This window comes from Canis aureus, unplaced genomic scaffold (genome assembly GCF_053574225.1).
Source record: "Canis aureus isolate CA01 unplaced genomic scaffold, VMU_Caureus_v.1.0 NW_027326476.1_RagTag, whole genome shotgun sequence".
Lineage (NCBI taxonomy): Eukaryota > Metazoa > Chordata > Mammalia > Carnivora > Canidae > Canis > Canis aureus.
This window is the reverse complement of record NW_027554417.1, coordinates 416,755-541,573: the sequence shown is the minus strand read 5'-3', so window position 1 is coordinate 541,573 and position 124,819 is coordinate 416,755. Positions and strand designations below refer to the sequence as shown.

At 43.9% G+C, this 124,819-nt stretch overlaps 5 protein-coding genes and 1 long non-coding RNA gene across 13 annotated transcripts; 4 read left to right on the top strand and 2 right to left on the bottom strand.

The window, feature by feature from the left end:
* Positions 1 to 17,619: 17,619 nt before the first annotated feature.
* On the bottom strand, positions 17,620 to 29,078 carry LOC144309535 (cullin-4B-like). Its single transcript, XM_077890625.1, has 5 exons — positions 28,944 to 29,078; positions 28,678 to 28,785; positions 27,725 to 27,838; positions 18,812 to 18,917; positions 17,620 to 17,982 (listed from the first exon to the last, which is right to left on the bottom strand). Exons 1-5 carry the CDS (start codon positions 29,061 to 29,063, stop codon positions 17,792 to 17,794), a joined length of 639 nt encoding a protein of 212 aa, XP_077746751.1. The 5' UTR covers positions 29,064 to 29,078; the 3' UTR covers positions 17,620 to 17,791.
* A 16,443-nt stretch (positions 29,079 to 45,521) lies between these two features.
* LOC144309534 (cullin-4B-like) lies at positions 45,522 to 69,875 on the bottom strand. 4 transcript variants are annotated; one of them, XM_077890621.1, is made up of 11 exons: positions 69,770 to 69,875; positions 67,396 to 67,614; positions 63,559 to 63,674; positions 54,459 to 54,577; positions 54,145 to 54,199; positions 50,798 to 50,871; positions 49,963 to 50,125; positions 49,775 to 49,864; positions 48,552 to 48,634; positions 47,744 to 47,811; positions 45,522 to 45,688 (listed from the first exon to the last, which is right to left on the bottom strand). In XM_077890621.1, exons 2-11 carry the CDS (start codon positions 67,598 to 67,600, stop codon positions 45,537 to 45,539), a joined length of 1,125 nt encoding a protein of 374 aa, XP_077746747.1. In that variant the 5' UTR covers positions 67,601 to 67,614; positions 69,770 to 69,875; the 3' UTR covers positions 45,522 to 45,536. The 4 variants fall into 4 exon arrangements, with proteins under 4 accessions (XP_077746747.1, XP_077746748.1, XP_077746750.1 ...); XM_077890622.1 differs by having other exon boundaries at positions 69,645 to 69,780; XM_077890623.1 differs by lacking the exon at positions 45,522 to 45,688 and adding an exon at positions 46,393 to 46,797.
* On the top strand, positions 69,862 to 97,128 carry LOC144309536 (uncharacterized). 5 transcript variants are annotated; one of them, XR_013375485.1, is made up of 6 exons: positions 69,887 to 69,941; positions 73,754 to 73,920; positions 81,726 to 81,876; positions 85,054 to 85,154; positions 90,297 to 90,435; positions 94,775 to 97,128. It is a non-coding gene; the product is annotated as an uncharacterized LOC144309536 (long non-coding RNA). The 5 variants fall into 5 exon arrangements; XR_013375483.1 differs by having other exon boundaries at positions 94,767 to 97,128; XR_013375484.1 differs by lacking the exon at positions 94,775 to 97,128 and adding an exon at positions 90,584 to 90,601.
* Positions 97,129 to 102,416: 5,288 nt separating this feature from the next.
* LOC144309512 (testis-specific Y-encoded protein 3-like) lies at positions 102,417 to 105,187 on the top strand. The gene is made up of 6 exons (XM_077890593.1): positions 102,417 to 102,903; positions 103,631 to 103,708; positions 103,870 to 103,981; positions 104,121 to 104,266; positions 104,360 to 104,444; positions 105,165 to 105,187. Exons 1-6 carry the CDS (start codon positions 102,529 to 102,531, stop codon positions 105,185 to 105,187), a joined length of 819 nt encoding a protein of 272 aa, XP_077746719.1. The 5' UTR covers positions 102,417 to 102,528.
* A 3,133-nt stretch (positions 105,188 to 108,320) lies between these two features.
* LOC144309525 (testis-specific Y-encoded protein 3-like) lies at positions 108,321 to 111,095 on the top strand. The gene is made up of 6 exons (XM_077890607.1): positions 108,321 to 108,807; positions 109,535 to 109,612; positions 109,774 to 109,885; positions 110,029 to 110,174; positions 110,268 to 110,352; positions 111,073 to 111,095. Exons 1-6 carry the CDS (start codon positions 108,433 to 108,435, stop codon positions 111,093 to 111,095), a joined length of 819 nt encoding a protein of 272 aa, XP_077746733.1. The 5' UTR covers positions 108,321 to 108,432.
* Positions 111,096 to 120,146: 9,051 nt separating this feature from the next.
* LOC144309519 (testis-specific Y-encoded protein 3-like) lies at positions 120,147 to 122,921 on the top strand. The gene is made up of 6 exons (XM_077890601.1): positions 120,147 to 120,633; positions 121,361 to 121,438; positions 121,600 to 121,711; positions 121,855 to 122,000; positions 122,094 to 122,178; positions 122,899 to 122,921. The coding sequence occupies exons 1-6, from the start codon at positions 120,259 to 120,261 to the stop codon at positions 122,919 to 122,921; spliced, it is 819 nt and encodes a 272-aa protein (XP_077746727.1). The 5' UTR covers positions 120,147 to 120,258.
* Positions 122,922 to 124,819: the final 1,898 nt, after the last annotated feature.

Here is a 124,819-nt window from a genome sequence, read left to right as displayed (position 1 = left end):
TGCTGTTTACAAGAGACTCATTTGAGACCTAAGGACACCTCCAGCCTGAAAATGAGAGGATGGAGAACAATTTACCATTCAAATGGTCCTCAAAGGAAAGCTGGGGTATCACTCATCATACCAGATAAATTAAAGTTTATACCAAAGACTGTAGTAAGAGATGAAGAGGGACACTACATCATACTTAAAGGGTCTATCCAACAAGAAGACCTAACAATCATGAGATGTTTATGCCCCTACTGTGGGAGATGACAAGCATATCAATCAATTCATAACCAAAGGAGAGACAAAATTAGATAATAATACACTACTAGTAGGAGACTTCAACGTGGCACTTTCTGCAAATGACAGATGTACTAAGCACAACATCACCAAAGAAACAAGGGCCTTGAATCATACATTGGACGGCATGGATTTCACAGATATATACAGAACTTTCCATCCGAACTCAAATGAATACACATTCCTCTCAAGCGCACATGGAACTTTATCCAGAATAGACCACAGGCTGGGTCACAAATCAGGTCTCTACCAATACCAAAAGATTGGGGTCGTCCCCAGGATATTTTCAGAGTATATAATGCTTTGAAAGTAGAGCTCAATCACAAGAAGAAATTTGGAAGAAACTCAAAACACGTGGAGGTTAAAGAGCATCCTATTAAAAGAGGAATGGGTCAACCAGGAAATTAGAGAAGAATTACAAAGATTCATGGAAACTAATGAAAATGAAGATACAACTGTTCGAAATCTCTGGAATACGGCAGAAGCAGTCCTAAAAGGGAAATACATTGCAACACAAGGCTCCCTCAAAAAACTGGAAAAAACTCAAATACACGAACTAACCTTGCACCTAAAGGAACCGGAGAAAGAACAGCAAATAAAACATACACTAAGAAGAATAAGAGAGTTAATAAAGATTTGAGCAGAGCTCAAGGAAATAGAGACCAGAAGAACTGTAGAAAAGATCAACAACACCAGGACTTGGTTCTTTGAAAGAATTCATGAGATAGATAAACTATTAGCCAGCCTTATTAAAAAGAAAAGAGAATAGACTCAAACTAATAAAATCATGAATTAAATAGGAGAGATCACCACCAATACCAAGGAAATACAAATGATTTTAAAAACATATTATGAGCAGCTATACGCCATTAAATTAGGAAATCTAGAAGAAATGGACGCCCTTCTGGGAAACCACAAATTACTAAAACTGGAAAAGGAAGAAATAGAAAGCCTGAACAGGCCAATAACCAAGGAGGAAACGGAAGCAGTCATCAAAAACCTCCCAAGACACAAAAGTCCAAGGCCAGATGGCTTCCCAGCGGAATTCTATCAAACGATTAAAGAAGAAATTATACCTATTCTACTAAAGATATTCCAAAAGATAGAAAGGGACGGAATACTTCCAAGCTCGATCTATGAGGCCAGCATCACCTTAATTCCAAAACCAGACAAAGACCCCACCAAAAAGGAGATTTATAGACCAATATCCCTGATGAACACAGGTGCAAAAATTCGCAACAAGATCCTAACTAGCCAATAGGATTCAACTAATACATTAAGAAGATGACTCACCATGACCAAGTAGGATTTATCCCCAGGATGCAAGGCTGGTTCGACATCGGCAAAACAATCAATGTGATAGATCATATCAACAAGAGAAAAAACAAGAACCATATGATCCTCTCAATACATGTAGAGAAAACATTTGACAAAATATAGCATCCATTCCTGATCAAAACTCTTCAGAGTGTAGGGATAGAGGGAACATTCATCAGCATCTTAAAAGCCATCTACAAAAAGCCCACAGCAAATATCATTCTCAGTGGGAAACACTGGGAGCCTTTCCCCTACGATGTCGACAGGGAAGTCCACTCTCACCACTGCTATTCAACGTGGTACTAGGGCAGCCCTGGTGGCCCAGCGTTTTGGCGCTGCCTTTAGCCCCGGGTGTGATCTTGGAAACCCAGGATCCAGTCTGACGTCAGGCTCCCTGCATGGAGCCTGCTTCTCCTTCTGCCTGTGTCTCTGCCTCTTTCTCTCTCTGTCTGTCTCATGAATAAATAAATAAATTCTTTCAAAAAAAAAAAAAAAGAACGTGGAAACACAACAACAACAACATGGTACTAGAAGTCCCAGCCTTAGCAAATCAGACAACAAAAAGGTGTAAAAGGCATTCAGACTGGCAAAGAACAAGTCAAACTCTCACTCTAAGGAGATGACTTGATACTGTACACAGAAAACCCAAAAGACTCCACCGCAAGATTGCTAGAACTGATACAGCAATTTGGCAGAGTGGCAGGATACAAAATCAAAGCCCAGAAGTCAGTGACCTTTCTATACACTAACAATGAGACTGAAGAAAGAGAAATTAAGGAGTCAATCCCATTGACAATTGCACCCAAAAGCATAAGATACCTAGGAAGAAACCGAACCAAAGAGGGAAAGGATCTATACCCTGAACACTACAGAACACTTCTGAAATAAATAGAGGAAGACACAAAGAAGATAGAAAAATATTCCATGCTCATGGAGTGGAAGAATTAATATTGTGAAAATGTCAGTGCTACCCAGGGCAATTTACGTGTTCAATGCAATCCCTATCAAAATACCATGGACTTTCTTCAGAGAGTTGGAAGAAACCATCTTCAGATTTGTGTGGAATCACAAAAGACCCCGAATAGCCAGGGGAATATTAAAGAAGAAAACCATAGCTGGGGGCATCACACTGCCAGATGTCATGTTGTACTACAAAGCTGTGGTCATCAAGACAGTGTGGTACTGGCACAAAAACAGACACATAGATCAATGGAACAGAACAGAGAATCCAGAAGTGGACCCTCAACTTTATGCTCAACTAATATTCGACAAAGGAGGAAGGAGTACCCACTGAAAAAAACAGTCTCCTCAGTCAAAGGTGCTGGAAAAATTGGATATCCACATGCATAAGAATGAAACTGGACCACTCTCTTGCACCATACACAAAGATAAACACAAAATGGATGAAAGATCTAAATGTGAGACAAGAGTCCATCAAAATCCTAGAGGAGAACACAGGCAACACACTTTTTGAACTCGGCCACAGTACCTTCTTTCAAGATACATCCACGAAGGCAAAAGAATCAAAAGCAAAAATGAACTATTGGTACTTCATCAAGATAAGAAGGTTTTGCACAGCAAAGGATACAGTCAACCTTGATACCAGTCAAAACTAAAAGACAACCTACAGTATGGGAGAAGATAATTCCAAATGACGTATCAGATAAAGGGCTAGTATCCAAGATCTATAAAGAATTTATTTAACTCAACAGCAAAGAAACAAACAATCTAATCATGAAATGGGCAAAAGACATGAACAGAAATCTCACAGAGGAAGACATAGACATGGCCAAAGGGCACACGAGAAAATGCTCCGCCATCACTTGCCATCAGGGACATACAAATCAAACCCACAATGAGATGCCACCTCACACCGGTGAGAATGGGGAAAATTAACAAGGCAGGAAATCACAAATGTTGGAGATGATGTGGAGAAAGGGGAACCCTCTTGCACTGCTGGTGAGGATGTGAACTGGTGCAGCCACTCTGGAAAACTGTGTGGAGGTTCCTCAAAGAGTTAAAAATAGATCTGCCCTACCACCCAGCAATTGCACTGTTGGAGATTTCCCCCAAAGGTACAGATGCAGTGAAAAGCGGGGACACGTGCACCCCGATGTGTCTAGCAGCAATGTCCACAATAGCCAAACTGTGGAAGGATCCTCGGTGTCCATCGAAAGATGAATGGATAAAGAAGATGTAGTTTATGTATACAATGGAATATTACTCAGCCATTAGAAATGACAAATACCCACTATTTGCTTTAACGTGGATGGAACTGGAGGGTATTATGCTGAGTGAAGTAAGTCAATTGTAGAAGGACAAACATTATATATTCTCATTCATTTGGGGATCGTAAATAATAGTGAAAGGGAATAGAAGGGAAGGGAGAAGAAATGTGTGGCAAATATCAGAAAGGGAGACAGAACATAAAGACTCCTAACTCTGGGAAACGAACTAGGGGTGGTGGAAGGGAGGAGGGCGGGGGGTGGGGGTGAATGGGTGACGGGCACTGACAGGGACACCTGACGGGATGAGCACTGGGTGCTATTCTGTAAGTTGGCAAATTGAACCGATAAAAAACGATAAAAACTGATAAAAAATAAATTTATTATATATAAAAAAGGAATATTACTCAGCCATTAAAAACGACAGATTACCCACCATTTGCTTCGACGTGGATGGAACTGGAAGGTATTATGCTGAGTGACTTAAGTCAGTCGGAGAAGGACAAACATTATATGGTCTCATTCATTTGGGGGAATATAAAAAATAGTGAAAGGGAATAGAGGGTAAAGGAGGAAAAGTGAGTGGGAAATATCGGAAAGGGAGACAGAACATAAAGACTCCTAATTCTGGGAAACAAACTACGGGTGGTGGAAGGGGATGAGGGCGGGGCGTGGGGGTGAATGGGTGACGGGTACTGCTGGGGGGCACTTTACGGGATGAGCACTGGGTGTTGTTTTGTATGTTGGTAAATTTAACACCAATAAAAAATAAATTTATTATAAAAAAAAAGACAATGTGATAATGCACAAAAACAGACACATAGATCAATGGAACAGAATAGGGAATCCAGAAATGGACCCTCAAACTAGGGTCAACTAATGTTCGACAAAGCAGGAAAGACTACCCACTTGAAAACGGACAGTCTCTTCAATAAATGGTGCTGTGAAAATTGGACAGCTTGTGCAGAAAAATGAAACTGGACCCTTCTCTTCCACCACACACAAGGATACATTCAAAATGGATGAAAGATCTATATGTGAGACAAGGATCCATCAAAATCCTAGAGGAGGGATCCCTGGGTGGCGCAGCGGTTTGGCGCCTGCCTTTGGCCCAGGGCGTGATCCCGGAGACCCGGGATCGAATCCCACATCGGGCTCCCGGTGCATGGAGTCTGCTTCTCCCTCTGCCTGTGTCTCTGCCTCCCTCTCTCTCTCTCTGTAACTATCATAAATAAATAAAAATTAAAAAAAAAAATCCTAGAGGAGAACACAGCCAACACCCTTTAGGGTGTTGCAAGAAGTTGCAAGAACTTGGCCACAGGACCTTCTTGCAAGATACACCTATGAAGGCAAGGGAAACAAAAGCAAAAATGAACTCTTGGGACTTCATCAAGATAAAAAGCTTTTGCACAGCAAAAGAAACAGTCAACAAAACTAAAAGACAACCTACCGCATGGGAGAAGCTATTTGCAAATGACAGATAAAGGGAGGTATCCAAGATCTGTGAGGAAGTTATTAAACTCAACACCCAAGAAACAAACAATCCAGTCATGAAATGGGCAGAAGACAAGAACAGACGTCTCTCCATAGAATACTTACACATGGCCAACAAGCACATGAGAAAATGCTCTGCATCGCTTGCCATCAGGGAAATACAAATCAAAACCACAATGAGTTATCACCTGACACCCGTGAGAGTGCAAAAATTAACAGGACAGGTAAAAACAAATGTTGGCAAGGATTGGATAAAGGGAAACCCTCTTGCCCTGTTGGTGGGAGTGTGAACTGGTACAGCCCCTCTTTGAAACTGTGTGGACATTCCTCAAAGAGTTAAAAATAGATTTACCCTACGACCCAGCAATAGCACTACAGAGGATTTATCCCAAAGATACAGATGCAGTGAAAAGCAGTGAAAAGCCGAGACACCTATACCCCAATGTTTATAGCAGCAATACCTGTAACAGCCAAACTGTGGATGGAGCCTCCGTGTCCACTGAATAAATGAATGAATGAATAAAGAAGATGCGGTATATCTATATATATATATATACAATGGATTATTATTCAGCCATTTGAAACGACAAATACCCATCATTTGCTTTGATGTGGATGGAACCGGAGGGTATTATGCCGAGTGATGTAAGTCAGTCAGGGAAGGACAATCATTGTATCGTTCCACTCATACAGGGAATATAAAAATTCTTGAAAGGGATTATAGGGAAAAGGAGAGAAAATGAGTGGGAAAAAATCAGAGAAGGTGACAAAACATGAGAGACTCCTAACTCTGGGAAACAAACAAGGGGTAGTGGAAGGGGAGGTGGGTGGGGGGATACAGTGACTGGGTGACACGCACGGAGAGGGGCACTTGACAGGATGAGCCCTGGGTGTTATAGTATATTTTGGGAAATTGAACTCCATTAAAAAATATAAAGAATACCATATATGTTAATATTATTGAATTTATTATTTTAAAGATTTATTTATTTACTCATGAGAGACACACAGAGAGAGGCAGAGACACAGGCAGAGGGAGAAGCAGGCTCCACGCAGGAAGCCCGACGTGGGACTCGATCCCGGCACTCCAGGATCACACCCCAGGCTGCAGGCGGCGCTAAACCGCTGCACCACCGGGGCTGCCCAATTATATTGAATTGAAATAAAACATGTTTAAAATTTCCTTTGGGATTCCCCCTATCTCTACACCCCCTCCCCTTATAGATTCACGTTGGCAATCATCTCCCAAGCATTGGACCCACATCTGAAGGGTCTCATGACACGGGTTTTACTAGACAGTAATAATTGACCTTTTTCTAACAATAGCTAGCACCCTGAAGGGCCTTGAAACTTTTCTTCCAAAATTCCCTAGAGAATTGTGCTATCTCTAACCCTCTTCCAACTTAGAAGTATATAATGGGGAGAGGAGGGGCACTGCTCATGATCCCAGTGCAGCTCTTTCTGCCCGTGGGTCCTGTCCTCGGGCTTCAACTAACCCACCTGTTGCATCAAAGACATCTCAATGATTCTTTCTTGGCCCTTGGCCCTTGGCCCTAACATCTTTCTGACATCATACGGACCGTGGGGTTCTACGAAACTTCAGTTCTAGTGAAAATAGCATCGCGTCGTTTTAAACAAACAGGCCAGAGCATCCCTAGTTAAAACTGGCTGCACTCTGGCCAAGGTCCCAACACTCCCCACTGCAGGCAAAGAGAACCCTTACAAGCCAAAACGCAGCAGCAAAGTGCATGCAGCACACACCAGAGACACACGCTGGAGTCACAGGCCCTGGGCATTACATGACCTCTTCTTCATAAACCCATTACTCTTAGGAGCAAGAACACAATGGGCTTTCCTAACACATAGAAGAAGACAGAGACCTAGACAAAATGCCAAGATGGAGGAATTTATCCCAAAAGAAAGAACAAGAAAAGGTCATGGCCAGGGATCTGAGACATATATGTTATAACCCTGATCCAGAATTTAAAGCAACAGTCATAATAACATACTAGCTGGGCTTGAGAAAAGCATGGAAGACATCAGGGAAGCCCTTCCCGCAGAGAAAAAAAAGACTTACAAACTAGTCAGGCCAAAATGAAAAATGCAATAATGGAGAGTCAAAACCAACTAGAGTCAGTGGCCATAAGCATGGAGTTAAACAGAGGAATGTTTAAGTGACATAGAAGACAGAATAAGGGAAAATAATGAAACTGAAAAGAAGAAGAAGAGAAAACTCATGGGTTGCCACGGGGGCTTGTAGGGTTGGTCTTTTATTGAAACCCAACCAGGGAACCTAAATCCTTTTAACATCTCTATTGATATCACCACTGAGTAAGGACTACTGATAACACCTTCAGTGACTTACTTCCTTTTCTCTCGCTTTTTTTCTTTTTTATCAAAAAGTTTTAAACTTTATTAAAATTTTTTTCAAGATTTTTTAATAAATTTATTTTTTATTGGTGTTCAATTTCCCAACATATAGAATAACACCCAGTGTTCATCCTGTCAAGTGCCACCCTCAGTGCCCGGCACCCAGTACCCCCCCCTCCCGCCCACCTCCCCTTCCACCACCCCTAGTTCTGTTTCCCAGAGTTAGGAGTCTTCCATGTTCTGTCTCACTTTCTGATATTTGCCACTTATTTTTTCTCCTTTCCCCTTTATTCCCTTTCACTATTTTTTATATTCCCCAAATGAGTGAGACCATATAATGTTTGTCCTTCTCCGATTGACTTATTTCACTCAGCATAATACCCTCCAGTTCCATCCACGTCGAAGCAAATGGTGGGTATTCGTCATTTCTAATGGCTGAGTAATATTCCATTGTATACATAAACCACATCTTCTTTATCCATTCATCTTTCGATGGACACCGAGGATCCTTCCACAGTTTGGCTATTGTGGACATTGCTGCTATAAACATCGGGGTGCAGGTGTCCCGGCGTTTCATTGCATCTGTATCTTTGGGGTAAATCCCCAACAGTGCAATTGCTGGGTCGTAGGGCAGATCTATTTTTACCTCTTTGAGGAACCTCCACAGAGTTTTCCAGAGTGGCTGCACCAGCTCACATTCCCACCAACAGTTCACATCCTCACCAACAGTGTAGGAGGGTTCCCCTTTCTCCACATCGTCTCCAACATTTGTGGTTTCCTGCCTTGTTCTTTATCCCCATTCTCACTGGTGTGAGGTAGTATCTCATTGTGGTTTTGATTTGTATGTTCCTGATGGCAAGGGGTGCGGAGCATTTTCTCCTGTGCCCTTTGGCCATGTCTATGTCTTCCTCTGTGAGATTTCTGTTCACGAGTGACTTACTTCCTTTTTAGGGTCTGGTAATTCTTTGTTGGTCACAAGTAGCTATTATAACAAGACCCCATCTCTGGCATCCTGCAACAGGATGGTCTGGTTTATTTATCTCTGGTTTCTTTTCATCTCCACATTTTTTGGGATTTTTGTGACCCTGATTCCGTGGCCCCCTACCTATCTCTCCCTATCTAGCCCTGCCTGTCGCTTACTCTCTTCCCATAATAGTTTCTCCAGGGAATGCCATTTTATAGGATTCCCTTTTCATTTTGTAAAGTCAAATTCAATTTAGAAATTTTAAATTTACATGTAATGTAATATTTGGAATGCAAAAGAATCTTTGTGGTTCTGTGTTTACTCCTCTAGGACTATGATTCTAACATTTAAACAATCCGTATCTTAAACATATTTTTATAGTGAAAGGGAATAAAGAGGAAAGGAGAGAAAATGAGTGGGAAATATCAGAGAGGGTGACAGAACATGAGAGACACCTAACTCTGGGAAAGGAACAAGGTAGTGGAAAGGGAGGTGGGTGGGGGATGGGGTGACCCGGTGACAGACACTGAGGGGGGGGGGCACTTGACGGGATGAGCACTGAGTGATATGCTATATGTTGGCAAATTGAACTCCAATAAAAAAATAATTTAAAAAAGAGCTCCCCCCCAAAAAATAAAAACAATAAATAAAAATATTTTTAACTGTTGACTTTTACTCAGTGTGAAAATTACTTTTCAAATAACCTGGTTATCTGAATGAAGCCCCTAAAAAGGTGTTCTAAATGGAAAGTACTACAGCATCCACTTTTATAAAAACTTACCAGTTCTGTATTAAAATGAAATCGTAAAAACGACAAAATCACTTATGAGTAAAAGAAGTTGAATGCATTCTTCTTCGCTTAATGCAAGCTTAAGAAAAAACATTACTTATTACCCCTTTTGATGAGATTATAACTGAGATGCACTTATAATTAAGAAGCTTTGTCCTATGAATCATTCATTGTCCATTTATCATAATTTTAAAAACTAAAATTGGATTGACTTATTTGTAAAATCACTTGTTTTATTAATAACAGAAGACTTACATGAAATTCTTTTTTAAATTTCGTTTTACTTTTATTTATTTATTTATTTATGTATTATTTTTAAATTATTTTTTACATTTAAATTCTAAGAAATCAACCATACCGTAAATTATTAAAGAAAAGAGTGGTCCATCGTTTCCCTACAGGGAAATTCCTTTTCAACCACTGAGTTTGCCTGAGGATAAATCTCCAATTTGCTCTTTGAATTCAAATGTTCTTTTTCATCAGATAATTAACAATGAACAGTATAACACACCCTCTGTAATGCTCTTATCCACAGCACCACCTTAGTGAATGCCTAATTAATCAAAAAGCCTTCTGCTATTTCCATTACTGTTTCTTTGTGAGGCAAGAAGTCAGTATGCTTACAGTCACAGGGATGTGGGAAGGAAAGGTGGATAAATATATATGGCTTTAGCATGCCATCATTGCAAAAGTCCATTTTTGTTTTTTTATTTTTTTGAATATTTTGTATTGGAGTTCGATTTGCCAACATATAGCATAACACCCAGTGCTCATCCCGTTAAGTGCCCCCGTCAGTGCCCCTCACCCAGTCACCCCTTCCCCCCGCCCACCCACCTCCCCTTCCACTACCCCTTGTTCGTTTCCCAGAAAAATTAAATATCTTTATAACCTGCAACCCACTAACGAATACTTGAGGACGCAGAGCATAACATTCCTCCAAGAAACTGCCAACTGTCTTAATGTTTCACTAGAGGGAAAAGCAAGGTTAGTTTGACAATAGCAAGGCCTCCTGTATCTGATGAGTCTTCTTTAGCATATGAAAATCCTTTTGGAACTTGTCTTATGTTCACTTCCCCCAACCCCAACCCCAACCTCAAAGTATATAATCAGCTGCCCCTCACAATCCCCAGGCAGCAGCAGCTCTCTCTGCCCATGGGACCTGTCCCCCATACTTTAATAAAATCACTTTTCATCAAAGACACCTCAAGAGTCCTTTCTTGGCCACCGGCTCCAAAACTGCATCAACTACATTTCAAACCTACATCAACATCATCTGAACTGCCGAAAGCCAGCATAGCTTTGTGCAAAGGAGCCGAAACCTGAAATTCGATAGTGCCTTGCACAAAGGCACTGCGAGGATGGTTTGAGAAACAAACACTGGGACGTGGTTTCCTCAGGTGTTAGCAACTGCACAAAAAGCATTGCAGCAAAGCTTGTGTGTCAAGTGCAGTGGATTGAAACTAAAGAATTGGTTTTCCAACTGGAGAATTGCATTTTATACAAGCCACAATCTTACAAAGTTACATTTTTGCTTGGAAGCATGTTGATGACTTTATACAACACCTAATTGACATAACACTGGTGGGGACCTTGCGGGGGGGGGGGGAGGGGGGCGGGGGCGGGGGCGGGTTGTGGAGTGGGGAGTCAGGGAGTCCTTGTCCTTTAAAAGGCTTCTCTACAACTTGGGGATAAAAGCAGTGAAAAACACTGCCTTTGAGGACCGGCCGGTGGCCCAGCGGTTGAGCCTGTGCCTTTGGCTCAGGGAGTGATCTTGGGGTCCTGGGAGGAGTCTGCTTCTCCCTCTCTGCCTATGTCTCTGACTCTCTGTGTCTCTCATGAATAAATAAATAAAATCTTCAAACAAACAAACAAACAAACAAACAAAAAACCCCCACTGCCTTTGATAATCATTGGGGTTGCCTCAGAGCTTATGATTTTCTCTTTGAGGATTTCTCGTCTGACAAGTTGGTGAGGATGTTGAAAATAAATGCCAATGTTCAAAGGATTAAGTAAATCCTAATGAAGAGGGAGAGTTAGGTCCTTGTCTCACAGAGTTGAAGAAGAATGAATTTCTCTGACAAAAGAGAGTGAGTGAGTAAAGCCATAGAAGTTTACTAAGCAAGGCTACAGAGAGAGGTCTCAGGAGTGATAAGGGTCCCAACAGGGTTGCCCACGTGGGTCTCCACTGACAATCTTTTGTTTAGAACGGGGCAGGGAGCTTGTGGCCTTATCTTATTCTTGTGACCTCTTAGTTTGAGTAGGGACTTGTGATAACGGTCTTTAATGATTTACTCCTTTTAGGATCTGGTTATTGTTTGTTGATCACAGATGATTGTCATTAAAAAAGACGCCACTACCACCACCCCTAGGGCGGGGTTGTTTGGGTTGTTCCCTCATCTCTGCTTTTCTTACACCTCAGCATTTTGGGGATTTCTATGAGCCTGATGATCCCACAGCCCCCTATCTGTCCCAACCGAGTCCTATCCATCCCTTACTCAGTAAGGTCCCTCTACCTGGGGGGCGGGAGGAAGGATCTTATATTTATGATCTGAGTTTCATGTGGCTTGTCCACTTCCAGACTCCACCAAGAACAAATATAATGCTTCTGTTTTGAATCGGTTGATGTGATGAAATAAAAGAATACAAGAATACAAGATGAGGCAGTGGATAATTCCCAAATGTTTAACAATATTTGGATCTTTTCTGAATCTTTGCTAGAGCATTCCAACTGTGGAATGAGAATAAAGGCATCCCCAAAGTTAATAGATTGCACGATCTTTTGTTTGTTTGTTTGTTTGTTTTAATGGTCTGTGATCTTTGTTTGTTTTGTTTGTTTCAATGAAAAGGAGTTTATTTTGCACCAATGAGTGAAAGCAACCTTACACAGTCCAAAGAATTTTAGTAGACGCTAAGAGAGTTTATGGTAGGCCTAATGTGTTAGTGCAACACCAAGGCTAAACATTTTCAATCTTACTGCCTATAGTATTTTGACAAAACCAATCCCTAAATTCTGGAAGTGGAATGTCCAGCTTTGGCTTTTGAACTGAATCAGTGCTTAACAGTTTGAAACACCTAATCATGACCAAATCCAGTTACAAACTGGAGTTAGCTAATTAGCTTTGTCTAAAGGAGTTTTCTCCTATCTCTGTGAGAGGCAAGTGGTTACAGTTGAAAGCCAGGTGCGTAGGTTAAACTCCTACCTATAAGGGGACTTCAAAAGGCATTGTCTTTGCTGATGTTTACATTTCAAAGAGCAGGCTCCAAGGCCATTAGGAGAGACCTTTCTGGGATCCTCGGAGCTGCCAAGGGGCTTGCTTATATAGCTCTTAAAAAGATTTACGTACATCTCAACAGAAGAGCAGAGAAAGAATTTACAAGTTCTCTAAAGGGAATGCTCCAAGGAATGGGAGGGGCAAGAGTGGCTTTCCTTTTTGGCAATAAAGAAAACAGCAAATTTATTTTATTTTTCCACATTCTCACAAAAAGTTGCTGGACAAATGTGAAGAACACCTTATTTAAACACCAGGCAAGAACCACTCCTTTTGTTTTCACCATACATTCTTGTTGTTTTGTTAACCTTTCTTATTTAATATACTAATTTTGTTGTGGTCTCAACCAAAACAACAGCAGAATTTTCGGGTCATTTGAATCAGCATAGAGATTTCAAAAAACATTAAACCAAATAAAACCCCATGTTAACCCAGAAATGCCAAGGGAGAAGAGTAATGAGGGGACATTTGCTCCAGCAGAAAACAAAGCAGAGATTAGTAACTATTTTAATTATCATTACACCTCTTCATTGTATGATTAAATGTTAAAAGAGCAATAATTCCAAGTTTTGCTGAGCCTTTTCATGAGCGTGTACGGAAATCTCACGCGTTGCTGGTAGAAATATGAAATGACACAAAAGCTCTGGAAAAATCTTAGGAAAAACTTCTCACCAAGTTACCCATACAACTACCCCATGACACAGAAATTTCACCCCTGGGTGTTGCCCAAGTGAACTGAAAACTTAGGTTCACTCAGACATTTTAACTTAACTGTTCAGCTTTATTAATAAAACCCTCAAACTGAAAACAGGGATCCCTGGGTGGCTCAGCAGCTTCACGCCTGCCTTTGGCCAGGGCGCGCGATCCTGGAGTCCCGGGATCGAGTCCCACGTTTGGCTCCTGGCATGGAGCCTGCTTCTCCCTCTGCCTGTGTCTGCCTCTCTCTCTCTCTGTCTATGCCTATCATAAATAAATAAATAAAATATTTAAAAATACCAAAACCCCTCAACAAAGTAGGGATAGATGGAACATAACTCAACATATAAATCCATATTACAAAAAACCCACAGCTAGTGTCCTCCTCAATTAGTAAAAATGATCATTTTCCCTCTGCATTTAGGAAGAAGTCTAGAATGTCCACTCTCACCATTAGAATTTAACATAGGTTAAATTGCCGAAGTCTTAGCTTCAGCAGTCAGAAAACAAGAAGAAATAAAGAAATAAAATGCCCCCAAATCAGCAAGTTCACTGTTCTCAGATGACATGATACTGTAAATACCCAAAAAGACTTCACCAAAAAACTGCTAAAATATATAAATTCAGCAAAGTTGCAGGTACAAAATACAAAATCAAGCAATAACAAAGTGGAAAACAAATTAAAAAAAAAGAAATAAGGAAATCTATGCCATTTGCAATTTCATCAAGAGGAAAAAAAATACCTAGAATGAAGACCTAACTACGTAAGTAAACAATCTGTACTCTGATAACTATAACCATTTATGAAAGAAACTGTGGAGGCATAAAGAAATGGAAAAGTATGCTGTCTATGCTGATATACTGGAAGAACAAACATTGCTAAAATGTCTATACTACCGAGAGCAATCTACACATTCAATGCATACCAAAATTCTACAAGCATTTTTCACAGATGTAGATTTTAAAAAACACCAAATATTTATGAAGCTACAAAAGACCGCAATGGCCAAAGCAATTGTGAAAAAGAAAAATAAAACTGGAGGCATCATGATTCTGGATACCAATTTGTATTACACCAAGCTGTCATCATCAAGAAAGTATGATACTTGCAGAAACCCAGACACACAGATCCATGGAACATAACAGAAGACCCAGAAATGGACCTATAGCTCTGTGGACAACTAAATTTCAACAAGGCAAAAAGAATATCTAATGGAGAAAACACAGTCTCTTCAACAAATAGTGTTGAGAAAACTCAGAAGAATAGCATAACAAAATCACCATGGATGAAAGACCTAAAGGTGAGACAGGAAACCACCTAAATTCCAGAGAAGAATACAAGTTGTAGCAATTTGACACTAGCTGTGGCAACTTCTCAGATATATGCTGAAATGTCCACAATAGCCAAACTGTGGAAGGAGCCTCAGTGTCCATCGAAAGATGAATGGATAAAGAAGATGTGGTCTATGTATACAATGGAATATTACTCAGCCATTAGAAACAACAAATACCCACCATTTGCTTCAACGTGGATGGAACTGGAGGGTATTATGCTGAGTGAAATGAGTCAGTCGGAGAAGGACAAACATTATATGTTCTCATTCTTTTGGGGAATATAATAGTGAAAGGGAATAGAGGGGAAGAAAGAAGAAATGGGTAGGAAATATCAGAAAGGGAGACAGAACATGGAAGACTCCTAACTCTGGGAAATGAACTAGGGTGGTGGAAGGGGGGGGAGGGTGGGGGGTGGAGGTGACAGGGTGGCGGGCACTGAGGGGGGGCACTTGACGGGATGGGCACTGGGTGTTATTCTGTATGTTGGCAAATTGAACACCAATAAAAAATAAATTTATTATTTAAAAAAAAGATGTGCTGAGGAAAGGGAAATAAAAGCAAAAATGAACTACTGGGTCTTCAGAGTAAAACACTTCTGCACGGTGAAGGAATGAATCAACAAAGCAATTAATGGAATGAGAGGAGATATTTGCAAATGATATATCTGACAAAGGGCTAGTATCCAAAATCTGAAGGAATTTATCAAACTCAACACCCAAAAAAACCCAAATAGTCCAGTTAAGAAATCAGCAGAAGATATGAATAGACACTTTTCCAAATAAGACATCCAGATGTCCAACAAGCACATGAAAAGATGGTCAACATCACTCATTCTCAAATAAATACAAGTCAAAATTGTGATGAGCTATCACCCCTCAGCAGTCAGAATGGCTCAAATAAACAACACAAGACACAACAGATGTTGATTAGCATGCATGAGAAAGGGAAAACACTGGTGCACTCTTGGTAGGAATGCAAACTGGTGCAACTCTCAGAGGAATTTCCACACTCTCTACCAGAAAGATTGCACCAGTTTGCATTCCTACCAACAGTGCACCAGAGTGTGGAAATTCCTCTGAAAGCTAAAAATAGAAATACCCAAAGACAGCAATTGCACTCTTAGGTATTTACCCAAAAAATAAATAAAATATATTTGAAGAGTTACAGGCACCCTGATGTTTATAGCAGTGTTATCAACATATCCAAGCTATGGAGAGAATCTAAATGTCCATCAGGTGAGGAATGGATAAACAAGATATGTCAGATACACAATGCAATATTACTTCACCATTTTAAAAAAATGAAATCTTGTCATCTGTGAGAGGATGTGGATGGAGCTCAAGTATATTATGCTAAGCAATATAAGTCAGTCACAAAGACAAATAAATACCATATTATCTCACTCATATGTGGTATTTAAGTCTCCCTCTGCCTACATCCCTGCTTCTCTCTCTCTGTGTCTCTCATGAATAAATAAATAAATATTTAAAAAATGAAAGAAAACAAGTGAATATATGGGAATGAGAGGGGGAGAGAAAAAAGATATCATTAACTATAGAAAACAAACAGTTTTGATGGAGGTTAGTAGGGAGATGGGCTAAATGGGACATGATTATTAAAGAGGACACTTGTGGGCACGTGGGTGGCTAAGTCAATTATGTGTCTGACATCAGCTCAAGTCATGATCTCAGGGTCCTGGGAGTGAGCCCTCATTGAGCACCCCCTAATCAGTGGGCAGTCTACTTGTCCCTCTGCCTCTCCCCTGCGTGGTGTGGGTATAGTCTCTGTTTCTCTTTCTCAATTAAATAAAATCTTTAAAAACACTAAAGAAGAAGAAGAGGGTGCTTGTGAATATTGTGTGTTGTATGTACGGGATGAATCAGCTCTATTCCCGAAACCAATACTGCACTGTACTGTGATAATACCACTTTTTTTAAAGTTTAAATTTAACATACAGTTAAATGTCAATATTTAACATACAGTTAAATGTGGTCAATATTATCAATCTACAGAGTGCAAATCAAAATGATCATGAGATATCACTTCTTCCTAGTAGAAAGTCTGTAATAATAATAATAATAAATGCAGAAAATAAGTCTTGCAAAATATATAGAGAAACTAAAACCCTTGTGCACTGGTGGTAATCTTTTGTAAAGCTTGCAAGTCCTATGGAAAATAGTATAGTGGTTCCTCAAAATAAATGAGAATAGATCCAATGTAGGATCCAGTTGTGTCGGATCCTATGGACAAAGAATTGAAAGGAGAGTCTCAAAAAGATAGTTTTCAGATAGTTATCTCTAAAGATAGTTGTATACACTGTACACTCACATTCACAGCAACAGTATTCAAAGGATCATGAAAGTAGATGGATAAACAGAATGTGACATATTAATAAAATGGAACATTTTTTTTAATTTTTATTTATTTATGATAGTCACACACACAGAGAGAGAGAGGCAGAGACACAGGCAGAGGGAGAAGCAAGCTCCATGCACCGGGAGCCCGACGTGGGATTCCATCCCGGGTCTCCAGAATCGCGCCCTGGGCCAAAGGCAGGCGCTAACCCGCTGCGCCACCCAGGGATCCCTGGAACATTTATTTGATGTAAATAGGAATAAATCTTGTTACATGCTATCACATATTCCATGTATGAAATTTTAGGACATTATGCTAAGCGAATTAGGCCAGTCACAAAAAGACACAGTCTGTGTGGTCCCCTACTTATACAAGTTACCAAAATTAGTCACATTCATAGAAAATAAAAAAGTAAGTAAAGCTATTGTTTACCAAGGCTGGGGTTAAGAAGAAAAGAGGAGTATTGTTAAAGAAGACAGGGTTTTTTTTGTTATTTAAAATGAAGAAGTTCTGGACACAATGCACCATAGTGTAGATGTATTAACACTACATTCTATTTACACTTCAAAACGGTAATGATGGCAAATTTTACATGTTTTTACCACAATAAAAAAAATGTGCTGTTAGAGTTACTGCTGATCCAAAAGCAAAAGACTTATGAAAGGTCTCAGAAAATTTAAAAGAGACATTAAGATTAAGAGGAAAAAAATACTGTTTCTTTCTCTTGGATTTGATTGATCTTTATCTTGAAGAGTTTGTGTTTGAATTCCTCATTACAAAAAAATCTGTCACCATCTTCCACGTCCTTGCCCTTGGGGTTTTTGATGAGAACTCTAGCTCTGCCACAAGCTAATGACTGAAGAGTTCTTCTTAGTTCTCTATCCTCTGAATGAGAAAAAAAATGTTTAGAATTTTTTATATCACACACTTAATGAATATAATCAAAAGTTACTTAGTCCATATGGACATTGCTGTTACAAACATTGGGGTGCAGCTGTCCTGCCGTTTCACTGCATCTTTGGGGTAAATCCCCAGCAGTGTAATTGCTGGGTCATAGGGTAGTTCTATTTTTAACTCTTTGAGGAACCTCCACACAGTTTTCCAGAGTGTCTAAACCAGTTGACACTCACACCAACAGTGCAAGAGGGTTCCCCTTTCTCCACATCCTCTCCAACATTTCTTTCCTGTCTTGTTAATTTTCACCATTCTCACTGGTGTGGTGGTAGCCAAACTGTGGAAGGAGCCTCAGTGTCCGTCGAAAGATGAATGGATAAAGAAAATGTGGTATATGTATATGTATACAATGGAATATTACCTAGCCATTAGAAATAGATACCCACCATTTGCTTCAACATGGTTAGAACCAGAGGGTATTACGCTAAGTGAATAAGTCAATCGGAGAAGAACAAACATCATATGGTCTCATTCATCTGGGGAATATAAATAATAGTGAAAGGGAATTAAAGGGAAAGGAGAGTGGAAAATATCAGTGACAGTGACAGAACATGAGCAACACCTCTCTGGGAAATGAACAAGGGTGGTGGAAAGGGAGGTGGGCGGGGGGTTAGGGTGACTGGGTGATGGGCACTGAGGGGGGCACTTGACAGGATGAGCACTGGGTGTTATATGTTGGGAAATCGAACTCCAATAAAAAATATATACAAAAATTTTTTTTTAAATAAGGTTTTAAAATTAAAAAAAAAAAAAAACTTACCTAATCCAGTAGCCATCTTAATTTCTTCTAAGCTGAAATGATCTCCTTCATTAAACATCAACAGCACCAATGTTTGGAAAAGAGTCACCTGAAGTTCTTTTTTGCCCTATTAGAAGCAATATTGTATTAATTTATAGAACAATAACATGTTATTGATGACTCAGGTAGGACTTTAGTTACATAAGATGGTCTACATTTGTTGTATTAAAGTATTAAATTGAAAAATAAGTCCTGTGGAAGCAAAGTAGAGCTAAAAGTAGGTGAATATTAACTAGAAAATAATAGAATTTACTGTTTCCACAAATAAATAAAACACACTTTCCATCTCAAACCTCAGAACACACTAGATATATTTTAAAAAATAACAGGAAAATATGCGTTAATTATCTATTCGTCACTTATTCACATTAATATAACTCTGGCTAAATAATTTCCCAATTGCTTCTTTCAGTTACCATTCACTGATAGTAATTATGAAAATTACGTTGTACTCCTTCTAAACATTTAACTGAAATCAATTAAATACTTAATGTTAAACCTTTGAGCATGGGGGGAAGAAAAACCCCTTTGACACTGGTCTTGACAACTTTTTGGATATGATACCAACAGTAGCAGCAGCAACAACAACAAAAACAAAACAACAGCAAGTAAGCAAATGGGACTGTCGTAACAGCAATTTTCTGCAAAGGAAAGGAAATAAATTTATTCATTGTTCAATTTAACAAAATGAACGGCATCCTACAGAATGGAAGGACTTATTTGCAAACCATTTATCTGACAAAGGGTAATATCCAAATACATAAAATATTTATACTACTCAATTTAAGAAAAGCCAAAATAAAAGCTCATTAAAAACAGGCAAAGGGTGTCAATAATCAGTTTTTCCAAAAAAGATACGCAAATGGCTGAAAACTACATGAAAACATGTTCAAAAACAATAATCACTAGGGAAACTGTAAACAAACCAAAATGGAAGTTCATCATAAAAATAACAATAGAATCATCATTATATATATATATATATTTTTTTTTTTTAAGATTTTATTTATTTATTCATGAGAGACAGAGAAAGAGGTAGAAACACAGGTAGAGAGAGATGCAGGCTCCATGCAGGGAACCCAATGTGGGACCCGATCCCAGGATTCCAGGATCACACCCTTAGCTGAAGGCTGAAGCTCAACCACTGAGCCATCTCGGAGTCCCTAGAACAATATATTATATAATCCAACAATTCCACTTCTGGGTTTCTATTTGAAAGAAAGGAAATCACTATGTAAAAGAAATCTGTGCACCCTCATGTTCTTTGCAGCACTATTTACAACAGCCATGACATGGAAACAACTTAAGTATATATGAATAGAAAAATGTGTAAGAAAATGAGACAGATTAGATTAAATAGATACACAGATTAGATAGGTTTATGTAGGTATACAGTTTTTATATACATTAATTATACATAGATACAATGTGTATTTATCAATAAGAAAATAAAATTCTACCCTTTCTGACGATGATGGACGGAAGGCATGAGGCTAAGTGAAGTAAGTAACAGAAAATCAAATGCCATACGATCTCATGTTTTACATTATACTATGCTAATATATATTCCCATCAGTCTGAGAGCATAAGTGCCCAACTAATATCTCAAAACTAATTCCCATCTGCTCATGAGTGCTAACATCTGGCCTATTTAATATCCCTAACTGAGCTGCCTTAGTGAAGGTGTTTTTCTGCCAAAACAAACCTGTAAAGGCTTTAGAAAGAACTGCGTACTCAAATATACAGATAACTCAAGGAATCAAAGATTCACGTGAACAGTACACGGTCAAAGTATACTAACAAAGCACCAAAACTGATGTCAAAAAATGAATATGAATTCTGACAAATAATTCAGAACAATCCTCTTAACAAAATTTAGTGAACTACAAATAATGAAAGACAACTAAGGGGAATTTAAGAAAACAATGCATGAAAATAATTTCAACAAAGATACAGAAATGACTAAAGATAAAAATTCTACAGTGGAAGAACAGAGTGAGTGAATTCAGTTTAGAGCTTATTCAATAGCTATCTCATTATGCAGAATAAAATTCAGTGAACTTCTGGGGTTATGAGAATCCTAGAAAAAGAGGAGAAAGACAATGTGACAGAAGATATATTTAAAGTAATAAGGACTGAAAACTTCCTAAACTAGACAAAAGAAATGTATGTCCAGACTCATGAGCCCCAAGAGACTCCAAATAGGTTAAACTTTTAAGGAGTAAACTCATTACAATGAAATTATCAAATGTGTAAACCAAAAGAGTTTTGAAAGCAACAAAAGAAAATTCGCTCATCATATACAAAAGTGAGACTACAAGAATATGAGCAGAATTCTCACCAAAACTTTGCAAGCCAGGAGAGAGCAACCTATACAGTAATAAAAAAAAAAGAAAAGAAAAAATAAGATCCAATGATATGGTGCATATCAAAAACTGCATTTTAGCTTTCACAGAATGTACAGGAAGAGGTGAAAAGATTTTGCCTAGTTTATATTAATAGCCAATTAATTAATAATTAACAGAAATTAGACAAAATACAGATAAGGCCAAGAATGGACAAAGAAAGGTGATTATATAATGAAAGGGCAATCCAAAAAGAACACAGAAATTTTAAATACATATGCTGTCAACATATGTATTTGACAGAAACTTTAAATACATAAATATATATGCTGTCAACATTGGGGCACTTAATATATAAAGCAATAGTAATAGAACTAAAAGGAGAAATAAATTAAAAAGTGACAAGTTAACAGTTAAGGACTTTCCATACACTATTCTCACGAACAGACCGTTCATCCAGATGCAAAATCAATTAGTAGGGAATGCTGAAAAATACTGTAGACTCAAGGACAAATAGAGCCTTTTTTGGGGACAGATAATATATGCCATTTAAATAATTTTAAAAAGCAGGAAGATAGAAATTCTATCAGGTCTATTTTCTGACCACAATAGTAAGAAATCAGAAATCAGTAACAAAAGGAAAACTTGCAAATATATGGAAGCTACACGACACAATAATGGTTCAAAGATCTTATAAATATACTTACTTGAGACAAATGATAAGGGAAATGAAACTGATGAGTTGTAGCAAAAGCAGTGGTTAAAGGGATTATTTTTACAGCAATAAATATCTACATTTATTGTATTACCTCAAATTCACCTAATTTATATCAAGTAGGAACTAGAAAAGCAAAAACAAACTAAGTCCAAATTAGTAGGAGGAGAGACCTGGTATCAGAGCAGAAATACATGAAAGAGAACAGAAAAAAAAAAAAAACATTAACAACACTAAAAGTTGGCTCTTTGAAAAGAAGAAATTTGCAAAACTTTACACAGACTCATCAAGAGAAATGACAAAAAATTATAAAGACAAGACACTACCACAGAAACCACAGAAATTCAAAGATTCGGAAGACTACTATATACAATAATACACCAAAACATTAGATGACCTAGAAAAAATAACTGAATTTCTAAAAATACATAACTTACCATCACAGAAACATAAAAAAATAAAAAACTTGAACACAGCAATTCGTAGTAAAGAGATCGAACAGGTAAATCAAAATCCTTCTACAAAGAAAAATACAGACCCTAACTTCATAAGGGGTAAACTACTTAAAAAATAATACCAACTCTTCTCAAACTCTTATAAATAACTAAGATGAGGGCAGCCCTGGTGGCGCAGCGGTTTAGCACTGCCTGCAGCCCAGGGCGTGATCCTGGAGACCCTGGATCAAGTCCCACGTCGGGCTCTCTGCATGAAGCCTGCTTCTCCCTCTGCCTGTGTCTCTGCCTCTCATTCTCTCTCTGTGTCTCTCTGAATAAATTAATAAAATCTTAAAAAAATAAAAATAAAAATAAATAAATAAGATGAGGAAACAGTACCAGGTTCATTTCAGTAGGCGAACATTATTACACTCATAATAAGGCAGATAAAGACACTATAAGAAAACAGCAAGATACCTTGAATACATGTGCAAAAATTCTCAAATACTGGGTAAGTGAATTTAACAGAACCTTAAAAAGATCTTCTACCATGACCCAATGGGATTCATCCCCATGATACAAAGGTGAGTCAACATATGCAAAGCTATGTGATATATTACACTAACAGAATGAAAGATACAAATCACATGATCATCTCAATAGTTGCAGAAAAAGCACTTGAAAATAATTCACGTGAATTCATGACAAAAACTCTCAAACAAGTGGTTACAAAATAACATACCTCAACATAATGAAGGCCACAAATGAGAAGCATACAGCCAACATTTAGCTGAACAGCAGAGGTTAGAATTTAATCTTAACTAAATGGTTTCAGCTGCAGGCTTACATATTTTTATTTTCTCCATTTTTCCCACCAATTTTATTTTTTTTCCTGTTTCAAACTCAGCTCCATTCCTCCAACTTCAAGCCATCTACTTATCAATTACCTCAGTCTTCCCTGTTCTTCCCCATTCTCCACTTAAAGCCTGTCCTCTAAATGTCTTCCTATGAAGTTTAGACTTTGGTCCATTAACAGGAGTAGATCCAGCTTTTGTGGCATCGGAATCTTACACAATTTGGAGACCACTCTCAATAAAAATGATTTAATTCGAAATGAAAAGTTATACAGCTAAATAACTATGTACTGAAAATGAATAAACATATTTATGGCTGGAAAGTAACATATATGGTGATTACATTATCAAGATTATAACTGATTATGACTTCATAATTTGCATTCACAGCTAAATATTACATTTCTGTTTTTGTATGGTTTTTTTTCTGTGCTTTTATTGGTTTTCCCCAGGTACATATGCATCATCTAGTTTTCAACAGGTGTTATTTCCTTTCAATGTATTAAAAAAAGGCAGAATATAGTCATAACTTTTTAATACCTATAGTTATTCATATTATCCTGAATGCAGGTAAATAGCTTCCAGGGAGTGAGATACTAATTATTAATTCCAGCAAATACTGCACTAGTTCCCTTTTATCCCAACCTTTGTTCATTCGGGGATGAAATTTTGAAAAAGTACGTGTCTGTGCATGAATACACCTGAAAATAATTAAATTATCTGTAATATAGTTCTCAAATTTGGTTATGATGTGAATTTACAAAGTAATTAAGCAGAGCTGGTTTTTTTTTTTTTAACATCATTACGATATGATGAAAAATGCTCCACAATAATGGAAGGTATTTCCCTAATAAAGAATCCATTGTGTATAATTTGCTGAATAACAAAACCAAAAAAAAAAAAAAAAAACACAACAAAGAAAGGTCTTAAAATTTTTACTGGGAAACAAGTAACACTTCTGAAAATATGTACTTGCAGAATTTTTAATTTAAAATAGATGTCACGAAATCCCTGGGTGGCTCAGTGGTTGAGCGCCTGCCTTCGGCCCAGGGCATGATCTTGGAGTTCTGGGATTGAGTCCCACATCAGGCTCCCTGCATGGAGCCTGCTTCTCCCTCTGCCTGTGTCTCTGCCTCGCTCTCTGTGTCTCTCATGAATAAATAAATAAAATCTTTAAAGAAAATACGTGTCACATTCAGGTGGGATGCAGGATTTTTACAGCCTGAAATTATTCAGTGTGCTAATATGAGTCATAATACACTTTCCAAACCCGTAAGCTGCAACATATCAACCTTGAACACTAATACAATATAAAGACTTTGGAAGATGATTATGTGCCAATGGAACATTGTCAAGCATAATAAATGTATCAGTTTGGTGGGAGGTGCTGATCAAGGGAGACTTTGTGACTTCTGTTCAATTTTTCATTAAATCTTACACTGCTGGATTGAAGAGAATGCATGTATAGTTTAATTTCAAATCATTTTAATGAAAAAAGGAGTTATGAAAATATTATAATTTCTCAAATAATGAGAGTCCAACCAGCAAGAAGACTGGTCCTATCTAACTCAATCTGGTATTATCAGCATATAGAATAATTCAGGAAAATATCACAGTCTTTCTTGATTCCCTTTTCCAATTGTATTACAAATGTTAGTGTCACTAATAATTAGCGGTGTTTTCTTTCCTAAGTGAAGGACTTTGAACTGTTAAGAAGATTCACCATAGAAAGCAATTAAAATTTGACTTTTCATTTATTAATTAATATAGATGCTCATGATGAATCCAGAAGAGTAAAATGAAGTGAAAATTGCACATTAGAAATCTCTAATATTAGTGAAATTAGTAAAAATCAGTAAAACGAATTGTATTGTATGTTTGCAGCATGATAGAAGACAAAATGGTTGGAGGCAAATTCTTTATCTTTTCAGGCTTCCTGAAGTGAAAGAAGTATGATTAAGTTTGTCATTTTTAATCACATTTCTGTACTATTTTACTTGTTATCAGGTATACATTGAGTTTCCCATATGTATGTAAGAGCAAGCATAATAATGCATTCATACATATCATATAAAAATTAGTTGTAATTATTCATCCTCTTGCGTAAGTTCTTTCAATAATATTAAATATTCAGATGTAACCTGAGAATTTACATCATCTAGGTCCAACTTTACCTTGGGAAATCAAGTGTATCTTATATTACCCTGAGACCCTTAAGGGTCTAACTATTATCACTCCTGAAATGTAAACATGGTTTACATTTTCCTAGGTTCAAATCAAATGTGAGTTATTGCTTTTCAGCATGGCCTTTCCCAAACTGGCAGAGACAGAATTAAAGACAAAATCTCTCATCATCTCTTAATACTTTGATCACTGAGCCACCATACTCAATTTATACACTTAAGGAATAGATTCAGTCTTCTTTGAAGGTAGAGAGAAACATGTTGGAGATATTTATCTATGGATTGTCAATGCCTGGGGCTTCTATGAAAAGAATAAAGTGTCACACAGTGAAGTGCTCTGGAGGATATATAAACTTCTTGTGGCTGCTATAAGACTTACCGCAAACAGTGGCGCAAAGTGAAACAAGTATATATTCTATCACAGTTCTGAAGGTCCGGAATTCACATGAGTATCACTGGGTAAGAATCAATGTGTGGCAGGGTTATACTCTCTTCAGGGAGTTTACAGTATCCTCCAGCCATTTTCACAATACCATTCCTCTCTCTGTCTCTTTCTCTCCGTTTGTGTGTGTGTGTGTGTGTGTGTGTGTGTGTGTGTGCGCGCGCGTGCACATGCATGTGTGTGTGTCTTGGGAAGGGGGTGAGGGAGAATGGTGTGTGAGTTTGTATGTAACCTTTGGTATGGCATTTAGGGCCCATTCAGATAATCCAGGAGGACTTTCTGGATTACGGATTAAGACTTTACCTCAAGGTCTTTCATCACATCTGCAAAGACCTTTTTCTTCTTTTCATATAAAGAAATGTTACAGTTCCAGAGAATAATAAGATATTATCTTGGGGACCCAATCTTCAACCTACCACCGGGGCAAGAGTTAAAAGTACTGATAAGAAAAGAGAGCCAGCTAATTGCTGTGTCATTATCTCAGAAGTTCAGGCAATGAATGGCATTAAACACACAAGGCAATTAATTGCCTATTTTGTCCCAAATCAATTCCTAAGTCCCAGGCATCAAGAACTGATCTCTGAGAGCTCAGTCAACATTTTTCTTCTTTCCTTCATTTTTTTCATTGCATCAAAAAGTTAATGTGCTACACAATCCAAGGAGCTTTGGTGCTGGTCTTATTTTTTTCCTTTAATCCTAATAGTTTCAATAAAACACTCCACCCAACTATGTCAGAATAAATTTCACACTGTGCTGATTAAGTGCAAGCTTCCATCAGGCTTGTGAGGTCACAGTGGTAAATGGCCAGGGCTCTAATAATTACTGATAGTGATTTTGAACGATCAGAGAGCAAAGAGTGTGGTTTAATATCACAGAAATCCAAGAGTGGACAAAAAGGAAATTAAAATTAATGTTTTAAAAGTAATGTTTAAATAAGTAATGTTTTAAAAACTGATTTGGCATCACTTGCCATCAGGGAAATACAAATCAAAACCACAATGAGATTTGACCTCACACCAGTGAGGATGGGGAAAATTAACAAGGCAAGAAACAGCCAATGTTGGAGAGGATGTGGAGAAAGGGGAGCCCTCCTGCACTGTTGGTGGGAGTGTGAAATGGTGCAGCCACTCTGGAAAACTGTGTGGAGGTTCCTCAAAGAGTTAAAAATTGACCTGCCCTATGACCAGCAATCTTTACCCCAAAGATACAGATGCAATGAAACGCCAGGACACCTGCACCCCGATGTTTCTAGCAGCAATGTCCACAATAGCCAAACTGTGGAAGGAGCCTCGGTGTCCATCAAAAGATGAATGGATAAAGAAGATGTGGTTTATGTATACAATAGAATATTACTCAGCCATTAGAAAGGACAAATACCCACCATTTGCTTCAACGTGGATGGAACTGGAGGGTACTATGCTGAGTGAAGTAAGTCAATCGGAGAAGGACAAACATTATATGTTCTCATTCATTTGGGGAATATAAATAATAATGAAAGGGAATATAAGGGAAGGGAGAAGAAGTGCATGGGAAATATCAGGAAGGGAGACAGAACATAGAGACTCCTAACTCTGGGAAACGAACTAGGGGTGGTGGAAAGGGAGGAGGGCGGGGGGTGGGGGTGAATGGGTGACGGGCACTGAAGGGGGCACTTGACGGGATGATCACTGGGTGTTATTCTGCATGTTGGCAAATTGAACACCAATAAAAAATAAATTTATTATAAAAAAATAACTGATTTCTACAGAAATGATACATGCATCAGCATATTCAAAGTTCAAACACTTCATCATTAAATAAATGAACTTCCTTCATAAGAAAAATATGTATTAAAATATTCTTTATGAAGATAAAACTATTATTTAAAAGTAAAATGCTATCCTTAAAAATCACTTGCTTACCTTTTTAAATTCAGCTTTAAGAACACAGTGTCCAAGAGTTGACTGCCACTGAAGTTTCCGGCCACTGTGTTTGCTTAAGTAGAAATTTTTGAAATTTTCCTGAAGTCTTTCCATCTGGAGGAAAGAAGTAAAGCATCAGTATTGAAACTTATGCTAGCTATCGTACCAGTGGCAGCCCTAGAGTATTATATTTAAAATTGTATATCACCACCTCACACAGGACTATGTAAGAGACTTTTAGGGAAAGGACTGAGTGAGAAAAATGAGAGCTCTGAAAGTAGAAAACAAACCATTGTTATTTTCTTCTAGTTTATATGTGTTCAATAGCTTACATATGCTCTTACGGAAAATGACAAACATGGTAATATAATTATGAAAAATAAATCCATGTAGAAAGAAAGTAAAGATAATAGCAACTGAGTTGCCAACATTAATAAAAGGGGACCATTAAAAAGATGATGGGTAATTGATTTAGCAGAGAAGAGAAAGCTAAAACCAAAGCTGCATGCTGAAAATTGGTGGTACATGGACACGAATTTCCATGATTACTAAATGGAATGAGTAGAACAATGATGTGCTGAATCCTTTTTCCATCATATATTTACATGATACATGAATAAATAGTTATATTAAAACACTGTAAAGAAAATATAAGCCAATACCAGTAAAAAGCACAGCCTGAAAGCAGAAGGAAGCCAGGATGATAGATTTAGAATCTCATCTGACTACATAATAACAACAAACTAGACTATTAAATTTCTTGAATACTGAACTGTTTAATCTGGTTGCCAGATTAAATCTCCATCCTAAAACCTGAAAAAATACCTTTCAAAATGGGCAACATTAAAGTGATACTTATATTAACATAAAAAATGGCACAGAAACTTAAAAGGTTACATTAAAACTTATCTGCTACGGGATATATTTATAGTCATAAACAACGAATTTCTTACCTCTGGGGGTAAATGGATCTCCTTAGGGATATAGGTCGGCCAAAAACTTGTCGTCAGAATATTCACAGTCAATTCAATGTTTCCTGGTATATTTTGGTTCTGCATATACTGTAAGAATAAAAGAATGCAATCAAATAAGAATTTAAAAACCCCTACATGGTTATAACTCTGTAATAGAAATTCATTACTAAAAACAACTTGATAAATTAATGATAAATTACTCACTAAAGATATACCCTGCATTCAAAATGAAATTAATTAAATACCTGTTTTAACTGAATCATGGTATCTTTGGAAAGCTCCATGTCTTTAAACATTCCTTGAAGTTTATTAGTGAAAGCAGTTCCACATTCTGTAAAATATTTTAAAACAATTATAGGTGACATTGAGGAATACTATAGATCGGGAACTCTGAGAGCCCAGCTCCCTGAAATATACACTGAGAAACCTTACAGAAGTATCAGAATTATACCTTACCAAAATTCTGAGAGATATTCGAAGGTTCTCATAAACCAACTGATTAACCAGTATAAAGGCAACATAAATTTAAGTATGCAGTATCTTACCTTACTATATTCTATCCAATTTCCTGTCAAAAAGAAATCTTGTGCATCACTGTTTATGGTTCCAATTGAATATCTGGTTCCCAAGAAACTGTATTTGTCTGGACTCAATTCAAGTCTCCCAGAGTAACTAACCCAGGACTCTATCAGAAAGTTCCCCAGAACATTCAAAGATAAATAAATAAGCTCTTCCAGCCTAAACAGAAGTAATGGTTTGGGGCAAAAAAAAAAAAAAAAAAAAAGACATGCCAAAAGACTGGGAACAGTAGTCATTTTCAGGAATAAAAAATTTGAGATAGGGGATCCCTGGGTGGCACAGCAGTTTAGCGCCTGCCTTTGGCCCAGGGCGCGATCCTGGAGACCCGGGATCGAGTCCCACATCGGGCTCCCGGTGCATGGAGCCTGCTTCTCCCTCTGCCTGTGTCTCTGCCTCTGTCTCTCTCTCTCTCTCTCTCTCTCTGTGACTATCATAAATAAATAAAAATTAAAAAAAAAATTTGAGATAGAGGCAAGATGGCAGAGGAGTAGGGGTCCTCAACTCACCTGGCCCAACCAACTTACCTAGATAACTTTCCAATCATCCTGAACACCTATGAACTCGACGTGAAATTTAAAGAGAGAATAGCCTGAATGCTACAAAGAGAAGGGTTTTCCCTTCTAGCAAGGTAGAAGGTGGAAAATAATAAAAGAAAAAATGATCAAGTTGGGGGGGGGTGGTATGTGTGAAGAGTCAGGCTAAAGCCAGGCAACAAAAGCCTCCAAGACAGGAAAGCCCAGCCTTGGAGAAGCAGGAAGTTTAAAATTCCACCCCTGATTCTTCCCAGAAGGAAAAGTGCTTAGCACGGAAATTGGGCAGAATGGCAAGAGGACCAGTGAAGCCTCCAGTTTTCTGAGTCACAATGAGAGAAGGGGCTCCGTGATGGTTCATTCTGGGAAAGTGCACCATAAACTGTGGACAAATCTCGGTAATGGGCTGGAGTGTTTGGCCAGCGGGGCATTTGGGAGAAGCCAGTGGATTAGGAGGGCAGCTCCAGACGGAGGTGTCTGTGCCCTGCTGCGTTTTCAGGAGCCCTGCCACTGGGACCACGATCCCAGCAGCACAGGGCCCCGGATCCCAAAGCACCACGATCCTGCACTCCCCTGGGACAGGCGAAAGCAGGGAGGGCACAGGACAGTGAGGACTTTCCTGAAACCTGGCCCCTGCAGGCTGTGAGATCATTGCACCCACGCCATCCCAGGAAGAATCCCAGGAAGACTGGGAGACTGCGGCAGTTAGTGCAGGGAGCTGACTCCAGAGCTGGAATTCTGGCCACCTCCCTTGTTGTTTTCCTCGTGCCTGGGGGGAAAGCACTGCCAGGGAACAGAGGTCTCACAGGGTAAACAGCTCCCACTGAGCCCTGCACCTGGCAGGGGGTGGGGCAGCTCCTCCAGGTGCACACACCTGAGAATCAGCACAGCAGGCATCTCCCCCAGATGACCAGCTGGAAGAAGAGATGGGAAGAGCAAGTTCTTGACCAAGAACTTGATTTCAATTTCTGGTCTCTGAACTCGAAATAATAATCTATGGTGAACGTAGGTCGTGGTTGATATTCTTGACTCAATCCACTCATACAGCCACTCTGCACTGGAAAAATGACTACAAAGAATAATTCACCACGGGAGAATCTGCCACAGAGTTACAGAGTTTGGATTACAATTCGAAGTCAGAAAGCCAATTCAGATGCACAATTATAAACTACTCGTAGTTCTTGAAAAAAGCATAAAGGATTCAAGAGACTCCATGACTGCAGAACTTGGATCTAATCAGCAAAATTAAAAATCAATGAAATGAGATGCAATCCAAACTGGAGGTCCAAACGACGAGGGTTAATGAGGTGGAAAAAAGAGTGAGAGACATAGAACACAAGCTGGTGGCAAGGAAGGAAGCTGAGGAAAAAAGAGAAAAACAAGTGAAAGACCATGAGGAAAGTGTAAGGAAAATAAATGACAGCCTCATTAGGAAAAATATACAATACATATAATTGGGGTTCTAGAGAGCACCAACAGGGACAGAGGGCCAGAAAGCATATTTGAATAAATCATAGCTGAGAACTTCCCTAATTTGGGAGAGAAACAGGCATTCAGATCCAGGAGAGAGGGAGGTTCCCCCCAAAATCAATAAAAAACTTTCAACACCCTGACATTTAATAGTGAAACTTGCAAATTCCAAAGATAGAGAGAAAATCCTTAAATCAGCAATAGACAAGAGAATTCTAAGTTATATGGCAATAAATATTAGATTCACAGCATACCACTCCAAAGAGACTTGGAAGGAAAGGAAAGGGCTGGCAAGATATACACAGGGTACTAAATGAGAAGACCATGCAACCAAGAATATGTTATCCAGCAAGGCTCTCATTCAGAATAGAAGGAGAGAGAAAGAATTCTAAGATAGGCAAAAACTGAAAGATTATGTGACCACTGAACCAGCTCTGCAAGAAATATTAAGGGGAACCCTGTAAAAGAAAGAGAAAGCCCAAAGAAATAATCCACAAAAACAGGAATGGAATAGGTATTATGATGAAACTAAATTCTTATCTTTCAGTAGTTGCTCTTAAGGTGAATGGGCTAAATGATCCCATCAAAGGATGCAGGGTTTCAGAATGGAAAAAAGCAAGAAGACCCATCTATTTGCAGTCTACAAGAGACTCACTTGAGACCTAAGGACACCTCCAGCCTGAAAATGAAAGGTTGGAGAACCATGCAACATTCAAATGATCCTCAGAAGAAAGCCGGGGTAGCAATCCTTATATCAAATAAATTAAAGTTTATCCCAAAGCCTGTAGTAAGAGATGAAGAGGGACACCGTTTCATATTTAAAGAGTCTATCCAAAGGAAGACCTAACAGTCATGAAGAGTTATGCCCCTACTGTGGGAGCTAACAAGTACATTAATCAAGTAATAACCAAAAACTACATACTTAGATAATAATACACTAAATAGTAAGAGATATCAACATGGCACTTTCTGCAAATGACAGATATTCTAAGAACATCATCATCAAAGAAACAAGGGCTTTAAGGGCTTTAAAAGATATGCTGGACCAGATAGATTTCACAGATATATACAGAACTTACCATCCAAATGCAAATGAATATACATTCTTCTCAAGTGCACATGAAACTTTCTCCAGAACAGACCACACACTGGGTCACAAATCAGGTCTCAACCAATACCAAAAGACTGGGGTTGTCCCCTACATATTTGCAGAGCACAATGCTCTGAAACTAGAACTCAGTCACAAGAAGAACTCCGGAAGAAACTCAAGTATGTGGAGGTTAATGAGCATCCTACGAAAAGATGAAAGGGTCAACCAGGAAATTAGAGAAGAATTACAAAGATTCATGGAAACTAATGAAAATGAAGATACAATTGTTCAAAATCTTTGGGATACAGCAAAAGTAATCCAGCAAAAGTAATCCTAAGAGGGAAATATGTTGCAATATAAGCATCCTTCAAAAAATTGGAAAAACCCAAATACACAAGCTACCTTCCCACCTACAGGAACTGGAGAAAGAATAGCAAATAAAACCTACACCAAGCAGAAGAAGAGAGATAATAAAGATTTGAGCAGGACTCAATGAAACAGAGGCCAGAAAAACTGTAGAACAGATAGGCGAAACCAGGAGTTGGTTCTTTGAAAGAATTAATAAGACAGATAAACCATTAGCCACCCTTATTAAAAATAAAACAAAAGACAATTAATAAAATCATGAATGAGAAAGGAGAGATCACTACCAACACCAGGGAAACACAAATGATTTAAAAAAACACAGTATGGGGATCCCTGGGTGGCGCAGCGGTTTAGCGCCTGCCTTTGGCCCAGGGCGTGATCCTGGAGACCCGGGATCGAATCCCACATCAGGCTTCCGGTGCATGGAGCCTGCTTCTCCCTCTGCCTGTGTCTCTGCCTCTCTCTCTCTGTGTGACTATCATACATAAATAAAAAAAAAAAAATTAAAAAAAAAAAAACACAGTATGAGCAGCTATACACCAATAAATTAGGCAATCTAGAAGAAATGGATGCATTTCTTGAAAACCTAAATGACCAAAACTGGAACAAGAGGAAATAGAAAACTTGAACACGCCAATAACCAGCGAGGAAATTGAAGGAGTATCAAAAACCTCCCAAGACACAAAAGTCCAGGCAGGGCCAGATGGATTCCCAGGGGAATTCTATCAAACGTTTAAAGAAGAAATGATACCTATGCTACTAGAGCCGTTCAGAATGATAGAAAGGGACGGAATAGTTCCAAGCTCGTTTTATGAGGCCAGGATCACCTTAACTCCAAAACCAAAGACACCACAAAAAAAAAGAGAACTATAGACCAATATCCCAGATGAACATGATGCAAAAACTCTCAACAAGATACTAGCCAATAGGACTCAACAGAACATTAAGAAGATTATTCACCATGCCCAAGTGGGATTAATCCCTGGGATACAAGGCCGGTTCAACACCCATAAAACAATAAAAAAAATCAATCTATAGATCATATCAACAAGAGAAAAAACAAGAATAATATGATCCTCTCAACAGATGCAGAGAAAGCATTTGACAAAATACAGTACCCATTTCGGGAACAAAACGCTTCAGAGTATAGGGATAGAAGTAACATTCTCCAGCATCTTAAAAGTCATCTATGAAAAGCGCACAGCAAATATCATTCTCAATGGGGAAACACTGAGAGCCTTTCCCCTAATATCAGGAACAAGACAGGGATGTCCACTCTCACCACTGCTATCCAACACAATATTAGAAATCCTGGCCTCAGCAATCAGGCAACAAAAAGACATTAAAGGCATTCGAATTGGCAAAGAAGAAGTCAAACTCTCCCTCCTCCCAGATGACATGATACTACTGTACGTAGAAAACCCAAAAGACTCCACCCCAAGATTGCTAGAACTCATACGGCAATTTGGCAGTATGGCAGGATACAAAATCAATCCCCAGAAGTCAGTGGCATTTCTATACACTAACAATGAGACTGAAAGAAGAGAAATTAAGGAATCAATCCAATTGACAATTGCACCCAAAACCGTAAGATACCTAGGAATGAACCTAACCAAAGTGGTAAAGGATCGATACCCTAAAAGCTATAGAGCACTTCTGAAAGAAATTGAGGAAGACACAAAGAGATGGAAACACATTCCATGCTCATGGATTGGCAGAATTAATCCTGTGAAAACGTCAATGTATTACCCAGGGCAATTTACACGTTTAATGCAATCCCTATCAAAATACCATGGACTCTATTCAGAGAGTTAGAACAAATTATTTGAAGATTTGTGTGGAATCAGAAAAGACCCCCAATACCCAGGGGAATTTTAAAAAAGAAAACCATAGGTGGGGCCATCACAATGCCAGATTTCAGGTTGTACTACAAAGCTGTGGTCATCAAGACAGTGTGGTACTGGCACAACAAAAACAGACACATAGGTCAATGGAACAGAATAGAGAATCCAGAAGTGGATCCTCAACTTTATGGTCAACTGATATTCGATAAAGGAGGATAGATTATCCACTGGAAGAAAGACAGTGTCTTCAATAAATGGTGCTGGGAATATTGGACATCCACATGCAGAAGAATGAAACTAGACCACTCTCTTTCACCACACACAAAGATCAACGCAAAATGGATGAAAGATCCAAATGTGAGACAAGATTCCATCAAAATCGTAGAGGAGAACACAGGCAACACCCTTTTTGAATTCGGCCACAGTAACTTCTTACAAGATACACCTATGAAGGCAAAAGAAACAAAAGCAGAAATGAACTATTGGGACTTCATCAAGATAAGAAGCTTTGGCACAGCAAAGGATACAGCAACAAAACGAAAAGACAGCTGACAGAATGGGAGAAGATATTTGCAAATGACATATCAGATAAAGGGCTAGTTTCCAAGATCTATAAAGAACTTACTAAACTCAACACCATAGAAATAAACAACCCAATCATGAAATGGGCAAAAGACATGAACAGAAACCCCACAGAGAAAGACACAGACATGGCCAACACACACATGAGAAAACGCTCTGCATCACTTGCCATCAGGGAAATACAAATCAAAACCACCATAAGATACCACCTCACACCAGTGAGAATGGGGCAAATTAACAAGGCAGGAAACCACAAATGTCGGAGAGGATGTGGAGAAAAGGGAACCCTCTTACACTGTTGGTGGGAATGTGCAATGGTGCAGCCACTCTGGAAAACTGTGTGGAGGTTCCTCAAAGAGTTAAAAACAGACCTGCCCTTAAACCCAGCAATTGCACTGTTGGGGATTTACCCCAAAGATACAGATGCAATGACATGCCGGGACACCTGCACCCCGATGTTTCTAGCAGCAATGTCCACAACAGCCAAACTGTGGAAGGAGCCTCGTTGTCCATTGAAAGATGAATGGATAAAGAAGATGTGGTTTATGTATACAATGGAATATTACTCAGCCATTAGAAATGACAAATACACAGCATTTGCTTCAACGTGGATGGAACTGGAGGGTATTATGCTGAGTGCAATGAGTCAATCAGAGAAGGACAAACATTATATGTTCTCATTCATTTGGGGAATATAAATAATAGTGAAAGGGAATGGAAGGGAATGGGAGAAGAATTGGGTAGGAAATATCACAAAGGGAGACAGAACATAGGACTCCTAACTCTGGGAAATGAACTAGGGGTGGTGGAAGGGGAGGAGGGCGGGGGTGGGGGTGACTTGGTGGGGGGCACTGACAAGGGCACTTGATGGGATGAGCAATGGGTGTTATTCTGTATGTTGGCAAATTGAACACCAATAAAAAATAAATTTATTATTTAAAAAAAAAAGAAAATGCTCCACATCACCTGCCATCAGGGAAATACATACAAAACCACAAGGAGGTACCACCTCACACCAGTGAGAATGGGAAAAAGTAACAACACAGGAAACCACAAATGTAGTGGAGGATGTGGAGAAAGGGGAACCCTCCTGCACTGTTGGTGGGAATGTGAACTGATGCCACCACTCTGGAAAACTGTGTGGAGGTTCCTCAAAGAGTTAAAAATAGATCTGCCCTACGACCCAGCAAGTGCACTGCTGAGGTTTTACCCCAAAGATACAGATCCAGTGAAACACCAGGACACCTGTACCCTGATGTTTATAGCAGCAATGGCCACAATAGCCAAATGTGGAAGGAGTCCTGGTGTCCATCAAAAGATGAATGGATAAAGAAGATGTGGTTTACGTATACAATGGAATATTACTCAGTCGTCAGAAACAACAAATACCCACCATTTGCTTCGACGTGGATGGAACTGGAGGGTATTATGCTGAGTGAAAATAAGTCAATCGGAGAAGGACAAACATTATATGTTCTCATTCATTTGGGGAATATAAAAAATAGTGAAAGAGAATAAAGGGGAAAGGAGAAAAAATGAGTGGGAAATATCAGAAAGGGAGACAGAACCTGGGAGGCTCCTAACTCTGGGAAAGGAACAAGGGGTGGTGGAAAGGGAGGTGGGCGGGGTGTGGGGGTTCCTGTGTGATGCGTGGTGAGAGGGGCACTTGATGGGATGAGCACTGGGTATTATGCTATATGTTGGCAAATTGAACTCCGATAAAAAAAAACAAGAATACATAACTCAGAAACGGGCCCTCAACTCTCGGGTCAACTAATATTTGACAAAGCAGAAAGGAATTTCCCCTGGAAAAAGGACAGTCCCTTCAATAAATGGTGCTTGGAAAATAGGACAGCCATGTGCAGAAGAATGAAACTAGACCATTCTCTTATACCATACACAAAGATTAACTCAAGGTGGATGAAAGATCTAAAAGGAGACCGCAATCCATCAAAATCCTATAGGAGAACACAGGAAACACCCTTTCTGAACTTGCCCACAGCAAGTTCTTGCAAGATACCTCTATGAAGGCAAGGGAAACAAAAGCTAAATGAACTATTGGAACTTCATCAGGATAAAAAGCTTTTGCTCAGGAAAAGAACAATAAACTAAACTAAAAGACAACCTACAGAATGGGAGAAGATATTTGCAAATGACCTATCAGATAAAGGGCTGGTATCCAAGCCCTTATTAAACTCAGCAGCAGAGAAACAAATAATTCAATCATGAAATGGGTGAAAGACATGAACGAAATTTCACCAAGGCAGACATAGACATGGCCAACAAGCACATGAGGAAATGCTCTGCATCGCTTGCCATCAGGGAAATACAAATCAAAACCACAACGCAGTACCACCTCACACCAGTGGGAATGGGGAAAATTAACAAGGCAGGAAACCACAAAAGTTGGAGAAGATGTGGAGAAAGGAGAGCCCTCCTGCACTGTTGGTGGGAATGTGAGGTGATACAGCCACTCTGGAAAACTGTGTGGAGGTTCCTCGATGAGTGAAAAATAGAACTACCTCAGCAGCCATGGTGGCTCAGTGGTTTAGCACTGCCTTCACTTCAGGGTGTGATCCTGGAGTCCTGGGAACAAGTCCCAGGTCGGGCTTCCTGCATGGAGGCAGCTTCTCCGTCTACTTGTGTCTCTGCTTCTCTGTTTCTTTCATGAATAAAAAAAAAAAAAAAAAAAACGAATAGAACTACCCTCTGACCCAGCAATTGCACTACTGGGTATCCCAAAGATACAGATGCAGTGAAACAGCCGGACACCTGCACCCCAATGTTTGTAGCAGCAATGTCCACAATAGCCAAACTGTGGAAAGAGCCTCAGTGTCCGTCGAGGACAAGAATGGATAAAGAAGATGTGCTCTATGTATATAACGGAATATTCCTCAGCCATTAGAAACAACAAATAACCACCATTTGCTTCAACGTGGATAGAAATGGAGGGTGTTATGCTGAGTGCTTAATAATCTGAGAAGGACAAACATTGTATGGTCTCATTCTTACTGGGAACATAAAAAAACTGAAAGAGATTAAAGGGGAAAGGAGAGAAAATAAGTGGGAAGTATCAGTGAGGGTGACAGAACATGAGAGACTCCTAACTCTGGGAAAGAACAAGGGGTGGTGGAAGAGGAGGTGGGCAGGGGGATGGTGACTGGGTGACGGGCACTGATGGGGGCACTTGATGGGATGAGCACTGGTTATTTTATTAGATGTTGGCAAATCGAACTCCAATAAAAATATACAAAAATAATAATAAATAAAACAAGCCATCCCTGCAAGAAATATTAAAGTTGCCTCTTGGAGGGCAAAGCAGAAACAAAATGTTACATAAAACAAGGAAACACCAGAAAAAAGATATCCAGAACGGAGAAAACAAGCTATACAATGAGAATATACATTTTATATCAATAATGAATTTGAATGTAAGTAAACTAAATGCTTCTATCAAAATACACAGAGTGTTAAAATGATTAAAAAAAAAAACAAGATCCAACTGTAAACTGTCAATAAGAGACTTGTTTTAGAGCTAAAGACAGCTGCAGATTAAATGTTGGGGGCGGGGGTAAAAATATTTTTCATGCAAATGAAAGTCCAAAGAAAGCTGCAGTAGCCTTACTTCCCCTAGACAAACTAGACTTTATTTGTATGTTTTAAAGATTGATTGATTGATTTTTACCAACAGTGTGTGAGCAAGCAGAAGCAGGGGAAGTGGAAAGCAGAAGGAGAAGCTCTCCACAGAGCAGGGAGCACATGTGCGACTTCTAGGACCTGGAAATCACCACCTTAGCCAAAGGCAGATGTTTAATTCCCTGAGCCACTAACGGTTCCCCCAAACTAGACTTTAAACCAAAGACTGTATTAACAGATGAGGAAGGGCACTATACCAAAATAAAGAGGTCTATCCAACAAAAAGATCTAAAGATTGTAATCATTTATGTCTTCAATGTGGCATGTTAATACATAAAAACATGTTAATATATAATACAATAAATGATTACCATAAAGGTACTCATTAATAATAATACAATAGTAGTAAGGGACTTAAATACCCGACTTACAGCAATGTGGAAACAGCATAAGTTCACCTTGACTAATGGATAAAGATGATGTGAGATATATACATTAAATGGACTGTTAGTCATCAAAAATAATGAAATCTTACCTGTTGCAATGATAGAGAATATAGGGCTAGTCAAAACATGTCAGAGAAAAACAAATGACACGTAACTTCACCAACCGTGGGATTGAAGAAACGACACAGGAGGGCCTGGAATGCTGTGAATCCTCTTCTAAGTAGGAAGATTGCAGCAATACAGGCCTAGCTTAAGAAGTAAGCAAAACAGGGATGTCTAGGTGGCTCACATAGATGCACCCAGCAATTGCACTACTGGGGATTTACCCCAAAGATAGAGATGCAGTGAAAAACCAAGAAACCTGCACCCCAATGTTTATAGCAGCAATGCACTGAGCATCTGCCTTCGGCTCAGGGCGTGATCCTGGAGTCCCAGGATCGAGTCCTGCATCGTGCTCCCTGCACGGATCCTGCTTCTCCCTCTGCCTATGACTCTGATTCTCTCTCTCTCTCTCTCTCTGTGTGTGTGTGTGTGTGTGTCTCGTGAATACAGAAGTAAAATAAAAATAAATATATCCAAAAAAGAAGCAAGCAAAACATAAACCTTCAACCCAACAGGAAGAGAAATAGAAGAAAAAAGATAGTAAGAGGGAGGAAATAAGATCAGAGATGAAATAAATTGAATATTGATTAACAAGGTAACAGAAAAGATCAATGAGTTGGTTCTTTAAAAAATACCAACTGAGGGAAGAAGTAAAATAGCAGAGCAATAGGGGGACCCTAAGATTGCCTTATCCTTTGAACTCAGCTAGATAAGTAGCAAATCATTCCAAACGCAATCTGAATGCTGAGAAAACAAACTGCACAACTGGCGGGGGTGGGGGGGAAGGCCATACTATGAAAAATTAGGACATACAGAGATGAGATTCCAAAGAGAAAAGAATCACAGGAGCTACAGCAGAGAGCCTTGCTCTCAGAGAGAGGATAGAGAAAGAAACAGAAAAAAACAGGGGATACAGATTGCCCCAGAGAAACACTTCCACAAAACCAGGGGAAAATTAGAGCAGATGATTATCGACAGATTTTACAGGCAGGGGAGCAAAAAAGCTGAAGGTTTAGAAGACCACAGCATGTTCCATCGCATATTTCACATCTTCTTAATCCATCTGTTCATGGGCAGCTTAGCTCTTTCCACTGTTTGGCTACTGTGGACACTGGGGTACATATGCCTTCACAAATCACTATTTCTTGTATCCTTTGGAATAAATACCTAATAGTGCAATTGCTGAATACTTCTATTTGTAACGTTTTGAGAAACCTCTATAATGTCTTCCACAATGGTGCACCACTTTGCATTCCCACCAACAGATTCTCCTTTCTCTGCATCCTCACCAACATCCATTGTTTGCTGACTTGTTTATTTTAACCATTCTGACTGGTGTGAGGTGGGATCTCATTGCGGTTTTGATTCGTATTTCCTTGATGGCATGTGATGTGGAGCATTTTCTCATTTGTCTGTTAGCTATCTGCATGTCTTCTCTGGAGACATGTCTTCATGTCTGTTCACATCTTCTGCCCATTTCCTAACTGGATTTTGTATTTTGGGGGTATTGATTTTGAGGAGTTATTTATAAACTCTGGATACTAGCCCTTATTCTGTTATTTCTGGATATCTTCTCCATTCTGTAAGTTGCCTTTTAGTTTTGCTGATCATTTCTTTTCCTGTCCAAAAGCTTTTTATCCTGATGGAAGTGCCAATAGTACATTTTTGCTTTTGTTTCTCTTGCCTCTGGAGACCGTTCTAGCAGGAAGTTGCTGTGGGGGAGGTCAAAGCGGTTGCTGATCGTGTTTTCTTCTACGATGCTGATGGATGCCGGTCTCACATTTAGGTCTTTCCACCCTTTTTGAATTTCTATTTGTGTATTATATAAAAAGGGGTCCAGCTTCCTTCTTATACGTGTGACTGTCCAATTTCCCCAACATCATTTGTTGAACAGAAGTCTTTTTCTCCATTGGATTTTCTCTCCTGCTTTTTTGAAGATTACTTAAGCACAGATTTGAGGTCCATTTCTAAGTACTCTATTTTATGATCTATGTGTCTGTTTTTATGCCAGTAGCATACTGTCTTGATGATCACAACTTTAACACACAGTTTGAAGTCTGGGATTGTGATGTCTCCTGCTTTGTTTTTCCTTTTTCAATGTTCCTTTGGCAATTCACAGGGTACTTTCTGGTTCCATACAAATTTTAGGAGTGTTTGTTCTGGGTCTGTGAAAAATGCTGGTGAGGTTCTAATAGAGTTTGCCTTCCATGTGTACATGGCTACAGCCAGTCACTTAGACACATGTTAACAATATCTGTTCTTCCAATCCATGAGGAAGGAATGTGCTTCCATTTTTTCATGTCTTTCTCAATTGCTTTCATTAGTGTTTTATACTTTTCAGAATCCTGATCTTGACCCTCTTTGGCTAGGTATATTCCTAGGCAGAGCACATGGTTTCTGATGCAACTGGAAATGGGATCAACTCCTTGAATTCATTTTATTGTTGTTGTGCAGACTTCTGTAGTTGAGTTTGTATCCAGCACCTGTGCTGAATTCCTTTCTCAATTCTAGCAATGTTTTTGGTGAAGTCTTTTGGGTTTTCTATATAGCATCATGTTATCTGAAAACAGTGAAAGTCTGACTTCTTTGCCAATGTGAGTGCTTGCCTTTTATTTCCCTTTGCTGTCTGATTGGGTTTTTAAATATATTTTTTATTGGAGTTCGATTTTCCAACATCTAGTATAACACCCAGTGCGCATCCCATCAAGTGCCCCCATCAGTGCCTATCACCCAGTCACCCCATGTCCTTCCCCACTTCCCCTTCCAACCCCTTGTCCTTTCCCAGAGTTAGAGGAGTCTCTCGTGTTCTGTCACCCTCACTGATATTTCCTATTCATTTTCAGTAATCAGACAACAAAAATAAATAAAAGGCATTCAAACTGGCAAAGAGCGAGCTAAACTCTCCCTCTTTGCAGATGACATGATATTGTAAATGGAAAACCCAAAAGACTTCACCCCAAGATTGCTAGAACTCATACAGCAATTCAGCAGTGCGGCAGTATATGAAATCAATGTCCAGAAATCAGTCCCGTTTCTATACACTAACAATGAAACTGAAGAAAGAGAAATTAAGGACTCAATCCCATTCACAATTGCACCCAAAAGCATAAATACCAAGGAAGAACCCTAACCAAAGAGGGAAAGGATCTATACCTTAAAAACTACAGAACATTTCTGAAAGAAACTGAGGAAAACACAGAGATGGAAAAATATTCCATGCTCATGAAAGATCTAAGTGTGAGACAAGATTCCATCAAAATCCTAGAGGAGAACAGAGGCAATACCCTTTCTGAACTCGGCCACAGTAACTTCCTGCAAGATATATCCACGAAGGCAAAAGAAACAGAAACAAAAACGAACTATTGGGACTTCATCAAAGTAAGAAGCTTTGGCGCGGCAAAGCTTACATCAACAAAACTAAAAGACAGCCTACAAAATGGGAGAAGATATTTGCAAATGACCTATCAGATAAAGGGCTAGTTTCCAAGATCTATAAAGAACTTATTAAACTCAACAGCAAAGAAACAAACAATCCAATCATGAAATGGGCAAAAGACATGAACAGAAATCTCATAGAGGAAGACACAGACATGGCCAACACGCACATGAGAAAATGCTCCGCATCACTTGCTATCAGGGAAATACAAATCAAAACCACAATGAGATACCACCTCACACCTGAGAGAATGGGGAAAATTAACAAGACAGGAAACCACAAATGTTGGAGAGGATGCAGGAAAGGGGAACCCTCTTACACTGTTGGTGGGAATGTGAAATGGTGCAGCCACTCTGGAAAACTGTGTGGAGGTTCCTCAAACAGTTAAAAACAGACCTGCCTGACGACCCAGCAATTCCACTGCTGGGGATTTACCCCAAAGATACAGATGCAATGAAACACCGGGACACCCATACCCCGATACTTCTAGCAGCAATGTCTGCAATAGCCAAAATGTGGAAGGAGCCTCGGTGTCCATCGAAAGATGAATCGATAAAGAAGATGTGGTTTATGTATACAATGGAATATTACTCAGCCATTAGAAACAACAAATACCCACCATTTGCTTCAACGTGGATGGAACTGGAGGGTATTATGCTGAGTGAAGTAAGTCAATCGGAGAAGGACAAACACTATATGGTCTCATTCATTTGGGGAATATAAATAATAGTGAAAGGGAACAGAAGGGAAGGGAGAAGAAATGGGTAGGGAATATCAGAAAGGGAGACAGAACATGAAGACTCCTAACTCTGGGAAATGAACAGAGTGTGTTCGTTGAGTTTGTTCCACCAGAGAACAAACTGGTGGTCGAAGGGGAGGAGGGCGGGGGGTGGGTGAATGTGTGGCGGGCACTGACAGGGGCACTTGACGGGATGAGCACTGGGTGTTATTCTGTATGTGTATGTTGGCAAATTGAACACCAATAAAAAATAAATTTAATATTAAAAAAAGAGAAAAAGAAAATCAGAGCCAGAGGCATCACAATGCTGGATTTCAAGTTGTACTACCAAAGCTGTGATCATCAAGACAGTGTGGTAGTGGCACAAAAACAGACACATAGGTCAATGGAACAGAACAGAGAACCCGGAAATAGGCTCTCAACTCTATGGTCCACTAATTTTCAATAGAGCAGGAAAGAATACCCAATTGAAAAGGACAGTCTCTTCAATAAAGGGTGCTGGGAAAATTGGACAGCCATGGGCCGAAGAATGAAACGGCATCATTCTCTTACACCATACACAATGATAAACTCAGAATGGATGAAAGATCTAAATGTGTTACAAGAATCCATCAAAATCCTAGAGGAGAACACAGGCAACACCCGTTTTGAACTTGACCACAGCAACTTCTTACAAGATACATCTATGATACTTCTATGAAGGCAAGGGAAACAAAAGAAAAACAAGCTATTGGGACTTCACCAGGATAAAAAGCTTCTGCACAGCAAAAGAAAACTAAAAGACAACCAAACTAAATGACATATCAGTTAAAAGGGCTAGTATCCAAGATCTATAAAGAACTTACTAACCTCAACACCCAAGAAACAAACAATCCAATCATGAAAGGGGCAGAAGACATGAACAGACATTTCTCCATAGAAGACCTACATATGGCCAGCAAGTGCATGAGGAAATGCTGCACATCACTGGCCAACAGGGAAATACAAATCGAAACCACAATGGGATACCACCTCACACCAGTGAGAATGATGACAACAAGACAGGAAACCACAATGCTGGGGAGGATGTGAGAAATGGGGACCCTCCTGTGTTGCTGGTTGGAATGCAAAGTCGTGCCACCCCTTTGGAAAACAGTATGGCAGCTCCTCAAGAAGTTAAAAATAGAGCTACCGTATAACCCATGCAGCAATTGCATTACTAGTTATTTACCCCAAAGATACAGATGCAGTGAAATGCTGGGACAGCTGCACCCCAATATTTATAGCAGCATTGTGCACAACAGGTAAATTGTGGAAGGAGTCATAATGTCCTTCGACAGATGAATGGATGAAAATGATGAGGTCTATATATCTAACGGAATGTTACTCAACCACCAGAAGAGACAAATACCATTTGCTTTGACTTGGATGGAACTGGAGGGTATTATGCTGAATGAAAAGAGTCAACTGGAGAAGGACAATCATCATATGGTTTCACTCATAGGGCAATGTAAGAAATAGTGAAAGGGATTATCGGGGAAAGGAGAGAAAATGAGTGGGAAAATTTAGAGAGGGTGACAAAACATGAGATTCCTAACTCTGGGAAACAAACAAAGGGTTGCAAAAGGGGAGGTAGGCAGGCGATTGTGTAACTGGGTGTCGGGCACTGAGGAGGGCACTTGAGGGCATAAACACTGAGTATTATAGTATATGTTGTCAAATTGAATTTAAATAAAAAATAATAATTTTTAAAAAAGAAAGCAGCCTTTCTCTCTGCTTCTCTGAGACAATTTATGTTTACGGTCTCTTTCAATAATAATTTGTTGTTATCAAACAAAAGGCCTAAACTCAAATACTATACCATAAATAATGTACCCGTCTTTTCCCTTCAAATGAAAATATTATTGGGGGATTTGGAATTTATGAACTGGGAAAAAAAGAGTTTTAAAAGAACGTTTAAAATATGCTTTATGAATTTCAAGTTAATTAAGGTAAAAAAGCACATTATTAAAGTGGGAAAATAAACCATTAATAATCTGTTATTTTTCAATGATATCTTCTTTAAATAATACCTTTATATAATCAATCCAATGTTGAAGAAGAACTTGAACTCCAAACTCTACCCTACTAAACAGCTGGTAGAGTACAGACAGATCCTCAACCCTGTTTTCATCAAGAAGATAGCTTAAGCCTGAATATTAGAAACATGAAGGCAAAATGAGCAATACAAATATCCTCCTCAAGATATACATTCAGTGAGGCATTATTTTGAGATTAAAATATTTACTTGATCAAAATAGTACAGTACTAAACTTTACAAATGAAAGTAATATCAGTAAGTTTTAAATTAAGTAGTAATTAGAGGATAATGAAAAAAATAATTATGCCTCTGGACTACTACTTTTTTCATTCTTCTAACTGTGGTCTTTATAAACACATTTCAAATTATTACCCCAAAATCTAAATTAAAGAAAAATATAGTAAACAAATTTGTAGGACAGACATTACTAAAAAGAAAAAAATTATGAATTTTAATTTATAATTTAAAATGAATAACTGAAAACATTAAATATCTAATTAAGAGGCAGATATTAATTTTCACATGAGAATAAAATAATGATTCCTTAGAGATAATTAAGTCCAAAACGATGTTATACGATACGTCCAGATATGTCGACAAATCTACTAATTCAATAAGTAAACATAAAAACCCCCAAATGCAAAAGAAAAAAGGAATATGTTACTAAAAAGTCATTTATTCAGCATCAGTATCAACATGTTGCTTTTCTGAGCTCATCATTAGCAGAATAAGCCCTCACTATTCAGAGAAATTTTCTGCCGACTCTGTTTCCTGGAATTATATGTTCCATACTTAACATATAAATCAATAATTAATAATATAAAGCTTCAAACTTGATCAACATTCTTCGACTTCAAATATTTAAAAATCTGTTTTACATTAGTTCACCTCTCACTTCCCACTAACTTGTTACTCTATATACTTTTTCCCCGTGATTTTGTCAAACTGAGTTTTTTTAGCACCTAATTCTATAAAATTGAGGATGCTTTTTAAAGTTGCTGGATTTTATTCTAAGAGTTGGCAAATGTTATAAATCCTACTGGAAAAGAATAAGGAAGTCCTCCCATTTTGGTAATCAAAAAATTTAAGGAGCAAAATTGATGAAGATGTGGAGATCTAGCTGAGGTCAAAGCACAAGCTGACACCCCACAGAGGACCTGCCTGCCCCTCAGAGATGGGATGTGTTTGACATTCCTCAGGCACTCCTGGCTGCCGTAAAACTAAGGGAAGGAAGGAGCAAATAGTTAATTTTTAGAGATTACAGTCCTATAGACAAGAGTCCCCCTCCATTTACCAGAAGTCTTAGTGACTTAACAAGGAAAAAGCATTCTTAACAATAACCTAGCTTCCAGAAGGAAGCTCCCAACTGTTAATGCTTTACTAGAAGGAAAAACAACCTTACCTTGGCAATGGTAAGGTCTTTGGTAAGTTCTCTTTAGCGTACAAAAATCCTTTTGAAACCTCCTTTTCCTATCTACCCCAAACACACAGTATATAGTCCCAAACACATAGTATATAGTCAGCCACCTCTCACAACCCTGGGGCAGCAGCTCTTTCTGCCTATGAGTCCTGTCCTAGTGCTTTAATAAAGCCACCATTTTTGCTCCAAAGATGTCACAAGAATTCTTTGTTGGTCATTGGCTCCAGACCTTACCCCATCAAGCCTCACTTATATTCCAAAACTACATCAAACAGAAAAAAAGGTTCAGTATTTGTGTTCTTATTCTATGTTAGATCTCTCTTGTCCAAAAAAATAGTTAAATTTTAGTTTACATGCACTCACTTTAATAAAGGCTTCTAAAGAAGCATTCACCCTGTATCAAATCTACTTGTTTTGCACCAAGAAGTAAACATTCAATACGTATATGTTAAGCAAATGTTAACCTTATGTGAAGAATGGGAAAATACCAGAAGTAAAGCAAAACATGTGCTCAAGAGCACTTATAATCTAAAATTTTAAAACATCAGGAAGATGTTTTAAAGACTATTTTTAAGAACAGCCAAAAAAACTTTACCACATTACTGTTTTTGAGATGTATGTATACCTTCATTTTATGTATCATTTTAAAGGGAGACATCGCACAGAACACAGAAATTAAAATTACTTAAAAATTGAAAATTATTTTCCTTAATACTATTTAGCTAAACGTATCTATACTTGTTTACCTTTCTGAAGAACTGCTGATAAATGTTCACCTAGAAGTTGCTTTTCTACAATAGCAATCAGTAGCTTCCTGTTTTAAAAATAAAGTTTTACATCACTAAAAGATTCTCATACTGGAGTGATAAAACTGCTTTCCAGAATGCTAGTGCATATATTACTGTTATCAATCTTGATTTCTTGTTCCCACTATAACTTATGCCATAAAATTAAAATTGCTACTGATGGTCTTCAGGAAGACTGAATTTTATTCATAAACTTCTCCTGATTCAATTTAATTTTATTTTAAAATATTTTATTCATTTATTCAGAGAGACATGGAGATGTAGGCAGGGGGAGAAACAGGCTCCCCACAGGGAGCCCAACATGGGACTCGATTCCAGGACCTGAGCCAAAGGCCAACATTCAACCTTTGAGCCACTCAGGTTCCCCTGAACTTCTACGATGAGTTATAATTATCATTACTTAATTGGAGAAAATTAAATAATAGCAGATGTCTATCTAACAGAAAGACCATTCTTTCATCTATAATTCAAAAAGATCAACAACCTATTTTCCAAACTTAGTTTCTTTACTTTGGCTCATCAAAAACTTGAAAAATAAACTTATGAAGAAATTTCTATTTGTCAGGAATTTTCATTACTTTGATACAAATGAAGAAAAGAGGGAGAGAAGAACTTAGCCAAAAAGGGAAATAAATTTATAATTTCATCATATCCCACGGTAATTATTGATGTGTTTAAATAGTTGCAATCTCAAAGCGTAAAAAACATATAATAATCCTATGTGTAATTATACGATATATGTTCTTACTGTGTGTTAAGGCTTAGGTAGGCTCTAACTCTGTCTACTTCTTCTTCTAGGAGATTCTTGATATGGTAAAGACACCCAGGAATCTGAAAAGAATATTTTAAACTTATTATGTCTAAAAATTATAGGACTTAAAGCACAAAAGTTACAAACAAAACAAGCAAGCAAACAAAAACATGTCTGGCCTAAATAAATTTAGTTTGATTAAGACCCAGCTACATCCTCAGTTCATTTCCATATGGCCAGAATACCAAGAATTATAAAACTGAGTTTAATTTGTAACTGGAAACACTGTGGCTTGAAATTTTAATATAACTAAAACAAAACCATACAATACTGGAAGCAAAGGGCTGTCAGAAATGAAAAGAGAAACTGAAAATTCAACAACAGTCGGTGACTTCAAAAGCCAATGACATATATGTAAATCATATATAAGATAAATAATGGCTAAAATGCTAAGACCAGAACCAGCAAAGAAACAGAAGGCTTTAACAAAACTAAACAAACAAGAACTAACAAAACATTTGCAAAACACCACTGAATAATACAATACATGGTCTTCTTAAGTGTATAAGGAACATTCTGCAAGACCCCATCAAACCACAAAACAAGTGAAAATATTTTAAAAGAATGAAATCATACAAAATGTGCTCATTTATTATAATGAAGTGGAAATGGGGGGAAAAAGAAAATTTCAGAAATTCACAAATATGAGGAAATTAAACAAGACATTTCTTAAGAGCGAAAGTAGGACATACTTTACCATGTGAAAAATGAACCTAGAACATACCAAAATTTAAGGACTGCAGCTGACATATGCTGAGTGGGCAACTTATATTTGTAAATAGCTACACTGGAAAAAGAAAGATCTTAAAACAATAAACTAACTCTTTCTGTTGTTTTTAAACCTGATTTTCCACATAAAGACTGTGGGAAAAGATCAAACTAAACCTGAAGCAAGTAAAGAAAGTAATTGTGAGAATTTAGTGAAACAGAAAGGAGAAAAACAATAGAAAAAAGAAAAATCAGGAACACCAAAAACAGGTTCTTTGAAAGGTCAACAAAATTGACAAACCTTTAGCAAATGCCCAAGAAGAGAAAAAAAATAAGTATTAGCAAGAAAAGTATGTCAAAATTTAAATAGGAATTATAAACATGGTTCTCCACCAAGTATTTAATGATCTGTTTTACAGATAACGTTAGAGTTTATAATTGTCTTCAAATACCTCTTTTTTTTGCACCAGCTTCCTTCCCTCTGCTGCATAGAACCTGTTTGTTTCTTCTAGGAATTTATTCTCAAATGATACTTGGTAAATCTAAAATGCAATATATTTTTAAAACTCAGTTAAAACTGATATTTAGAATACCAGATTAGAAATTAGCTGCAAAGTAATAGAAGTTAAGCATTACTTACCTGCAAATCAGAAAGCATACTTAAAAGCCTCTGAATCAGACATCTATCAATCATCTCACCATTTCTTTCTTTTTCAATTAACAGAAGAATTCCATCTACGGTCCTACTCTGAACATTCTGATCACGAATTATATATGATTTAAATAATTCAAGGCCCATGTCCCTGAAACAACAACAAAAAAACCTATCTAAATAAATATATTTTTAAAACTGTAAATTCTAGGGGTCTTTTTTGCCATTATACTTTGATGTAATAATGCATTATCCATAGTTCAAAAAATTATACTTTGATGCTGAACTCTATCTACAGTTGGTTAAATTCTTCTACTTTGTTTTTTGATAGTCTGAAGTCAACTAAAATAAACGTAAGATTTCAGAGTATATAAAGACAACTGGATGACATGCATAATTCCATAATTTTTAAAAAATAAATCAAAATTCAGGGTGACTCTAAAACTGTTACACTTGCCTTTAGATTTTTTAGCCTTCATTAGCATAATTTGGTATCAATTAACAACTTCCCAGTGTTTCCATCATAAGTATGAAATATGATTCATTATCTAGAATTAACTTAGAAATAATATGTCTCCTAAACAATTATTAACACTGAGTAATATAATTTTATAATAAATTATCCCATAAGCTATGTTACCATGCGCTCTAACATGATTTTAAACATTTCTAAGTTTCATGATACACATAGAGAAAAACGGGTTTTCAAAATTATATTTGAAAGTTTATAAATTCATCTTATTATGTCTTCTTTCAGTTAGGAGATAAAAAAGTGATCATAAGTCACACATAATAATTTTTCAAGTAATGATTGAATCCTTACCAAATGGAAGACAACATCGAAATTTGAAAAACGTAAGTTCTATCTAGGAACAGAAAGATGTTCCTAATCATGCTCTGTCAGAAATAAAACAAGGTAAAACATTATGTCTGAAAGATTCTGGGGTTAAACTATTATTCATCTAATAAAATCTTAATTCTTAAGAAAAGTACATTATATATAAACATTGCTATCAATCTTTAAATCAAACATAGGCAGCAACATATTTATTCCAGAAAGATAACTTTCCAATTTATCACCCTTTTTCCACATTGCTAGTTTTTAAATAGTAAAGATTAATGGAGATACATAAATAAAATTTATCCACGTAGATTATTCTCACTTTGTAAAAACTGCTAAAATATTAGTTATTAGTAAGAAGTACAGTTTGCTTAACAAATCTTTTTAAAAACTATAGAGGATTAGAAGACTAAGAGCTAGAGTTGTAAAGAGTAAACAAAAAGAAATAAGAAGAATTAACAGGAATATGCACTACGACAAAATCTATGTACAAATATAAAATCTTATGCTTTATATTTGAAGACAAAGTACCAAGGGAATTTTTTACTATGAATACATTGGTTATGTACAAATTAACTGCAATGTAAGCATATACAAGAACAGCAGTTCTCAAACATTCTTATGTCAAGTACCCTCTATATTTTTAAAAATTGATGAAATCAAATAATTTTCACTAGTGTGTTATCTAGTAATACTGCACTAGAAAATTCAAATGAGAAACTCTAAGTATTAGTTATATTAATTTCATAATAAAAAGTTAATTTGTTAGGAAATGTTTTTATATTATTTTAAATTTATTTTTTAAATATTTAATTTATTTATGTATTTATGTATGTATGTATGTATGTATGTATGTATTCATTCATGAGAGATGCAGAGAGAGAGAGACAGAGACAGAGACACAGGCAGAGGGAGAAGCAGGCTCCATGCAAGGAGCCTGATGTGGGACTCAATCCCGGGTCCCAGGATCACACCCTGGGCTGCAGGCGGCGCTAAACCGCTGCGCCACCAGGGCTGCCCATATTGTTTTAAATTTAAAACAGTAATTGGTGAAAGTATGAGCTTTCACTTATAATATGAATAAATTGGGGGGGTCTAATATAAAGCTTAGTGATCAAAATTAATCACCCATATACTTGAAAAATATCTGAAAGGTACTGAGAATAGATCCTTAAATGCTCTTACTACAAAAAACAAATAGTAATTATGTGAAGTGATGAAGGTATTAATTAATTAATGCCACTCTGGTAATCATTTTGTAGTATATAAATGTATCATATTATCACATCATACATCTTATACTTGCACAATGTTATGCCTCAATTATATCTAAAAATTTTTTTAAAGAATTTATAATCTAAGAATAAGTAGAGCATTAATAATTTAAACACACCTTTAAAGTATAATACAAACTTATTTATATAAACAGGAGAAACTAAAAGAGAAGAGAAAACCAGAGCGGTATAAAGAGATAACAGCACAGAAGTGATAACATGTGAACTTTATGTAAAGCAGTAGGACTTTTCTAGAAAGTATATTCCAAACTGACTGGTTAAATACTGCATGGAATAATTAACATACAAGTCATGCATGTTTTCCTTGACACACCATCCTTTAATCAGGATCAAAACCACAAAGATATCCTCAATATGGTTTTATAGACTTTTACTTTTGTGGCAATTTTACGGTCACTATAAATAATGTAATTACATTTATAAGATTTTAAAATGTGCTTGTACAACCTTAACATTGTCAATCATTGTATTCATGGATATTCTGTTTCTAGAAAATATGTGTTTTTGCTTTAACTTAAACCATTTACAGCACCTCTCTGCTGATTCCACTTGGAACTCTGCACAAAATATTTCGAATTGTTATAGGAAGAGTTAATTATGAGGTCCAGAGAAACTTGTCATGCGACAGTGCTGTGGGAGATTAAAGGACACTGATAGTTGCAAAGCTCACAGCCTTGATTTTGAGCCAGGATTCACAGCCAGTTTTTTAAATAAAGGTGAAAAATAGAAAGTTGTGATATGGTAGCCATGTATGACTAACGAGGACATGAGTTAGAACTGGAAATGAGTGAGAATGGATCTTAACTCCAAATACAAAGAATTAAATCAACCAAATATGAAGGGCAATTCATTTAAACAATCAAAGTTCATATCGCCTTCCCTTTCCCTTCCCTTCCCTTACTATCGCCTGTAGTAAGCTACAGAAGAAGCATAGATTAGCTCTTTCTTCTCTTAATGGAGGCAGCCACAGATTTTTCTTTCAGAGTGAGGGGACCCATGTTCAGTTCCTGTTCTGTTTCAGAGGCAGGGATGACCAAGGATATATATGTCAAAACTTATTGAACTGTATAGTCAAGTATCTGTGCCTTATTGTGTATCACATTATACCCCCAAAGAGATGTTTTGTAAAAGAACCATAAAAAAAACAATCAGTCACGAATGAAAAAGGAGAGATCACAACCAATATCAAGGAAATACAAATGATTTTAAAAACATTTTATGAGCAGCTATGTGCCAATAAACTAGGAAATCTAGAAGAAATAGACACGTTTCTGGAAAATCACTAAGTACAGAAACAGGAAGAAATAGAAAACCTGAACAGGCCTATAACCAGGGAGGAAATGAGGCAGTCATCAAAACCTTTTAATCTTTATGTACGAAACTGAGAAATACACTTTTCATTAGTGAAGATTTGAATTCACAGCATTGCTTCTACACATTAAATAAAAATTCAAAACTTATACTAAGAGTATTAACACATTATATTATCTTATACTTACTTTATCATGCCAAAATTAAAAAGCAGCCATAATTTGCATATTTTCATATTCAGATATACACGGAAACATTGATACATTTGAAAATGTCATTTTCAAATATCGTTGAGATATTTAAAATGCCTATTTACCTAATTTAGTATAATTCCCTTTGTTATAGCTCCAATGCCTTTATAGCACAGTCCCTTGTATATTCAAACCTCAAATGACAATTACTAATTTATAGTAGTATTTATTTAGTGAGACTAAATCTGGCATAATTTGTAGCTCTTCTTTAATCTTAAATTTATGTTAAATATTATAGTTGTCTATATCTAAAATATAATATCTCTCTTAAAAAAACCCTTCCTAATTTTATGCACACCAATAAACTAAAACAAATCTTAAAGAACTAAGAATAGACTTCTACCATAAAAGCATTTCCAAGTATGTTTTTAAATAGTGTGAGTTAACGATATTGTTTGATTTTCTTTTAGAGACCACTTAACACATTCCATAGTAGTCCTTTTAGCTAAAAAGTACAGTTTTTATATACTACCATTTGTCTAGCATGATCTTGCCAGCATTTATCCATTTTCTTTAGAAAAGGGCCAGTATCCAAAGAATATATGAGATAATGTTAAGAAAAAGTTTATATTCTAAAACTAACAGAGATCTTGCAAATGCAAGATAAGACTACTAAAAGACAGCATTTGGTAAAACTGAATAATGCTAACCATTAAATCCAAGCACCCCTCATTTTTAAACAGAACATAAAAATACAAAAACAATATTAACCCCGTATGCCAAGTTAGTATTTTTACTCAGATATCGATATAGAAAATTGGACAAAAGAAGATAAACAACTCAAAGGGGAAAAAAGGATACTCTCTGAGTTGATGAATTTCTGCTCTGATGTGCTGTTCACAAAGCTGCTTCAACTGCTTATATAAGTTTGCAGATAAATTGTAGGAGCAAAGGTTTTTAACACTCTGAAAAATTAGAAACATATATGCGTAAGTTGAAAATAACCAAGCTCACTTCTTCTGCGTTTATTGATAAAACTGGCTAGTGATCATGAACTTATTTCTTATGAATATGTAAATGAATAGGAACAGTTTAACATATTAAGGACTATTAAATAATAAAAAACAATCTCAAAATTTATAGTATATGAAGAAAATGTTCTTAAAATTCTTCCATCCAAGTGAGTATATACAAGCCTGTTGTAAGCAGTAATTCTAAGTACCCAGACATTCACCATAATTAACTTTTTAAAATTTAAAATAATTCCATGAAACTAGTTGGCTAAACAGTAAGTTAACCTATATCTTACCTTCGGGAATGTTTAAAAGATAATAATCTTTGTTTAAAATTTAAAAATTAAGAAAGGAATTTAAAATAATGTGTACAATAACAACAACCATTTTTATTTTATTTTTATTAAGTGTGGCTTAAAATGCCTGCAATAAGCAATAAAATAAACCATTTTGCTTATATTAAAATATACCCCACATCACTAGAGTGATGTGACCAAACATGGTATTAAAAAAAAAAAAAAAACTCTAAAGAAAAAATTAGGTCAGCAAAACTGTAGAACCAATTTTTTTCAGAGCTCTGGAATTTTACCAAAACCCTTACAGTTAAAGGAACATTTAATGAAGAAAAAATCCGGTACATTTCAGTAATAGCGCCTTTTGATATTAACATAACCCATTTACCACGGTGAAAATCTAATCCAGTATAGTTTAGAAAATCTAATCCAGTATAGTTTACTGGTTATGGTGGGGGGTAAATACAGACTTTGTTCTCAAAGAGCTATAAATGTATTTGACTCTGGAATTTGCCTTTATGCTTTCTGGCTAGAGCTTAGCAACAGAGAACATCACCAGAAACATCAACTTTACAGTAACACAATGGCACTAAATTCGTATCTTTCAATAATTACTCTGTAAATGAATTAAATGATCCAATAAGAGATACGGGGTATGAGGATGCTTTAAAAAAACAAGATCACAATGCCAGATTTCAGGTTGTACTACAAAGCTGCGGTCATCAAGACAGTGAAGTACTGGCACAAAAACAGACACATAGATCAATGGAACAGAATAGAGAATCCAGAAGTGGACCCTCAACTTTACGGTCAACTAATATTGGATAAAGGAGGAAAGACTATCCAAGGGAAGAAAGACAGTCTCTTCAATAAATGGTGCTGGGAAAATTAGACATCCACATGCAGAAGAATGAAACTAGACCACTCTCTTACACCCTACACAAAGATCAACTCAAAATGGATGAAAGATCTAAATGTGAGACAAGATTCCATCAAAATCCTAGAGGAGTACACAGGCAACACCCTTTTTGAGCTTGGCCACAGTAACTTCTTGCAAAATACATCCAGGAAGGCAAAAGAAACACAAGCAAAAATGAACTATTGGGACTTCATCAAGATAAGAAGCTTTGGCACGGTAAAGGATACAGTCAACAAACCTCAAAGACAACCTACAGAATGGGAGAAGATATTTGCAAATGACCGATCAGATAAAGGGCTGTTTCCAAGAACTATAAAGAACTTATTAAACTCAACACCAAGGAAACAAACAATCCAATCATGAAATGGGCAAAAGACATGAACAGAAATCTCACAGAGGAAGACACAGACATGGCCAACACGCACATGAAAAAAGTGCTCTGCATCACTTGCCATCAGGGAAATTACATATCAAAACCACAATGAGATACCACCTCACACCAGTGAGAATGGGGAAAATTAACAAGGCAGGAAACCACAAATGTTGGAGAGGATGCGGAGAAAAGGGAACCCTCTTACACTATTGGTGGGAATGTGAACTGGTGCAGCCACTCTGGAAAACTGTGTGGAGGTTCCTCAAACAGTTAAAAACAGACCTGCCCGACGACCCAGCAATTGCACTGTTGGGGATTTACCCCAAAGATACAGATGCAATGCAACACCGGGACACCCATACCCGGATATTTCTAGCAGCAATGTCCACAATAGCCGAACCGTGGAAGGAGCCTCAGTGTCCATCGAAAGATGAATCGATAAAGAAGATGTGGTTTATGTATACAATGGAATATTACTCAGCCATTAGAAATGACAAATACGCATCATTTGCTTCAACGGGGATGGAACTGTAGGGTATTATGCTGAGTGAAATGAGTCAATCAGAGAAGGACAAACATTATATGTTGTCATTCATTTGGGGAATATAAAGAATAGTGAAAGGGACTAGAACGGAAGGGAGAAGAAATGGGTAGGAAATATCAGAAAGGCGACAGAACATGAAGACTCCTAACTTTGGGAAACGAATTAGGGGTGGTGGAACGGGAGGAGGGCTGTGGGTGGGGGTGAATGTGTGGCGGGCACTGAGGGGGTCAATGACGGGATGAGTGTCATTTTGTATGTTGGCAAATTGAACACCAACAAAAAATAAATTTATTATTAAAAAAATCAAAAAAGAAAGAAAATGAAGCCATGAAAGGGTAAACTGTTTCTATGATATATGGAAATTTCTTTAATGTCCCTCACAATAAATTCAATTACTTTGCAAAAAAAAAAAAAAGAAGAAAAGGAACTGAGTAGAAGATACCTAGATGGATAGCAGACAAATCAAAAGACAATCAACATCACTCATTAACAGGGAATACAAATCAAAACCACAATGAGACAGCTCCTCATACCTGTCACAATGGCTAAAATTAACACAAGAAATAATAGGGGCTGGCAAGGATTTGGGAACCAGGAACTCTCTTATGCTGTTGGTAAGAATGCAAACTGGTGCAGGCACTCTGGAAAATACGATGAAGGGTCCTCAAAAGTTATAAATAGAACTAACCTGTGACCCAGCAACTGCACTATTACCCAAAGGTACAATAATACAAATTTTAAGAGGTACCTGCGTTCTGATGTATTATCAACAAAAGCCAAGCTATGGAAAGAGCACAACTATGGAGATGGTCCAAAAGTGCATGGACTGTTGAGTGGATAAACTGGTGTATTTACAATAGAATATTACTTAGTCATCACAACATGAAATCTTGCCATTTGCAACTATGTGGATGGAACTAGAACACACTATGCTAAGTGAAATAAGTTCAGAGAAAGACAAATATCATATGATGTCACTCATGTAGAACTTGGGAAACAAAACATATGAAGACGGGGGGGGGGGGGGGGGCGGGATGGGGCAAAAGGTAAGAGGGAAACCGCAATAAGAGACTCTTAGTAATAAAGAAAAAACTGAGAGTTGATGGAAGGAGATGGGTGGCAATGGGCTGGATGACTGATAGCCATTAAGGACAGCACTTGATGTGAGGAGCACTGGTGTATTTAAGTGATGGATCATTGAATTCTACTCCAGAAACCAATATTTCACTGTATGATAATTAACCAAAACTTAATTTTTTAAAACTTTAAAAAAAATTGTGGGGGCATGGGGCAAGATGGCGGAAGAGTAGAGTCCTCAAGTCACCTGTCCCCACCAAATTACCTAGATAACCTTCAAGTCCTGAAAATCTACGAATTCGGCCTGAGATTTAGACAGAACTGTCGGAATGATACAGTGAGAAGAGTTCACGCTTCTATCAAGGTAGGAAGACGCGGGGGTGTGGGGGGGCGTGGAGGGGGGGAGGAGGGGGTTAAAGAAACCATAGGCATCCGAGGGGGAGGAGCCCCTCGAGGAGCCGGGCTAAGGCCGGGGTGAGTGTCCCCAGGACAGGAAAGCCCCGCCTGGAGAAGCAGGAGCTTCAACAATCTTCCCGGGCGTTAGAGCAGGATCCCTGGAGGGCGGGGATGCCCTCAGGCTCCCTGGGACACTAACAGACACCTGAGCCCCGGGGAGAGCCCCACAACCCGTGGCCGAGCTCCCTAAAGGGCTGCAGCGCGCGCATGGCTGGACCCGGGAGCAGGTCGGAGGGGCTCGGGCGGAGGCTCCGCGGAGGCGGCTGCGCGGCCCGGAAGCAGCACAGGCAGCCGCTCAGGCGGCCGCTCAGGCGGGGGCTCTGCGCGGCTCAGGCGGAGGCTCCGCGCATAGGGGGCTGCGCGGCCCCGGGAGGGGAGGGGAGGGGCGGGGCGGGGGCGGGGGCGGGGGCGGCTTCGTTGGAGGCTTCCAGGATTGGGTCCCAGGTCCGGCTCCCTGCATGGAGCCTGCTTCTCCCTCTATCTGTGTCTCTGCCCCTCTCTCTCTCTCTCTCTCTGTCGCTCATGCATAAATATTTAAAATCTTAAGAAAAAGAAAATATGGCCCATTCTATGAATACAGAAATTAACGAAAGCTACCCACAAGGGAGCAAAGACTTGGACTTACCACAATCAATACATTTTATCATATGCTAAAATGACTTTTATATTTTGGCCAAAAAAAATCCCAAAGGAAACAAGCTAAATCACGTCTCAATGAATGGAGAATTTCAATAAAAATATATCATAAGAACAAGCAAAAACCCAAAGCTGAAAATATAACAGCTGAAGTTAAAATCAGCAAACATGAAATTAAGGCCAATTAGAATTATCTGAGGAGGAGTCTGGGGAAATAGGAAAAGCAATAAAGCCTAGGCTATGATAAAGCCTAGCATAATCAAAAGAGTATAATTTTGGAATAAGGACAGGCATACAGCTAAAAAAACCAGAAATACACTATAAATACACACATACATCCATAATTCCACTGGTACTTGGCAAGGATACTAATACCACTCAACAAGAAGAGAATAATCGGTTAAATGAATTGATACCACATGTAAGCAAAGTTGGAACTTTTTCTAACAGTATATATGAATGGAACCCAGATCTAAACAGCATGTGCAATGGAAGAAGGACAGGCAAAGAGGGTGGAAAGTAGAAGAGGAGGAAGAGAATCCTCAACAGATTCTGCCCTGAGCCAGAGCCCAATGTCTCAGAACGTTGAGATTATGACTGAGCTGAAACCAACTGCATATTTTTAAATGGGAAATTTTGTTATGTTAAATTTAATGTCTATTAAGTACTTCATTTTTTATTAAGGTGATATTATTAATATAAGTACTTAATAGACATTTCTCAAAAAAATCAAATATACAAATATCCCAAGCCTATATAAACATATTGAACATCATTAGTCATTTGCGAAATGTAAATCAAACTTCAGTGTGAACTACTTAAAATCCACTCTGATGACTATTATCAACAGAACTAAAAAAAAAAGTGTTGAAAAGGGTGTGGAGAAATTAAAACCTTCATATATATGGACAATACCATGTAAAGTGGTACATCTACTGAGGAACAAATGTTGCGGCTTCTAAACAAGTTAAACATGGAATTATCACATGATTTCTCAATTCTCCTTTAGGTATACACAAATGAATTGAGAACCCCACTCAAACAAGTACACATACATTTGTGTTCATAAAAGCACTATTTACAACAATCAAAAATGGGATCATAGCTCTCTCAAGAGATGAGTGAGTAAATAAATTCTGGCACATCCATATTATGAATTATTATTCAGTGTAATAAAGTATGATGTATACTGTATATGTATGATGTATACTGTATGATGTATAGGTACATGCCACAACATAGCTGAATCTTAAAAACATAATGCCAACTGAAAGAAAACTGACATGAGAGACATACTATTTAACTGCATTTATATGAAATATCCTGAACAAGATAATCCTTAAAAATGAAATTAAAAAATTGAAACCAAATCAGTGTTGGCCACAGGTGGGGAATAAAAATTGAAATGTAACTGTTTAATTTCCATCTGGGTGATAAAAATTAAATTTAGTAAGATACTGCTTATCCAATACAACATTATAAATACACTATATACCAGTAAAAATGTTAGTATCCAGAATCTATAAACAACTGCACAAAATCAACACCTCAAATATAAACAATCCAGTTAAGTAAGAAACAGATAGAAGAAGACATTTATCCAAGAAAGAAACACAAATGGCCAACAGACACATGGAAAGATTCTAAACGTCACTCCAGCATCAGGGAATACAAATCAAAAACACAATGGTAAGGATGGCTAAAACGAACAACACGGGAAACCACAGGTCCTGACATAGGTGTGGAGAAAGGGGAACCCTCTTACACTGCTGGTGGGAATGCAAACTGCTGCAAACAGTATGGAGGTTTCTCAAGAAGTTAAAAAGAGAGCTACCATATGACCTAGCAACTGCACTCTTAAGCATTTATCCAAAGAATACAAAAATGCTGATTTGAAAAGGCACACATGCACCCCAATCTTTACAGCAGCATTATCAACACTACCCAAACTACAGAGAGAACCCAAATGGACGCCAACAGATGAAAAGACAAAGAAGAAGCGAAGTATACCTGTAATGGAATATTATTCCTATCAAAAAGAATGAAATCTTGCCATTTGCAATCATGTGGATGGAACTAAAGAGTATTATACAAAGTGAAACAGGTTAGAGAAAAACAAATTCCATTTATTTCACTTATGTGGAATTTAAGAAACAAAACTGGTCAATACTGGGGAAGGGAAGAGGAAATAAGATAAAAATAGAGAGGAAGACAAATCACGAGAGACTCCTAACTCTGGGAAACAAACTGAGGGTTGCTGGAGGGGAGAGAGGTGGGACGATAAGGGAACTGGGTAATGGGCATTAAGGAGGGCATGTGATGGAAGGAACACTATATATAAGTGATGAATCACTAAATTTTACTTCTTCTGAAACGAGAAAAAGTTAATTTTTTGTTATGTAAATTTCACTTTCAAAAATCTCTTCTCATAAACAGTAGAAAGACAATCCAGAGAATGGTAAAAAAAAAAAAAATACTTGCAAACAATATATCTTAAAGTCTAGCATCCAGAATATATCAAGAGCTCATACAATTTAACAAAATGACAAATACAGTTTAATAAAAGGCAGACTTGAAAAACACATTTTCAAACAATCTTCAAAGGACACACACAAGGAGACAAGCTCATGAGAAGACAGATGTTTCATGTCACTGTCATTCAGAAAATGCAAATCACAATGAGTACCACTTCACGTCTGCTAGGATGTCTACAGTGAAAAAATGTAAAATAACAAGTGTTAGGGACGATGTGGAAAAACTGGATCCTGTACATTCCCTCACAGAGAATGTACAGGAAAGTACTATGGGACAGCCACTGTGAAAAACAATTAGACCATACTTCAAAAACTTAAGTATAGAACTGTGTCATGATTTAGCACTTCCATTTCACCATATAAAACCAAAATAATTGAAAGCCAGCAGTCAAAGAAAATTTTACACGCAAATGCTCACAGAAGACTTATTCACAACAACCCACAATTCAAATGTTCATTACTCGTAAAAAAGATGTGGTGTATCACATAATGAAATGTTATTTACCTAACTATAAGAGGAATGAAGTAGTATAACATGATACAATATAAACAAACCTTGAAAATATATACTGTGTGAAAAAAGGTAGTTCCAAAAGCTTGCCTGTTGCATAATTCCCACTATTCAAAATACCAAGATTAGGTAACTCTCTACATATAGAAAAGAAATTGAGAAGACAGGTGAGGTGGGAATGGAGACTGAATCCTTAATGGGCATGGGCTTCCCCTCTGGGGAATGAAAAAAGTCCTTGAACTAGGGTAGTGCTAGTAATGGCACAACACAGTGAATGTACTTGATGTCACTGAAACGTAAACCTAAAATGATAATATCTTATGTTTGTTTCACTGTAATAAAAAAAGGATAAAAGAATATGTATACTACAAAAACTTCACATTCAAGAGAGTAAGTACAAATACTTAAGTGTACAAGACTTATTGAGAATAAGTAATATCCTATTTATAAAATATACACATATATCTCTAAAAGGATAATTTTCTGACTGTACATATAATATACAGAAGGCATATATGAGTGTAAAACTATTCCATGTGTCCAAAGGAGGAGCTAGAGAAAAAAGAGTGACTGCTTCAAAATTACTTAGGTGCTCTCTATTAGATACTGTTTCAAATCATTTATCTCAATCATACATCATCTTATACCTAACAAAATTACACTGTGCTCTAAATACTACAGTGTTATTATTAGCACTTTAAAATATGAGAAAACTGAGGCCTGAAAGAATAGAATCTCCTGACAAATGCTTTTATCAGGACTATCAGCTGATAGTGTGGATTAAAGTATTCATATAAAAGAACTGAGGTTCAGCATTTCAAATTGTGCACATAGGAGAATTTAAAAAATGAGATCAAGGTATACAACTACCTATAAAACAGATGATTTGAGTAAAAAGGAAAACTAACCAAAAAATGCTAACAGCTTGTAATTTGTAAGAGTCCAGAAAACACAAAGAATGAAGCTAGGATCGTAACAAAAAGAAGGAAATGAATAGTGATTATGTTGTTATAAAAGAGTAAATCAAGTTAAAAAAATTAGTCTGAATAACAGCTCCAAAATTCTACTGTATTCCTTTGAGAAATATTTTTTGGGGGGGGGGGCTAATGTAAAGTTGTATGGAGAAAAAAGGTAAATATGCTACATAAAACAAAGAAAGAACTACTGGTATTCAACAATGTAGTTATCTTTCTAATATCTATTTATGGGGTAAACTACTTACAAGGTCCTGGATAGTCTTGACGTTCATTCGTCATTCGATGCATTTCTCTCCAATTTTAATAAAAAGCCATTCTAGATTATTTTTAAAGCAAGAGAAACTTACACAAAATCTTGCTAAATTAAACTGAATTAAAATAACCAAAGAATAAGAATATACATAAAGCAGAGTGTACACAGCATAACTGCAGCTAAATAAATCTACCAATTATAAATTCAGAAACTGAACTTCATGATTGCAATCTTCGATGGATTCTCTGATTATAATGCATAATGATAAAATAGATGCAAGCAAATATAATACAATTACTAATATATGTCCTGTCTCCATTACTAGTAATGAGTATTTATATATCCCAAAATAACACACACCTGATAGAGTTCTTCCAAGCTGTACTGAACAGAGGTATTGTTCTGGATAGCCTGCACAGCTTCTTTTAGTTTTTGCCATGCCTCTTCAGTGTAGTTTTCCAGTATCAAGGGTTTATCTAATAAATAAACAAAAGATTATGAATCAAATGTTTAGGAGACAATGGCCAAATACTAACGGTGTCCAAATGATGAAATGTAACATCATCATACACTTAAAACAAATTTATTTTAAACAGGTGTGTGGAGACCACTGAGCAGGTAAAAATGTGTCTCTCCAATAAATAACACTAGGACAACGAGATATCTACATTTAAAAAAATGAAGACAGACTGCTACCTAACATATTCAAAACATAATTCAAAATCAAAGGCCTGACTATAGATATGAAAGAAAAATCTATCAAAATTTTGGTACAAAATATAGGGATAAATATTCATAATCCTGGATCTTGCAATAGATTCATTCTTGACACCACAGTATAAGCAACAAAAGAAAATTTCTTGGAGCTCATTACTCTAAAATGTAAAAATTTTTGTGCACCAAATGAAAAACCAAGAAAGCAAAAATACAACCCTGAGGATATGAGAAAATATTTGCTAACCATACAACCGATAAGTATCAAGCACCTAGAATAAAAACTCTTGCAATTCAACTACAAAAAATGATAAATGCAATTAATAACTAGGCAAAGAATGTGAAGAGACATTTTCAAGAATTTATACAAATGGCCAAGTAGCGTATGAAAACTCAGTCAATATAAGTAAACAGATAAATGTAGGTAAAATTATGATAAACCACTTTACACCTACTAGGAAGCATACGACAAGTTTTTGAGAGAAGGTAGATATATCGGAGCACTTGTACATTTCTGGTGGGAATATAAAATTGTGGGAAACCTTAGCAGTTTTTCAATTAGTTAAACACAAAATTACCATGTAACCTCACAATTCCCTTCTTGCTATACAGCCAGAGAATTAAAACCAGGCATTCATACAAATATTAGACATAAATGTTCATAGCAGCATGAATGTCCATACAATGGAGTTTTATTTAGCCCATAAAAATGAAGCTATCACACATGCCACACAACATGAATGAACTCCAAAAGCACTATACTATGTGAAAGAAGCCAGACAGAAGAGGACACTTACAGAATGATTTCATTTATATGAAACATCCGGAATATGTAATTCCATAGAGACAGAAAGCAAACTGCTGACCATCTGGTAGAGAGGAGATAGGAAAGCAAAAGGAAGGGGCAGGGAAACGATAATGTTTATGCTTATGGGGCTTCAGTTTGAGGTGATTACAAAGGACTAAATGAGAATGATTAAAATTACTTAGTTCAGAATCCGGGATGTCTGGTTGACTCAGTCAGTTAAACATCCGACTCCTGGTTTTAGTTCAGGTCATGATCTCAGGGTCCTGGGATTGAGCCCCACTCAAGCATGCTGAGAATCCAGTCTGCTTCTCTCTCGCTCTCTGCCCCTCCCCTTACTCACTCTTTCATTCATTCTCTTGGTATCTCCCTTCCCCTACCTCAAATAAATAAAATATTTAAAAGAATGTCTCAGGTTTAGACTCAGGTGGTAGTTACATAATATTGTCATTTACTAAACCCACAAGTGTCCATTTTAAAGCAGTTAAAGTCTAATTTTGTGTAAAGTGAATTTCACCTCAGTAAAAATACAAGCGCAGAACTAATAAAAGAGAGTCTACACACTCAGCATGGAGCCCAATGAAGGCCTGAACTGAAGACCCTGAGACCAAGACTTGAGATGACATCAAAAGTCAGTCATCCATCTGACTGAGCCACCCGAGTGCCTCAGGTTTTGTTTTGTTTTGTTTTGCTTTGTTTTTAATCATCACATTCACTCTCAAGAAATTTACTATTATACAAAATTTCCCCTGAAAGAATGAGTTATTTTAAAAGCCTAAAAACCATTATTAATTATATCATGAGAAAAGAAGAGGAAGTGTTGCTTCAAATCTACAAGTTCATATAAAAAAAGTCAGCAAAAAAATCAAAAGTCCGTATGATGATACTCAAAACAGTAGAATACTATTTCAATCTTCCAACTCAATGCACTAGAGTATTTTCTAAATTTGTTTTTAGTGTTAAAAATGTGAAACAGAAAGGCATATTTTTTAAATCCTTCATGTAGGAATGTGAAATTAGTCAAAATTATTTAAATAACTTTAAGAGATATTTAATACAGCTAAACCTTAACTATGAAAACAAAAGCAGATCAAATTACTAATATCGACTAATACCGACTAAAAAACGAAAACAAAACAAAACAAAAACGAAAACAAGAGGTATAGACCAAGGCATTTCAGTTGCTGAAATTTATCCTACAAATATTGAAATATACCAAAAGATATTGGAAGTCCTAATTTTCATTCATTCAACGACGCATGAATATAATATGAATTCATGTTATTTGAAATATTCCTAAAGATTGCTTTTTTACAGTTGCAACAATTGAAAGTCAAACTTCTGCGTAATACACCTAGTAGCATGCACTAGGTTCTAGACAGATAAAACAGAAAAACCACTAGGGGGCAAAATATTAAAAACATTTTTGAAAAGTTCTACAGAATGTGGGGTGTTCTACAGAAATTCTGTAATATTTGAGATTTTCCCTACAATCAAGAGTTGTACTTTGTAAGCAGACAAGAAGTGAATATGAGAATTTCTAAACAAACAAAATTCCTCACAGTTAAAGATAGTAACAAGGCTGGAATACATCCTTTAAACTGTATAAACAATGAGAAACCTAATGGGATATCAAAAATGTTGGTTTTTAAAATACAAATGTGGGGATCCCTGGGTGGCTCAGCACTTTGGTGCCTGCCTTTGGCCCAGGGCATGATCCTGGAGTCCCGGGATCAAGTCCCGTGTCGGGCTCCTGGCATGTAGCCTGCTTCTCCCTCCTCCTGTGTCTCTGCCTCTCTCTCTCTCTCTCTCTCTCGCTCTCTCTCTCTAACTCTCTCTCATAAATAAATAAATAAATAAATAAATCCTTAAAAAATAAATAAAATAAAAAAATACAAATGTAAGGATTTACTTTTAAAAACCTTACGTGAAAAAACTTGATTCAGTAATTGTTGAGTCTCTAATTTTTATATTAATATTTCCTCAAAAATTTTATTTTTTTATTTTTATTCTTTTTAAAGATTTTATTTATTCATTCATGAGAGAGAGAGAAAGAGAGAGAGAGGCAGAGACGAAGGCAGAAGGAGAAGTAGGCTCCATGCAGGGTGCCCGACATGGGACTCCATCCTGGGTCTCCAGGATCCCACCCTGGGCTGAAGGCGGTGCCAAACGGCCTAGCCACCGGGGCTGCCCTTCTCAAAAACTTTTAAATGCATAAAATCCATTTATTCTTACTACTAGATCTTATTTATGATTTTATTATTCACATCCAAGTGTATTATTTTTACCACATATTTTATGTCAGCAAATAATTAAATTGTTGCTTTTTTGACTATCTGTGTAAGACCACTTTTCACTATAACACAGATCTAGTCACTAAAAAGATGGGAAACTAATCTACAAAGGTTTGGAAGTCTAGAATGTATTTCAAAATCTAAGAGAGAACTGAAAATGTATTTTAGAGGGAAACAAAAAAGTGAAGCACGGAGCAAATTTCCAAAGGTCACGGGTTACTGCATGATTATATCGTGGCTGGGAAAGCAATGTTCCTAAATCTTCTAAAATTTACCTGTGCCGCAAAAAATATAACTTTATCTCTCAGAATTCAAAAATCAAAAAGCAGCAATAGGAAATGTGGAGCTAAAACTGAAATCTTTATAAAATGATCATTATGTTACCTTTAAAGTTTCTGATTACTAATTTCTTGACAGAGCCTGTGCCAAGCTTGACACTGGCAAAACCAGACAGAGTTGTGGAGGCTTCAGTCAAGTCATCTGTGTGATGGTCTGCAGCCACAGAGGGAACTATCAAGTTTCTGTTTTCAAGTTGTTCTTGTTCCCGAGAGGTAGTAGCAGATGATGAGGATGAGTCTTCCTCAGCCATGTTCACATTAAGTCCTGTAAAAAATAAATAAATAAAAATTCCAGTTTATAATTTTGTCTGCTGGATTTAAGAAGTCTGACTTAAGGAAGGAAATTTAGGAACAGGAGGAGATAACAGCAACTTGGATGCTCAGTTAAGTATCTGCCTTTGGCTCTGGTTGTTACCCCAGGGTCTCAGTGTGAAAAAATGAATAACCATCAAAACAAGAGAGAAAAATAATCAAGAGCAAAGTCAAAAAAAAAAGAAAAAAAGGAAGAAGAAGAAGAAAACTGAAACAAGAAGTGGTAATGTAGTAGTAAATGAGAAAATAATCCTGAATATTTTTTAGAGTAACGTGTAGAGGGCATATATGCCAAGGAAAGAACAAAGATCAGAGAACAAGAGAAAACGGGAAGTAAAAAGGTAAAAACAAATAAATACATAAAAAATAAATACATAAATAAAAGAAACTCCAGACAGAAAATGGAAACAGACTCAGAAAGAAAGAAAAGTGCAAGGCACCCATAAATGTAAATTTCAGAACCTGTTGCAACAAAGAGCTACCCTGAGAGGAAAAGAGACAAAGACAAACCATAGGAATGGCTAAAAAATATTAAACAGACAAGAAGAAATGAAGTATAGAAAGTCAGGAAAGGCAGAGCACAAGATTTTTATTTATTGTGTACCATTCAGGTGTTTGGAACACATGAGATATAGGGGTACACAAAAGACACAACGCTCTGGACTCTCATGAAATATTCATCATAAAGGTGCAGAAAATATGGCAAGTCTGAGAGATAAGATGGAAAATGAGAAAATAGTAAAAACTGATGCATGGGCAGAAAGTTGCATCTAGTAAGGGTTTAAAGGCGGGAAACCAGTAGAAGCAGTAAGAAAGGGGGTTGTACAATATGGTGGGGAAAAACCAAAGAGAAAAAAGAATCAGGCAAAGAATATTTACTCACATAATGAGAAAGGCATAAAGAAACTATGATAGAAATGAATATATGGATAAACACGAGAGAAATTCAGGGGAAGAGAGGGAAGCAATGGTGGACGCTCACAAACGTGCAATGTACGAGAAGCTCAACAAGACATTTTTAAAAGCAGGCATGAAGAAATAAAGACATTAACACAAAGAAAATGAAAAGACAAAAGACTCAGAGAATGAAATGCAGGCTATATTTCTGAGGGATAAAAATATGAAAAGTCAAAAAAACAAATAAAATAGTACTTGTGTCATGAAGATACAGAGACACAAGGTAAACATTCTATATTTGTAGAACTCTTTTCCCTAACATAGAAGTAGGGAAAGAATAGAAGTAGGGAAAAACAAAGTACTTCAAGAACTGGAGAGGACACGTATGTGAACAAACTAAATGACATCAACAGAAAGAAACCAGTGATGATTACCACATAAAAGCATTAAAATAAAAAACAGGACATCGAAAAATGGAAACAGATGAACATAAAAAAAAAAAAAATGGGTACATAAAAAGTCAGAGATTTAAAACTGGATTAAAAAGAAAACGAAAATGGGGATCCCTGGGTGGCGCAGCGGTTTGGCGCCTGCCTTTGGCCCAGGGCGCGATCCTGGAGACCCGGGATCGAGTCCCACGTCGGGCTCCCGGTGCATGGAGCCTGCTTCTCCCTCTGCCTGTGTCTCTGCCTCTCTCTCTCTCTGTGTGACTATCATAAAAATAAATAAATGAATAAATAAATAAATAAATAAAAACCAAAATGTACAAATAAAAGTCAAAAGTAACAACTTGTGTAAATATGAGAGAAACCACACCAAACTGTGGAAACCTAAGAAATACAAAGTGAAATACCCGTATAAACTGCACTAAAGGCACAGCATGGACGGGCAAACTAAGAGTCGAAGACACACTCAAATCAGATATAATGAAAAACAAACTTGAAAAGGCGCACAATATATAGAGAGAGGCAAAGAAAAATGGAAATGAAAAAGGCTGAGAAAAATAGGATGTTCACTCGAAAACGAAAAGATGGAAGCAAGGTCAATAAAGAAAATAAATATTCACATTCTTAAAGAGTCACTTACAAAGCCAACGACAGAAGCCTGTTAACCACTGTGACCTAAAATACCAACAAGTTACTCTCAAGATTAAGGCATAACGAACTAGTAATAATTTACACATTTTGGATGCTGGGGCGCAAAGTACTTGCCTCTCTAAAAGATGGAAAACTACCTCAGCAACGACCGCCGGTGGACTACCCCACGGCCCCACGGTCTCGCGATGCGAGACTTCAACCGGTCTCCACCGGAAATGACGGGAGTCTAAAATCCCATTATGACCGACGGATGGTAAGCAAAGTTTTATCCTGGGCACTGCAAGGGGTAGGAGAGAGGCGCTATAGCCATGTCTATGGAAACATAGCCTACAATTACCAGATCATTAGTCTTGGGGGGAAAAAAAGGAAAGCACCTTGGGGTACATTACTGAGCCCCCAAATGTACACATTTACTTATTTATTATTTTTAAAGATTTGTTTATTTATGATAGACATGGACAGAGAGGCAGAGACACAGGAGCAGGGAGAAGGAGGCCCCACGCAGGGAGCCTGATGGGGGACTCGATCCGGGACTCCAGGATCACGCCCTGGGCCGAAGGCAGACGCTCAGCCACCGAGCCACCCAGGGATCCCCCTCGCACTGACTTACTTAAATGACCAGAAACAGAACAGAAATGTAGTGGAACAGAAATGAATCAATTGCATATCCTAATGCTTCCGCCTCTCCATCCACTGCTTTCTTAGACAGTATCTAACGAAGTTATCAGTGATGATACAGGGAACAATTACCATCTCGCAGCTTAATTAAAGATATAAACTCCTTCACCCTTTAAAAAAAAAAAAAAAGAATTATTCTGATTAGCTTTTATGTATGTTCTGGAAGTCCTGGTAATTTTGTTATTTAAATTAACCTCTATTAGGACCACAATAAACAGTATGGGTAAACATTGTGAATTTTCATGTACGTGCGTAAATGAAACATTTCATTTCTATTATTAATTCATTTTGCTAGAAAACGTAATTAACATTTTCCCCAGGTGCATCTGAATGCCTGCCAGTAATTGCTACTCTCACCATTTTATATTGCTACTTTGTGTTACTAAATCCTTTAAATCAATGAAAGTTAATGTATCTAAACATAAGTACATATCCACTTATGAAAAAAAAAATTTTTTTACTTTTTTTAAAGATTTTGTTTTTATTTATTCATGAGAGAAATAGAGAGACAGAGAGAGAGAGAGAGAGAGGCAGAGACACAGGCAGAGGGAGATGCAGGCTCCCCGCAGGGAGCCCGACGGGGGACGCCATCCCTGGACCCCAGGACCCCCGCCCTGGGCCAAAGGCAGGCGCTAAACCGCTCAGCCACCCAGGCAACCCCTTGAAAAAATATTTCAATCAATATATTGTACACCTTAAACCAATATTACACTGTCATGTTAACTAACTGCACTCTAAATAATACCAATTTTTTTTTTTTTTTAACTTTCTTTTCACATAACACATACTACTACTCTGTACCTTTGTTGACCTTAAAAATGTTATGGATTATTTTAATTCTCACTCCTACATTCCTTCATAACAGCAAAGGCATTATAGAAAATGTGAGATCATAAAGCTCAGGCCTTTTATCTCTTTTTATTGCCATCTATATTCCCATCCCTCAAAATCTTACTTAGCACAATAAATATTCAATAAGTGAAGTGAATCATGTTTCCAACCTTGAGGAAGATGGAATGAAATACTGACCCTCATATTTCCCAGGGAAAACAAGAGTCAGGTTGAAAAACTTTTGACTTTTTCACCAAGTCCGCCTCAATTTCTGTTAGGCTATTAAATCTCTAAATTGTTAATATTAATGTCCCTTAACGGAAAGGAGAAAAAATAACTGGGAAATATCAGAAAGGGAGACAGAACATGAAAGACTCTTAACCCTGGGAAACGAACTAGGGGTGGTGGAAGGGGAGGTGGGCGGTGGGGGGTCGGGGGGGGGGGGGGGGGGGGGGGGCGGTGACTGGGTGACGGGCACTGAGGTGGGCACTTGACGGGATGAGCACTGGGTGTTATTCTGTATCTTGGCAAATTGAACAACAATACAATATAAATTTATTTTTAAAAAGGGAAAAACAAACAAAAAATAAAACAATTGCACCTACAGAGCTGTACTCTTCAGATTGAAAAAAAAAAAAAAAAGGGATCCCTGGGTGGCGCAGCAGTTTGGCGCCTGCCTTTGGCCCAGGGCGCGATCCTGGAGACCCGGGACCGAATCCCACGTCGGCTCCCAGTGCGTGGAGTCTGCTTCTCCCTTGCCTATGTGTCTCCCTCTTTCTCTCTCTCTCTCTCTCTCTCTCTCTCTGTGACTATCATAAATAATAATAAAAAATGTCCCTTAACAAGGAAGCATTAGTCATCTTTATCCCTAGAATAACAGAAATGTTCTCTGGATTGAAGAATTTAGCAGGTTGAGATAAAAGTTACACCGAGTCAATGGACTGTTCTGGAGTCAGTGGTACTCATGTTTTTGTTCTTAGACAATCATATCATATTTTTGACAATCTACCTCACCAATATATTGCTTTAATGAGTGAACTTCATTTTTCCTCTGAAATCCAGGTGAAAGAGTGACTAAGATTTCAACATCGTCAATACAACTTAAACCCTCTCTTTCCTCGTAATCTAAACCAAAAAAAAAAAAAAAAGAAAGAAAGAAAGACTTCTTTTCTCACTGATTTGTAAAAGTAATAAAATTCTTCTATAGTGGGAGAGAAGGTCAAGAGGAAAGCCAAAAGAAATACAAAACCTATAAGAAAATCCAAAATGTGTATTTTTTTCATCTTCCAAGTTTAACAGGTGTTTGAAAGATAGGACATGATTTTGAGCATGAAACAGCTGGAGTATTTTGTCCTAGTCAGCTAGATCAGATAGAAACTTAATCTTTCCTTCTCTATATCCCAACACTCTCCATAAACCCTGCAATTAATTTTTGATCCTTTGAGAACCTTACCAGAATTCTTGTATCTGATATATACTGCCACAACTACATAACCTCCTTGCCTTGCTGACATCATGAAAATATCTTCCGTCCATGCACTGTCTGATGAACTGAAATGAAATTACTTCCAGTCTAGTGATAGGATAGTTTGATCCAAGCTTTTACAGGAGTGCCTCCCAGAAAATGAGTGAAAATATCAGTGAGGGTGATAAAACATAAGACACACCTAACCCTGGGAAAGGAACGAGAGGTAGTGGAAGGGGAGTTGGAAGGGGAGTTGGAGTGACTGGGTGATGGGCACTGAGCAGGGGCACTTGGCAGGATGAGCACTGGGTGTAACACTATATGTTGGCAGATTGAACTCCAATTCAAAAAAAAATTTTTTTTTTTTTAAAAAGGGCGTGCCTCCCAAACACTCATTTATCTTTCTTCCATACTCTAGTCTTCAATAGTTGGGTCACAAAAGAATCTAAGTTAACAATACAAGTAATGGTTCTCAATTTTACTTAGCAAAGGTGGGAAAAGATTTCCTTTGGACTATTAGCCACGTACAGAATGTTAAAGAATCCAGAGTAGGCTATCTACATAGTGTTTATGAATGTTGCTTGTAAATGGTCATTGGGTCATCTCTACCAATGGTACCTTCAAAATACTTCTACTTTTTTCCAATTTGAAGAATTTTTACTGAATATGGAGTTCTTATTTGCAATGATGGAATAACTGGAAATGCAGAGTGGTAAAATATTGTGGATGCACTGACTGCTATAGAATTGATCATTTAAGAATGATGACATGAATATCTTTGTTTGTTGTCCTTTCTAATCAGAAGAAATTGGCATCCATTTGTGCACACAATTGCTTCTATTGGAGATGTACATTCCAGCATCACATGCCAAGAGATCCAAGAGGAGTTTTTACCCACCTCAGTGTCAAGTAATATGCACATAGATCTCAGATATGTCTGTGGACCCTGTCTTAGACAATCACCCACAGACAACATAACACTTGAGGAAGTCCGGAGAAGAAGTTTCACCACATAATTAAGATAAACAGACAAAAATACCAGTTTGCATATATATATATATATATATATATATATATATATATATATGAACTTAGATCTTATCACCCTGTGATTTCTCCCACAGAAAGTGAGACCATGTGAATGAACACTCACCTTCCCCAAGTGTGTGGGATGTTGCCAAATTGAGCTACATAACTATCAAAACATCCGGAACACCTATGAATTCAACCTGCGTTGAAAGGAAACAAAAACTGAAACTCTACAAACATGGGAGTGACCACTTCTTGAAAGGTAGGACTGAGAAGAGCAGAAATGGAGGGAATATATGGGAAGATAAACAGCATGGGCTGGGGCAGGGAGCCTTTGTAAGGGGCTGGGAGAGAACTGTACAGTCCTGAGACTCAAAAGTCAAGACCTTCAGAAATCTGCGTCTAAGGTATTTCCCTCAGTGGTGAAACAGCACAATCGCAGATGGGACAGTGAGGTCTCAATATTCCTAGAAGAATAGAAATGGGTGCCTAAGCTGGCAGAATTCTCAAGCATTGGAGTGGGAAAATGGGTTTAGGTCTATGAGCCTGGAAGAAGACTTAGCTTGTTATTGCATAAACTACAAACTGTGGACAGATGGGGTAACTGCTGTCATGCTGGGTCCCTGCAAAGGACTGAACACAGCAACCTCCAGTCTCATCTGGAGAAGCAGACCAGATGTGCATTGCACCAAAGTGAACTCTTTCTGTGCCAGAGCCCTGCAACGTACAGAAGCAGGGTAACGCTCTGGTTCCTCAGGAGGGGTGGAGCAGGTACATGCAGGAGAGGGCAAAACATACAAATCGTGCAAATCAGTGTTCTCCCCACTCCCTCCCACCTGTATCAAGGAAGGATCTGAGTGACTGACTGGGCTCTCTAGCAGTCTGCAGTTTGGCATACAGTGGGATCTCCCTACTCCAGGACTGGAGATCTGGGAACAGCCGTATTTTCCCATTTCACCCTCTAGAGAGGCATGGCCTCCAGGGAGCAAAGACCTCACAAACAACTTAAGCTGAGCCCTGCCACCTGGCAAGGGGTGGTGCATCTCCACCCAGGCACAGACTCATGAGAATGTACTACAGCAGGCTTCTCGCCCAGAAGACCTTCTGGAATAACAGGAAAACAGCAGGTTTATTGATCAAACAGTGGTGGAAAGCTTCAGAATTGGAGTACATAGAATGCAAGTTTTTCTCTTATGATTTTTTTTTTTGTCTTTTAGGTTAAAATGACCCAATATGCTTTCCCTTTTCTTGTCTTCACTACAGAATTATATCAACCTTTATTTTTATTATTTTTTTCTTTTTTAACTTTCCTATTTTACACTTACATGTTATAGACATATGTAGATAGATAAAGCATCCTTTCACCATATTCAATTTTATTATATAGATATATATTGCTTTTTAAAAAGTAAATTTGGAATTTAGTACCTTCTAACATGTACAGACCAAAATACACTCAGCAACAAATGGATCGCCAATTTGGTCCGTGTATGAGATTGTATTCACTTTCCCCCACCACTTACTTTCCCCCTTTTTAAAAATTTGCTTTTATTTTTCTTGTCGTTTCCTTTTATTTTCTGGTTCCTGACCTCCTCAGAATTGCCCAGTATTCTGCTTGGGTCATGGTTGCTATTTTTGACTCTGCACACTCATACATCCAAGAAAGAATTGACCACAAAGGAAAGAATCAGTGGTAATGTTCCCTGCCACAGATCTAATGGATATGGACTTAAGTAAGATGTTGGAGACAGAATTCAGAATCACAATTATAAAGTTACTAACTGGACATGAAAATAAACTTGAAAGACTCTAGAGAACCTCATAGTGCAGAAATGAGATACAATCAGAGTGTTAAAACACTCTGAGATGCAGTCTAAACTGGATGCTCTAGTAGCTAGAGTAGTTATTCTCAATAGAGAGAAAAAGTGGCTTAGAAGACAAGTTGATGGGACATAAGGAAGCTGAGGAAAAGACAAAAACAAGTAAGAGTCTATAAGGACAGGCTCTGAGAGTTAAGTGATAGTTTTAAAAAATGCATTAGAGGATAAAGAAGATGTGGTTTACGTATACATGGAATATTACTCAGCCATTAGAAACGACAAATACCCACCATTTGCTTCAACGTGGATGGAACTGGAGGGTATTATGCTGAGTGAAATAAGTCATTCGGAGAATGACAAACATTGTATGGCCTCATCCATTCTGGGAATATAAATAATAGTGAAAGGAAATAGAAGGGAAGGGAGAAGAAATTGTTAGGAAGTATCAGAAAGGGAGACAGAACTAAAGACTCCTATCTCTGGGAAACGACCTAGGGGTAGTGGAATGGGAGGAGGGCGGGGGGTGGGGGTGAATGGGAGATGGGCACTGAGGGGGGCACTTGACGGGATGAGCACTGGTTGTTATTCTGTATGTTGGCAAATTGAACACCAATAAAAAATAAACTTATTATTTTTAAAAAATCCGTTATAAAATCCATTATAAATCCTCTGGGATTGCAGAGGGCGTGGAGGGACGTAGAGGGCCAGGAGGTGTATTGGAGAAAATTTTACCTAAGAACTTCCCTAAACTGGGGAAAGAAACAGGCATTCACATCCAAGAGATAGAGAGAAACCTCCCAAAATCATCAAAACTAATCAAGATGCCAAATTATAATGGTGAAGCTTCCAAATTTCTGAGATAAAGAGAAAATTCTAAAATCAGCTTGAGACAAGGTTCCTAACTACAGAGGGAGAAATATCAGATTAACAGCAGACCTATCCACAGAGCATGGCAGGCCAGAAAGGACTGGGATGATATATTCAGGGTAGAAAATGAGAAAAACATGTAGCCAGAATACTTTATCCAGCAAGGCTTTCATTCAAAATGGAAGGAGAGATAAAGAGTTTCTAGGAGAGACAGAAACTAAAAAAAAAAAAAGAAAAAAGAAAAAAAAATTGTGACCAGTAAATGAGCCCTGTAAGAAATGTTAAGGGGGATCCTGTAAGGGAAGGGGAAGCCCAAAGAAACAGAGACCATCTGCAGAAACGGGGATTGTATAGGTAATACAACAGCACTAAATTCCTATCTTTCACTAGTTATTCTGAATGTAAATGGGCTAAATGATCCAGTTAAGAAACACAGGGTACCAGGCTGGATAAAAAGCAAAACCCATCCATATGCTGTCTACAAGAACCCATTTTAGACCTAAAGTCACCATCAGACTGGAAATGAGTGTGTGTGGCAGGGGGAGAACCATTTACCATGGAAATGGACCTCAAAAGAAAGCTGGGATAGCAATTTTCTTATGAGAAAAATTAGATTTTTAAACTATAGTCTATAGTTGGAGATGAAGAGGGACATTATATCATGCTTAAAGGGTCTAGTCAACAATTACGAATATTTAGGTCCTCAACGTGGGAGCAGTCAATTATATCAACCAATTAGTAACCAAAGTAAAGAAACATATGGCTATAATACATTAATAGTAGGGGGACTTCAACGCCACACTCACAGCAATAGACATATTATTCTAAGCAGAAGATCAACAAGGAAACAAGGACTTTGAATGACACTCTGGCCCAGATGGACTTCACAGATCGATACAAAGCATTCCATTCTAATGCAGCAGAGTTTACATTCTTCCTGAATACACACAGGATATTCTCCAGAATAGATCAAATACTGGGTCACAAATCAGGTCTAAATTATACCAAAAGATTGGGATTTTTCCCTGCATATTTTCAGACCACAGTGTTTTGAAATTTTAACTCAATTGATCACAAGAGGAAATTTGGAAGGAACACAAACACTTGGAGGTTAAAGTCCATCCTAGTAAAGAATGAATGGGTTAGCCAGGAAATTAAAGAAGAATTAAAAAGATTCATACAAACTAAGGAGAATGAGAGCACAACTGTACAAAACCTCTGGGATATAGCAGAGGCGTCCCTAAGACGGAAGCACATTTCAACACAAGCCTCTCTCAAAAAAATTAGAAAAATCTCAAATACACAAGCTAACCTTACACCTACCTGTGCTGGAGAAAGAACAACAAATAAAGCCTAACCCAAACAGGAGAAGACAAAGAATCAAGATTAGAGCAGAAATGAGTGAAATAGAAACCAGATCAACACAACCAGGAGATGCTTCTTTGAGAGAATTAATGAGATAGATAGACGCTGAGCCAGAGTAATCAAAAAGAAAAGAGAAAGGACCCAAATTAATAAAATCATGAATGAAAGAGGAGCAATCGTGACCAACACCAAGGAAATACAAATGATTTTAAGAACCTACTGTGAGCAACTACATGCCAACAAAATAAGCAATCTGGAAGAAATAGATGCATTCCTGGAAACTTATAAACTACCAAAATTGAAACAGGAAGAAATAGAAACCCTGCACAGGCCAATAACCAGCAATGAAATCGAAACAGTCATCAGAAAACTCCCAAGAAACAAAAATCCAGGGCCAGATGGCTTCCTAGGAGAATTCTACCAACATTTAAAGAAGAAGTAATACCTATTCTGCTGAAGCTGTTTCAAAAAGTAGAAATGGGAGGAAAATTTCCAAACTCATTCTATGAGGCCAGCATTTCCTTGATACTCAAACCAAAGACCCCATCAAGAAGGAGAATTACAGACCAATATCCCTGATGAACATGGACGTCAACAGTCTCCCCAGGATACTAGCCAATAGGCTCCAATAGAACATTCCAAGGATTATTCACCATGAGCAAATGGGAGTCATTCCTGGGTAAGGATGTGGTTCAGTATTCACAATAAGTCAATGTGATAACTCACATTAATAAGAGAAAGACAAGAACCATAGGATCCTCTCAACTGATGCAGAAAAAGTATTTGACAAAGTACTGCATCATTTCTTGATCAAAACTCTCCACAGTGTGAGGATACCTCAGTATCATAGAAGCCCTCTATGAAAAGCCCACCATAAGTATTATTCTCAAAGTGGAAAAACTGAGAGCTTTTCCCCTAAGGTCAGGAACGTGACAGAGATGCCCACTCTCAGCACAGTTGTGCAACATAGTGCTAAAAGTCTCAGCCAGTCAGACAACAATCAGACAAGTCAGCAATCAGACAACAAAAAGAAATAAAAGACATTCATGTTGGGCAAAGAAGAAGCAAACTCTCACTCTTTGCACACAACATGATACAGCATATGGAAAACCCATAGGACTCCACCCCAAAACTGCTAGCACTCATACAGCAAAGTGACAGGACACAAAATCAATGCACAGAAATCATTTGGATTTCCATACATTAACAATGAGACAGAAGTCAGAGACTTTAAGGAATTGATCCCATTGACAATTGCTCCAAAACCCATTAGATACCTAGGAACAAACCTAAATAAAGAGGCAAAGGTCCCCTAAAAACTACAGAACACTTCTAAAAGAAATTGAGGATGACGCAAAGAGATGGAAAAACATTCCACACTTACGGATTGGCAGAACAAATGTGAAAAGGTCTGTGCTGCTCAGAGCAATCTACACGTTCAGTGCCATCCTTTTCAAAATACCAGGGACATTTTTCACAGACTTGGAACAAATTATCCTAAGATTTACATGGAACCAGAAAAGACCCTGACATAGCCAGAGGAATGTTGAAAAAGAAAAACAAAGCTGGTGGCATCACAATGCCTGGCTTCAAGCTGTATTACAAAGCTGTGATCATCCAGACAGCAGGGTACTGGCACAGAAACAGACACATGGGTCAGTGGAACAGAATAGAGAACCCAGAAATGGACCCTCACTCTATGGCGAACTCATCTTTGACAAAGCGGGAAAGAATATATGATGCCAAAAAGAGAATATTGAACAAATGGTGTTGGGGAAATTGGATAGCCACTTGCAAAAGAACCATTCTCTTACACCAGGCACAAAGATAACCTCAGAATGGTTGAAAGACCTAAATGTGAGACAGAAATCCATCAAAATCCTAGAGAAGGGGATCCCTGGGTGGCGCAGTGGTTTGGCGCCTGCCTTTGGCCCAGGGCGCGATCCTGGAGACCCGGGATCGAATCCCACGTCGGGCTCCCGGTGCATGGAGCCTGCTTCTCCCTCTGCCTGTGTCTCTGCCTCTCTCTCTCTCACTCTCTGTGACTATCATAAATAAATAAAAATTTAAAAAATAAAATCTTTAAAAAAAATCCTAGAGAAGAACAGAGGCAACAACTTTATAAAAAAAATTTTAACGAGGGCATAACGCTTTTTATTTTTTATATAAATTTATTTTTTATTGGTGTTCAATTTGCCAACATATAGAAAAACACCCGGTGCTCATCCTATCAATTGCCCACCTCAGTGCCCATCACCCAGTCACCCCCACCCACCACCCACCTCCCCTTCCACCACCCCTAGTTCGTTTCCCAGTGTTAGTAGTGTTAGTAGTCTCTCATGTTCTGTCTCCCTTTCTGATATTTCCCACTCATTTTTCTCCTTTCCCCTTTATTCCCTTAGTGAAATAGTGAAAACTATTTTTATATTCCCCAAATGAATGAGAACATATAATGTTTGTCCTTCTCCGATTGAATTATTTCACTCAGCATAATACCCTCCAGTTCCATTATGTAGAAGCAAATGGTGGGAATTTGTTGTTTCTAATGGCAGATTAATATTCCATTGTATACATAGACCACATCTTCTTTATGCATTCATCTTTCGATGGACACCGAGGCTCCTTCCACAGTTTGGCTATTGTGGACATTGCTGCTAGAAACATCGGGGTGCAGGTGTCCCCGTGTTTCATTGCATCTGTATCTTTGTGGTAAATCCCTAGCAGTGCAATTGCTGAGTCGTAGGGCAGGTCTATTTTTAACTCTTTGAGGAACCTCCACACAGTTTTCCAGAGTGGCTGCACCAGCTCACATTCCCACCAACAGTGCAAGAGGGTTCCCCTTTCTCCACATCCTCTCCAACATTTGTGGTTTCCTGCCTTGTTAATTTTCCCCATTCTCACTGGCGTGAGGTGGTATCACATTGTGGTTTTGATCTGTATTTCCCTTAAGGCCAGTGGTGTGGAGCATTTTCTCATGTGCTGTTGGCCATGTCTAGGTCTTCCTCACATGTCATTTGCCCATTTCATGATTGGATCGTGTGTTTCTTTGCTGTTGAGTTTAATAAGTTCTTTATAGATCTTGGATACTGGCCCTTTATCTGATACGTCATTTGCAGATATCTTCTCCCCTTCTGTAGATTGTCATTTAGATTTGTGGACTGTTTCTTTTGCTGTGCCAAAGCTTCTTGATGAAGTCCCAATAATTCATTTTTGCTTTTGTTTCTTTTGCCTTCATGGATGTATCTTGCAAGAAGTTGCTGTGGCCAAGTTCAAAAAGGGTGTTGCCTGTGTTCTCCTCTAGGATTCTGATGGGATCTTGTCTCACATTTAGATATATCATCCATTTTGAGTTTATCTTTGTTGAGAGGATCATATGTTTCTTGTTTTTTCTCTTGCTGATATGATCAATCACATTGATTGTTTTACGAGTTGTTGAACCAGCTTGCATCCCAGGGATAAATCCTACTTGGTCATGGTGAATCATCTTCTTAATGTATTGTTGGATCCTATTGGCTAGTATCTTGTTGAGAATTTTTCCATCCATGTTCATCAGGGATATTGGTCTGTAATTCTCCTTTATGTTGTTGTCTTTGTCTGGTATTGGAGTTAAGTTGATGTTGGCCTCATAGAATGAGTTGGAAGTACTCCATCTCTTTCTATCTTTCCAAACAGCTTTAGTAGAATAGGTGTTGTTTCTTCTTTCAATGTTGATAGAATTTCCCAGGGAAGATGTCTGGCCCTGGAGTTTTGTGTGTTGGGAGGTTTTTGATGACTGCTTCAATTTCCTCCCTGGTTATTGGCCTGTTCAGGTTTTCTATTTCTTCCTGTTCCAGTTTCGGTAGTTTGTGGTTTTCCAGAAATGCATCCATTTCTTCTAGATTGCCTAATTTATTGGCATATAGCTGCTCATACGATGTTCTTAAAATTGTTTGTATTTCCTTGGTGTTGGTAGTGATCTTCCTTTCTCATTCATGATTTTATTAATTTGAGTCTTCTCTCTCTTCTTTTTAATAAGGCGGCAGCAACTTTTATGACCTCAGCCACAGCAACTTCTTGCTACACACCTCTCTAAAGCCAAGAGAAACAATAGCAAAAATGAACTTTTGGGATTTCAACGAGATAAAAATCTTCTGCACAACAACAGAAACAGTCAACAAAAGTGAAAGGTAACCTACAGGATGGGAGAAGTTATTTGCAGATGACAGATCAGATAGATGGCTAGTATCCAAGATGTACAAAGAACTTGTTAGGGACACCTGGGTGGCTCAGTGGTTGAGCATCTGCCTTTGGCTCAGGGAGTGATCCAGGAGTCCTAGGGTTGAGTCCCACATTGGGCTCCCTGCATGGAGCCTCCCTCTCCCTCTGCCCCTCTCTCTCCCTCTGTGTGTTTGTGTTTGTGTGTGTGTGTGTGATATGAATAAATAAATAAAATTCTGAAGAAAGGTACTTATCAAACTCAACAGCCCTGAACCAAATAATCCAGTCAGGAAATGGGCAGAAATGAAGAAGACAGGAACAGGCATTTCTGCAAAACAAACAAACAAACAAACAAACAACCGACAGATGGCCAACAGAAACAATGGCCAACAGGTACATGAAACAATGCTCCATTTCACTTGCCTTCAGGGAAATACACATCAAAGGCACAGAGATACACCACTTTATACCAGTGAGAATGGCTGAAGTCAACAGACGGGAAAAATAAATGGTGGCAGAGAATGTGGGGAAAGGAATCCTTTTACACTGTTTGTGGGAATGCAAGCTGGTGCAGCCACTTGGAGAGCAGTGTGGATATTACTCAAGTTAAAAATGAGCTACCCTACCACCTAGCAATTGCACTACCACTTATTTACCCCAAAGATACAGATGTAGTGATCCAAAGGGGCACGTGCACCCCAGTGTTCAAAGCAGCAATGTTCACAATCCAAACTGTGGAAGGAGCCATTATGTCCATTGACAGATGAATGGATAAAGAAGATGTGGTGTGCCAGAGTGTGTATATGTGATATATAGATGTATATAAAGGAGTAGTACTCCTCCATCAGAAAGAATGAATACCTCCCACTTACACTGATGTAGATGGACCTGTATGGTATTATGCTAAGTGAAATAGTCATTCAGTGATAACCACTCAGTTATCATATGGTTTCACTCATATGCAGAAGATAAGAAACACTGCAAGTGATTATTGGAGGAGAGGAAACTGAATGGAGAAAAATCAGAGAGGAAGACAGACCATGAGAGACTCTTATTCCTGAGAAGAAAACTGAGGGGTTCCGTAGGGGAGATGAAGGGCGGAGGGGAGGTAGGGTAACTGGGTGATGGGCACGTGATGTAATGAGCACTGCATGTTATACACAACTGATGAATTCTTGAAAGCTACATCTGAAACTATTGATGTACTATATGTTGGCCAATTGAATTTAAATTTTTTTTAAAAAAGTAATTTCATCTCACACCTGCCTAAATTTCCACAGCCTAAAATTAACTCCACAAGAACAAACAGGTACTGGCATGGATGTGTAGAAAAGCCATATTCAGAATGAAAAGCTAACGTGGAGATATCTCCCTCTTGGATTTGGATATATACTGCAATACTAATAGTGATTGTAGCAGTATGATACTGGCCCAAAAAACAGACAGCTCAAGAGTACAGAGCCCAGAAATTAGTTCACACTTATATCATCATTTTATGTATGGCAAAGGAGGTAAGAAAATACAGCTCAGAAAGATACTTTCTTCTCTAAGTGGTATTGGGAAAAGTGCGAGGTGCACGCAAAAGAATGAAACTGGGCTATTTTCTTACTCTATACACAAAAATAGAATAAAAATGGATTAAGAAATAAATGTAAGACTGAAAACTATAAAACTCCGCAGGGAAACATAGAATTTAAGCTCTTTGACATTGATCTTAGCGATGTTTTTAGAAAATGTTTTCTCAGGGTAAACAGAAGGAAAAATAAGCAAATGGATGTATCTCAAAACAAAAAGATTTTAACTGAGAGAGACCATCAAAAAGAAAGGATAGAAGGAAGGGAAGGAGGGAGGGAAGGGAGGGAGGGGAGGGAGGGAAAGGAGGAAGGGGGGAGGGAGGGAAGGGAGGGAGAGAGGAAGGGAGGGAGGGAGGAGGGAGGAAGGGAGGGAGGATGGAAAGGGGGGGAGTGAGGAAGGGAGGGAGGGAAGCGAGGAGGGGGGAAGGGAAGGAGGGAAGGAGGGAGGGAGGGAAGGGAGGGAGGGAGGGATGGAGGGAGACAAGCCAGTGAGCCAAGCTGCCAATAAATGCATAAGTCATTCAGAGATCATAAACACACACAAAAAAAATAAAATAAAATAAAAAATAAACACAAAAGCTTGGATCTGAAAGATGCTGTAGACCCAGTGGACCTAGCAGACATTTATAGAACAGAGGGAGGGAGGGAGGGAGACAAGCCAGTGAGCCAAGCTGCCAATAAATGCATAAGTCATTCAGAGATCATAAACACAAAAGCTTGGATCTGAAAGATGCTGTAGACCCAGTGGACCTAGCAGACATTTATAGAACAATCCATTCAACAATAGTGGAATACACATTCTCTTCCCGTTGGCATGGAACATTCTCCAAAATAGTTTGTATGAGAGGCCACAAGACAATTCTCAGCAAATTTAAGGAGATTGAGATCATATGAAGCTCCTTTTCTGACCACAAAGCCATGAAATTAGAAATCAATAACAGGAGATAGACCAGGAAATTTACAAGTATGTGGAAAACCAACAATATTTGCCTGAACAACCAGTAAGTCCAAAAAGTACTTATAAGGGACATAGGAAATATGTTTAAACAAATGAAATACCAATAAAGCATGTTTCTATTCTAAACCTAGGGAATGCAGAAAAACAATTCTAGGAAAGAATTTTTCTGCAATAAATACCAATTTTTTAAAGAGAAGATCAATAAGCAACCTGACTTTATACCTCAAGAACCTAGGGACTGAGGGGGGGTACTGGACAGGATGAGCACATCACAGGATGAGTATAGTGTTATACTATATGTTGGCAAGTCAAAATCAAATTTAAAAATATACTAAAAATAAAAATAAAGGCAAGGCAAGAAGGAAAAAGAAGAACCTAGAAAATAAGAAACAATCTAAGACCAAAGTTAGAAGGAAGAAGGTAACAGTATTCAGAAGAAATTAATGAAATGGAGATTGGAACAATAGAATGAACACTGAAATTAAGGGTGTTGTTGTTGTTGTTGTTGTTGTTGTTGTTGTTGTTGTTTGTTGTTTTTAAAACAAAGAAAGTGGAGAAAGAGCTAAGATGATGATGATATAGGACCCTAGGGTTTTCTTATCCTTCTACCACAGGTGGATAACAACCAAATCATCCTAAATACCCTAGTATGGACCTGAAGACAGAAAGAACAAACTCCACAACTGAAGGGCAAGAAGAAGGTACACTGAAGAAGGTGGGAAATGTAGAGACATGGTGTAGGGAAGAAATGCTTCAGTCCCACACACCTGTGATTTGACATGACTGCCCTTCTGTCTGAAACCTCCCTCAGCCCCAGAAAACCAGTGAAGGTCCTTGCCCACACCATGTCCCTAAAATCTAGAGTTTTGTTATTATTTTTTGTTTTTAAAAAATATTGTATTTACTTGATTATGAGAGACACACAGAGAGAGAGGCAGAGACACAGAGGGAGGGGAGTTCTGCGGGGAGCCCCATGAAGAACTCAATCTCAGACCCCAGAATCACTCCCTGAGCTGAAGGCAGATGCTCAGCCACTGATCACTCAGGGGTCCCAAACCTAGAATTTTACAAGCCACTATGCTGGGCTGGGAGATGGGATCCAGAGGACACTGTTCTGCTCCTGGAGAGAAGGCAGGCAAAGAACAACTGGAGCCAGATAGCACAGGAACAGGGATCTGAAAAATACTTGGGACACACAGGAGACAGATAATTTGCTCTCCTTGGAGTGCTTCTCTGAGAGCAGCAAGCACCAGAGATCCATCTCCAAGGACAAAGGAGCTAGCTGGGACCCTTTCCCTCCCCTGTACCTCTGCATAAACACAGAGCCACATACCTCCAGTAAAGCACAATGCCAACAATGACTGCCTTACTTGCTTATAATAGGTCCCACACCCAAGCACACCAGCAGTATTACCCTTCTGGCTCAAGTTTGCCTCAGTCCCAGTGTGGGAGCCCCTTCCCAGAGGACCAGCAGAAAACTCTGCCCACCCCACGTGTCCTGACCAGACAAATTTGCTGTGTAAAATATCCCCTTTGAACATCCATTGGATAAGAATTTCCAATCTCTCCTGTTCTGTTTTTTTCTACATATAATGCATTGAGAGCTTAATGGGTGTTCTTCTGTAGTTTATTCCTTGTTTCCCTGGATGCTTTTATAAATCTTGATTTATTCTTGCTTTTTAACGTTTCTAATATATGCATTTTGAAGATGGTATTTTCACATTGACATAACAGGGTGTTCTAGTAGATTCACGGACTTCTCTGTTCAATTCTTGTTTTTGGATTTGTAAAGTTTCAGCACTTATTTCTCTAAATGAGTTTTCTGCTTTAACCTCTATCACATCTCCTTTGGGAACACAAAGTTTTCCTTTTGTAAAATTTTATTTTATGTTTAAATTAAATTTAATTAAAAAGTACTGTTATATTAGCTTCAGAGGTAGGTCTTAATGATTCATCAATTGCATACATTAAAGTACTCTCTTTACTGCCCATCTCTTCAGTTATCCCATCCCCCATCCACCTCCCCCCCTCCAGCAACCCTCAGTTTGTTTCCTAGAGTGCGGCCTGTCTTGGGATTTGCCTCCCTTTCAGAATTTGTTTTACTTTATTTCTCCCTCTGTTTCCCCATGTTCATCTGTTTTGATTCTTAAATTCCATATATGCGTGAAATCATATGATCATATGTCATTCTCAGACTGACTTACACCTCTTAGCATAATGCCCTCTAATTCCATCCACATCATTGCAAATGGCAGGATTTCTTTCCTTTCACTGACTGAGTAATATCTCATTGTATATGTATACCACTTCTTCTTTATCCATTCATCTGTCATTGGACATCTGGGTTCTGCTCATAGTTTGGCTATTGTGGATGTTGCTGTAGAAACACTACAGTGCATGTTCCCCTTTCAAAACTCTATGCTTGTACCCTTTGATACCTTAGTATTGCAACTGCTGGGTCATAGGGCAGCTCTATTTTTTACTATTTTTGTGGAACTTCCACACTGTTTTCCAGTATGGCTAGACCAGCTTGCAATCCCACCAACTGTGTAAGAGTGTTCCTCCTCTCCACATCCTTGCCAGTGTCTCTTCCTTCATGAATTGTTGATTTGAGACATCCCGTCTCGTGTGAGGTGGTAACTTAACTCACTGGTTTTGATTTGGATTTTCCCAACTGGGAAACTGTTTCTCCTCACTGGGAATGATATTTGCTGCGGGCTTTGCATAGAGGGCTTTTATGATATGGAGGTAGGTTCCTTCCATCCCTAGGCTACAGAGAGTTTTTATCAAGAAAGGATGCCGTACATAGTCAGAGGCTTTTTCTACATCGATTGAGAGGATCAATGGTTCCTGTTCTTTCTCTTATTAATGTGGTGTAACACATCGATTGAAATGGAGGTGTTGAGCCACCCTTGCAGCCCAGGAATAAATCTCAGTAGGTCGTGGTGAATAATTCTTTTAAAGTATTGTTGGATCCTTTTGGCTAATATCTTGGTGAGAATTTTTGCATCCATGTTCGTCAGGGTTATTGCTCTGTAATTCTCCTTTGTGGTAGGGTCTTTGGTTTTGGGATGAAGGCAATGCTTGTCTTCTTGAATGGGCTTGGAAGTAATCCTTCAATTTCTATTTTTTGAGATAGTTTCAGAAGAATGGGTATTAGTTCTTCTTTAAATGTTTGGTGGAATTCCACTGGAAATCCATCTTTTCTTGGACTCATTGGTTGGGAGATTTTTGGTTACTGCTTCAATTTCTTTGCCACTTAGGGGTCTGTTTCAGGTTTTCTACTTCTCCCTGTTTCAATTTTGATAGTTTGTATATTTGTAGGCATTTATCAATTTCTTCTAGATCTAATTTGTTGGCATATAATTGCTCATAATATTCTCTTCTAATTGTTTGTGTTTCTTTGGTGTTGGTTGTGATCTCTCCTCTTTCATTATTTTATTAGTTTGGGTCCTTTCTCTTTTCTTTTTTGATAAGTCTGGCTAGGGGTTTATTGAGTATTAGTACTTGTTTCAAAGTAATAACTCCTAGCTTAGTTTATCTGCTCTTGCTTTTCATTTTTTAAAATATTTCTATATCATTGTTTTCTATATCTCTCATCTTTATAATTTATCACTTTTCTGCTGGATTTAGGCTTTATATGAGTTCTTTCCCCAGTTCCTTTTGGCTAAGTTTAGATTATGTGCTTGAGACTTTTCTTGTTTCTAGAGAATGCCCTATATTGCTATATACTTCCCTCTTAGGACTGCATTTGCTGTATCCCAAAGGTTCTGAACTGTCACATACCCATCTTTATCTGTTTCTATCTACTTTTTAAATTCTTCTGTAACTTCCTGGTTGATCCATTCATTCTTTACTAGGATGCTCTTTAGCATTCTGTATATTTGTGTCCCTTTGAAATTTCTCCTTGTCCTTGACTTTAAGGTTTAAAGCATTGTGGTCTGCAAATACACGTAGTACAATCTCAATATTTTGTACTGGATTGAGAGCCAATTTGTGGCCCAGTATGTGATTTCATCTGGATAATTTTCCATGTGCACTCAAAAAGAATGTGTAGTCCTCTTCTTTATGATGAAATGTTCTGAATATATCTGCAAAGTCCATATGGTCCAATGTGTTATTCAAAGCCTTTGTTTCCTTGTTGACATTCTGCTTAGATGACGTCTCTATTGCTCTGAGTGAATGTTAAAGTCCCATACTATTACTATATTAGTGTCAGTGAGTTTCATTAATTGTGCTATTAATTGGTTTATAAATTTGGCTACCCCCTAATTAGGGACATAAGTGTATTTACAATTGTTACATCTTCTGGTTGGATAGACCTCTTTAGAATGATATAATGTCCTTCTTCATCTCTTACTACAGCCTTTGGTTGAAAGTCTAGTTTGTCCGACACTGCTGTAGCTTTACGTTGATGTCCTTTGCATTATCAAGGTTCTCTACTCCCTCACTTTCAATGTTTCACATTGAAACAAACATTTTGTTTGGGTACAAAATCATTCTCTAGCAAAGAGGCATATTGCTGGGTCTCCTTTTTTAAAAAAAAAATTCATTCTGAGGGTGCCTGGCTGGCTCAGTCAGCAGAGCATGTGACTCTTCATCTCAGGGTCATGAGACAGGAACAACTTCTTGTGTTGTTTTGAAAGTAGTGACTTTCTGAAGAAGAGATCACGAGTGTCCCGCAGTGCACTGTCCCCTGTTCCAGAACATGACAAATCAGGAGAGAATTGTATGTTAGCTGCTCCCGGCCTACTGTTGTGTCTGAGTGGCTTTTGTGTTCAGTGCCATTGGAGGCAGTGACTTTCTGCCTGTTGTGCACTGTGCTTGTTCATGGTGCACTGTTCGTAAGACCCAGACAGGCTAGGTCTTGGCAGTCAGGGGGTTCCTGTCGGGCAACTAGGGAGCAGAGTGGTTGTGTTGTCAAAATTCATGCTGGGTCATTAGTCGTTTTTTAAAAAAGATTTTATGTATTTATTCATGGGAGACACAGAGAGAGGCAGAGACACAGAGGGAGATGCAGGCTCCCCAGGAGGAGCCCAATGTAGGACTCCATCTCAGGAACACAGGATCACTCCCTGATCCAAAGGTCGACGCTCCACCACCGAGCCACCCAGGCCTCCCTGAGCCATTGGCCCTGTGCTAGATGTCCTGAAGCACACTGTGGCAGCTGGCACCTGAACACAAAGGTGTCTGGTGCGCGGCACCAGGGTATGAGGCCAGCTGCAGCATGGTAGCTGGTCATGGCATGTGTGGCAGCTGTGTGCCCAGCAGAGGGGCATGGTACCCGTATGATTTCAACAACATTTGCCCTAACCTCAGGCTGAGGTGCTTTGCATGCTTGCAGTATGCAGTCCCCAGGAGAACTTGGGGATGAAGCACTATCAGCAGGTCAGATAGCCAGCGTCTGTGCAGTCCTTCCCCTGCAGGCATCTCGGTACCTATGTTGCCTAGTGGGGGAGCATAATGGGGCTGCCAGCTCCTTGTTTTTGAAATCAGTTGAACAGATCTATGCCCTGTTTGCCCATGACACTGTGTAAACTGCTTTGTGTATGCTGTCTCTCCATGCAGGGTCTGTCTCCTTAAGCACAGTAACCTAGCTATCACTTGCCCATCCAGCTCTCCCAGTGCCACATCTACCAACCTCCAAATCTCGAGGCTCCCAGTCCCACTGGTTATATGAACTAATGGAATTTAGTCCCTCTGGTGTTTAAAGCCCAATATTATGGGATTATTAATCCCCGTTGAGTCCCCTGGTGGGAGGGTCCATTTCTCTGCCTGCACCTCTTGCGATTCCCTCCCTCCTCCTGCCCGCAGCAACCCCCCCACCACCAACTTTCTGACATCCCTAACCTTTCAGGTGCAACTTCTCCTCTGTATTTCATTGTGGAGTACACTCTGCCCTGCCAGCCTTCAGACTGCCCTCTGGTTTATGGACTTGGATGCGGGTGACACCTGATTGTAAACATGGGACGCAGTGAACTCGGAAATCCTTCTTGGTAACTTCCCTAAACTGCCCCCATCACCTCATTTAGAATATCACTCCATGAAGAGGCATATTAATTAAGCATGCTGCTAGGACATGATGGCATTGAGGAACCCTCAGTCTTACCTGTGTCTTGCCCACTGTGTCTTGTCGTCTTGTAGACTCTGCCCACTTCCAAAGCACTGTGCCTACGACAGCCCTCATTTGAACCCTAGGGAAGATGGTTTAGAAGGAGTACAACACCCACAAAGAATCACTCCTTATGATAGTATGTAGATTTGAAGGGGTACTAAGGTTCAGGCCCCTGTTTGGTAAACAGACAGACAGCCTCTGGGACCTCTTTGGCTTCATGCGCTGAACTTGGCTGAATCCAGGCCCGTGTTGCTGGTGATGACAGCATTAGCTGCGGCTTTGCTGCTTTGTAGCTTTGGTTTATGACCAACAGAAAGACTCACATTGGCCTGTGCATGGAGTAGCAGGAGAATGGGGCCCCTAAAGCCCAAGAGAAACTTCTGTGGAAGAAGGATGGACTTCAGGAACCCTCTGACATGTATATATGGGCCTAGGAGCCAGGATGCCATTTAAGAGGATGTCTGCCTTGGAGAGGATGTATAGTCAGTGTGATTTGGGGACTTTCAGGTGGAAATTTGGGATATTTTTGGAGGCCCACCCTACCAGGGGTAAGATTAAGAGATATTTGGTAGGAGATATTTACTGTTCATGTTTACTTAGCATACAGTGTTAGGGTTGTTCTCCAAAGTGGAGGTGGAGGGTTCCTACTACAACCTCACCAGCACACTGCAGCTGACACTCACACTGGCACTTGATCACCTACCCGTTACAGCTCTCTGACACCAGTTCCTAACAACACACACTCTCTCCCTCAAATGGACACCCATTCCCATACTGTCTGTCACACGCTCAAACCAACAAACACACACACACTGGCCCTTGGTGAGTGACACGCTTTCCCATACTGGCACTCACTCACTCACTGGTACGGACCCACACGCTCAAACTTACCAGAGGCGCCTGCACCGGCACACGCACACATACGCACACAAACCACCCACACACATGGCTATGGTTACACATACTCGCACATCCTGAAGTACACACTCATACCTTCAAACATACACACATGGGCGCCTGTGTGCCTAACACACACTCCCCTGCTCCTGTCAACATGCATAATCGCATGTACTGCCGGACACATTCACACACGCCAACTGACCCTCACACTCACCTGCTGGAACTGACACACATGCTGATATGCTCCTAGGACACACCTGCTCACTCACCTGTACTGACGCATAGCTTTGCATGTAGCGACAGACCCATTGACATGCTCCTTCCCACCCTCTCACTCACCAGCATATACTGAGGCATCACTGAAAGCTACTATCACACCGTCCTACAGGCACAACCACTCGCGAGAACCAACACACACACTCACACGCCTGCCGGCACTTGTGCTGCCTGTTCAGAGAGGCCCACCATAGGAATTGGCAGGCTTATAGGGCTCTGGGGTTCGGCAGCACGTGAATGTACCCCCAGCCTCTCGGGTTCTTCATGTTCTTCTCCAGATAGAGAAAGGATTTTGTCTGACCACAGCCCCCCGCCCCATTGCTTCCGGGTCCCTGATTCCCTGACCATGCCCTTGCCTGCCTCTGTCTGCTTATGCCGTTCGTCTGCAATCTAGCAGCTGTGCCTGTGCACAGACATGCACAGCTGTGCCTTCGAAAGTGCCTTGGGCTCGGCGAGTCTCTGCTCTGCCACAGTACCTCTGGGGGGACCTGTGGCTTTAGGTGTAAGAGCTGCTGCCTCTGAGTCTGTGCACCTCTGAAGGAGACCCTGATGGTTTCCTTTGTGACCAGGTGCCTCTCCTGTTCCAACGGGGTACACCACTTATTTTGTTGAGCCCCAAAGAGGCCTCAGAGGACTCAGAAGGCCTTGCAGCGTGCAAGTTGTCTGGCCCATATGTCCCTACAGGGTCCGCACACCCCAACCCCACCCCGAGTCCCCACCCTCCTGGCCCCCACCCTCCACTGTTTTGTGGCCTCAGGCCTAAGAGGTTTGTCTGCTGCTCCCAGCCTGGTCGTCGGCAGGGTTTCAACAATGTGGGGCCCTCCTATGCACCTTCCTCCATTGCTGCCTCATGTCTTTGCTGCCTAAGGTCTTTGCTCACTGGGACAGACTCTCGTGCCACTGTGTTGTTTGTGTTCTCTGTACCCTGCTTCTGTTTGAATCCTTAATAGCCCCAAGGCTTCCCACTGAGGTGTCTGATTCATGACTTGGGGAACACGCCGATTTCTGTGACACCAGTGGGTTATGCTCCCCTTGGCTGGTGACAAGTGGTAGGTAAGGGGGGAACGTGATGGTCATCCCACATGGGCCCGCATCCATCACCTCTCGGAGGTCCTTCTGCCCCTTCATTCTGAAATGTCTCTGCAGACACCTGGCTAATCAAAAACGCTAAGTAGGCAGGGAAAGTATTCTGTACTGCTTGCCCCCCCGCCCCGTGCTGGTTAGGTGTGCACAACCGCGTCGTCCTCTGCTTGGGTCCCGCCCCCGCACCCCCACACCAGGTAACCACTGCTCTCCCTTCTGGCTCATTGCGCACCTTTGACACTTTTACCTTCCTTCCACACGGGTGCTCAACTCCAGCACACATCGTTCTGGGGTTGGCTTCTTCTGCTTCAGCACAGTGCTTTACCATAATGACGCTTAACAGGCCTTCTTGAGGGCTCTCCCCACAGAGAGTTCCAGTGAGCGCACTACCCCAGGGGAATGCGGGGTTGCTGCTCTGTGTACTTGTAGTTAGCACAGTGCATGGGGAGCCGGCCCCTGTGTGTCTCACATTACTCCATGTATGTTCCTTCGCTTTACTAGATGTAGCTTTGTGTGAGCCGAGCCGAGGAAAATAAATGTACGTCTGCTTGGACGCCCTTGTCTTTCAGCCCACGTAGGCAATGCAGACTACTTCCAAACACAGGTCCTGCTCTCCTGTTTCTGCCAGTACTTTCTGGGGAGGCGTTAGTTCAGGCCAGCACTTTCAGTTAACCGTCTCACCAAGGCTCTTTTCAGCATGACACAGTCCTTAGCATAGAGGCCCCCTGGGCTCATTCTCTTGCTCCTTGACCTTGCATCTGGTGAGCATTTTCTCAGTCATTCTTGCCCAACATCACCTATGTTCATGTAAGTTAATGTAACGTATATTACAGCATTCTACTTTGAACTTGGTGAACACTCAACCACTGCCTTCTGGCCTCCAGGCATCCCACCAGAAGGTTGTCTCTTCCTCCCGCTGAGGGTCTTCAGAAGGACCTGGCTGAGTTCTGGGTCACTGCTGCCCATGCAGATTCTGAGAGTCGTTCTTTGCCTTTCAGCCAGCTGAGGTGAGCCCGTTGCACAGGGCATCTCTTGGGATGGTAATTCCCTCAGCCAGGAGCACACCGGGGTCCTTGGATGGGCAGACTCAGCGTTTTCCAGAGAATTCGCAAAGCTTCGGCACATTAGGTCTTCACGCACATGCTGCCCTTTCCTCTTTCCCATCCCTTTCTGGCAGTCCTGTTTTCCCAAGTGCTCATCGTAGGCATGAGGTGATCCTGCAGACCTTGGAGGACACGTGCGCTTCATGTCCTTGTCACCTTGTTTCTCCTTCTCATCCTCTTAAAGTCTCGCAGGGGATGGTTCCTATCATTCTCTGTCCTTGGCAATGTTCAGAATTCAGCCTGCGGCCCTCCACCCTGCGGGCCTGCCCTCCCTCTGCCCTGCTAACCTGCCATCCACTATCCCTCCTCTCCACAGTCCCCTCGTGCATCCATGCCCCTCTCTTCCCCTCTTCCCTCCCTCCGTCACTACTATCCTGCTTCCTTCCCCCACCCTCCCTGCCTGCTTCCATCCTCCTCTGTCTCACAGCCTCTTGCCCAGCCTAATCCTCCTCTCATTCCTCCCACCCTTTCCCTATTTCTCCCTCTCTCTCCAACATCCCCAAACCCCTTCCACTCAGACAAACACACACACACACACACACACACACACACACACAATCAAAATCACTCTTCTGGCTCCCCAAGGTAGTGCTGTTTCAGGTGCAATATTTCCTCAGGACCCTCCTTTCTGGAGGCTGTGTGGGGCACTCTCACAAGAGCTGCATTGGTTTTCATTGTATCAGCACTTCCAGAATCTGGGCTCTCCCAGGGACAGTGTCAGAAATATTCCCATTTGTCTTGCAGGAGTGTGTGTCAGTTTTCCTCCCCGCAGGCTTCCGCATTTTCGTTGAAATTAGATTTTTATTTAATTGATTAATTTATTTAAGATGTTATTCATTTTATTCATGAGAGATACAGAGAGAAGCAGAGACACAGGCAGAGGGAGAAGCAGGTTCCCACAGGGAGCTCACTGTGGGACTCAACCCTAGAGCCCAGGATAACGCCCTGAGCCAAAGGCAGATCATCAACCACTGAGCCACCCAAGCATCCTGGAAAGCAGATTTTTAAACTAGTGACATTGTGACCCTCAAAAATGGTGCACTGGATCCCAGCTAAGTCCAAATCCCCCAGGCATCCTGGCCCATTCCTTTGAAATGAGGTCCTTCTATGACAAACGTGCTTTCCAGTAACCACGGGGCCTTCCTTGCAACTCACGAGGTGTGCATCCTATGCCTCTACCTTCACTGCTGCAGCGCACCGTCATGGGCTGTGTAACAGTCCTGAAGGCCCTGAGAACCTCAGAACGGCAAGTGTGCTGCAAATGCTCCCTTTGCCATCCCGCCCGTCGGTGATCCTGCATTCCATGGCCGAACCACTGTAGGAGAACTTGCAGGACAGGGGAGGAACAGAGAGGGCAAAGATGCTCCTCAGGAAGGTGGATGAAGTGGGCTCTGTGCACCAGGATGCTGGAGGTATATCATAACTGGTAATGACCCAGAGGAGAAGCCTAGTGTGAAAGTCAGACAAGGAAGGAGGAACCCAAGCCTTTCAAAAGGGGCAGACAGAAAAGGAGATGGTATTAGCCAGTCCTACCATTGGCTTTGAGGACAAGTATCCAGAATGACGCTTTAGGTGACATATCCTGCCCTTTAATTATGCCACTGATATCCAATCGCCAACCTCAGTGGGGTTATGTTACTAGGTTTCTAGGCAGCCCGCTGGCCCATGGACCTTGCCCTGGGTTTGCTCTTCCTAATTTCTGGCCAATTATTTCTTTGCCAGGGGTGCTGGTGGCCTGGAACCTGGGACCAGGGGCTGGGGACGGTGGACAGCAGGGGAGCCTGCGCTGGATGGGGGAGCGTGTCCCTGGATGCCAGATCCTGCCTGGCTGCCTGTGACACCCCCTCCCAGCCGTCCCCACCCTATGCATGTCCAGGAGGGATACACGTGTGCGCAGCGAGGTGCAGTGGCCGGACCACCCCTGAGTGAATCCAGAGCACACCCCCAGGCTCAGTAAGGAAGGGCCTGGTGAGGCTCCTGGATGGCGGGTGGCTGCCGCCGAAGGGACCTCCTAGATATGAAGTCTCTGGTGGCAGCATGTGGTTGGGGGAGTTGATGAGGGGCTATGCCAATAACAACACCGCTCGCCTGCGGCATTAGGCCATGAGCCACTGTGCGGGTGCGAACATTCCGGCCTCGCGCCTCTGCACAGTGCTACGAATGGCAGGGTTCCAGTTGCCAACCTCCCCTTAGTTACCAGGAACCAAGAACTTGCACCTTCAGCTCCTGCGCTCCAAGGGGTCCAGGTGCCACCAAACATTTGACTCGGGATTGGGAAGGGGGCAATGGAGAGCAGGGCAGGGTCCAGGGAATTGGGACCTGCATGAGAATCCTGGCCCTCCTTCTTGGAATTGGGACATCAGGTGACCTGGGCCCAAGGGGTTGTAGCCCCCCAAGGGAGGTGGGGACGCTGCAATCCCTAGGGGTTGGGATGACACAGGAGCCCCAACCAGAAGCCAGGGTCGGAGAGGAGACAGAGGAGGCCCGCCCCAGTGAGGACTTGGTGCCGGAGGTTGAAGAAATAATCAGGGAAATGAACTTGGTGGTAGTGGAGGATACGGAGTCTGCTGAGGAGGTGGTGGAGGATAGAAGTGTACAAGAGGACAAGGAGCTGCAGGCTGAGGAGGGACAGGAACAGGAAGATGGAGAGGAAGAGCAGAGTGAGAAGGAAGAGTTTGAGAAGGCTGGGGAGAAGGCTGAGGAGGAGATGAAGGTGGAGGAGCCTGAGAGATGAAGAACACTGAAAAGGAGAAGGAGGGTGAACAAGAAGACAGGAAGAGGACGAACATGAGGAGGAGGTCACATTAGAAAAGAGGGCAGCTGTGGACCCAGCTAAGTTTAAGCGGGAAGTGGCCGATGAAGAAGCTGAGGAGGAGGAAGAGAAGCGGGAAAAGAGCACCAAGGAGGGCATGAGGGAGGAAGGAGGACAAGAGATACAAGAGAAGCTGGAAAGCTCAGAGCATCCGGAGGCAGGTCTGAGTCCCTTGGAGTCCCCCCTGAGGCAAAAGAGGCACTCCGGGGAGATGGAGCCCAGCAATGAAAAAGGCAGGCACTCCCTTACACGGTTCAAATCAGACCCAGTCAGAGATGGCAACATTCCCTGGAACACGAAAGTGCCCATATCGGGGAAACCGTGGCTTCTGGGGCAAAACTGTATCCTTGATGCTATGTGCAAGAATGCCAGGATGACAGGGCTGTGCAAAGCGGGATGTGAGGAGGGCAGGGGCGCTGTAGGGTATGGGCATCCCTCAGACAGCATTGGTGAAAGCTCCCCGCCCGTCCAGGGGTGGGAGTGGTGACGACACTCATGCCCCGGTGATCGCCACAGCCTTGGGAGCCCCCTTGAGGGTGAGGCAGCGAATGTCAAGTGCACGGGACTACATGCGGTCTGGGTCACTCCGTGGGAATGGGAGTAGGGTCTCAGCGCTGACCACGGCAACCCACAAAGCCCCTTTTCGCCACGACACACTGCGCAACCAGGGGGATGAGTGTGCCCACCTCTGACCTGGTCGGCCAGAACCAAGGACGTGTGCCGTCCTGGGAGCAGCCCACTGTTCCTTGCTGTGGGCGCACAGGCATGTGCAGTGGACAGGGTGCGGGGAGGGGTGTGTCTCGATATACACAGCTCCTGTCCTGTGGCAGTGCTCACATGGGCAGCAGCCCGAGGCCCAGCGGGCCGTGCTCGGTGCAGCCGGTGCAGATGGCCTGGGAGCCGGCGGGAGGACAGGGGTGCCAGGGAAACGCTGCTGTGCAGGCCTGCGATGTTGTACTAGCTCTTGCATCTCCAGCCCCCGAAGGCTCCTTGACCTAAAGCAGTTTGGGAACGACCCCCAGCTGTCAGCCGTGATCAGTGAGCAAGATCTGCGCATGCTTCGCTTCATGACGAACCTGAAGGTCAGGCCCAGGGCGCGGAAGAGGGTCCTGGGTCGGGAGGCGAGAGGCTAGGACACGTGATTGGCGAGCTGAGACTGCAGGGGGAGGCCTCAGCACAGAGGTATCACGACGATCCCCGGGAACCCCCAACCCCGTCCCCGTGTCCCCCATTTGTCGGCAGGGGCAGGAAGTCACCTTTCCCAGTGCCTGCCGCAGGATCCTGCTGTTCTTTGGCAAGAACTCCTACTTCCAGAACGAAGTCCTCGCGAAGGAGTATGTCGTCAGTGCTGCTGGTAAGACAGCTCGGCATGACGGCCTGCCTGCCTGCCTGCCTCCCTGCCAGCCTGCAGGCCTGCCTGGAAGCGACGGGTGGCCCGGTGGAACCGGGTTCACCGTGCAGCACCGTCTCACGTGCCGGTTGCCCTGCAGGCTACAGAGCGTCGCACTCCACTCCCATCCAGTGGTTGCAGCACTACGAACAGGAGGCCTACCGCCACCAGACCCACGACGACGGCCTTAAATTCTTCAACTGATTCTGTGCCACCACCTTGCCGGGTCAGGCAGGATCGCTGAGGTGGGGCCCTGTGACAGACTGGGTCAGTGAGCTCGCTGGGTCCCCCAGCTGCTCCGGGTGGGGATGTGAGTCCCGCTCTCTCTTTCCTGCCAGCTCATCATGGATGACCTGTGGCCCAATGTCCTCAAGTACTACGAGAGGAAGAAGGCGCCGGGAGAGGGAAGCCACAGGAGGACAGGTGAGGAGCCGAGGGTGTGGGCGTGGAAAGGGGGGATCTCGGGGGACTTTGGCTGACACACTGAGGCTGCGGGTGGCCCTGACGGGGAGTGACCCCAGGTCAAGTTGGCATCATCCCCCTGAACCCGGGAGGCTGGGGAAGGGCCGTGCCAAAGGGCTCGTGCCTGGGGAAGCTCAAGACATTGGGAAAGGGCTCTGTCATTGCAATGAGCCGTGCCAGAGAAACAAAGCCAGCCGAGCCGCACCGCCTGTGCGAATGGTCCTGGCGGGGCCCTGAACCCCGTCCTCCGGTGCCCGAGTACCGCCAGACGTGTGGGCACGGCCAAGGTGTCCCTGCCGCCCTTGACACCGTGCGTAGGCGAAACTTTGCAACGAGGCGCTAGGCGGGGGTGGAATCACTGCAGCGATCCCCTCAGTCTCCATTGGCGTCCCCTCCGCCGCCCAAAAGGCACACAGAGAACCCTGGCCAGCATGCCGACATTAAGGAGCACGAGTTTGAATTCCGTGGGCGTGTTTGTGGAGGAAACCTAAAGGCAGAACCCCCCGTGCTCGGGGGCGGGGGGGCGCTTCGGGGGCCAGGAGAATCATAGCCATTGGAGCCAGGCCGAGAATCACTCGTGCGTCGGCCCCTTGGCCCAGAGACCATACAGACTTGTGTCATGGCCGCCTGGCTGTCTGTGTCTCTGCGTGTACCTGAGGCCCTGGGTGTTTCTGTCCCTGCCAAGGAGCCTCAAGATGCCGAGATGAATATGAGGCGACGGCACACTTGTCCACAGCCGTCGCACACATACAGATGGATGCCAGCGGTCAACACGGCTCTCCTGCAGAGGAGATCACTGAGGACGACGCTGTGGTGCTGACACGTCAGACACATGATGGGGCTCCAGGAGCCATGTAACTTTCATTAAAAGTTAGAAACACAAGATCCTGTGTGTGTTTGTGTTTGTGTGTATGCATCTCACTAATCAATCAATCAATCAATCAATCAATAAACAAACGAACGAGAATTTGAGTAAATAAAAATAACCAAGATGAGCTGGGCGTCTGAGTCCGTCTGCCTCTGAAGGAGACCCCAATTCTTTCCTTTCGGGACCCAGTGCCTGTAGTGTTGCAACGGGGTGCACTACTTGTTTGGTGGCGGCCCGAGGCGTCCCATATGGTTCCAGTCAAGGAGGGGCAGGGAGCATAGAGGCCTCAGGGACTCAGCAGACCTCGCAGAGCGCACGAGGTCTGGCCCCCGATCCCCCTGAAGGTCCGCACACTCCACACCACCCTGGCTGTGTGGCTGAGGGTGGTGAGTGGCAGGAGAGCCTGTGGTGGATGGGGGACTGTGTCCGTGGGAGCCAGATCCTACCTGGCTCACTTAGGACTGCCTGCCCCATCGTGCAGGTCCAGGAGGGATACACAACCGCACAGCGTGGCGCAGGGGCCGGGGCACCGCCCAGTGAATGCGGGGCCCTCCCCCAGGCCTAGTAAGGAAGGGCTCCTGCATGGCCTGCCGCCTGCCTCCGGCCAGACTTCCTCGATTGATTGACTGACTGATTCATTGATTGATTGATTGATTTTTCCATTCATTCATTCATTCATTCATTCATTCATTTTTTGGTAGATGAGTGCTTTTATTTCCAACAACAGAGAAAGAGCAGGTAACCTGAACAGCCACCCTCTATAAAACATAAAAAAATGCAAGGCAGAATCAACCCAAACCCTTGAAATACATAGCTGAGACCACAAGGTACTGCATATGGTCGGGATGATTTTCAAAGTACAGACTTGTAAACGCAGTGCAGAAAGTTTCTGTACACCCTTCATCCGTCTCCCTCAGAGGTGAACATCTCCTGACCACGCTCCAATGATAAAAACGAAGAGACCCACATGTGTACACTAGGACTAAACTACAGACGGCACTCAGATTCCGCCAGGTTTTCCAAGGAAGGTGCTTCTTCCGCTGGACACCTGTGTGTGATAGCACATTACACTTAGTTGTCACATGGCTTTCGTTTCCGTGACACTTCTTTTGTCTTTCCTAATTGTTGAAGATGTTGACAATTTTGAAGAATACTAGCAACCGATAAGTGTAGACTGTCTCTCAGTTCACTTGTATCTGATGCTTTCTCGTGTGTAGATAGGAGTTGTGCTCTCTTTTTGGGCAAAAACGCCAGGGATGGGAAATTGATCACGTCATACCCTGCTCTGTGCCTCCCAGGCAGACAGCGTGGTCAGCTCTCAAGGCTCTGGACTGAGAAGTCTCCTGATTCTTCCTCCAACGTTCCTCCAACAACGGCACTCATGCCTGTCCCTCCCGCTGAATAGATTTTTTTACAAAATCTCTTCCTTTTCTCCAACAACAACACATTTTCACCAATGCCCTAAGTTTCAGTGCGCTATTTATCTTTCGGCCCAGACGGAAGGATGTTATTCAATATGGATAATAGGGGTCATGATCTGAGCCTTGCTCCGGCTCCTCTCGTGGTGGCTGCTGTTCCTTTGCTCCTGGTGTGCACCGTCAAGGGAACTTTCCACGGCAAGGACTCTGTCCAACGCTGTCTGTGATGCATCTTGTAAGGTCGAGGCGAGAAAAGCCCTCAAGATGTTTCAGACTTCCCCAGGTTTTGTGGTCATCATGGGATTCACTGTCTTGCAAGTGAACACTCCCCTGGATGAATTCTAGTCACCATCATCTGCCTGTTGTCCTCTCCAAGTAAGCCAGAGCTCCCGTCTTTTCCTCGGGCTTTAGGACGCGCGCGTGGTTGCCCTGCAACCTCAAATCCCTCACGAGTTAGTGACAAATTGTGAATTCAAAGGCTTTGTTTTCGGCTCTCCTTCTTAACTGCAAAGTGGGAGTGACACTCTTTCTGGCTCTTCACATCCTCAAGAGACCTCCTGGATGTAAAGGCTCCGGTGCCGGCAGGTGGTGCCCCAGGACGCAGTGGGCGGCACGCTCTCGGGGATCTCCTGGGCATCGTCTGGCAGATGTCGGCCAGGAAAATGGCCAGAGACACGGACGGGGGCTGGAGGACACCGACCCGACCTCCGCCGAGGCGGCTGCTCGGTCTCCTGGACTCCCTGGCTCAGGGCTAGTCGTGGGAGGGCGGGACCGCCCAGAGCCCCTCCCACCGCCTTGCCCCTGATTGGCAGGGCCTTCCTTGGGGCCAAGGTCCGGCACGTAACTCCACTCCCGGGGGTGGAGCTCCCGGTGAGTCAGGGCACAGGTGCCTGGCAGCAGGCGGCAGGCCAGGAGCCGCTCTGCGCCTGCGCCGCCTTCTCGCCCGCGCCTCCCGGCGGCGGCCCTAGGGGGCGTATTTCCGCCAGCCACGAGCCGGGCCACTGCGGGGACTCGCGGACTCGGACCTCCAGCGCCTTCCCTCACAGCGGCCCAGCTCCCTACAGGCCCGTGGCGGGGGGGGCGGGGGGGCGTTGGGAACCGGGCCGGGGCCCCATGGAGAGCGAGACGGGGTCCCGGGAAGCCGGGCTTGCCCCGGCATCCTGGCCCTGCTTCGTGCTGCAATGGAGACTTCAGGCAGCCGGGGCCCGCGGGGACGTAGGCACCCCGAGGGATGAGGGGACGCTGCAGTCCCTAGGCGTTGGGACCGTGCAGGAGCGTGTGCATGAAGCCAGCGCCGGGAGGGAGACCGAGCAGGCCCCGCTGCTTGTGGAGTTGGTGCTGGCGGTGGAAGACGCCATGGTGCTGGTCGAGGTCGTAGACGGGGCGGCGGCTGACAACCGTGAGGAGGCAGAGGAAGAGGGGCAGAGGGAGGGGGAGTCTCAGGCGGTGGGAGAGGAGGAGGAGTGTGAGCATGAGGAGGACTCGGGGGAGGAATCTGAGCAGGGCACGCAGTTTGAAGCGGACGACCAGGAGGCCGATGAGATGAAGACTGACCCCGAGGAATCTGATGAGGAGACCGGGACTGACGACGACGAGGAGACTGAAGACGACAGGCCTGAGGTGGACGATGACTCCGAGCAGGACGACGCCGAGGATGTGGCGATGGCTCACGAGGAAGAGGGGGAGGCTGAGGAGGAGGCCGTCATGTCTGAGACGGAGTACATGCTGGAGGAGGAGGCGAATCTTCAGGAAGAGGCACATAAGCCGGAGGAGGCCATGGAGGAGGGCCAGGGAGAGGAAGGCGCCAGGGAGCTGCAAGAGCAGCAGCAAGGGTCAGAGCATCCAGAGGCAGGGCCGAGTCCGTTGGAGTGCCCGCTGGAGGCTCTCGAGGCGCTGCGGGCAGACATGGAGCCCACCAATGGAAGAGGCAGGCGCTCCTTTGCTCCGTTCCAGCTCAGGCTGGGTCAGAGAAGGCACCATCGCCTGCAACAGCGAAGCGCCCACATGCAGGGCATCCGTGGCTTCTGGGCCAAGGCTGTATCCTTGCTGCTGTGGGGCAAGGACCCCAAGGTGACGGGGGTGGGGGGGACGTGGGGGGCTGGGGGTGGGGGGGCCGGAGCCAAGCGGGCCGTGAGGAGGGCAGGGGCGCTGTGGGGTATGGGCATCCCTCGGACAGCATTGGTGAACGCTCCCCGCCCGTCCCGGGGTGGGAGTGGCGACGACGCTCATGCCCCGGTGATCGCCACAGCCTTGGGAGCCCGCTTGAGGGTGGGCTCCTCCTGGGCTGGATCGTCCCCAGAGGCAGCGAGTGTCAAGTGCGCGGGACGACATGCGGTCCGGGTCACACGTGGGAGTGGCAGCAGGGTCTCCGCACTGGCCGCGGCTCCCCGCAAAGCCCCTTTTCGCCTCGGCACACTGCTGCAGCCAGGGGGCTGCGTGTGCCCACCTCTGACCTGGTCGCCCAGAGCCAGGGACGTGCGCCGTCCCGGGAGCAGCCCACTGTGCCTTGCCGTGGGGCCACAGGCATGTGCGGTGGACGGGGTGCGGGGAGGGGCGTGTCTCGGGATACACAGCTCCCGTCCCGTGGCAGCGCGCACATGGGCAGCAGCCCGAGGCCCAGCGGGCCGTGCTCGGTGCAGCCTGTGCGGATGGCCCGGGAGCCGGCGGGAGGGCAGGGGCGCCAGGGCCACGCTGCTGTGCGGGCCTGCGGTGTTGTTGTAGCTCTCGCATCTCCAGCCCCGGAAGGCTCCTTGACCTAAAGCAGTTTGGGAACCACCCCCAGCTGTCAGCCGTGATCAGTGAGCAAGATCTGCGCATGCTTCGCTTCATGACGAACCTGAAGGTCAGGCCCAGGGCGCGGAAGAGGGTCCTGGGTCGGGAGGCGACAGGCTAGGACACGTGATTGGCGAGCTGAGGCTGCAAGGGGGAGGCCTCAGCACAGAGGTGTCACCACGCTCCCCGGGAACCCCCAACCCCGTCCCCGTGTCCCCCATTTGTCGGCAGGTGCAGGAAGTCACCTTTCCCAGTGCCTGCCGCAGGATCCTGCTGTTCTTTGGCAAGAACTCCTACTTCCAGAACGAAGTCCTCGTGAAGGAGTATGTCGTCAGTGCTGCTGGTAAGACAGCTCGGCATGACTGCCTGCCGGCCTGCCTGCCTGCCTGCCTGCCGGCCTGCAGGCCTGCCTGGAAGCGGCGGGTGGACGGTGGAACCGGGTTCACCGTGCAGCACCGTCTCACGTGCCGGTTGCCCTGCAGGCTACAGAGCGTCGCACTCCACTCCCATCCAGTGGTCGCAGCACTACGAACGGGAGGCCTACCGCCGCCAGACCCACGACAACGGCCTTAACTTCTTCAACTGGTTCTGTGGCCACCACCTTGCCGGGTCAGGCAGGATCGCTGAGGTGGGGCCCTGTGACAGACTGGGTCAGTGAGCTCGCTGGGTCCCCCAGCTGCTCCGGGTGGGGATGTGAGTCCCGCTCTCTCTTTCCTGCCAGCTCATCATGGATGACCTGTGGCCCAATGTCCTCAAGTACTACGAGAGGAAGAAGGCGCCGGGAGAGGGAAGCCACAGGAGGACAGGTGAGGAGCCGAGGGTGTGGGCGTGGAAAGGGGGGATCTCGGGGGACTTTGGCTGACACACTGAGGCTGCGGGTGGCCCTGACGGGGAGTGACCCCAGGTCAAGTTGGCATCATCCCCCTGAACCCGGGAGGCTGGGGAAGGGCCGTGCCAAAGGGCTCGTGCCTGGGGAAGCTCAAGACATTGGGAAAGGGCTCTGTCATTGCAATGAGCCGTGCCAGAGAAACAAAGCCAGCCGAGCCGCACCGCCTGTGCGAATGGTCCTGGCGGGGCCCTGAACCCCGTCCTCCGGTGCCCGAGTACCGCCAGACGTGTGGGCACGGCCAAGGTGTCCCTGCCGCCCTTGACACCGTGCGTAGGCGAAACTTTGCAACGAGGCGCTAGGCGGGGGTGGAATCACTGCAGCGATCCCCTCGGTCTCCATTGGCGTCCCCTCCGCCGCCCAAAAGGCACACAGAGAACCCTGGCCAGCATGCCGACATTAAGGAGCACGAGTTTGAATTCCGTGGGCGCGTGCGTGGAGGAAACCTAAAGGCAGAACCCCCCGTGCTCGGGGCGGGGGCGCTGCGGGGGCCAGGAGAATCATAGCCATTGGAGCCAGGCCGAGAATCACTCGTGCGTCGGCCCCTTGGCCCAGAGACCATACAGACTTGTGTCATGGCCGCCTGGCTGTCTGTGTCTCTGCGTGTACCTGAGGCCCTGGGTGTTTCTGTCCCTGCCAGGGAGCTTCAAGATGCCGAGATGAATATGAGGCGACGGCACACTTGTCCACAGCCGTCGCACACATACAGATGGATGCCAGCGGTCAACACGGCTCTCCTGCAGAGGAGATCACTGAGGACGACGCTGTGGTGCTGACACGTCAGACACATGATGGGGCTCCAGGAGCCATGTAACTTTCATTAAAAGTTAGAAACACAAGATCCTGTGTGTGTTTGTGTTTGTGTGTATGCATCTCACTAATCAATCAATCAATCAATCAATCAATAAACAAACGAACGAGAATTTGAGTAAATAAAAATAACCAAGATGAGCTGGGCGTCTGAGTCCGTCTGCCTCTGAAGGAGACCCCAATTCTTTCCTTTCGGGACCCAGTGCCTGTACTGTTGCAACGGGGTGCACTACTTGTTTGGTGGCGGCCCGAGGCGTCCCATATGGTTCCAGTCAAGGAGGGGCAGGGAGCATAGAGGCCTCAGGGACTCAGCAGACCTCGCAGAGCGCACGAGGTCTGGCCCCCGATCCCCCTGAAGGTCCGCACACTCCACACCACCCTGGCTGTGTGGCTGAGGGTGGTGAGTGGCAGGAGAGCCTGTGGTGGATGGGGGACTGTGTCCGTGGGAGCCAGATCCTACCTGGCTCACTTAGGACTGCCTGCCCCATCGTGCAGGTCCAGGAGGGATACACAACCGCACAGCGTGGCGCAGGGGCCGGGGCACCGCCCAGTGAATGCGGGGCCCTCCCCCAGGCCTAGTAAGGAAGGGCTCCTGCATGGCCTGCCGCCTGCCTCCGGCCAGACTTCCTCGATTGATTGACTGACTGATTCATTGATTCATTGATTGATTTTTCCATTCATTCATTCATTCATTCATTCATTCATTCATTTTTTGGTAGATGAGTGCTTTTATTTCCAACAACAGAGAAAGAGCAGGTAACCTGAACAGCCACCCTCTATAAAACATAAAAAAATGCAAGGCAGAATCAACCCAAACCCTTGAAATACATAGCTGAGACCACAAGGTACTGCATATGGTCGGGATGATTTTCAAAGTACAGACTTGTAAACGCAGTGCAGAAAGTTTCTGTACACCCTTCATCCGTCTCCCTCAGAGGTGAACATCTCCTGACCACGCTCCAATGATAAAAACGAAGAGACCCACATGTGTACACTAGGACTAAACTACAGACGGCACTCAGATTCCGCCAGGTTTTCCAAGGAAGGTGCTTCTTCCGCTGGACACCTGTGTGTGATAGCACATTACACTTAGTTGTCACATGGCTTTCGTTTCCGTGACACTTCTTTTGTCTTTCCTAATTGTTGAAGATGTTGACAATTTTGAAGAATACTAGCAACCGATAAGTGTAGACTGTCTCTCAGTTCACTTGTATCTGATGCTTTCTCGTGTGTAGATAGGAGTTGTGCTCTCTTTTTGGGCAAAAACGCCAGGGATGGGAAATTGATCACGTCATACCCTGCTCTGTGCCTCCCAGGCAGACAGCGTGGTCAGCTCTCAAGGCTCTGGACTGAGAAGTCTCCTGATTCTTCCTCCAACGTTCCTCCAACAACGGCACTCATGCCTGTCCCTCCCGCTGAATAGATTTTTTTACAAAATCTCTTCCTTTTCTCCAACAACAACACATTTTCACCAATGCCCTAAGTTTCAGTGCGCTATTTATCTTTCGGCCCAGACGGAAGGATGTTATTCAATATGGATAATAGGGGTCATGATCTGAGCCTTGCTCCGGCTCCTCTCGTGGTGGCTGCTGTTCCTTTGCTCCTGGTGTGCACCGTCAAGGGAACTTTCCACGGCAAGGACTCTGTCCAATGCTGTCTGTGATGCATCTTGTAAGGTCGAGGCGAGAAAAGCCCTCAAGATGTTTCAGACTTCCCCAGGTTTTGTGGTCATCATGGGATTCACTGTCTTGCAAGTGAACACTCCCCTGGATGAATTCTAGTCACCATCATCTGCCTGTTGTCCTCTCCAAGTAAGCCAGAGCTCCCGTCTTTTCCTCGGGCTTTAGGACGCGCGCGTGGTTGCCCTGCAACCTCAAATCCCTCACGAGTTAGTGACAAATTGTGAATTCAAAGGCTTTGTTTTCGGCTCTCCTTCTTAACTGCAAAGTGGGAGTGACACTCTTTCTGGCTCTTCACATCCTCAAGAGACCTCCTGGATGTAAAGGCTCCGGTGCCGGCAGGTGGTGCCCCAGGACGCAGTGGGCGGCACGCTCTCGGGGATCTCCTGGGCATCGTCTGGCAGATGTCGGCCAGGAAAATGGCCAGAGACACGGACGGGGGCTGGAGGACACCGACCCGACCTCCGCCGAGGCGGCTGCTCGGTCTCCTGGACTCCCTGGCTCAGGGCTAGTCGTGGGAGGGCGGGACCGCCCAGAGCCCCTCCCACCGCCTTGCCCCTGATTGGCAGGGCCTTCCTTGGGGCCAAGGTCCGGCACGTAACTCCACTCCCGGGGGTGGAGCTCCCGGTGAGTCAGGGCACAGGTGCCTGGCAGCAGGCGGCAGGCCAGGAGCCGCTCTGCGCCTGCGCCGCCTTCTCGCCCGCGCCTCCCGGCGGCGGCCCTAGGGGGCGTATTTCCGCCAGCCACGAGCCGGGCCACTGCGGGGACTCGCGGACTCGGACCTCCAGCGCCTTCCCTCACAGCGGCCCAGCTCCCTACAGGCCCGTGGCGGGGGGGGCGGGGGGGCGTTGGGAACCGGGCCGGGGCCCCATGGAGAGCGAGACGGGGTCCCGGGAAGCCGGGCTTGCCCCGGCATCCTGGCCCTGCTTCGTGCTGCAATGGAGACTTCAGGCAGCCGGGGCCCGCGGGGACGTAGGCACCCCGAGGGATGAGGGGACGCTGCAGTCCCTAGGCGTTGGGACCGTGCAGGAGCGTGTGCATGAAGCCAGCGCCGGGAGGGAGACCGAGCAGGCCCCGCTGCTTGTGGAGTTGGTGCTGGCGGTGGAAGACGCCATGGTGCTGGTCGAGGTCGTAGACGGGGCGGCGGCTGACAACCGTGAGGAGGCAGAGGAAGAGGGGCAGAGGGAGGGGGAGTCTCAGGCGGTGGGAGAGGAGGAGGAGTGTGAGCATGAGGAGGACTCGGGGGAGGAATCTGAGCAGGGCACGCAGTTTGAAGCGGACGACCAGGAGGCCGATGAGATGAAGACTGACCCCGAGGAATCTGATGAGGAGACCGGGACTGACGACGACGAGGAGACTGAAGACGACAGGCCTGAGGTGGACGATGACTCCGAGCAGGACGACGCCGAGGATGTGGCGATGGCTCACGAGGAAGAGGGGGAGGCTGAGGAGGAGGCCGTCATGTCTGAGACGGAGTACATGCTGGAGGAGGAGGCGAATCTTCAGGAAGAGGCACATAAGCCGGAGGAGGCCATGGAGGAGGGCCAGGGAGAGGAAGGCGCCAGGGAGCTGCAAGAGCAGCAGCAAGGGTCAGAGCATCCAGAGGCAGGGCCGAGTCCGTTGGAGTGCCCGCTGGAGGCTCTCGAGGCGCTGCGGGCAGACATGGAGCCCACCAATGGAAGAGGCAGGCGCTCCTTTGCTCCGTTCCAGCTCAGGCTGGGTCAGAGAAGGCACCATCGCCTGCAACAGCGAAGCGCCCACATGCAGGGCATCCGTGGCTTCTGGGCCAAGGCTGTATCCTTGCTGCTGTGGGGCAAGGACCCCAAGGTGACGGGGGTGGGGGGGACGTGGGGGGCTGGGGGTGGGGGGGCCGGAGCCAAGCGGGCCGTGAGGAGGGCAGGGGCGCTGTGGGGTATGGGCATCCCTCGGACAGCATTGGTGAACGCTCCCCGCCCGTCCCGGGGTGGGAGTGGCGACGACGCTCATGCCCCGGTGATCGCCACAGCCTTGGGAGCCCGCTTGAGGGTGGGCTCCTCCTGGGCTGGATCGTCCCCAGAGGCAGCGAGTGTCAAGTGCCCGGGACGACATGCGGTCCGGGTCACACGTGGGAGTGGCAGCAGGGTCTCCGCACTGGCCGCGGCTCCCCGCAAAGCCCCTTTTCGCCTCGGCACACTGCTGCAGCCAGGGGGCTGCGTGTGCCCACCTCTGACCTGGTCGCCCAGAGCCAGGGACGTGCGCCGTCCCGGGAGCAGCCCACTGTGCCTTGCCGTGGGGCCACAGGCATGTGCGGTGGACGGGGTGCGGGGAGGGGCGTGTCTCGGGATACACAGCTCCCGTCCCGTGGCAGCGCGCACATGGGCAGCAGCCCGAGGCCCAGCGGGCCGTGCTCGGTGCAGCCTGTGCGGATGGCCCGGGAGCCGGCGGGAGGGCAGGGGCGCCAGGGCCACGCTGCTGTGCGGGCCTGCGGTGTTGTTGTAGCTCTCGCATCTCCAGCCCCGGAAGGCTCCTTGACCTAAAGCAGTTTGGGAACCACCCCCAGCTGTCAGCCGTGATCAGTGAGCAAGATCTGCGCATGCTTCGCTTCATGACGAACCTGAAGGTCAGGCCCAGGGCGCGGAAGAGGGTCCTGGGTCGGGAGGCGACAGGCTAGGACACGTGATTGGCGAGCTGAGGCTGCAAGGGGGAGGCCTCAGCACAGAGGTGTCACCACGCTCCCCGGGAACCCCCAACCCCGTCCCCGTGTCCCCCATTTGTCGGCAGGTGCAGGAAGTCACCTTTCCCAGTGCCTGCCGCAGGATCCTGCTGTTCTTTGGCAAGAACTCCTACTTCCAGAACGAAGTCCTCGTGAAGGAGTATGTCGTCAGTGCTGCTGGTAAGACAGCTCGGCATGACTGCCTGCCGGCCTGCCTGCCTGCCTGCCTGCCTGCCGGCCTGCAGGCCTGCCTGGAAGCGGCGGGTGGACGGTGGAACCGGGTTCACCGTGCAGCACCGTCTCACGTGCCGGTTGCCCTGCAGGCTACAGAGCGTCGCACTCCACTCCCATCCAGTGGTCACAGCACTACGAACGGGAGGCCTACCGCCGCCAGACCCACGACAACGGCCTTAACTTCTTCAACTGGTTCTGTGGCCACCACCTTGCCGGGTCAGGCAGGATCGCTGAGGTGGGGCCCGGTGACAGACTGGGTCAGTGAGCTCGCTGGGTCCCCCAGCTGCTCCGGGTGGGGATGTGAGTCCCGCTCTCTCTTTCCTGCCAGCTCATCATGGATGACCTGTGGCCCAATGTCCTCAAGTACTACGAGAGGAAGAAGGCGCCGGGAGAGGGAAGCCACAGGAGGACAGGTGAGGAGCCGAGGGTGTGGGCGTGGAAAGGGGGGATCTCGGGGGACTTTGGCTGACACACTGAGGCTGCGGGTGGCCCTGACGGGGAGTGACCCCAGGTCAAGTTGGCATCATCCCCCTGAACCCGGGAGGCTGGGGAAGGGCCGTGCCAAAGGGCTCGTGCCTGGGGAAGCTCAAGACATTGGGAAAGGGCTCTGTCATTGCAATGAGCCGTGCCAGAGAAACAAAGCCAGCCGAGCCGCACCGCCTGTGCGAATGGTCCTGGCGGGGCCCTGAACCCCGTCCTCCGGTGCCCGAGTACCGCCAGACGTGTGGGCACGGCCAAGGTGTCCCTGCCGCCCTTGACACCGTGCGTAGGCGAAACTTTGCAACGAGGCGCTAGGCGGGGGTGGAATCACTGCAGCGATCCCCTCGGTCTCCATTGGCGTCCCCTCCGCCGCCCAAAAGGCACACAGAGAACCCTGGCCAGCATGCCGACATTAAGGAGCACGAGTTTGAATTCCGTGGGCGCGTGCGTGGAGGAAACCTAAAGGCAGAACCCCCCGTGCTCGGGGCGGGGGCGCTGCGGGGGCCAGGAGAATCATAGCCATTGGAGCCAGGCCGAGAATCACTCGTGCGTCGGCCCCTTGGCCCAGAGACCATACAGACTTGTGTCATGGCCGCCTGGCTGTCTGTGTCTCTGCGTGTACCTGAGGCCCTGGGTGTTTCTGTCCCTGCCAGGGAGCTTCAAGATGCCGAGATGAATATGAGGCGACGGCACACTTGTCCACAGCCGTCGCACACATACAGATGGATGCCAGCGGTCAACACGGCTCTCCTGCAGAGGAGATCACTGAGGACGACGCTGTGGTGCTGACACGTCAGACACATGATGGGGCTCCAGGAGCCATGTAACTTTCATTAAAAGTTAGAAACACAAGATCCTGTGTGTGTTTGTGTTTGTGTGTATGCATCTCACTAATCAATCAATCAATCAATCAATCAATAAACAAACGAACGAGAATTTGAGTAAATAAAAATAACCAAGATGAGCTGGGCGTCTGAGTCCGTCTGCCTCTGAAGGAGACCCCAATTCTTTCCTTTCGGGACCCAGTGCCTGTACTGTTGCAACGGGGTGCACTACTTGTTTGGTGGCGGCCCGAGGCGTCCCATATGGTTCCAGTCAAGGAGGGGCAGGGAGCATAGAGGCCTCAGGGACTCAGCAGACCTCGCAGAGCGCACGAGGTCTGGCCCCCGATCCCCCTGAAGGTCCGCACACTCCACACCACCCTGGCTGTGTGGCTGAGGGTGGTGAGTGGCAGGAGAGCCTGTGGTGGATGGGGGACTGTGTCCGTGGGAGCCAGATCCTACCTGGCTCACTTAGGACTGCCTGCCCCATCGTGCAGGTCCAGGAGGGATACACAACCGCACAGCGTGGCGCAGGGGCCGGGGCACCGCCCAGTGAATGCGGGGCCCTCCCCCAGGCCTAGTAAGGAAGGGCTCCTGCATGGCCTGCCGCCTGCCTCCGGCCAGACTTCCTCGATTGATTGACTGACTGATTCATTGATTCATTGATTGATTTTTCCATTCATTCATTCATTCATTCATTCATTCATTCATTTTTTGGTAGATGAGTGCTTTTATTTCCAACAACAGAGAAAGAGCAGGTAACCTGAACAGCCACCCTCTATAAAACATAAAAAAATGCAAGGCAGAATCAACCCAAACCCTTGAAATACATAGCTGAGACCACAAGGTACTGCATATGGTCGGGATGATTTTCAAAGTACAGACTTGTAAACGCAGTGCAGAAAGTTTCTGTACACCCTTCATCCGTCTCCCTCAGAGGTGAACATCTCCTGACCACGCTCCAATGATAAAAACGAAGAGACCCACATGTGTACACTAGGACTAAACTACAGACGGCACTCAGATTCCGCCAGGTTTTCCAAGGAAGGTGCTTCTTCCGCTGGACACCTGTGTGTGATAGCACATTACACTTAGTTGTCACATGGCTTTCGTTTCCGTGACACTTCTTTTGTCTTTCCTAATTGTTGAAGATGTTGACAATTTTGAAGAATACTAGCAACCGATAAGTGTAGACTGTCTCTCAGTTCACTTGTATCTGATGCTTTCTCGTGTGTAGATAGGAGTTGTGCTCTCTTTTTGGGCAAAAACGCCAGGGATGGGAAATTGATCACGTCATACCCTGCTCTGTGCCTCCCAGGCAGACAGCGTGGTCAGCTCTCAAGGCTCTGGACTGAGAAGTCTCCTGATTCTTCCTCCAACGTTCCTCCAACAACGGCACTCATGCCTGTCCCTCCCGCTGAATAGATTTTTTTACAAAATCTCTTCCTTTTCTCCAACAACAACACATTTTCACCAATGCCCTAAGTTTCAGTGCGCTATTTATCTTTCGGCCCAGACGGAAGGATGTTATTCAATATGGATAATAGGGGTCATGATCTGAGCCTTGCTCCGGCTCCTCTCGTGGTGGCTGCTGTTCCTTTGCTCCTGGTGTGCACCGTCAAGGGAACTTTCCACGGCAAGGACTCTGTCCAATGCTGTCTGTGATGCATCTTGTAAGGTCGAGGCGAGAAAAGCCCTCAAGATGTTTCAGACTTCCCCAGGTTTTGTGGTCATCATGGGATTCACTGTCTTGCAAGTGAACACTCCCCTGGATGAATTCTAGTCACCATCATCTGCCTGTTGTCCTCTCCAAGTAAGCCAGAGCTCCCGTCTTTTCCTCGGGCTTTAGGACGCGCGCGTGGTTGCCCTGCAACCTCAAATCCCTCACGAATTAGTGACAAATTGTGAATTCAAAGGCTTTGTTTTCGGCTCTCCTTCTTAACTGCAAAGTGGGAGTGACACTCTTTCTGGCTCTTCACATCCTCAAGAGACCTCCTGGATGTAAAGGCTCCGGTGCCGGCAGGTGGTGCCCCAGGACGCAGTGGGCGGCACGCTCTCGGGGATCTCCTGGGCATCGTCTGGCAGATGTCGGCCAGGAAAATGGCCAGAGACACGGACGGGGGCTGGAGGACACCGACCCGACCTCCGCCGAGGCGGCTGCTCGGTCTCCTGGACTCCCTGGCTCAGGGCTAGTCGTGGGAGGGCGGGACCGCCCAGAGCCCCTCCCACCGCCTTGCCCCTGATTGGCAGGGCCTTCCTTGGGGCCAAGGTCCGGCACGTAACTCCACTCCCGGGGGTGGAGCTCCCGGTGAGTCAGGGCACAGGTGCCTGGCAGCAGGCGGCAGGCCAGGAGCCGCTCTGCGCCTGCGCCGCCTTCTCGCCCGCGCCTCCCGGCGGCGGCCCTAGGGGGCGTATTTCCGCCAGCCACGAGCCGGGCCACTGCGGGGACTCGCGGACTCGGACCTCCAGCGCCTTCCCTCACAGCGGCCCAGCTCCCTACAGGCCCGTGGCGGGGGGGGGGCGGGGGGGCGTTGGGAACCGGGCCGGGGCCCCATGGAGAGCGAGACGGGGTCCCGGGAAGCCGGGCTTGCCCCGGCATCCTGGCCCTGCTTCGTGCTGCAATGGAGACTTCAGGCAGCCGGGGCCCGCGGGGACGTAGGCACCCCGAGGGATGAGGGGACGCTGCAGTCCCTAGGCGTTGGGACCGTGCAGGAGCGTGTGCATGAAGCCAGCGCCGGGAGGGAGACCGAGCAGGCCCCGCTGCTTGTGGAGTTGGTGCTGGCGGTGGAAGACGCCATGGTGCTGGTCGAGGTCGTAGACGGGGCGGCGGCTGACAACCGTGAGGAGGCAGAGGAAGAGGGGCAGAGGGAGGGGGAGTCTCAGGCGGTGGGAGAGGAGGAGGAGTGTGAGCATGAGGAGGACTCGGGGGAGGAATCTGAGCAGGGCACGCAGTTTGAAGCGGACGACCAGGAGGCCGATGAGATGAAGACTGACCCCGAGGAATCTGATGAGGAGACCGGGACTGACGACGACGAGGAGACTGAAGACGACAGGCCTGAGGTGGACGATGACTCCGAGCAGGACGACGCCGAGGATGTGGCGATGGCTCACGAGGAAGAGGGGGAGGCTGAGGAGGAGGCCGTCATGTCTGAGACGGAGTACATGCTGGAGGAGGAGGCGAATCTTCAGGAAGAGGCACATAAGCCGGAGGAGGCCATGGAGGAGGGCCAGGGAGAGGAAGGCGCCAGGGAGCTGCAAGAGCAGCAGCAAGGGTCAGAGCATCCAGAGGCAGGGCCGAGTCCGTTGGAGTGCCCGCTGGAGGCTCTCGAGGCGCTGCGGGCAGACATGGAGCCCACCAATGGAAGAGGCAGGCGCTCCTTTGCTCCGTTCCAGCTCAGGCTGGGTCAGAGAAGGCACCATCGCCTGCAACAGCGAAGCGCCCACATGCAGGGCATCCGTGGCTTCTGGGCCAAGGCTGTATCCTTGCTGCTGTGGGGCAAGGACCCCAAGGTGACACGGGTGGGGGGGACGTGGGGGGCTGGGGGTGGGGGGGCCGGAGCCAAGCGGGCCGTGAGGAGGGCAGGGGCGCTGTGGGGTATGGGCATCCCTCGGACAGCATTGGTGAACGCTCCCCGCCCGTCCCGGGGTGGGAGTGGCGACGACGCTCATGCCCCGGTGATCGCCACAGCCTTGGGAGCCCGCTTGAGGGTGGGCTCCTCCTGGGCTGGATCGTCCCCAGAGGCAGCGAGTGTCAAGTGCGCGGGACGACATGCGGTCCGGGTCACACGTGGGAGTGGCAGCAGGGTCTCCGCACTGGCCGCGGCTCCCCGCAAAGCCCCTTTTCGCCTCGGCACACTGCTGCAGCCAGGGGGCTGCGTGTGCCCACCTCTGACCTGGTCGCCCAGAGCCAGGGACGTGCGCCGTCCCGGGAGCAGCCCACTGTGCCTTGCCGTGGGGCCACAGGCATGTGCGGTGGACGGGGTGCGGGGAGGGGCGTGTCTCGGGATACACAGCTCCCGTCCCGTGGCAGCGCGCACATGGGCAGCAGCCCGAGGCCCAGCGGGCCGTGCTCGGTGCAGCCTGTGCGGATGGCCCGGGAGCCGGCGGGAGGGTAGGGGCGCCAGGGCCACGCTGCTGTGCGGGCCTGCGGCGTTGTTGTAGCTCTCGCATCTCCAGCCCCGGAAGGCTCCTTGACCTAAAGCAGTTTGGGAACCACCCCCAGCTGTCAGCCGTGATCAGTGAGCAAGATCTGCGCATGCTTCGCTTCATGACGAACCTGAAGGTCAGGCCCAGGGCGCGGAAGAGGGTCCTGGGTCGGGAGGCGACAGGCTAGGACACGTGATTGGCGAGCTGAGGCTGCAAGGGGGAGGCTTCAGCACAGAGGTGTCACCACGCTCCCCGGGAACCCCCAACCCCGTCCCCGTGTCCCCCATTTGTCGGCAGGTGCAGGAAGTCACCTTTCCCAGTGCCTGCCGCAGGATCCTGCTGTTCTTTGGCAAGAACTCCTACTTCCAGAACGAAGTCCTCGTGAAGGAGTATGTCGTCAGTGCTGCTGGTAAGACAGCTCGGCATGACTGCCTGCCGGCCTGCCTGCCTGCCTGCCTGCCTGCCGGCCTGCAGGCCTGCCTGGAAGCGGCGGGTGGACGGTGGAACCGGGTTCACCGTGCAGCACCGTCTCACGTGCCGGTTGCCCTGCAGGCTACAGAGCGTCGCACTCCACTCCCATCCAGTGGTCGCAGCACTACGAACGGGAGGCCTACCGCCGCCAGACCCACGACAACGGCCTTAACTTCTTCAACTGGTTCTGTGGCCACCACCTTGCCGGGTCAGGCAGGATCGCTGAGGTGGGGCCCTGTGACAGACTGGGTCAGTGAGCTCGCTGGGTCCCCCAGCTGCTCCGGGTGGGGATGTGAGTCCCGCTCTCTCTTTCCTGCCAGCTCATCATGGATGACCTGTGGCCCAATGTCCTCAAGTACTACGAGAGGAAGAAGGCGCCGGGAGAGGGAAGCCACAGGAGGACAGGTGAGGAGCCGAGGGTGTGGGCGTGGAAAGGGGGGATCTCGGGGGACTTTGGCTGACACACTGAGGCTGCGGGTGGCCCTGACGGGGAGTGACCCCAGGTCAAGTTGGCATCATCCCCCTGAACCCGGGAGGCTGGGGAAGGGCCGTGCCAAAGGGCTCGTGCCTGGGGAAGCTCAAGACATTGGGAAAGGGCTCTGTCATTGCAATGAGCCGTGCCAGAGAAACAAAGCCATCCGAGCCGCACCGCCTGTGCGAATGGTCCTGGCGGGGCCCTGAACCCCGTCCTCCGGTGCCCGAGTACCGCCAGACGTGTGGGCACGGCCAAGGTGTCCCTGCCGCCCTTGACACTGTGCGTAGGCGAAACTTTGCAACGAGGCGCTAGGCGGGGGTGGAATCACTGCAGCGATCCCCTCGGTCTCCATTGGCGTCCCCTCCGCCGCCCAAAAGGCACACAGAGAACCCTGGCCAGCATGCCGACATTAAGGAGCACGAGTTTGAATTCCGTGGGCGCATGCGTGGAGGAAACCTAAAGGCAGAACCCCCCGTGCTCGGGGCGGGGGCGCTGCGGGGGCCAGGAGAATCATAGCCATTGGAGCCAGGCCGAGAATCACTCGTGCGTCGGCCCCTTGGCCCAGAGACCATACAGACTTGTGTCATGGCCGCCTGGCTGTCTGTGTCTCTGCGTGTACCTGAGGCCCTGGGTGTTTCTGTCCCTGCCAGGGAGCTTCAAGATGCCGAGATGAATATGAGGCGACGGCACACTTGTCCACAGCCGTCGCACACATACAGATGGATGCCAGCGGTCAACACGGCTCTCCTGCAGAGGAGATCACTGAGGACGACGCTGTGGTGCTGACACGTCAGACACATGATGGGGCTCCAGGAGCCATGTAACTTTCATTAAAAGTTAGAAACACAAGATCCTGTGTGTGTTTGTGTTTGTGTGTATGCATCTCACTAATCAATCAATCAATCAATCAATCAATAAACAAACGAACGAGAATTTGAGTAAATAAAAATAACCAAGATGAGCTGGGCGTCTGAGTCCGTCTGCCTCTGAAGGAGACCCCAATTCTTTCCTTTCGGGACCCAGTGCCTGTACTGTTGCAACGGGGTGCACTACTTGTTTGGTGGCGGCCCGAGGCGTCCCATATGGTTCCAGTCAAGGAGGGGCAGGGAGCATAGAGGCCTCAGGGACTCAGCAGACCTCGCAGAGCGCACGAGGTCTGGCCCCCGATCCCCCTGAAGGTCCGCACACTCCACACCACCCTGGCTGTGTGGCTGAGGGTGGTGAGTGGCAGGAGAGCCTGTGGTGGATGGGGGACTGTGTCCGTGGGAGCCAGATCCTACCTGGCTCACTTAGGACTGCCTGCCCCATCGTGCAGGTCCAGGAGGGATACACAACCGCACAGCGTGGCGCAGGGGCCGGGGCACTGCCCAGTGAATGCGGGGCCCTCCCCCAGGCCTAGTAAGGAAGGGCTCCTGCATGGCCTGCCGCCTGCCTCCGGCCAGACTTCCTCGATTGATTGACTGACTGATTCATTGATTCATTGATTGATTGATTCATTTTTCCATTCATTCATTCATTCATTCATTCATTCATTCATTTTTTGGTAGATGAGTGCTTCTATTTCCAACAACAGAGAAAGAGCAGGTAACCTGAACAGCCACCCTCTATAAAACATAAAAAAATGCAAGGCAGAATCAACCCAAACCCTTGAAATACATAGCTGAGACCACAAGGTACTGCATATGGTCGGGATGATTTTCAAAGTACAGACTTGTAAACGCAGTGCAGAAAGTTTCTGTACACCCTTCATCCGTCTCCCTCAGAGGTGAACATCTCCTGACCACGCTCCAATGATAAAAACGAAGAGACCCACATGTGTACACTAGGACTAAACTACAGACGGCACTCAGATTCCGCCAGGTTTTCCAAGGAAGGTGCTTCTTCCGCTGGACACCTGTGTGTGATAGCACATTACACTTAGTTGTCACATGGCTTTCGTTTCCGTGACACTTCTTTTGTCTTTCCTAATTGTTGAAGATGTTGACAATTTTGAAGAATACTAGCAACCGATAAGTGTAGACTGTCTCTCAGTTCACTTGTATCTGATGCTTTCTCGTGTGTAGATAGGAGTTGTGCTCTCTTTTTGGGCAAAAACGCCAGGGATGGGAAATTGATCACGTCATACCCTGCTCTGTGCCTCCCAGGCAGACAGCGTGGTCAGCTCTCAAGGCTCTGGACTGAGAAGTCTCCTGATTCTTCCTCCAACGTTCCTCCAACAACGGCACTCATGCCTGTCCCTCCCGCTGAATAGATTTTTTTACAAAATCTCTTCCTTTTCTCCAACAACAACACATTTTCACCAATGCCCTAAGTTTCAGTGCGCTATTTATCTTTCGGCCCAGACGGAAGGATGTTATTCAATATGGATAATAGGGGTCATGATCTGAGCCTTGCTCCGGCTCCTCTCGTGGTGGCTGCTGTTCCTTTGCTCCTGGTGTGCACCGTCAAGGGAACTTTCCACGGCAAGGACTCTGTCCAATGCTGTCTGTGATGCATCTTGTAAGGTCGAGGCGAGAAAAGCCCTCAAGATGTTTCAGACTTCCCCAGGTTTTGTGGTCATCATGGGATTCACTGTCTTGCAAGTGAACACTCCCCTGGATGAATTCTAGTCACCATCATCTGCCTGTTGTCCTCTCCAAGTAAGCCAGAGCTCCCGTCTTTTCCTCGGGCTTTAGGACGCGCGCGTGGTTGCCCTGCAACCTCAAATCCCTCACGAGTTAGTGACAAATTGTGAATTCAAAGGCTTTGTTTTCGGCTCTCCTTCTTAACTGCAAAGTGGGAGTGACACTCTTTCTGGCTCTTCACATCCTCAAGAGACCTCCTGGATGTAAAGGCTCCGGTGCCGGCAGGTGGTGCCCCAGGACGCAGTGGGCGGCACGCTCTCGGGGATCTCCTGGGCATCGTCTGGCAGATGTCGGCCAGGAAAATGGCCAGAGACACGGACGGGGGCTGGAGGACACCGACCCGACCTCCGCCGAGGCGGCTGCTCGGTCTCCTGGACTCCCTGGCTCAGGGCTAGTCGTGGGAGGGCGGGACCGCCCAGAGCCCCTCCCACCGCCTTGCCCCTGATTGGCAGGGCCTTCCTTGGGGCCAAGGTCCGGCACGTAACTCCACTCCCGGGGGTGGAGCTCCCGGTGAGTCAGGGCACAGGTGCCTGGCAGCAGGCGGCAGGCCAGGAGCCGCTCTGCGCCTGCGCCGCCTTCTCGCCCGCGCCTCCCGGCGGCGGCCCTAGGGGGCGTATTTCCGCCAGCCACGAGCCGGGCCACTGCGGGGACTCGCGGACTCGGACCTCCAGCGCCTTCCCTCACAGCGGCCCAGCTCCCTACAGGCCCGTGGCGGGGGGGGCGGGGGGGCGTTGGGAACCGGGCCGGGGCCCCATGGAGAGCGAGACGGGGTCCCGGGAAGCCGGGCTTGCCCCGGCATCCTGGCCCTGCTTCGTGCTGCAATGGAGACTTCAGGCAGCCGGGGCCCGCGGGGACGTAGGCACCCCGAGGGATGAGGGGACGCTGCAGTCCCTAGGCGTTGGGACCGTGCAGGAGCGTGTGCATGAAGCCAGCGCCGGGAGGGAGACCGAGCAGGCCCCGCTGCTTGTGGAGTTGGTGCTGGCGGTGGAAGACGCCATGGTGCTGGTCGAGGTCGTAGACGGGGCGGCGGCTGACAACCGTGAGGAGGCAGAGGAAGAGGGGCAGAGGGAGGGGGAGTCTCAGGCGGTGGGAGAGGAGGAGGAGTGTGAGCATGAGGAGGACTCGGGGGAGGAATCTGAGCAGGGCACGCAGTTTGAAGCGGACGACCAGGAGGCCGATGAGATGAAGACTGACCCCGAGGAATCTGATGAGGAGACCGGGACTGACGACGACGAGGAGACTGAAGACGACAGGCCTGAGGTGGACGATGACTCCGAGCAGGACGACGCCGAGGATGTGGCGATGGCTCACGAGGAAGAGGGGGAGGCTGAGGAGGAGGCCGTCATGTCTGAGACGGAGTACATGCTGGAGGAGGAGGCGAATCTTCAGGAAGAGGCACATAAGCCGGAGGAGGCCATGGAGGAGGGCCAGGGAGAGGAAGGCGCCAGGGAGCTGCAAGAGCAGCAGCAAGGGTCAGAGCATCCAGAGGCAGGGCCGAGTCCGTTGGAGTGCCCGCTGGAGGCTCTCGAGGCGCTGCGGGCAGACATGGAGCCCACCAATGGAAGAGGCAGGCGCTCCTTTGCTCCGTTCCAGCTCAGGCTGGGTCAGAGAAGGCACCATCGCCTGCAACAGCGAAGCGCCCACATGCAGGGCATCCGTGGCTTCTGGGCCAAGGCTGTATCCTTGCTGCTGTGGGGCAAGGACCCCAAGGTGACGGGGGTGGGGGGGACGTGGGGGGCTGGGGGTGGGGGGGCCGGAGCCAAGCGGGCCGTGAGGAGGGCAGGGGCGCTGTGGGGTATGGGCATCCCTCGGACAGCATTGGTGAACGCTCCCCGCCCGTCCCGGGGTGGGAGTGGCGACGACGCTCATGCCCCGGTGATCGCCACAGCCTTGGGAGCCCGCTTGAGGGTGGGCTCCTCCTGGGCTGGATCGTCCCCAGAGGCAGCGAGTGTCAAGTGCGCGGGACGACATGCGGTCCGGGTCACACGTGGGAGTGGCAGCAGGGTCTCCGCACTGGCCGCGGCTCCCCGCAAAGCCCCTTTTCGCCTCGGCACACTGCTGCAGCCAGGGGGCTGCGTGTGCCCACCTCTGACCTGGTCGCCCAGAGCCAGGGACGTGCGCCGTCCCGGGAGCAGCCCACTGTGCCTTGCCGTGGGGCCACAGGCATGTGCGGTGGACGGGGTGCGGGGAGGGGCGTGTCTCGGGATACACAGCTCCCGTCCCGTGGCAGCGCGCACATGGGCAGCAGCCCGAGGCCCAGCGGGCCGTGCTCGGTGCAGCCTGTGCGGATGGCCCGGGAGCCGGCGGGAGGGCAGGGGCGCCAGGGCCACGCTGCTGTGCGGGCCTGCGGCGTTGTTGTAGCTCTCGCATCTCCAGCCCCGGAAGGCTCCTTGACCTAAAGCAGTTTGGGAACCACCCCCAGCTGTCAGCCGTGATCAGTGAGCAAGATCTGCGCATGCTTCGCTTCATGACGAACCTGAAGGTCAGGCCCAGGGCGCGGAAGAGGGTCCTGGGTCGGGAGGCGAGAGGCTAGGACACGTGATTGGCGAGCTGAGGCTGCCAGGGGGAGGCCTCAGCACAGAGGTGTCACCACGCTCCCCGGGAACCCCCAACCCCGTCCCCGTGTCCCCCATTTGTCGGCAGGTGCAGGAAGTCACCTTTCCCAGTGCCTGCCGCAGGATCCTGCTGTTCTTTGGCAAGAACTCCTACTTCCAGAACGAAGTCCTCGTGAAGGAGTATGTCGTCAGTGCTGCTGGTAAGACAGCTCGGCATGACTGCCTGCCGGCCTGCCTGCCTGCCTGCCTGCCTGCCGGCCTGCAGGCCTGCCTGGAAGCGGCGGGTGGACGGTGGAACCGGGTTCACCGTGCAGCACCGTCTCACGTGCCGGTTGCCCTGCAGGCTACAGAGCGTCGCACTCCACTCCCATCCAGTGGTCGCAGCACTACGAACGGGAGGCCTACCGCCGCCAGACCCACGACAACGGCCTTAACTTCTTCAACTGGTTCTGTGGCCACCACCTTGCCGGGTCAGGCAGGATCGCTGAGGTGGGGCCCTGTGACAGACTGGGTCAGTGAGCTCGCTGGGTCCCCCAGCTGCTCCGGGTGGGGATGTGAGTCCCGCTCTCTCTTTCCTGCCAGCTCATCATGGATGACCTGTGGCCCAATGTCCTCAAGTACTACGAGAGGAAGAAGGCGCCGGGAGAGGGAAGCCACAGGAGGACAGGTGAGGAGCCGAGGGTGTGGGCGTGGAAAGGGGGGATCTCGGGGGACTTTGGCTGACACACTGAGGCTGCGGGTGGCCCTGACGGGGAGTGACCCCAGGTCAAGTTGGCATCATCCCCCTGAACCCGGGAGGCTGGGGAAGGGCCGTGCCAAAGGGCTCGTGCCTGGGGAAGCTCAAGACATTGGGAAAGGGCTCTGTCATTGCAATGAGCCGTGCCAGAGAAACAAAGCCAGCCGAGCCGCACCGCCTGTGCGAATGGTCCTGGCGGGGCCCTGAACCCCGTCCTCCGGTGCCCGAGTACCGCCAGACGTGTGGGCACGGCCAAGGTGTCCCTGCCGCCCTTGACACTGTGCGTAGGCGAAACTTTGCAACGAGGCGCTAGGCGGGGGTGGAATCACTGCAGCGATCCCCTCGGTCTCCATTGGCGTCCCCTCCGCCGCCCAAAAGGCACACAGAGAACCCTGGCCAGCATGCCGACATTAAGGAGCACGAGTTTGAATTCCGTGGGCGCGTGCGTGGAGGAAACCTAAAGGCAGAACCCCCCGTGCTCGGGGCGGGGGCGCTGCGGGGGCCAGGAGAATCATAGCCATTGGAGCCAGGCCGAGAATCACTCGTGCGTCGGCCCCTTGGCCCAGAGACCATACAGACTTGTGTCATGGCCGCCTGGCTGTCTGTGTCTCTGCGTGTACCTGAGGCCCTGGGTGTTTCTGTCCCTGCCAGGGAGCTTCAAGATGCCGAGATGAATATGAGGCGACGGCACACTTGTCCACAGCCGTCGCACACATACAGATGGATGCCAGCGGTCAACACGGCTCTCCTGCAGAGGAGATCACTGAGGACGACGCTGTGGTGCTGACACGTCAGACACATGATGGGGCTCCAGGAGCCATGTAACTTTCATTAAAAGTTAGAAACACAAGATCCTGTGTGTGTTTGTGTTTGTGTGTATGCATCTCACTAATCAATCAATCAATCAATCAATCAATAAACAAACGAACGAGAATTTGAGTAAATAAAAATAACCAAGATGAGCTGGGCGTCTGAGTCCGTCTGCCTCTGAAGGAGACCCCAATTCTTTCCTTTCGGGACCCAGTGCCTGTACTGTTGCAACGGGGTGCACTACTTGTTTGGTGGCGGCCCGAGGCGTCCCATATGGTTCCAGTCAAGGAGGGGCAGGGAGCATAGAGGCCTCAGGGACTCAGCAGACCTCGCAGAGCGCACGAGGTCTGGCCCCCGATCCCCCTGAAGGTCCGCACACTCCACACCACCCTGGCTGTGTGGCTGAGGGTGGTGAGTGGCAGGAGAGCCTGTGGTGGATGGGGGACTGTGTCCGTGGGAGCCAGATCCTACCTGGCTCACTTAGGACTGCCTGCCCCATCGTGCAGGTCCAGGAGGGATACACAACCGCACAGCGTGGCGCAGGGGCCGGGGCACTGCCCAGTGAATGCGGGGCCCTCCCCCAGGCCTAGTAAGGAAGGGCTCCTGCATGGCCTGCCGCCTGCCTCCGGCCAGACTTCCTCGATTGATTGACTGACTGATTCATTGATTCATTGATTGATTGATTCATTTTTCCATTCATTCATTCATTCATTCATTCATTCATTCATTCATTTTTTGGTAGATGAGTGCTTCTATTTCCAACAACAGAGAAAGAGCAGGTAACCTGAACAGCCACCCTCTATAAAACATAAAAAAATGCAAGGCAGAATCAACCCAAACCCTTGAAATACATAGCTGAGACCACAAGGTACTGCATATGGTCGGGATGATTTTCAAAGTACAGACTTGTAAACGCAGTGCAGAAAGTTTCTGTACACCCTTCATCCGTCTCCCTCAGAGGTGAACATCTCCTGACCACGCTCCAATGATAAAAACGAAGAGACCCACATGTGTACACTAGGACTAAACTACAGACGGCACTCAGATTCCGCCAGGTTTTCCAAGGAAGGTGCTTCTTCCGCTGGACACCTGTGTGTGATAGCACATTACACTTAGTTGTCACATGGCTTTCGTTTCCGTGACACTTCTTTTGTCTTTCCTAATTGTTGAAGATGTTGACAATTTTGAAGAATACTAGCAACCGATAAGTGTAGACTGTCTCTCAGTTCACTTGTATCTGATGCTTTCTCGTGTGTAGATAGGAGTTGTGCTCTCTTTTTGGGCAAAAACGCCAGGGATGGGAAATTGATCACGTCATACCCTGCTCTGTGCCTCCCAGGCAGACAGCGTGGTCAGCTCTCAAGGCTCTGGACTGAGAAGTCTCCTGATTCTTCCTCCAACGTTCCTCCAACAACGGCACTCATGCCTGTCCCTCCCGCTGAATAGATTTTTTTACAAAATCTCTTCCTTTTCTCCAACAACAACACATTTTCACCAATGCCCTAAGTTTCAGTGCGCTATTTATCTTTCGGCCCAGACGGAAGGATGTTATTCAATATGGATAATAGGGGTCATGATCTGAGCCTTGCTCCGGCTCCTCTCGTGGTGGCTGCTGTTCCTTTGCTCCTGGTGTGCACCGTCAAGGGAACTTTCCACGGCAAGGACTCTGTCCAATGCTGTCTGTGATGCATCTTGTAAGGTCGAGGCGAGAAAAGCCCTCAAGATGTTTCAGACTTCCCCAGGTTTTGTGGTCATCATGGGA

Coding starts and splice junctions, on each gene's coding strand:
- LOC144309535 (XM_077890625.1), bottom strand. CDS start 29,063: ATGTCACCTATAATTGTTTTAAAATATTTTACAGAATGTGGAACTGCT. Junction 27,839..28,677: donor AGATCCATTTACCCCCAGAG/GTAAGAAATTCG, acceptor TCTTTCCTCCAG/ATGGAAAGACTTCAGGAAAA. Junction 17,983..18,811: donor TAAGATGGCTACTGGATTAG/GTAAGTTTTTTT, acceptor TTTCTCATTCAG/AGGATAGAGAACTAAGAAGA.
- LOC144309534 (XM_077890621.1), bottom strand. CDS start 67,600: ATGGCTGAGGAAGACTCATCCTCATCATCTGCTACTACCTCTCGGGAA. Junction 54,578..63,558: donor GCTTGGAAGAACTCTATCAG/GTGTGTGTTATT, acceptor CTAATTTTTCAG/AGTGTTAAAAACCTTTGCTC. Junction 48,635..49,774: donor AGCTGGTGCAAAAAAAAGAG/GTATTTGAAGAC, acceptor TATTCTTTTCAG/ATTCCTGGGTGTCTTTACCA.
- LOC144309512 (XM_077890593.1), top strand. CDS start 102,529: ATGGCTCACGAGGAAGAGGGGGAGGCTGAGGAGGAGGCCGTCATGTCT. Junction 104,267..104,359: donor GGTCAGGCAGGATCGCTGAG/GTGGGGCCCTGT, acceptor CTTTCCTGCCAG/CTCATCATGGATGACCTGTG. Junction 104,445..105,164: donor GGGAAGCCACAGGAGGACAG/GTGAGGAGCCGA, acceptor TGTCCCTGCCAG/GGAGCTTCAAGATGCCGAGA.
- LOC144309525 (XM_077890607.1), top strand. CDS start 108,433: ATGGCTCACGAGGAAGAGGGGGAGGCTGAGGAGGAGGCCGTCATGTCT. Junction 109,886..110,028: donor GTATGTCGTCAGTGCTGCTG/GTAAGACAGCTC, acceptor GTTGCCCTGCAG/GCTACAGAGCGTCGCACTCC. Junction 110,175..110,267: donor GGTCAGGCAGGATCGCTGAG/GTGGGGCCCGGT, acceptor CTTTCCTGCCAG/CTCATCATGGATGACCTGTG.
- LOC144309519 (XM_077890601.1), top strand. CDS start 120,259: ATGGCTCACGAGGAAGAGGGGGAGGCTGAGGAGGAGGCCGTCATGTCT. Junction 121,439..121,599: donor GCTTCATGACGAACCTGAAG/GTCAGGCCCAGG, acceptor ATTTGTCGGCAG/GTGCAGGAAGTCACCTTTCC. Junction 122,179..122,898: donor GGGAAGCCACAGGAGGACAG/GTGAGGAGCCGA, acceptor TGTCCCTGCCAG/GGAGCTTCAAGATGCCGAGA.